At 48.1% G+C, this 128,778-nt stretch overlaps 33 protein-coding genes across 33 annotated transcripts in view; 19 read left to right on the top strand and 14 right to left on the bottom strand.

Moving 5' to 3' along the window:
- Window positions 1-555: 555 nt before the first annotated feature.
- On the top strand, window positions 556-1,363 carry DFJ58DRAFT_783171 (uncharacterized protein). Its single transcript, XM_041389879.1, has 4 exons — window positions 556-634; window positions 691-793; window positions 858-971; window positions 1,028-1,363. The coding sequence occupies exons 1-4, from the start codon at window positions 589-591 to the stop codon at window positions 1,044-1,046; spliced, it is 282 nt and encodes a 93-aa protein (XP_041244967.1). The 5' UTR covers window positions 556-588; the 3' UTR covers window positions 1,047-1,363.
- A 14-nt stretch (window positions 1,364-1,377) lies between these two features.
- DFJ58DRAFT_783168 (Pkinase-domain-containing protein) lies at window positions 1,378-4,780 on the top strand. The gene is made up of 7 exons (XM_041389878.1): window positions 1,378-1,869; window positions 2,023-2,271; window positions 2,332-3,503; window positions 3,556-3,838; window positions 3,893-3,992; window positions 4,046-4,380; window positions 4,429-4,780. Exons 1-7 carry the CDS (start codon window positions 1,540-1,542, stop codon window positions 4,504-4,506), a joined length of 2,547 nt encoding a protein of 848 aa, XP_041244966.1. The 5' UTR covers window positions 1,378-1,539; the 3' UTR covers window positions 4,507-4,780.
- Window positions 4,781-5,078: 298 nt separating this feature from the next.
- On the bottom strand, window positions 5,079-6,334 carry DFJ58DRAFT_878221 (uncharacterized protein; the record flags this gene model as incomplete). Its single annotated transcript, XM_041394494.1, has 5 exons — window positions 5,079-5,494; window positions 5,557-5,659; window positions 5,723-6,019; window positions 6,135-6,234; window positions 6,294-6,334. The coding sequence occupies 5 exons, from the start codon at window positions 6,332-6,334 to the stop codon at window positions 5,253-5,255; spliced, it is 783 nt and encodes a 260-aa protein (XP_041244965.1). The 3' UTR covers window positions 5,079-5,252.
- Window positions 6,335-7,115: 781 nt separating this feature from the next.
- Window positions 7,116-9,052, bottom strand: DFJ58DRAFT_783150 (uncharacterized protein). The gene is made up of 6 exons (XM_041389877.1): window positions 8,684-9,052; window positions 8,402-8,608; window positions 8,251-8,354; window positions 7,990-8,200; window positions 7,541-7,939; window positions 7,116-7,493 (listed from the first exon to the last, which is right to left on the bottom strand). The coding sequence occupies exons 1-6, from the start codon at window positions 8,990-8,992 to the stop codon at window positions 7,317-7,319; spliced, it is 1,407 nt and encodes a 468-aa protein (XP_041244964.1). The 5' UTR covers window positions 8,993-9,052; the 3' UTR covers window positions 7,116-7,316.
- Window positions 9,053-9,100: 48 nt separating this feature from the next.
- DFJ58DRAFT_326307 (uncharacterized protein) lies at window positions 9,101-10,100 on the top strand. Its single transcript, XM_041379872.1, has 3 exons — window positions 9,101-9,314; window positions 9,385-9,434; window positions 9,492-10,100. Exons 1-3 carry the CDS (start codon window positions 9,237-9,239, stop codon window positions 9,958-9,960), a joined length of 597 nt encoding a protein of 198 aa, XP_041244963.1. The 5' UTR covers window positions 9,101-9,236; the 3' UTR covers window positions 9,961-10,100.
- Window positions 10,100-10,779, bottom strand: DFJ58DRAFT_326381 (uncharacterized protein). Its single transcript, XM_041379874.1, has 2 exons — window positions 10,728-10,779; window positions 10,100-10,652 (listed from the first exon to the last, which is right to left on the bottom strand). Exon 2 carries the CDS (start codon window positions 10,576-10,578, stop codon window positions 10,240-10,242), a length of 339 nt encoding a protein of 112 aa, XP_041244962.1. The 5' UTR covers window positions 10,579-10,652; window positions 10,728-10,779; the 3' UTR covers window positions 10,100-10,239.
- A 1,615-nt stretch (window positions 10,780-12,394) lies between these two features.
- Window positions 12,395-13,263, top strand: DFJ58DRAFT_326315 (uncharacterized protein). Its single transcript, XM_041379873.1, has one exon. It carries the CDS (start codon window positions 12,602-12,604, stop codon window positions 12,950-12,952), a length of 351 nt encoding a protein of 116 aa, XP_041244961.1. The 5' UTR covers window positions 12,395-12,601; the 3' UTR covers window positions 12,953-13,263.
- Window positions 13,192-14,898, bottom strand: DFJ58DRAFT_715931 (uncharacterized protein; the record flags this gene model as incomplete). The annotated part of the gene is given in 8 exon segments (XM_041384173.1): window positions 13,192-13,392; window positions 13,435-13,467; window positions 13,489-13,693; window positions 13,776-14,084; window positions 14,175-14,441; window positions 14,502-14,660; window positions 14,713-14,867; window positions 14,887-14,898. 8 exon segments carry the CDS (start codon window positions 14,896-14,898, stop codon window positions 13,192-13,194), a joined length of 1,341 nt encoding a protein of 446 aa, XP_041244960.1.
- A 2,082-nt stretch (window positions 14,899-16,980) lies between these two features.
- DFJ58DRAFT_702161 (uncharacterized protein) lies at window positions 16,981-19,073 on the bottom strand. The gene is made up of 5 exons (XM_041383616.1): window positions 18,794-19,073; window positions 18,583-18,741; window positions 18,299-18,522; window positions 17,819-18,236; window positions 16,981-17,770 (listed from the first exon to the last, which is right to left on the bottom strand). Exons 1-5 carry the CDS (start codon window positions 18,976-18,978, stop codon window positions 17,269-17,271), a joined length of 1,488 nt encoding a protein of 495 aa, XP_041244959.1. The 5' UTR covers window positions 18,979-19,073; the 3' UTR covers window positions 16,981-17,268.
- Window positions 19,074-19,635: 562 nt separating this feature from the next.
- DFJ58DRAFT_878211 (uncharacterized protein) lies at window positions 19,636-20,245 on the bottom strand (the record flags this gene model as incomplete). Its single annotated transcript, XM_041394493.1, has 2 exons — window positions 19,636-20,008; window positions 20,072-20,245. The coding sequence occupies 2 exons, from the start codon at window positions 20,243-20,245 to the stop codon at window positions 19,823-19,825; spliced, it is 360 nt and encodes a 119-aa protein (XP_041244958.1). The 3' UTR covers window positions 19,636-19,822.
- Window positions 20,246-22,292: 2,047 nt separating this feature from the next.
- DFJ58DRAFT_878209 (common central domain of tyrosinase-domain-containing protein) lies at window positions 22,293-25,246 on the top strand (the record flags this gene model as incomplete). The annotated part of the gene is made up of 15 exons (XM_041394492.1): window positions 22,293-22,602; window positions 22,658-22,667; window positions 22,717-22,771; window positions 22,822-22,925; window positions 22,978-23,156; window positions 23,215-23,308; window positions 23,368-23,482; window positions 23,542-23,607; window positions 23,665-23,682; window positions 23,744-23,758; window positions 23,809-23,833; window positions 23,885-24,045; window positions 24,096-24,231; window positions 24,280-25,004; window positions 25,057-25,246. The coding sequence occupies 15 exons, from the start codon at window positions 22,293-22,295 to the stop codon at window positions 25,090-25,092; spliced, it is 2,049 nt and encodes a 682-aa protein (XP_041244957.1). The 3' UTR covers window positions 25,093-25,246.
- Window positions 25,247-32,017: 6,771 nt separating this feature from the next.
- Window positions 32,018-32,995, top strand: DFJ58DRAFT_326176 (uncharacterized protein). Its single transcript, XM_041379871.1, has 3 exons — window positions 32,018-32,176; window positions 32,232-32,340; window positions 32,395-32,995. Exons 2-3 carry the CDS (start codon window positions 32,245-32,247, stop codon window positions 32,935-32,937), a joined length of 639 nt encoding a protein of 212 aa, XP_041244956.1. The 5' UTR covers window positions 32,018-32,176; window positions 32,232-32,244; the 3' UTR covers window positions 32,938-32,995.
- Window positions 32,996-33,122: 127 nt separating this feature from the next.
- DFJ58DRAFT_726856 (uncharacterized protein) lies at window positions 33,123-33,603 on the top strand (the record flags this gene model as incomplete). The annotated part of the gene is made up of 3 exons (XM_041385411.1): window positions 33,123-33,278; window positions 33,333-33,453; window positions 33,503-33,603. The coding sequence occupies 3 exons, from the start codon at window positions 33,123-33,125 to the stop codon at window positions 33,601-33,603; spliced, it is 378 nt and encodes a 125-aa protein (XP_041244955.1).
- An 802-nt stretch (window positions 33,604-34,405) lies between these two features.
- On the top strand, window positions 34,406-35,282 carry DFJ58DRAFT_715929 (uncharacterized protein; the record flags this gene model as incomplete). The annotated part of the gene is given in 6 exon segments (XM_041384172.1): window positions 34,406-34,499; window positions 34,522-34,692; window positions 34,742-34,776; window positions 34,796-34,994; window positions 35,049-35,133; window positions 35,234-35,282. The coding sequence occupies 6 exon segments, from the start codon at window positions 34,406-34,408 to the stop codon at window positions 35,280-35,282; spliced, it is 633 nt and encodes a 210-aa protein (XP_041244954.1).
- Window positions 35,283-39,751: 4,469 nt separating this feature from the next.
- On the bottom strand, window positions 39,752-42,463 carry DFJ58DRAFT_726854 (uncharacterized protein; the record flags this gene model as incomplete). Its single annotated transcript, XM_041385410.1, has 4 exons — window positions 39,752-40,093; window positions 41,731-41,775; window positions 41,828-41,940; window positions 42,322-42,463. 4 exons carry the CDS (start codon window positions 42,461-42,463, stop codon window positions 39,752-39,754), a joined length of 642 nt encoding a protein of 213 aa, XP_041244953.1.
- Window positions 42,464-43,680: 1,217 nt separating this feature from the next.
- DFJ58DRAFT_783106 (pheromone A receptor-domain-containing protein) lies at window positions 43,681-45,377 on the bottom strand. The gene is made up of 5 exons (XM_041389876.1): window positions 45,084-45,377; window positions 44,852-45,031; window positions 44,663-44,800; window positions 44,157-44,610; window positions 43,681-44,102 (listed from the first exon to the last, which is right to left on the bottom strand). The coding sequence occupies exons 1-5, from the start codon at window positions 45,280-45,282 to the stop codon at window positions 43,991-43,993; spliced, it is 1,083 nt and encodes a 360-aa protein (XP_041244952.1). The 5' UTR covers window positions 45,283-45,377; the 3' UTR covers window positions 43,681-43,990.
- Window positions 45,378-48,325: 2,948 nt separating this feature from the next.
- DFJ58DRAFT_783100 (uncharacterized protein) lies at window positions 48,326-49,387 on the bottom strand. Its single transcript, XM_041389875.1, has 2 exons — window positions 48,937-49,387; window positions 48,326-48,848 (listed from the first exon to the last, which is right to left on the bottom strand). The coding sequence occupies exons 1-2, from the start codon at window positions 49,034-49,036 to the stop codon at window positions 48,550-48,552; spliced, it is 399 nt and encodes a 132-aa protein (XP_041244951.1). The 5' UTR covers window positions 49,037-49,387; the 3' UTR covers window positions 48,326-48,549.
- Window positions 49,388-52,208: 2,821 nt separating this feature from the next.
- On the top strand, window positions 52,209-54,032 carry DFJ58DRAFT_325881 (uncharacterized protein). Its single transcript, XM_041379869.1, has 2 exons — window positions 52,209-52,715; window positions 52,764-54,032. Exons 1-2 carry the CDS (start codon window positions 52,361-52,363, stop codon window positions 53,717-53,719), a joined length of 1,311 nt encoding a protein of 436 aa, XP_041244950.1. The 5' UTR covers window positions 52,209-52,360; the 3' UTR covers window positions 53,720-54,032.
- A 323-nt stretch (window positions 54,033-54,355) lies between these two features.
- DFJ58DRAFT_658992 (GPCR fungal pheromone mating factor) lies at window positions 54,356-55,479 on the top strand (the record flags this gene model as incomplete). Its single annotated transcript, XM_041382064.1, has 4 exons — window positions 54,356-54,554; window positions 54,603-54,779; window positions 54,831-54,965; window positions 55,010-55,479. The coding sequence occupies 4 exons, from the start codon at window positions 54,356-54,358 to the stop codon at window positions 55,477-55,479; spliced, it is 981 nt and encodes a 326-aa protein (XP_041244949.1).
- Window positions 55,480-57,516: 2,037 nt separating this feature from the next.
- DFJ58DRAFT_783081 (pheromone A receptor-domain-containing protein) lies at window positions 57,517-59,541 on the top strand. Its single transcript, XM_041389874.1, has 6 exons — window positions 57,517-57,814; window positions 57,867-57,989; window positions 58,041-58,220; window positions 58,273-58,410; window positions 58,464-58,914; window positions 58,974-59,541. The coding sequence occupies exons 1-6, from the start codon at window positions 57,727-57,729 to the stop codon at window positions 59,287-59,289; spliced, it is 1,296 nt and encodes a 431-aa protein (XP_041244948.1). The 5' UTR covers window positions 57,517-57,726; the 3' UTR covers window positions 59,290-59,541.
- An 852-nt stretch (window positions 59,542-60,393) lies between these two features.
- Window positions 60,394-61,464, top strand: DFJ58DRAFT_325790 (uncharacterized protein). The gene is made up of 2 exons (XM_041379867.1): window positions 60,394-60,688; window positions 60,762-61,464. Exons 1-2 carry the CDS (start codon window positions 60,539-60,541, stop codon window positions 61,338-61,340), a joined length of 729 nt encoding a protein of 242 aa, XP_041244947.1. The 5' UTR covers window positions 60,394-60,538; the 3' UTR covers window positions 61,341-61,464.
- On the bottom strand, window positions 61,465-63,405 carry DFJ58DRAFT_325812 (uncharacterized protein). Its single transcript, XM_041379868.1, has 2 exons — window positions 63,187-63,405; window positions 61,465-63,142 (listed from the first exon to the last, which is right to left on the bottom strand). The coding sequence occupies exons 1-2, from the start codon at window positions 63,313-63,315 to the stop codon at window positions 61,589-61,591; spliced, it is 1,683 nt and encodes a 560-aa protein (XP_041244946.1). The 5' UTR covers window positions 63,316-63,405; the 3' UTR covers window positions 61,465-61,588.
- Window positions 63,406-65,670: 2,265 nt separating this feature from the next.
- DFJ58DRAFT_783073 (actin depolymerizing factor) lies at window positions 65,671-66,713 on the bottom strand. The gene is made up of 5 exons (XM_041389873.1): window positions 66,590-66,713; window positions 66,287-66,540; window positions 66,096-66,226; window positions 65,967-66,041; window positions 65,671-65,912 (listed from the first exon to the last, which is right to left on the bottom strand). Exons 1-4 carry the CDS (start codon window positions 66,590-66,592, stop codon window positions 66,010-66,012), a joined length of 420 nt encoding a protein of 139 aa, XP_041244945.1. The 5' UTR covers window positions 66,593-66,713; the 3' UTR covers window positions 65,671-65,912; window positions 65,967-66,009.
- Window positions 66,714-67,103: 390 nt separating this feature from the next.
- DFJ58DRAFT_783069 (uncharacterized protein) lies at window positions 67,104-69,192 on the top strand. Its single transcript, XM_041389872.1, has 8 exons — window positions 67,104-67,297; window positions 67,349-67,531; window positions 67,580-67,743; window positions 67,794-68,029; window positions 68,082-68,240; window positions 68,324-68,449; window positions 68,520-68,692; window positions 68,772-69,192. Exons 1-8 carry the CDS (start codon window positions 67,143-67,145, stop codon window positions 68,950-68,952), a joined length of 1,377 nt encoding a protein of 458 aa, XP_041244944.1. The 5' UTR covers window positions 67,104-67,142; the 3' UTR covers window positions 68,953-69,192.
- Window positions 69,193-69,291: 99 nt separating this feature from the next.
- Window positions 69,292-72,656, top strand: DFJ58DRAFT_325668 (uncharacterized protein). Its single transcript, XM_041379865.1, has 3 exons — window positions 69,292-69,956; window positions 70,008-70,090; window positions 70,140-72,656. Exons 1-3 carry the CDS (start codon window positions 69,579-69,581, stop codon window positions 72,253-72,255), a joined length of 2,577 nt encoding a protein of 858 aa, XP_041244943.1. The 5' UTR covers window positions 69,292-69,578; the 3' UTR covers window positions 72,256-72,656.
- On the bottom strand, window positions 72,375-78,902 carry DFJ58DRAFT_325677 (SNF2 family N-terminal domain-containing protein). Its single transcript, XM_041379866.1, has 24 exons — window positions 77,342-78,902; window positions 77,176-77,291; window positions 76,651-77,123; window positions 76,507-76,599; window positions 76,349-76,456; window positions 76,207-76,297; window positions 75,940-76,158; window positions 75,842-75,892; window positions 75,270-75,786; window positions 75,089-75,219; window positions 74,480-75,029; window positions 74,365-74,431; window positions 74,060-74,308; window positions 73,984-74,002; window positions 73,878-73,933; window positions 73,698-73,828; window positions 73,492-73,644; window positions 73,410-73,436; window positions 73,258-73,360; window positions 73,119-73,207; window positions 73,021-73,065; window positions 72,945-72,965; window positions 72,711-72,885; window positions 72,375-72,656 (listed from the first exon to the last, which is right to left on the bottom strand). The coding sequence occupies exons 1-24, from the start codon at window positions 78,849-78,851 to the stop codon at window positions 72,494-72,496; spliced, it is 5,157 nt and encodes a 1,718-aa protein (XP_041244942.1). The 5' UTR covers window positions 78,852-78,902; the 3' UTR covers window positions 72,375-72,493.
- A 1,322-nt stretch (window positions 78,903-80,224) lies between these two features.
- Window positions 80,225-81,412, top strand: DFJ58DRAFT_325630 (uncharacterized protein). The gene is made up of 2 exons (XM_041379864.1): window positions 80,225-80,445; window positions 80,502-81,412. Exon 2 carries the CDS (start codon window positions 80,565-80,567, stop codon window positions 81,162-81,164), a length of 600 nt encoding a protein of 199 aa, XP_041244941.1. The 5' UTR covers window positions 80,225-80,445; window positions 80,502-80,564; the 3' UTR covers window positions 81,165-81,412.
- A 711-nt stretch (window positions 81,413-82,123) lies between these two features.
- On the top strand, window positions 82,124-82,686 carry DFJ58DRAFT_726843 (uncharacterized protein; the record flags this gene model as incomplete). Its single annotated transcript, XM_041385409.1, has 2 exons — window positions 82,124-82,241; window positions 82,370-82,686. 2 exons carry the CDS (start codon window positions 82,124-82,126, stop codon window positions 82,684-82,686), a joined length of 435 nt encoding a protein of 144 aa, XP_041244940.1.
- A 2,110-nt stretch (window positions 82,687-84,796) lies between these two features.
- DFJ58DRAFT_325599 (CHAT domain-containing protein) lies at window positions 84,797-88,519 on the top strand. The gene is made up of 5 exons (XM_041379863.1): window positions 84,797-84,934; window positions 84,990-85,140; window positions 85,196-85,335; window positions 85,383-85,480; window positions 85,537-88,519. Exons 1-5 carry the CDS (start codon window positions 84,898-84,900, stop codon window positions 88,468-88,470), a joined length of 3,360 nt encoding a protein of 1,119 aa, XP_041244939.1. The 5' UTR covers window positions 84,797-84,897; the 3' UTR covers window positions 88,471-88,519.
- A 1,887-nt stretch (window positions 88,520-90,406) lies between these two features.
- On the top strand, window positions 90,407-100,331 carry DFJ58DRAFT_878168 (uncharacterized protein). Its single transcript, XM_041394491.1, has 7 exons — window positions 90,407-90,839; window positions 90,896-92,550; window positions 92,639-93,952; window positions 94,003-94,077; window positions 94,130-96,775; window positions 96,826-98,755; window positions 98,808-100,331. Exons 1-7 carry the CDS (start codon window positions 90,548-90,550, stop codon window positions 100,070-100,072), a joined length of 9,177 nt encoding a protein of 3,058 aa, XP_041244938.1. The 5' UTR covers window positions 90,407-90,547; the 3' UTR covers window positions 100,073-100,331.
- Window positions 100,332-103,531: 3,200 nt separating this feature from the next.
- On the top strand, window positions 103,532-111,804 carry DFJ58DRAFT_745007 (CHAT domain-containing protein; the record flags this gene model as incomplete). The annotated part of the gene is made up of 15 exons (XM_041387363.1): window positions 103,532-103,571; window positions 103,639-103,782; window positions 103,834-103,984; window positions 104,040-104,179; window positions 104,227-104,324; window positions 104,381-104,401; window positions 104,495-106,337; window positions 106,373-107,190; window positions 107,668-107,827; window positions 107,944-108,094; window positions 108,150-108,289; window positions 108,337-108,434; window positions 108,491-111,382; window positions 111,428-111,469; window positions 111,525-111,804. The coding sequence occupies 15 exons, from the start codon at window positions 103,532-103,534 to the stop codon at window positions 111,564-111,566; spliced, it is 6,780 nt and encodes a 2,259-aa protein (XP_041244937.1). The 3' UTR covers window positions 111,567-111,804.
- Window positions 111,805-118,865: 7,061 nt separating this feature from the next.
- Window positions 118,866-119,741, bottom strand: DFJ58DRAFT_840571 (uncharacterized protein; the record flags this gene model as incomplete). The annotated part of the gene is made up of 5 exons (XM_041392624.1): window positions 118,866-118,986; window positions 119,041-119,220; window positions 119,315-119,439; window positions 119,495-119,601; window positions 119,687-119,741. 5 exons carry the CDS (start codon window positions 119,739-119,741, stop codon window positions 118,866-118,868), a joined length of 588 nt encoding a protein of 195 aa, XP_041244936.1.
- A 5,766-nt stretch (window positions 119,742-125,507) lies between these two features.
- The window catches only part of DFJ58DRAFT_878157 (ubiquitin elongating factor core-domain-containing protein), a gene marked incomplete at both ends in the record, with an annotated part of 4,977 nt that continues 1,706 nt past the window's right edge, over window positions 125,508-128,778 (bottom strand). The window contains 18 exons of the mRNA XM_041394490.1: window positions 125,508-125,613; window positions 125,666-125,821; window positions 125,877-126,001; window positions 126,030-126,151; window positions 126,190-126,520; window positions 126,572-126,646; window positions 126,694-126,742; window positions 126,793-126,913; window positions 126,975-127,092; window positions 127,146-127,189; window positions 127,424-127,465; window positions 127,534-127,578; window positions 127,631-127,791; window positions 128,025-128,031; window positions 128,151-128,225; window positions 128,302-128,418; window positions 128,495-128,598; window positions 128,711-128,778. The exon at window positions 128,711-128,778 is cut by the window's right edge and continues 134 nt beyond it. Of these exons, the coding sequence (XP_041244935.1) occupies window positions 125,510-125,613; window positions 125,666-125,821; window positions 125,877-126,001; window positions 126,030-126,151; window positions 126,190-126,520; window positions 126,572-126,646; window positions 126,694-126,742; window positions 126,793-126,913; window positions 126,975-127,092; window positions 127,146-127,189; window positions 127,424-127,465; window positions 127,534-127,578; window positions 127,631-127,791; window positions 128,025-128,031; window positions 128,151-128,225; window positions 128,302-128,418; window positions 128,495-128,598; window positions 128,711-128,778 (1,864 nt within the window). The remainder of the gene's footprint in view (window positions 125,614-125,665; window positions 125,822-125,876; window positions 126,002-126,029; window positions 126,152-126,189; window positions 126,521-126,571; window positions 126,647-126,693; window positions 126,743-126,792; window positions 126,914-126,974; window positions 127,093-127,145; window positions 127,190-127,423; window positions 127,466-127,533; window positions 127,579-127,630; window positions 127,792-128,024; window positions 128,032-128,150; window positions 128,226-128,301; window positions 128,419-128,494; window positions 128,599-128,710) is intronic.

Genomic DNA, 128,778 nt, shown 5'->3' with positions numbered 1-128,778 from the left:
GTCGTTAAACCTGTCCTAAACGGGACTTGTACGTACCTAAACCTTACGGCGTGCAGCGCCAACACTTGGTGCAGTAAATTATCTACAAGCAGCCTTAAAGCACGTCCTAAACCTCACTAAACCTTGTCATTCACGTTCCTAACACTCAACAGGCCTAACCCTTAGCATTCCTGACCCTTTTCCTGACGAGTATATCATATGTAGTATGTTCGTGAATATAATCTGATCATCCCTGACTCAAAAATCGAATCAATTGATTATACATTGCTACTTAGTGAGGTTGAGATAAGGGTTGAGTCTGCTGAGGGTTAGAAATGACGAGGTTTAGGACGTGCTTTAAGGCTGCTTGTAGATAATTTACTGCACCAAGTGTTGGCGCTGCACGCCGTAAGGTTTAGGTACGTACAAGTCCCGTTTAGGACAGGTTTAACGACGCTTAGCGGCGCTCGGTTCCCCGGTGAACTCGAACTTTTGAAATTGAGCAGCCAGACTTTAATTATTAACGCCCATATGTGTAAATTTTATTATTGCAAATGCGTTATATAAGCAGACTTAGTTTTGACTTTGAATTCTTCTGTTCCGTTAGTCATGCAGCCTTCGCTCATTCTACGGTCTGGGCGGTCTGCTTGGAAAGGTTTGTCTTTTGTCAACTGTGCGGTCGATCTCACATTCATGCGTGACTTTGTCCAGGCCCATATTTTGTAGCCTTTCCAAATCTGAAGGATGCACTCATCAACAACGTTGCTATAAGAACGCAGGCTCGCGCGTGCACTATCCTCCCAAATTTTGTCGGGTGAGACTCTCATTGAAGCCTTGTCTGTTCTAGTTTATAGAACATTCTGATTGATATTTGTCAGTATCCGTTTCATGGTGCACAATGGTAAAGACTATGTTCCTGTGATGATAACGCAGGATATGGTCGGTCATAAGCTCGGTGAATTTGCGCACACCAAAAAACGCTTTACTTACAAGTGAGTTTCAGACATTTATAAGATCTAGACAATTTTCATTCACTGACGTTATACAGGATGACAAAGAACAAGTAGCTGGTCATGCTGGTCCATCTGTCGAGTTCATCTGTCAAGTTCATCTTATCGGAACACCTTCCACTCCCTGCAGAAGACTTTGCACGGATCATTTTCGAGTGTCGATTATCAGCGGTGTTAATAGATATCGAGCTGCCTCAAGGACAGAAAGGAGCTTTAGAGCAGGATTGTAGATGACATTTATCCTGCCGATGTGAACGTTAGAACCAAAATTAAGGGCCATAGTAGTACCATTTGAAGGATCTGTGCTACCAGGTGTTACCGTGGTGATGTGTCCCCTTGACGGACAGATCCGGACAGTTGTTGTTGTCCAAGTTTCGCCATTTTTGGGGGTACTTGAACTTGAGCTTGAAAGCCTCCGTTCAATCAGAAGAAGGTTAGCTCTCGACGTCGTGCATCCAGCCATCATCACGAACAACTACGAAGTTCTCAGTCTCGCCGTCCCGGCCAGCGAGGAACATTCCTTGTCCCACTTCATCTCTTTGCACCCGCCATGGCCTTCAATCAAGTAACAGCAACAAATCTGACGCCTTCTCGACCTGCACCCCAAGCACCTGTCCGAAGAGGAACTGAGGGTCCGATATTTTCCCATAATGCTCTCCAAACCTCAGGCTACAACCCATCCTTTTCTTCTGGCTCGTCATACTCGACTGATTACACTGGGATAGGCGGATCGCCCAATCGCAACTCTCAGGCAGTGTTCAACACGCATGTCATAAGAACTGGGATGGTTAGCCTGAAGGAAGAGGGGTTTGCAAGTTTTATCTTTCTCCGAAAATGGCTCGTATTGAAGGAACAAACACTCTCCATACACAAGACCGAGGTGAGTCCACGGTAGATTGGTTGATTACCTTGTGCTTCGAGGAATGAAGCACTGCCATGGCATGCTACTAGATGCATGATATCTTCACTGGTCTTCTTCGTATCCTTGCTTTCGTACTGAGTAGGTCATGCATACTGACGGATCATCATATAGACGTCACCACAGCAGAGCGTCATCCCTCTCAAGGATATCACGAACATCGAACGTGTCGATCTCAAGCCTTATTGTCTACTCCTTGAAACCAAGGATAAACGATACCATCTCGCCCTCAAAAATGACGAAGAACTTTACGGATGGCAAGATGATGTATACTCTCGCAGTCCATTGATGGGCTTTAGCAACCCGACCAACTTTGTGCACAAGGTCCACGTTGGATTTGACCCCATATCAGGTGCTTTCACTGTGCGTGCATGCTACATTCAAAATGCCATAATCTTTGTCTCACTCACGTCTATGTTCCAGGGCATGCCCGAACAATGGAGCAAGCTTCTTACAAAGTCTGCAATTACTCGTGAAGATTACGCTAAAGACCCTCAAGCCGTCCTCGACGTCCTCGAATTTTATACTGATCATCAGAAGCGTGAGTTGGAAGAGATGGGTATGAACTCGATATCACGGTCTGTCTCTGGGACATCTGCAGCTTCCACCCTCGTCGGTTCTACCATATCAAGCAACACTCTTTCACCATACGGTGTAGATGCACCTGCTCGATTCGGCGGCACAGGTCTCGGCGGATCTAATCTCCCTAAGATCACATCTCCCCTCGACACAGCCCGCAAGCGACAAGACTCCGCTCCAGCAGAGACGGGGACAAACGGGCTCTCTACAACTGCCCTCGCTGCTGCACGCGTTGCTGAGCTCGTCAATGGCTCACACGCCCAGCACGCCAACACCATTTCTACCGCCTCGCCTTCCGCACCTCCGCGCCCCCCAATCCCCCAAATGTTGCAAGCATCAACCTCCTTGCAGCCTTCCCGACCTGCCCCTCCGCGACCATTGTTAGCAGCCACACGGCCCGCACCTGCCGCTCCCAAACCCCCTGTACCAGACCATACACCCTCGACTGCAGACCTTCGTGCGCGAGCGCAGGTTCGTGATCAAGTGACCGGGAAACCTTCGTTGGACCAGGCCCCGAAGCGAAAGGAGAGTATGGATGCTATTGGACAGCAAGAACGGGAGCGGAAGGACAGGGAGCTACGGGAAAGGGAACGCCAGCGGCGCGAAGAGCGTGAACGTGAGCGCCAGCAAGTGAAGGAGCAGCAGGCTGTGGCTGCCGTCGAGCGGCCTCCCTTGGTACCTTCTAAATCTGCCCCGGCTACTTCTGAACTTGTGACGGAGCCTGTGGCAGGTGTCACTGGAGCTGTTGCTGGTCCTCCACCTGTAAAGCCGCTGCAGACAATGAAGAAGAAGGAGCCGCCGGCACCTGATGTTACTGTCACTGTACCCGAAGGCGAAGACCCAGGTGTTGCAGCCGCTGCAGAGGCACTGCAGAAGAAACCCAAGGAAAAGGAAAAAGATAAGGAGAAGCGGATTAGCGCAATGACCGAAGCGCAGATCATGGAGAAGCTCCGGAGTGTTGTATCTGACGATGATCCGAAGACCTTGTACAGTAAGATTAAGAAAGTCGGACAGGGGTGAGGCTTTCATTGCATTAGCTACTGGCGAATATTGACGAGTTATCCACAGCGCTTCTGGACATGTGTATGTCGCAAAAACGCTTGCCACAGGCAAGAAGGTTGCTATCAAAGAAATGGACCTCTCACACCAGCCTCGCAAGGAACTAATCGTGAACGAGATCCTCGTCATGAAGGAATCCCAGCACCCCAACATAGTCAACTTCCTCGAGTCGTACCTCGTAAAGAACAATGAACTCTGGGTCGTCATGGAATATATGGAGGGCGGTGCCCTCACGGATATCATAGAGAACAATACACTGGAAGAAGATCAGATTTCTAGCATAAGTTTGGAAGTGCGTACCTTTTTTATTTGTCATAATTCGTGGGTGATACTCACGCACCGCTAGACATGCAAGGGTCTGTGTCATTTGCACAGCCAATCCATCATCCATCGTGATATCAAATCCGATAATGTCCTCCTCGATGCCCAGGGCCGCGTTAAAATTAGTACGCATCTTCTTTTTTTGCAATCTTGCACTGGTCTCTGATGTGTTGCACAGCCGACTTCGGTTTCTGCGCTAAACTCACTGATCAGAAATCCAAGCGTGCGACAATGGTCGGTACCCCATACTGGATGGCGCCGGAGGTCGTGAAGCAGAAGGAATACGGTGCTAAAGTCGACATCTGGTCACTTGGCATTATGGCAATCGAGATGATCGAGAACGAGCCTCCTTATCTTGATGAGGAGCCATTAAAGGCACTGTACCTGATTGCGACGAACGGGACGCCAACGCTCAAGAAGCCCGAAGCACTGAGCAAGGAGCTGAAGAGCTTCCTCAGCGTATGCCTATGTGTTGATGTCAAAAGTCGCGCCAATTCGAGCGAGCTCTTACAGGTATGGAAGGTTGTCTCCCCACGTCTCATTCCTAATGTTTCTGTGCAGCACGAGTTCTTGAAGAAGGCTTGTGCGCCATCCGGTCTTGCCCCTCTCCTGAGATTCAGGACCAAACCGTCATCATGATGTTTCGTGCTGCCAGTCTCGTCAAGGTTTTTGGACTTACTCAGCTTCATTCGTCGGTTTGTCTCTGCACCACCTTCTTTTTGTTTGTTCCACGTCTACGATCTATGTATAATCCGATGCTACCCCCACTTTCACTCGTCTCGCTGTTTATAATGTTTTGATGCGTACGAAGTTGCAATGGAAGTCTGTTGTAAAATCTGTAAACTCACTGGCTACTGGCGCTGTGCGTCTTGTGATATTTCGTCATGCAAACATTCACCGACCGTTAATGCTACAAGCAGGGGTACTTTCACTTGTATGTCTTTCTGCCCAAGGATCCACGTTGGAATCGGATGGAGGGTGTTGATTCTGAAGATACCTGGGGTACGTAGTGTCCGACTGTACGATCATCACTGACGTTTCTTCATGTCATGAGTTTTTGACGAAGGCCGGTGCGCCATTTATTCTCACCCGATGCGGTCCAATCTCGGTATTGGATTTCCTCAACTTCGTAGGTCGGTTGTATCTACACCCACTTGAATTCCTGTGGCCACGTGCTGCCCTCACCTGGACGTATTTCCGAGTCGGTATTCATATGTTTTGTTGAGTACCAAATTGCAATGGTACGATCGACATCGCCGAAACGTCCACGTGTGGTCATCGTCTGGCCACAAAACAGCGTATGTACACCCAGCGGTGTCGAGAGGTGAACACGAAAAATGTTTTACAATATATATACGGAGGTGTCGAAAACTGGACTGAATATTCTACATAGTAAGTCCCATGAGGTCGCTCGTCACACAAGCAAGCTTCTCCAAGCAAGTCTCTACAATATCTATCATATCCATTTTCTCCTTGGCTTCAGGCTCAATCACAAGCAACCCTTTCACCTGGCTCTCACTTGGTTCGCCAGTTTCAACATTTCCATCCTTGAATAGGTCCTGATGCGCCGCAACGTACTCAGGATAGCAGACAATATCCCAATAACCTTCTGGATCAATCCAAGGTACTATTTGAGAACATGGTACCATGAGTGAGACACATTCGACTGATTTGCGGAAGCTTGCGTACCTCCAGGTTGTGGCAAAAACTGAAACTGCATTTCACGCCGCTTCTTCAGTATGTGCTTTGGTGCGCGCAAGAAAATGCACACATCCAGCTGACGAATAACGTCCTGAAAATGAATAGTCCCGAATCCGTTCTGAGATAATATTGTTTATCGAGGGGCATTACAGACCTGATCCCAGTATAACATGAATCCGTCAACTAACACCCAAATTACTTTGGTGTTAGCAGCAACCAAACAGCGTTGCTCAAGATCTTGAAATCGTGCTTTCCAGGCATCTGCCTTATTCTCATCGATGGGTATATTTCTTCCATCACCCCAAGTATCGTAGCCTATATGGTCGGGTGGGATGTTACCGAAGCTCTTCACGTCCCGGAGAAACTTCCGCATTCGAGACCAGTCTATGGCGCTCGGTGCGTCCCAGTTTTTGGTGTTGAGTTCTTGGTGAGTGGAAAGCATCTCTTCCGGCTACGGGTCTCCGGGTAAGCACGCCAGATCAAGCTAAGCGCCATATAAAGTCTTTCCTACCAGAAAGAAATCCTAGTCGGCGTATCCGTGAGGGATCAACGTATACACATTATACATCAAGATCAATACACACATCCTGGTGAACGATGACACTATTCGGAATAATGTCCTTCATGTGTTTAGTCAGTGTTGTCTTCCCCGAACATGACGCGCCTCTTCAAAGTTCAGCGTCGCGTGGGTCAGTCAGTATCGAAACAGTCGAACCAGAACTTACCCAATGCCAACTAGGATGACTTTCGTCTTGATATTGGCCATCAGATCTGACATTTAGAAGTTGGATCGCTGGTTGTTAGAAGGTATCTCAAAGAGATGGGAAATACCTGAATGAGCAGTCATCCCGACGTTTTGGGAAGTCGCAATGAACGGTTCTTCGGTTCCGGCTGCGGGGAACCAGGGAGGGCCCTATAACGACGCAATTGTACTAGGCGCATTCTGAGAGCCCGTAAACTTAGATAGCGAGCTGTTATGGGATATATAACCTTCGATCCTGTGACAAGTATCACCAGGTTGACCCTGAGTTGTGAATGTAACGTCTCCATTCGTATCACTTTCAGTGGCAGGATGCGATTGAACGTCTCAGTAAGTACTCACTGCTGGCAGGGTGGGAAAAAAGGAGTTAATAAGTAGCATAGCAGTAGGCTACACCTCATTCGTGTAGTACAGAAGCTTATCGATGACCATAGTGCAGCCGCCATGTGTCCCTCGCAAAATGACGAAGACAGCGTTTTTTGGCATACCAATTTGATCAGCTAGAAGAGTAATAGGGTTGTGGAACGGGCAAAGGAATAATTAATAAGCAAGGGTCCTGAGTCAGAATATTTCTGAACAAATACAAATATCTCTTGATCCGCTGAACAGAGTTACAAAATTCGTGGAGAATGCGGCGGTACGACGCTTGTACATGCATGTACGATGCAGATTCATCATTCCAGAATGTTCATCTTTTTTAGAGGGATCTTGCCTTGATTACATAAACCACACTGTACGGTATGCGTTGATCAAATATTGACATCACACTTTATCTCATTAGATCAGGTCAAGCTTTGAACCGTTAAATTTCATCTTCTAAACATACCTGCATCTGAACTACAACACTATGCAAACAGCTGAATGAGACATGGCATAAACTGGGATCATATGAGTGCGGGACATATAGCTAATAGTAAAGGCATGTGGTAAGTAATGACGTGTGACCATGGAACGAGATGAAAACATGCATAGGATAAGACAAAAATTGCTATATCATGGCGGTGTAGAAAGGGTCATATCTACCTGATGCTAGGATGCAATACAGAGCGTTTGCCTCTTCGAAGCGAGAGTGGCGTAAGGTGAAATGTGACATTTCAGTTGAATCTGCATCGGAAGCGGCGTCCACGATCGAGAGCTTGAGCAATGAGGAATAGAAACGACAGAGCTGCAAAAAAGTAAGGCAATGTGCTTCGAAGATGATGTGAAACCAACATTTTGAACCCCCTTCGCAAATCGGTCATCACTGACGAGCCCCTCGTGTTCGTCTCTCTCAGCATTGTCAAGCCACTTGATACTCTCATGAATAAAGCGTCCCAGGACTTCGGAACGTACGATGTCTGCTATCGTAGTTTTGCCACCAGTCGAATAATCTGGAAGAGCTGACGTATCACGAAGGAGACGGCCAAGGAGGTCAAATGATGGGAGCGTTGGAGGGAGTAATGTCAGGGCGTCCAAATATACAGAAATATCTTGTGCAAGGTTATTAGGTGCCATCAGTAAAGCGACGACAAGCTGGTAAGCTAGGTTAGGATTATACGAGACGATGGGCGGTAGGTCCACGGAAGTTATCATCGTGGGAGAGGTCAGGTGGGGTATTAAAGGTGTCAAGATCTGCACGATGGATTGTCAGAGCAAATATCAAACTGATTCACGATGCTTACCCGTTGTTCTGTGAGTGTAAGTGCTCGATCACGAGCTGCAAGTACAAGTTTCATTGCTTGGGCGATGCGTTCATTCTCTCGATCTGTTTCTCGTGTAATCCTGGTCTCTGTGGCCGGCGGGAGTAATGATAACGAATTCTTGGAAGCGCCTTGCTCGGCAAATTGCTTCGGTTCTCCTGCCGTGATCGTGGATTTGGCAACAGAGTGATCACTAACAAATTCGGATATAGAAAGATCGACAGGAGTGAAGTTGCTGCTTACGGGTCACTTTCCATGAAAGTCTCTTCATCCAAAAACAGACATGAAGCCCTCAATTCCGGAGGCAGGGGTGATTTTGTCAAGGTACTAGGAGAATAGGGACCAATCTGGGTGGCTGTGAGAGAAATAAAAGGTAGGACAATATCGGATTTACATCATTACCATCCCCCTTCAGGATCTTCCAGAGAACCCAAACCAATTGCTCCCTTTCACTGAACCCGCCCTCGGTTGAAATTTCTATGGCGAGTTCTCTCTCCTTAACGAATGTAGCGTACAAGACGGACTTGAAGGGATTGAGAGAAATCGGATAAGGAGCATACATGGAATAAAGAATGAATGAAACCGGGATGCGTTGTGCGAGCTGGCACATCGCAGCAGAATAGTTATAGAGGTCAGCAGCAAGAACCTTGATCACTATTGACAGAACTCAACTGACATCAGCGGCTGAAGTAAGGAGAGGCAATAGCATATCAAGAGCTAACTGAAATCTCGCAGTAGGTTGTACGAGCTGCATGAATGCCTGAGAAACCGCCGAACATGGAAGAGAATGAGCTCTAGCCAAGAGGTGAACAACAGACGCCCGAGTTGGATCCCCTGAACCTTTCTGAGTAGTAAAAGTTTGAGAGGATGTGGAAGATTTTGGGAAGAAACGCGAGCCAGCCATCGTGATGACTGGGCTGGCCCTTGAAGTCGATGTGAGCGGCAACGGCGAGCTCATCCAAGTCAATTTATTGTCCATGCTCATTAGATTCCGAAGTTGGGTTTCGGGCCATTGCCGGTACAAGCACTCACGTGCATGGCATTGTTGAAGCTTTGGTTTCTGTGGCGTGTACATACACTTTAAATTAGACTTCATCCCCCACCAACCAGCCACCAAAATAAACATGTTCACATGGACACATGCAGCAATGCTTATAGGAAAATGCTGCGCACACGAGTGTGAAGTCGACTAGCAGCCTCTCCAAACGACTTTCATCCCCTTGAGTTCCATGGCGCCCTTGGGTCGCTCAGAAATTTTAGCAACCGATGAGAATCAGAGTACTACTAGTGACTCCACTTCTAACAAGGTCAGCTATCATCAACCTATCACTTTCCGACCTCACGGGCTGACCATCATGTGAATATTTATTTCAATAGATCTACATTATCATTGTCGTCGTTGCAGTGCTCCTCTTGATGGCAGCAAGGTGCGCCTGGGGACTTCACGTGAGGCGCTTAGAAGATATTTACTAATCTTTATCAAGGATATATATTGTGCGGAGGAGAAGACGATCTCTCAGGTCGTCAAATCCTTATGACAACTCTCAGGCTCCCGAAAACAATATATTCAGTTCTTCATATCAACCCTCTTATCGGATGCATCGTCTTACCCCTCTTCCATCGGTTTATCACCCTGATCGCAGAGTCAATGCTGCGGATACTGATTCTGCCGGGCGCAGAACTGGGGGGCCTGATGATCCAGACTGGGATGGGAAAGATATACTTCCTGCCTACAATAAATTTGATCGCCCTCCCAAATACGACCTTGGTGGAGTGCTACCCGCTCAAGGATATACACCATCTGCTGGGAATCACCCACGCAACGACACAGTTATGGCAAGCACTGAAGCCATTCCTGTTGTCGAAGATCAATCCATGGCTTCTGTAAGGACTGGTCCCTCTGACGGAGATGATTCCGCTCTGTCTGCGCCGCGCCACGAGGCATCTAGCTAATGTTATGATTTGTAATCGTTACATTACTAATTTACCGCACCGACTTGGCACAGACTGTCTCGGACTCCGGACTTCATCGATCATCTGTTGTATACTTTACCACCAGATACCCTTTACGTTTTCTCTAGCACGATTCTACGGGTTGTAATACATCACTAGGTTCCTTCTGTTCCGTGTCCATCAGACATTACACCTCAAGGAGTGTCAATAAGATTTATCTTGAGCTAAACCCCATCCTTGTTTCGAACTAACAGCCATTGCTCCAATCTTCCTCATTGTTTACATATGAAACCCTTTCAAACTCCACATTCTCGCCTCTTCTCCCTCCCTCACCCATCCCATGTAATCTGCGGTCAACACGGCTGCTCGGACGAACATCGAGCCGTCAAGTTCCTCTGCCCCATCTAGTTCAACTGGCGGAACAGCGGGGCTGTTTGGAGGGTTCGGCACCGCGGGTGTCGACTCAAAAAAGGATCTGAAATTCAGGGAGGATCGGCCGATTACCACGAACCATGCAATAGCGCTTGAGAGGTATGCGCGGAGAAGTAGGACTTGTGCCCGAGGAGACAAGTAGGCGACGAGTGAAGGGAGGAAGAGACTTGAAGTGACCAGATGCATCCTAGGATCTGAGAAATCGGATAAGGAGTATACATGGAATAAAGAATGAATGAAACTGGGATGCGTTGCGCGAGCTGGTGCATCGCAGCAGAATAGTTATGAAAATCAGCAGCAAGAGCCTTGATTACTATTGTCAGAACTCAACTGACATCAGCGGCTGAAGTAAGGAGAGGCAATAGCATATCAAGAGCTAGCTGAAATCTCGCAGTAGGCTGCACGAGCTGTATGAATGCCTGAGAAGCTGCCGAACATGGAAGAGAATGAGCTCTAGGGCCCAAGAGGTGAACAACAGACGCCCGAATTGGATCCCCTGAACCTTTCTGAGTAGTCAAAGTTTGAGAGGATGTGGAAGTTTTGGGAAGAAACGCGAGTCAGCCATCGTGATGACTGGGCTGGCCCTTGAAGTCGATGTGAGTGGCAACGACGAGCTCATCCAAGTCAATTTATTGTCCATGCTCATTGCTCATTAGATTCCGAAGTTGGGGTTCCCATTGCCGGTACACTTTGTCGAGCGTTTTACGATCACGTGACATTCGGGTTCCGCCGGATTCCCTCCCTGTTGATCCCTTTTGTTTTGGAGTGTCCGTTCAACGACACACTGCGGTCGTCTCTATTGAAAACAAATCGAATTTGCGGAGGCCCAAAAACAGACCTGCAATGTTGATCGACGTACGAACAACTCTCACAAAGCAAAAACTACACAACGTCGCAGAATGCGAAGAAGAAAGATACCAATCCGGTTGTGTGTGTGTGGTCATGCCAGCCCAGCGACAGTGAGTGTGATATGCTACAAATACGTGCGTGGACGGGGGTGATACATAGACGAGTGTTGGTGGATATACAGACCCGGAAATATGGTGATGTGGGGCCGTGGTCTTATAGTCTCAGCGGGAGGAGGACGCTCGAACTTCTGGGCGGCCGTTCTTACTTGCCCGTCCAGTGATTTCTCCCTGTCCCTCGCGCTGGCGCTGAATTGCATCGAAAAGTGGCTTGACGCCGCGGGTCGCCTCAGGGTATGCTTCCAGAAATACTCCCTGGTCCCGCTGCAGCCTGTCGAAGCTCGTGATGAGTTGCAAGCAATCAAGTGCCGCTCTTGAACCCACAATCGGCGTGAAGGCTACTCACCGGTAGAACTCGACAGCGATCACCTTGGGGATGTTCCGCTTCACGCCAGTGACCATGCGCATAGGGCCAGTGTACCACTCCTCGGGCCAATCCTTTAGTGCCTTGCCGCTAATAGATGCGGCAGGGTCTTCCCACTGCTTCACGGCAGTGCACCATGCCTCGTGCGAGGTCCGGGATGCCGACGCCAGGGATGGGAGCTTGCTTTTGTGCTGCAGCGCTGTGCCGGCGGCTGTTGGAGGGTGGCACCTGTAGTGTAGGAATGGCGCGAGGCGAGGGACGAGGTCGAGTCCATGGGAACCGGGGCGGGTGTTGTAGAAGCTGTGGCCTGATGGCACAGGGTTGGTTGTAGAGACTGGGAGGAAGAGACCCTCGCCAGTGTCGCCACCAATCAAACACCAAAATAAATGTCGTTCACATGGGCACATGCAGTAATACTTATAGGAAAACGCTGCGCACATGAATGTGAAGTTGACTAGCAGCCTCTTCAAATGACTTTCATCCCCTCAAGTGCTTCCATGGTGCTCTTGGGTCGCTCAGAAGTTTTATCAACTAATGAGAATCAGAGTACTAGTCACTCCAATAATAGCGGCACGGATCAGCTATCATCAACTTATCACTTTCCGACGCACGAGCTGACCATCATGTGAATATTTGAAATTTGTTTCAATAGATCATTGGCCTTGTTGTATTCCTCGTCTTGATGACAGCAATTAATGGGTGCGCCTGGGGACTTCACGCGAGGCGCTCAGAAGATATTTACTAATCTTCATCAAGCACACTTTTTGTCCGAAGGTTCCGGAGAAGACGATCTCTCAGGTCGTCAAATTCTCATGACAACTTTGAGGCTCCTGACTCTGAAGGCAATACATTCAGTTTTCCAAATCAAGCCTCTCATCGGATGCATCGTTTGACCCCTTTCCCATCGATTTATCGCCCTGATCGCAGAGTCAATGCTGCGGATACTGATTCTGCCGGGCGCAGAACTGGAGGGCCTGATGATCCAGATTGGGATGGGAAAGATATACTTCCTGCCTACAATAAATTTGATCGCCCTCCCAAGTACGACCTCGGTGGAGTGCTACCCGCTCAAGGATCATCTGCTGGGAATCACCCACACAACGACACAGTTATGGCAAGCACTGAAGCCATTCCTGTTGTAGAAGATCAATCCGTGGCTTCTGCAAGCACTGATCCCTCTGACGGAGATGATTCCGCTCTGTCTGCGCCGCGCCACGAGGCACCTAACTAATGTTATAATTCGTAATCGTTACATTACTGCACAGACTGTCTCAGACTCTGGACTTCAGCTATTGTATACTTTACCTCCAGATAATCTTTACGTTTTCTCTAACACGATTCTACGGGTTGTAATGCATCACTGGTTCCTTCTGTTCCGTATTCATCAGACATTACACCTAAAGAAGATTTATCTTGAGCTAAACCCCATCCTTGTTTCGAACTAACACCCACTGCTCCAATCTCCCTTGCTTACGGATGAAGCCCTTTCAAACTCCACATACTCGCCTCTTCTCCTTCCCTCACCCATCCCATGTAATCTGCGGTCAACACGGCTGCTCGCACGAATAGCGAGCCGTCAAGTTCCTCTGCCCCATCTAGTTCAGTTCCAGCAAAGTATCCTTTCGGCCGGGCCCCATAGATGGTGGAGAAGTGTGCGAAAGCTCGTTGGATCTTGGCATAATGGTCACTGGGGTGCATTATGGATGATTGAACGAGAGGAAGGAAAGGGTTGGGTGTCTGCGCGTTCTGTGCTGGGATACCTTCCACTGGCGGAACAGCGGGGCTGTTTGGAGGGTTCGGCACCGTGGATGTCGACTCAAAAAAGGATTTGAAATTCAGGGAGGGTCGGCCGATTACCACGAACCATGCAATAACGCTTGAGAGGTATGCGCGGAGAAGTAGGACTTGTGCCCGAGGAGACAAGTAGGCGACGAGTGAAGGGAGGAAGAGACTTGAATTGACCAGATGCATCCTAGGATCTGTAAGTATAGAACATTTCTGAATCGCAATCGATACTCACAGAAAGAAATCGGCAGTGAAACCGTTTTCTCCACCCTCCGAGAGCATACATTACCGAGGAGGTCCAAATACACTCTCCTATCTTACGTTCGATCTCTCCCGGTTTGGAGAGATCCACTGTCCATTTCTGGACGTGCTCGCGGATTGTGTCACCGTGAGCCACAAGTGTGTCGGGATATTGGCTAGCGAAATTTAATTGACCTTTCGACGCAAGGCTGGGATCCTTGAGAACTCGAGCAAGAATTGAGAAAGCGTGGGTGTCTTGTCCGCTTGGCGCCTTGAGAGGCATCGCAGAATCGAGCATCAATGACGCAAAACTGTTCATCACAGCGCCGATGCCATCACTAGGCTGGGCGACAAACATTGATCGTGGAAGGAAACCCGGGATATAAGTATAATGCATCGCCGCCAACGAAAGCCCTAACCCAGTTCACCGGATGTAAGTCTCTTCTTCCTTTGCACCAACGTGTGACTTACCCTCAGCAAGCATGCCTTTTAAGCCAAACTCGACGCCATATCCACAATGAATCAATGAATGAAAGACTCCATTTACGAATCGGCACAGCATTTCCGGCTGGCTTTCCGCGTCTCTTCCAGGTTGGAAGTTATACTTCTCGGAAAAGATGAATTCATCCAAAGTTGCGGAGGCGCCCTTTTCTTCGATGGCCTTAGCAAAGAAAGTGGTGTAAGCTTCGTAGTAGCTGTCGATTCCGAATATTAAGAACATCAAGATCAAGGCATAGGGGCAAGCATTTGCTCACTTTTCATCACCAAGATGGTCAACAAAATTCTGCGTTGTGACGGGATGGGGCGATACAAAGGCGGCTCTCTGAAACTTGCTGTCCTGTTTGTACAATGCTTCAATCACGGGTCCGCTGCCTCCTAATGCGTATATTGCAAGTGCTCGATGGGCAACGTGGCTAGGCGGATATGTCATAAATCATCGCTTAGTATAGTTTTTCTATCGCTCACTTGTGAAACCTTATATCGTTCCAGAAGATGTGATATCGGGTGTGGTTATCAATCAATACGTGCCGCATCGTGGCTAATGATTCGGGGTTGCATCCTGGCCACCTCTGTGGACAGAGTGCTGTCGGTGGAGGGGATGGAGCCGGGAAGAGTTTTTTCTGCCTTCTCGTCGTAAACCTTTCCGTTCATTGTGTTATTGGGAGTTGACTGATCAACGATAAGGACGAGAGTGTGAACAATCCTGCGTATTTAAAGCCTTTCTGAGAACCATGAGTCCGATGACTGGTCTCAATCCTATCCCTCTTGTTCAGGGGCTAGCTTCTTCGGCACTGATCCGTACTTCAAGTATCACGGTCTCCGAGAAGCACCTGACACTTGCGTTTATAATTAATCTGCAGTCGTGTGATCCAAAGTTCCTCCTGAAACTTAGAAGAGGCACGCCCTGCAACATCCCACATACCTTCGGTATTCGTCGATTCCTTGACGGTACCTATGGAAAGCGGAATGATCAGGCACATCGGGAGTGAGCAAATGGCATTTGTTCGGCTAGTACCCCCGCCACCCCTAGCCAAGTGTGCTCGACCTCCCACCTTGCTCACCGGAGAAATCTCCGTTCTATTGTCAGGGCGTGAGTCTTATCTGACAACGTCACACCTGACCAAAATCATTGCTGATCCATTGATAGACTGAGTGGTTGAATGATGTTCAACATGACCCTCGTTATCCTTTCCGTGGAAATTCTCGTGGCCCTCTGTACCCACATGATCATCGTTACCATGTACGCCATCGTGAGGTCTTGAACCAGAACGAAGTAACTCCGATTGTTGACCGCGACTCTCCTGTGAGGTGAATAACTTCGTTGAGTGTCTCCTCGTCGCCAATGGCGGTATGACAAGCGGATAAGAACGCAAACTCTGTGTGCGGAATGTCTTTCTCCACGATATCGAGCAGCGTGATGTCCGTCTCTCATGATGAAATGGGAATTGTAACGCTGTGCAGGGTCCTGCTTGCCATCACACACCAGGTGCACCCAGGCGTTCTCTTGCAAAGCTTCGAGTGCACCTGCTCGTGTGGCTGCGTCGCCAGAAATAGTGGTACGATTGGCCATCGCAGGGACAGGTTTATGGACAAGCTCGAGCTCGCTGTCCACAGCCAAGAGCGCCTTGCCTTTCTCTGCACCCAGTTGACCTTGACCGATCGCCATGAAGGAAGGAGGCATATGCTTCTTCATAATCTGATCAGAGCCGAAATTGTCAGCGTAAGAACAGATGTAGAGATCCCCCTTTCCCAGAGCGAACCTATCTGCTTTTGTTTGAAAGGGGTGAGCTGCGTGGAGAGGAATGGATGTGAAAGCTGCAGTTAGACACAGCCAGATTCAAGAGCAGCACTTTAGTTTGAGGATGTGCTCGAGTACGTTGACGATGGGTAACATGATTTTGTCACATATATGATCATGCTACCCATCGTCAACATCTGCGAGAGCACCATTAGATCCGTCCTCGACTCCGCTAGGTTCATCCGAGATGCTTGTCGTATTGTTTCCTGTAGTTGTGAGGGGAATATTCATTTTTATCTGGAAAGCGAGCTCGTGGGTGTGGCAGAGGATACCGGTGATACCGGCGCAGGTTCGTTTTTCAGAATACCTAGCGATGATGATGCAGATAAAATACGAGCAATATAATCCTCCATACCTGCAGGCCTGGGAGATGCGGTTGAGGCCGGGAACATCGATATTGAATAACTCCGTGACAGCGTGTCCGGCGTTGTCGGCGGCATAGTGTAGGATGAGTTAATGGGAGGGAAGATGGGTTTTAGCGGAGAAGGACAGCAGTGGCCATAGGGGGACATTGGCGCTAAAAGGGCACTTCAATCACTAGGGCAGCGAAAGTGACACGTTGACGGACGTGTAGAGTTTGGTGCGGTGAAGGGCGATGAAACTTGACTTGGGAGTTAGATGAGCCAGGTGGCGGGTATTCTGGACAAGTAGAGTGATGGGTAATTAGTATATTGCATAATGAACAACCCGACTCAGTTGTAGGTTGATTTGATTGAGGTTTAGTCGTTGCTGTTCATATTTTGCATCAGCGAGTGCCAGAAAGCTGTTCCGTTCTAGACTCTTTCTTGCCTACATGCGTTGAGATGTTGATTCCTGACGCCAAGCTGGTCACGAGCCTAGTCTCGTTCGTGGCCAAGAGATTTTACCGCCGCTGTTCCTCAGGCCAGATTGTAGAAGATCAATCCGTGGCTTCTGTAAGTACTGATCCCTCCAGTGACGGAGATGAGTCCGCTCTGTCTGCGCCGGGCAACGAGGCACCTGACTAATGTTATAATTTGTAATCGTTACATTACTGCACAAACTGTCTCAGACTCTGGACTTCAAAGCTTCACCTTTACTTCCAGATAATCTTTATGTTTTCTCTAACGCGATTCTACGGGTTGTAATGCATCACTGGTTCCTTCTGTTCCGTATTCATCAGACATTACACCTAAAGAAGATTTATCTTGAGCTAAACCCCATCCTTGTTTCGAACTAACACCTGCTCCAATCTCCCTCATTGCTTACACATGTAACCCTTTCAAACTCCACATTCTCGCCTCTTCCCCTTCCCTCACCCATCCCATGTAATCTGCGGTCAACACGGCTGCTCGCACGAACAGCGAGCCGTCAAGTTCCTCTGCCCCATCTAGTTCAGTTCCAGCAAAGTATCCTTTCGGCCGGGCCCCATAGATGGTGGAGAAGTGTGCGAAAGCTCGTTGGATCTTGGCGTGATGGTCATTGGGGTGCATTATGGATGATTGAACGAGAGGAAGGAAAGGGTTGGGTGTCTGCGCGTTCTGTGCTGGGATACCTTCCACTGGCGGAACAGCGGGGCTGTTTGGAGGGTTCGGCACCGTGGATGTCGACTCAAAAAAGGACTTGAAATTCAGGGAGGGTCGGCCGCATACTACGAACCATGCAATAGCGCTTGAGAGGTATGCGCGGAGAAGTTGGACTTGTGCCCGAGGAGACAAGTAGGCGACGAGTGAAGGGAGGAAGAGACTTGAAGTGACCAGATGCATCCTAGGATCTGTAAGTATCGAACATTTATGAATCGCAATTGATTCTCACAGGAAGAAATTGGCAGTGAAACCGTTTCTCCACCCTCCGAGAGCATACATTACCGAGGAGGTCCAAATACACTCTCCTATCTTACGTTCGATCTCTCCTGGTTTGGAGAGATCTACCGTCCATTTCTGAACGTGCTCGCGGATTGTGTCACCGTGAGCCACAACTGTGTCAGGATATTGCCTAGCGAAATTTAATGGGCCTTTCGACGCAAGGCTGGGATCCTTGAGAACTCGAGCAAGAATTGAGAAAGCGTGGGTGTCTTGTCCGCTTGGTGCCTTGAGAGGCATCGCAGAATCGAGCACCAACGACGCAAAACTGTTCATCACAGCGCCGATGCCGTCACCAGGCTGGGCGACAAACATTGATCGTGGAAGGAAACCCGGGACAGGAATATCATGCATCGCCGCCAACGAAAGCCCTAACCCAGTTCACCGGATGTAAGTGATGTCTCTTCTTCCTTTGCACCAATGTGTGACTTACCCTCAGCAAGCATGCCTTTTAAGCCAAACTCGACGCCATATCCACAATGAATCAATGAATGAAAGACCCCATCTACGAATCGGCACAGCATTTCCGGCTGCTTTGCCACTTCTCTTCCGGGCTGAAAGTTATACTTCTCAGAAAAGATAAATTCATCCAAAGTTGCGGATGCGCCTTTCTCATCGATGGCCTTAGCAAAGAAAGTGGTGTAAGCTTCGTAGTAGCTGTTGATTCCGAATATTAAGAACATCAAGGTCAGGGCATAGGGGCAAGCATTTGCTCACTTTTCATCACCGAGATGGTCAACAAAATTCTGCGCTGTGATGGGATGGGGCGATACAATGGCAGCTCTCTGAACCTTGCTGTCCTGTTTGTATAATGCTTCAATCACGGGGCCGCTCCCCCCTAACGCGTATATCGCAAGCGCTCGATGGGTAATGTGGCTGGGTGGATATGTCATAAATCATCGCTTAGGGTAGTTTTTCCATCACTCACTTGTGAAACTGGATATTATTAAAGAAGATGTGATGTCGGGTGTGGTTATCGATCAATACGTGCCGCATCGCGGCCAATGATTCGGGGTTGCATCCTGGCCACCTCTGTGGACAGAGTACTGTCGGTGGAGGGGATGGAGGCGGGAAGAGTTTTTCTACTCTCTCGTCGTAAACCTTTGTGTTCATTATGTTGTTTGGAGTTGACCAGGACTGATCGACAATAATGACGCAGATTGAGGGAGTGTGAACAATCTTGCGTATTTAAAGCCTTTCTGAGAACCGTGAGTTCCGTGGCTGGAGTCTCAATCTTACCCCTCTTGTTCAGGGGCTAGGAACTTATTGGCACTAGTACTGATCCGTATACGTCAAGTATCACGGGAGAAGCAACGTTGCATTTTCATTTCTTCGTAACCTGGTTAGAATGTAACATTTGGTGCGAATCTCGAGGTTCGCGCCACATTCTCACTTCGTATAATGTCCTTTTTTCCTCAGTGAACAGACACTTGCGTTTATAATTATAAATCTGTAGTCGTATGTTCCAACGTTCCTCCTGAAACTTAGAAGAGGACGCCCTGCTAATTATTTCATCCCACATACCTTCGATATCCGTGGATTCCTTGACGTCACGAAAGCGGAGTGATCAGGCGCAGCGGGAGTGAGCAGCTCGACAAAAATGGTATTTGTTTGGCCAGTACCCTTGCCACTCCCAGCCAAGTGTGTTCGTCCTCTATCGACCACCTTGCTCACCGGAGAAATCGCTGTTCTATTGTCAGGGCGTAAGTCTTATCTGACAACCTTACACCTGACCAAAATCATTGCTGGTCCATTGACAGACTGAGTGGTTTAATTCACCATCGAGCTCGAGTCATGCCAACTGATCTGTACACAACCCCCGCGAGCCTCTCCACGACCTTCGTGATGAGCCTGTCCGGCGCGATCCTCAGAATGATATTCAATATGACCCTCGTTATCCTTCCCGTGGAAATTCTCGCGGCCCTCTGCACCCACACGATCACCGTTACCATGTGCGTCATCGCGAGGTAGTGAACCAGAGCGAAGTATCTTCGATTGTTGACCGCGACTCTCTTGCGAAGTGAATGACTTCGTTGAGTGTCTCCTCACCGCCAATGGCGGTATGACAAGCGGATAAGAACGCAAACTCCGCGTGCGGAATGTCTTTCTCCACGATATCGAGCAGCGTCAGATGTTCGTCTCTCTTGACGAAATGGGAATTGTAAAGTTACGCAGGGTCTTGCTTGCCATGACACGCCAGGTGCACCCAGGTGTTCTCTTGCAAAGCTTCGAGTGCACCTGCTCGTGTGGCTGCGTCGCTAGAAATAGTGGTACGATTGGCCATCGCAAGGACAAGTTTATGGACAAGCTCGAGCTCGCTGTCCACAGCCAAGAGCGCCTTGCCATTCCCTCCACCCAGTTGACCTTGACCGATCGCCATGAAGGAAGGAGGCATATGCTTCTTCATAATCTGATCAGAGCCGAAATTGTCAGCGTAAGAACAGATGTAGAGATCCCCCTTTCCCAGAGCGAACCTATCTGCTTTTGTTTGAAAGGGGTGAGCTGCGTGGAGAGGAATGGATGTGAAAGCTGCAGTTAGACACAGCCAGATTCAAGAGCAGCACTTTAGTTTGAGGATGTGATCGAGTACGTTGACGATGGGTAGCATTGGGATAAAATCATGCTACCCATCGTCAACATCTGCGAGAGCACCATTAGATCCGTCCTCGACTCCGCTGGGTTCATCCGAGATGCTTGTCGTATTGTTTCCTGTAGTTGTGAGGGGAATACTCATTCTTATCTGGAAAGCGAGCTCGTGGGTGTGGAAGAGGATACCGGTGATACCGGCGCAGGTTCGTTTTTCAGAATACCTAGCGATGATGATGCAGATAAAATACGAGCAATATAATCCTCCATACCTGCAGGCCTGGGAGATGCGGTTGAGGCCGGAAACATCGATATTGAATAACTCCGTGACAGCGTGTCCGGCGTTGTCGGCGGCATAATGTAGGATGAGTTAATGGGAGGAAAGATGGGTTTTAGCGGAGAAGGACAGAAGTGGCCATAGGGGGACATTGGCACTAAAAGGGCACTTCAATCGCGAAAGTGACACGTTGACGGACGTGCAGAGTTTGGTGAGGTGAAGGGCAATGAAACTTGACTGAGGAGTTGAATGAGCCAGATGGCGGGTATTCTGGACAAGTAGAGTGATGGGTAATTCAATAATGCATAATGAACGACCCGACTCAGTTGTAGGTTGAGTTTAGTCGTTGCTGTTCATATTTCGCATTAGCGAGTGCCAGAAAGCTGTTCCGTTCTAGACTCTTTCTTGCCTACATGCGTTGAGATGTTGATTCCTGACGCCAAGCTGGTCACGAGCCTAGTCTCGTTCGTGGCCAAGAGATTTTTACCGCCGCTGTTCCTCAGGCCAGATCTAGAGGTCTTATCATTAGTGACGTTATTGCGTTACCCTGCACGTTACAGCACCGTGATACCTTGTTTTGGGGAGCCAATGTACTTCGGAAGGCCACTGCAATGTGCATCACTCGAAGGAACCAAGTGGTAACAGGGTATGTTTCAGAAACCGGCTCGAGTATTATTTATATGCCGTCGCGATCTGCCACGTCACTTCACTTAGCTGATGAGGCTATATGCGGAACCTCACCTCCCCGGTACCTGTAGTGCTACATCATCACACTTGTTCGATGCTCTTAAGGCGGGGTACTGACGCACTTTAATCGGCAAGGAGTAGCTTCACAAGGGTGGTCACTTGTTGGAGCCTGGCCGTGACGGGCGGTTCCGAGTCGGAGCCGTCCGGCCTCCAATTGAATTCATGAGACCCTAGCCTAGTACTGCAAGGTTGCGGCACCTCCAAATCGCAAAACGGCAGTAATGCTAATGCCATTCTCAAGCTCCCAGTTGGTTGAAAAAATTGCAGGGTAAAGGTCTGAAGGTGAGTCTGCCACTATCATCGACTCTTGTTGGAATCGAGCTTCTAGTTGATGACCTTAATCTTCAGAACTGTGATAACGTTATGACGGATGTGAAGATTAAGGTCATCACATCATTGCCTGTGTATCACACTTTTGGTCTACAGTATGCGCCCTAGAAGGCGACAGTCACGGCTGTTCCTCCATTTTATTGGGTCGGAGGTTTGTTAGCCTCGATATCCATTGGTCCTTCATATAGATCAGATCACTGATCCAATCCACATGCGATATTCAAACTCGATTCTATGGGCGCTCCGCCGACGACCGGTATGTTCCATTCCATTCTCTATCAAATACCGCATTGACTTGGCGTTCTTTATGGAATACATGTACAGGTATACGCTTACGCAAGTCTCCGCATCAACTTTGCTCATCAGTCACCTGTTAGAGTCGGCGGTCAGTTCCGCGTAAGGGGGGCTCTGCCTGCGCGCCTGTTGCATGCATATAAATGTAGCTGGTCACACTCAATCTCTTACCGCTCTCTAACATACTCCGACAATGAGCTCTGTTGAATACCACTATCCCGTGATCGGCCGCAAGGGCACTGGAGGCGTATTTGATCGCTTGCCCATCCAGACACTGGGGAAGGACCAACCCTACCAATTTGCATTGTTCATCCTTGCTTTCAGTGCGATCCAGCAGCGTTCCGATGCTCCCCACATTGAGCCAGCAGCCACCTTCATGGAAATTGCGTCAATTCACGGAAAGCCCTATGTTGAATGGGCTGGTGACCGCAACAAGGACACCTCAGCTGACTATAGCCCAACTGACAAGAAAGATACCAACCCTGTTCCTTCCAGATTCGGAGGTATGGCCGTCGTTTCCACTGTTGTTTCCCACAACCTGACAATATTGTGTGACAGGTTATTGCAAGTAAGTCATGTACACCCTCTCGCTCTGTTCATTTGAAACCGTTCTTTAGCCACGGCGCCGTTGTCTTCCCTACCTGGCACCGCCCATATGTTATGCTTATTGAGGTATGTTCAACAGATGATCATGCCTGACGCGCTGTTCAATTGTGTTACAGCAATCGATCGGAAACATTGCTGAACAATTGGCCCATGACATTGAAACTAATAACCCAGGTGAAAATGGAGTGTGGATTAAGGCTGCCAAGGAACTACGTTTTCCGTGCGTGCTAAGTCATTCCCGACGCTGATACAGACGTTTACATTACACGCAGATACTGGGACTGGGCCGATAAAGATGTACCCGAGAATGGCCTTCCTCCTGTTCTGTATGAAGATAAAATCGAAATCATGGCTGCTGGAGGTAAAAAACGAATAGTCAATAATCCGCTCCTCATTTTTCTCGTATGTCGATGGAATTCCATCCGACTTTACCGACGAGACGGACGACTCGGTATGTTATATTTCGCTTTCCAGATCACTGAACTTGCTCAAATGTGGTCCGAAGACAGGACAAGTGGCGTATTTCTCCAAGTGGCAGAGGACGTATCGCCACGCTGATAGTACCCCGAACCCTGAAGGCAGTCATATAGACTCGCTACAAACGTGAGTATCCATGGAGACATATGTTGCGTGAAGCTGGTGCTGATGTTACATTTTGTAAGGGCGTTCAAAGCCGGGGCAAAGGATCTGAGGCGCAGAGTCGCTCAGCTCTTTACGTTCAATGATGACCAAAATTCTGCGATAACGCACGTCTTAGTTTCTGCTAGGATTATATATGTATTGATAAATATGCTAACAGCTGGGACGACTTTTCTAATCATACCGCGGAATCGAAGAGAGAGATGGACTTCGTCAACAGTGGGTCGCTTGAAGGCGTGCACGACACTGTTCATATATTGCTTGTGGGTGGAATACATTTGTTCTAACTTTGATGCATGCTTACTCCAGCGATGAGCTAGGGTGGGAATGGACAAATGGTTAGTTGTAAATACTTGCGTGCGAGAGGTGTTTGTTGATCTATATTAACAAAATTTGCAGAGTTACCCAGACTACGTGAGCAATTCTGACCCTCTGCAATGATTTTGGCGCTCATCTTCACATAGGCCGGTTTCGATCCTATCTTTTTCCGTATGTGAACAGGTGATCACTCGTATGCATTACTTACGTGGTTTCCTTTAGTTCACCATTCGAATGTCGACAGGCTATGTATGTATATTTCGTTCAAGGGTGTTGTCTTGTTATTGAATCCCCCAAGTGGCTCTGTGGGAGTGGTGCTACACACCGAATATTGGATGGGAAGCGGATATGAACACGATAATGAACAATATCCCTGGACACAGGTATGGGTTGGACGATGTTCTCGCATAGATACTCAATAGTTATCTCTTAGGCACGTGGCACGTACGCGCAAGTTTACAACGAACAACTCCTTCCAGACGGGCCACTCCAGCCATTCCGAACGGAACAAGGAGACTACTGGACTTCCACTCAGGCCCGATTTTTGGATGAACAAGGCTACCCCAAGTGTACGTAGCAATCTTATCCATTGGATGACATAAGTTCACTTTGAATAGACTATTCGTTTCCCGAGTTTGAAGGAATCAAGGTCGATAAAGCTGCCACGTCATCCCAAGAGCGTGCTGCGGCGCGCAAAAGGGTGCAAGCCTACTACGATTTTGATCCGCAAACCAAGGCGAAACAGGTGGCTTCGCACGCTTGGAAGCACTTACCTGTTCCAAACAAGGAAGACCCTGCCGTGCCAAGTGATCATACCGTTATTCCTAACTATCGCACATTTGTTGTGCATGTGAAACTTGTGGAGCACGCATACAACCGCTCCTACTCATTCCAGCTCCACCATAAAGGGAATGTTCATTCGAGTCCGCAGCTCGTAGGTACCATCACAGTCTTTGCAAGGCCAGACAATTCTCCTTGTAAAGCATGTGCTATGCGTCGTGAGGCAGGATCTGTAGTTCGCGGGATGATCCCCATTCCTCCGGAATTGATCGACAGTATTATCAAATCAAACGGAGGCGCAGAATCAGGGGTTTCGTTCAATCAGACCCTCGCTCACATCAAGGGGGAGTTCGTTGGAAAGCTTGTGGATGCTACTGGCTCACAGCTTGCCGGAGCTGAGGGAGGGGTGGAGACGACCCAGGTGCCACAACATCGTGCCACTTCTCGTAGAGTCACTCCCGTGGAAATTTCTCTGGTGTCTGCTGCTGTTGCCGAGCACGTAGAGGACAAGGCTCGTCCTGTCCACTTATGTGACTGGCAGCTCCATGACGGTATCTTCAACGTAAGCGTATTGTTCTTTATTTTGGCAATCCGCTGAATATCCTTTCTGACAGGGTGGCTGGCTGGCGACTCACAAGGATTCGGAGTGATGCAGCATGCTTGGATGAGTCAACTTGTGAAATACTTGTATTTGATTGGCCAAATTCAGAACAATGTCTTCGGAAATGTGTTATCCCTGTACAATATGCAGTCGTCGAAGTGTTTTATCCCTGTATAATATATAGTATGGAATATCGACATTACTTCTTGAAATTCTTCCCTTCATTTGGTCTTGGGCGGCGATGTCAAATTCTGACACATGTAGAAAAAAGTGTACAAGAGAGATAGTTAGAAGCATAAAAGCGAGAGAGCACGAAAACGAAACGCGAGGGTAGAATGGTGAGAGACAGCACTCGGTTGTCGGACTTGCTCTCCAACTCTACTTAACCTAACTAACTCCCTCTAGAACGTAGGGGGCAGCGGGACCAGCGGAGCCATGGGTCGTCGGCTCATCACTAGTTCGTGCAATGGGTCGGCTGATGACTTGGTGGTTCAGTGTATGAGATGCGGAAACTTGCAATTCAGAGTCGAAAGCCATCGTCGTTGAGAGTAAGTACCAGGTTGAATTCAGGCCATAAAGCGAGAAGAAATGCGCAGACATAAGCTGAATCTTGAATGCATGATCTTCTGGTTGCAACATTGCGGACTGAATAAGGTCGAGGAATGGTTGGAGACCTTGCTCTTTGACGAAAGAGATGAGAGAGCATCGAGGAAGCCGCAAATGTCCGAGTCCGGCCGAGGGCAGCCATATGCGATCCACCAAGCGAGAGTCGATCCAAAGTGTGAGCGAAACAATATAACTTTCGAGTTTTGCGGCAGGTAAGACAACGCGGATTGAGGTGGCGAGATGCATGCTAATTTTTGAGGGAAGGGTGAGGGTGACCGTAACCGTGACAGCCTGAGGAGGATGTGATGAAAAGGCGTAGCCCAAGGGCTAGCGGGCCTTCAATTTGGTTATGACGCGCGCCACCGAGAGTCTCGTTCCTTGTTTTCGACCTTGTCTGTCTTACCATCGCAGTTCTGTAATAACAATATTATCCTATTCTCCTCCTCGGATCTTTATCTGAGCCCCAACAGCAGACTTAGGGTGTTGCTGACATTAGGTCGAAAACAATCTCTTCACGCCCAAAACCATTATTCCACTCTACCCCTATCATGTCTTCAAACAATAACTCACTCGATGTTGATGAAAATATGTCTTCCCCTAACGGCGCTGATGGAAACACCCTTCTTCAACTCCTTGCACAGTTGGTGCAAGGGCAGCAAGACTTTGGCCAGGTTGTCGCACAAGTTCTAGCTCACCCTGCTCCAGTACCACAAACTCCGACTGCGCCGACTATCCCTAAAGCATCAATTGCTGAACCAGATGCTTATGACGGGAAGTACGAGACGTTCGACGCATTCATGAGTCAACTTTTTCTATTGTTTTCCGGCAATCCGTCGGTCTATGCTAATGACCAAATGAAAATCATTACGACCTTGTCCTTTATGAAGAAAGGTTTCGCGGGTACGTGGGCGACCAATATCACGAAGCAGCTGAGGGAAGGCACTCTTGTCTTTGCGAGTTGGGCAGAGTTCGAGAGGAAGTTGAGAGGTGTATTCGATGATCCGAATAAGAAACGGCTCGCGCAGGTTAAGCTTCACACGCTGAAGAAAACTTCTAAACAATCCGCTGATGAATATTTCGCCGAGTTTGATCAACTCGCAACAGTCGCAGGCTTCAACGACGAAGCCTTGCTTGATATACTCCATCAAAACCTTGACAAGCCCACATTTGATGCAATTGTGGCTGCTCCGCAGGTTGATAGAGAGTTGACGGCATGGAAGGACTATGCGAAGAAGTATGATAGGAATAAGAGAGCGAACAAAAGGAGTGATGGAGGAGAATTTGCAAGTGGAAGGAGGTTTGGTGAAGGAAGAGGAGGACTGGGTTGGTTTTGGCCACAAGGAGGTATAGGACGAGGATCTCCCCATACAGGTACCACTGGAACGAGCGGCACCACTACGGACACTGGGAGTCACGCAGGCACAGGCACCGGGGGCACCAACACAGCGGGGGGCTGGCGCACTGGAGATATCACCTTTAATCACTGTCCACTTGCTTGCCGTGCTACCTTTGGAGGAGAGATATCACATGAGCCAGAAGATGAACCTTGTAAGGAGAAGCGAAAAGTTGAGCAGTTAGAAGATGGAGATCGCATTTTTGTCACTAAGTTTGAGGTTGAGACGTTGGAAGAATGGCAGTATTGGGAGAAGGCTAGAAGATGTGAAAAGATTAGGGCTGTGGAAACATGCTCTCAGAAGTTGGCAGAGGAGGCACTTAAGAAGGGGACAAAGATGTCGTTGGAAGAATTACTTCCCAAACACCTTGAAGATTTTATGCCGGTGTTTGAGAAAGCCTCATTTGATCGCTTACCTGAACGACGTCAGTGGGATCATGCTATTGAACTCAAAACCAGGCATCGAACCTTTCAATAGCAAGATTTACCCGCTAAGTCTTGTTGAGCAAGCTGAACTCGACAAGTTCATTGAAGAGCATCTGCACACAGGACGAATTCGACCTTCGAAATCCCCTATTGCTTCCCCATTCTTCTTCGTCAAGAAGAAAGATGGCTCTTTGCATCCTGTACAGGACTATCGCAAATTAAACTCAGCTACCATCAAAAATCGGTATCCCCTTCCTCTGATTTCCGAAGTAATCCACAAACTCCGCAACGTGCGATATTTTACCAAGCTCGATGTTCGATAGGGGTACAATAATATCCGCGTCCGTGAGGGAGACGAGTGGAAAGCTGCGTTTACAACCAATCGGGGACTCTATGAACCATTGGTAATGTTTTTTGGCCTCACAAACTCACCAGCTACCTTTCAGACGATGATGAATGATTTATTCCGAGATCTCATTAGCCGTGGAGTGGTGATTGTTTACATGGATGACATTCTCATCTTTACCGAATCCTTCGAAGAACATCGACGAGTCACACGTGAAGTTCTTCAAATCCTTCGTGACAACCACTTGTATCTGAAGGCCGAGAAATGTGCCTTTGAACAGACGGAAATCGAATATCTCGGACTCGTTATTCGTCACGGCGAGGTTTCTATGGATCCAGTCAAAGTGAAGGGTGTACAGGAATGGCCTCGACCTACTATGAAACACGAACTCCAGCAATTTTTAGGATTTGCCAACTACTATCGTCGTTTCATTCAAGGTTTCGCTCATATCGCTCATCCTCTTCACCGCTTAACTGGTAATGAACAATGGCATTGGGGAATAGACGAAGAAAAGGCATTCCAAGGCCTGAAAACTGCTATCACCACAGCACCCATACTTATCCTACCCAAAGACGATGCCCCGTTTCGTGTTGAAGCTGATAGTTCTGACTATGCTACAGGAGCAGTACTCTCCCAACTCCAATCTGATAATCATTGGCACCCTGTCGCATTCCTTTCGCGTGCACTATCTGATGTCGAGCGCAATTACGACATCCATGACAAGGAACTGCTCGCTATTATGCGAGCTCTTGCTGAATGGCGACATTATTTGATGGGTGCGCAACAAACCATCGAAATTGTCACTGACCACAAGAATTTGGAGTATTTTACTTCGGCAAAGAAACTAAACCGTCGTCAAGCACATTGGGCCTTGGAACTCGCAGAGTATGACTTCCGACTTACCCATAAGCCGGGAAAATCCCATGGGAAGCCTGATGCCCTCTCGAGACGAGCAGACCATGGACGGGGGGAGGAAGATAACGAAGATCGAGTTTTATTGAAAGAGGAATGGTTCCGAGCAGTAAACAACGGAGATAGAGATGGAGGGTGATGAAATCTTGTCGAAGATTCGCACGTCGAAGAGGGTTGAGAGGTTTGTAAGAGAAGCAATAAAGAAAGGTGAGAGAGGCTGGAAGGAACAGAACGGATTGAGGTTGTGGAAGAATCATATTTATGTGCCGAATGAACAATCCCTCCGAGATCAGATCATCCATTCTCACCATGACCTGCCTGTATCTGGTCATCCAGGGCGCTACAAAACGGCAGAGTTAATCTTGTGGACATATTGGTGGCCACGAATTCATGCGGATGTAACGCGTTATGTGAGTGGCTGCGAGAAATGTCAACGTACTAAGACCTTTCCCACAAAGCCATTCGGATTACTCGCACCTAATCCAGTGCCAGAGCATAACTGGCAGTTCGTATCAGTGGATCTCATAACTCAACTTCCCCAAAGCAAGGGAAATGACGCCATCCTCATTGTTGTGGACTGACTGTCCAAGATGATACGTCTCGCGCCGACAAATGGAGAGTTGACTTCTGAAGGTCTTGCACGTTTGTACCGAGGACCGGGTATGGCAGGATTTCGGTGTTCCTGAACGTGTCATCAGCGATCGCGGCTCTCAGTTCGTGTCTAGCTTTATGCACGACCTCAATCAGTTGCTCGGGATCCAAACCAATCTATCCACAGCATATCATCCACAAACAGATGGTCAGACCGAACGGATAAACCAAGAAATCAAGCAATATCTTCGTTTATTCACCAATTACCGTCAGAATGACTGGGCAGAGTGGTTACCCCCTCGCCCAATTTAACTATAATGACAAAGTGCAAACCTCCACTGGATATTCCCCCCTTCTTCCTAAACTACGGTCGTCATCCTCGCAAAGGAATTGAACCCCGCTCTAGTGTGAGGGCGGAAAGCACAGACGTCTTCACTTCACGAATGCATCATCTTGCGCAGGAAGCCACTAGCGCCTTGACAAAAGCAGCGAATGACATGAAACGTTATTATGATGAACACCGTCGTGAGGCTCCTGAATATCAGCCAGGAGATTTAGTTTACTTGGAGGCCACCAACCTTAAATCTGACCGCCCTTCGAAGAAGCTCGATGATCGTCGTTTTGGTCCTTTCAAAATCATTCAGAAGGTTGGAGAGCGAGCCTACAAACTGGATTTACCTCACACTTGGAAGCGGATCCATCCAGTGTTCCACACTGTTCTTCTTCGTCCCTACACACCACCAACTTCCCCATTGCAACAATCACCCGCCGCTGCCATCACCAGTAGACCTCGGAGGAACCCCAGAATATGAAGTTGAGAATATATTGGATAGTCGAGAGAGACATGGAAGAAGAGAATATTTGGTAAAATGGAGAGGACAACCAAGAGAAGAGAACACTTGGGAGCCGGAGCAAAATTTGAAGAATGAGTACGGAACCAACGAGGCGTTCAAAACTTTCCTGGCGCGTGAACGAGAACGCCTCAAAATTCGTATACCACCTCGGGGAGAATGGAGATATGCGATGCCGAATCGAGGAGTGTACGATTGGAGGATAGGGACATTTAGAGAGATCGTCGATGAGGACATCGACCTTGGGAGAGGGTAATGTGATGAAAAGGCGTAGCCCAAGGGCTAGCGGGGCCTTCAATTTGGTTATGACACGCACCACCGAGAGTCTCGTTCCTTGTTTTCGACCTTGTCTGTCTTACCATCGCAGTTCTGTAATAACAATATTATCCTATTCTCCTCCTCGGATCTTTATCTGAGCCCCAACAGCAGACTTAGGGTGTTGCTGACAGAGGAGTAAGAAGGAGGGGGTAAGAAGATGAGGGTAAGAGAGGATGAAAGAGGAAGGCGGATAGGCAGGAACTTGAAGGAGGGTCACTACCTGTGAAGGAGAGTGTTGAAGGAGAGTGTGAAGGAGGAAGGAACCCGACTGGGACACCAAATAAACTTCTAATTAATGTGATTGTCCGCTCTTCACACGACAACGTGCAGAAACAGGTGGACAGTGCCGATGTAGAACTAGCGACTGACACTGGGAAACTGAAAATTTGTCAGGGACATGGACTGATGCTTTCAAGAAGGTCGCCATACTAGGACAAGAAAGGGTTTAGGGAGAACACACCATCTTAAACGCAAACCCATCAGCTATTCATACTATACTTACACCCCATACCCATAGTATTACAATATCTCTCATATTAGGGCACCGCGTCCTACATAACAGTTCCTTTGCAATTTGTAGCGGTACTGACGGCCTCTCTAAGTTAAGGATCTGTTTGCGATGGTTTGTCACACCGCTTACCTTTACCTTCCTGGGTCCAAATTCTGTCGTGTGTCCTACAAAAATGAGGGGGTGGATCACACCCTCAATGAACCCGGCCAACATATACATCATCTTTGGTTGAGTGAACGCGTCTCGTCCTTCTTCAATTCCGTGTACATGGGAGGTTTACTTGCGTAGTAAAACCATATAGAAGGAAGACGGCCATTCCCTCTATAAAAGCGGAAATCGAACGTACTACGATATCGATGCTGCCAAAATATGCACAGTCCAGACTCGCTGAATCGTATGTACTCACTGTCAAGTTGTTCAATTGCAACTGTCGTCAACAGAAAGTCTACATCGCAGCATCTCGACAAACACTCTAGTGGCACTCGGAAGTCGGAAGGCGCCCCTGGGCCTTGCTTTGTCCCCATCAAAAACGTGCTTCAGGCAAACCCCGATGTGATTCGCTTGTGCGTCCACAACGTCACACTTGGTGTCCTAGACGATGCTTACACTCTCAGCCGGAGTCTTAAATCTGTACACAATGCAGAAGAATTGTGTCCACAGAAATATGGACCACAGCTGTGGGTGGAAACTGCAGGATAAATGGAGAGCGAACAGTATGTGTGCGTTTTCGCATCCTCCCCACTTTCTTACCCTGCCTCGTATCTATCATCATCTGCATCTGCATCCCCAGCAGATTGTTTTTATTTATTGCACAATCCTCATCGTCGCTCTTGTCGCCTCTACTTGATCACTGATCCATATTCCGCTTCCGCCCAGCTTTCTAGCGACCGAGTTTATCTTGGAGTTTTTAGTATCACCATGAATTCCCCCACATCCCCGAAGGCGTCCTCCCGACCCGTGCTCAGAATCACTATTCCGACGGTTAAAAATACAACTCCATGGCGCGCCATGGCACTAGTATTGCAATCGTCAAGATCTTCTGCGTTTTCGTGGAGACGATTGCTTCGCCCCTCACGAAAGGACCGTAATGGCGGAACACATCTCACCGAAGATCCTGCCTCACCTTCGTCTGAGACGCTTGTTGGGTCCCCGGTCGAGGAGAAATTAACTAGTCCGAAAGTGAATATTTACTCTTGGAGTATAACCGATAGTTTGCTAACTTCGTTCTGCGCAGCTGGTCCGTTTCGATGACTCGCCAACGTACTTTCGCACCAGGCGCCGAATCAAGCCTCACAATTCCCCCATTCCAAAGGGGGGACTTGCGCTCCTGTCTTGTTATAAATGTATGTGTACTCTTCAGTATCATTTCTCACACCATTTGACGTCACTGTTTCCAGAACACTGACCCCTTCAAAGAGCTTCTTTCGGATGACGATGACGACGTCTCCGTATATGAAGATTGTCTTACTTCTTACCCTGGCTTCTTCAAGGACATGGAGGATCTTCTCGAGCGCGAACATTTCAAGCAGATGGAAGTTGAAAAGTCCCGTTCTCCGTCTTGGGAGCTCACTGAATTTGGCTGCACGAAGATGGATCCGCAAGAGTACTTACGCTCCTGCTTGGCTAAGCAAGCAGAGAGAAAATCACGACAAGACATCGAAGGGTGGAGGAAGGTCGTCTACGACCATCCGATGACCTTACGCTGGCCCAGCCGGGAGATCACTGAGCAGCCAGTTAAGGAATCTCCAGTCATTTCGATAACGCCCCCGCGCCTTTTCGTTCCTGAGCCCACACCGGTAACTCTCAATTGGCATCAGCAGATTGCAAGCGACGTCATTGATATGCTGCTTTCGTTATGCTTTGGACTTACCATTTACATGTGCATTTATATTTTTGGCATATATTGTTTCTTTACTGGCGTTTCTCTGGATGAAGAGTAGCAACCGTCATTATTCAAGGTAGTATACCTATGTAACGCTTAGCACTATTGCAATGTACCATAAATTGATACCTAATAACTTGCAGTGTGGTCGGTCCAGTTGTTTGTTTGGACTTATTGAAACCACAAGGTGCTGCCTTCCTTTTTCGATACATAGATTTCTATTTAGGTACCACCGTGTACTACATGACTATCGATGACCGCCCATATCAGTCTGCCCGTATAACATGTCAGAATCAAGTCTCCTCACCTCAGAATCATTGCGTGCTCGCGGGAGAGGGTCGTGGAAAGTCCCGTGGCGGTCTAGGAAAGTACCTCCGCGCGCACGAGGTCGTGGTCGAGGTGGCCGTCCAGCAGAATTCCACAAGCGCCTCGTACTAGAAGGCAAAGAAACAGTCGATCTCGATCCCTGATTCCGAAGAAGCGAAAGAACTTCAACAGAAGTACGCACGACGACACCTTGGATCTAACGCTGATCGTTACTATGCGGAGCCCGAGCGTGAGTTAGATTCGGATGGTAAGTGGTGAGTGGATGATGTGTTGAGTTTATGTTTGATACAGTGTAGGAGAGGAGATTCGTGAGCCGGAAATAGACCTTTCGTCGTTTCTTGCGAGACAGCGGTTATCGGATGTGCCAACTGTCGTTGCGGTGCCTCGAGTGAACTAGCACATATCTCATCTCATCGTGTCCCACCTCCAGCATCTCAGAAGGGACGCGTGCAGGCCATTGAATGGGATGCGTAACTTGAGAAAATGAGTCGCGAAAAGGCTGCTGCAGATGCAAATCGAGGTGACTTCAACTTATGATAGCCGGTGTGTAGACTGATTGTGGTTGATAGATTTGAAAGCGCGATTCCGTGCAAAGGGTTGTCGGAGAAGCTTAAAGCAAAACCTCTATTTGCATGTGACATTGCTTTTTCTAACAGCTGTAAATCAAATTGATACTTTATTGAGTGGTCACAGGTCGTGGTTGTAGGCAACGCCTGAAGCTAGTAGTGGCTTGAGCGAAAAAAGGTCTGCCCAACCAGAGTGTGCATTCCCACATATCTTAGACGCCCATATGACAGGCTATGAAGCGGCACGGACGTCTGGGTGACGCATTAACTCGATGATCCAACTAAACTGTGTGGTAGCCTAAGAATAGAAGGTTAGAGTCAAAATTTTAAATGGATCAAAGCTCGTCAAGAGTAATGGGTGATTTTCAAAAATCGAACCTCGACATTTTACTTATTGTATGCGAATGAATGGTGACAGAACAAAGACATGTCCACAAATACTGTACCCACAGTGCAGTACGCTATGGTTCCTGAAACGGCAAACTTGGAACGTCCACAGTCGCTTGAACAAACGCGTCGGACAAAGAACGGTGGTTTATTTGGACCTGTTGAAGCCAACAAGCTCGATATATATAATCTTATTTAGGTACATCTACATCATGACTAACATCCACCTCGATCTGCACATGTAACATGTCAGAATCGAATTCTTCGTCGACTTCCGAACCACCGCATACTCGCGGGAGAGGTCGTGGAAAGTCCCGAGGCGGACTAGGCAAATACCTTCGTGCACGAGGCCGTGGGTCGAGGTGGCCGCCCAGCGGAATTCCGCCAGCGCCTAGTGCTGGAAGGTGAAGAGGTCGTCGACCTCGACCCTGATTCGGAAGAGGCGAAAGAACTTCGACAGAAGTACGCACGGCGACACCTTGGATCTAACGCCGATCGTTATGCGGAGCCCGAGCCTGAGTTGGATTCTGATGGTGAGTGGTGAGTGGATGATGTGTCAAGCTCATGTTTGACACAGTGTAGGAGAGGAGATTCGTGAACCGGAGATCGACCCTTACGTCATTTCTTGCGAGACAGCGGTTATCGGACGTGCCGGAGACTCAGGTAGTGGCGGTGGCTCAAGTCGATGATGATGATATCGACCATGAACTCGCGCATATTTCATCTCATCGTATCCCACCTCCGACGTCTCAGAAGGGACGCGTACAAGCAATCGAGTGGGATGCAGAACTTGAAGAAATGAGTCGCGAAAAGGCTGCTGCAGATGCAAGTCGAGGTGACTTCTGCTTAATTGATAGCTCGAGTGTATGAGACTGATTATGGTTGATAGATCTGAAAGCGCGATTCCGTGCAAAGTCGGAGAAGCTTAAAGTAAAGCCTCTGTTTTCACACAAGACCAGACAAGGTAGAGTCCTGTTATCTGTGTCCATTATCTCACTGACATTTTGTTTCACGCATCTGCCAGATGATAACTATTCTGAGGCGCCAGCTCTTCCTAATGACACACCGGGGAAGTCGCCCCAAAGTGGAGATGGAAGATTTTCTTGACGATCTTCTTGGCTAATGACCTGTATCTTGCGCATGACACTCATGTTCACGGGGTATTTGCACGTTGATTCTCTTCTTACTCCAAGTATATGATCACATGGTCAAAGGCCAGGTGGCCTCGGAAGGTCATCAACATCCATTATCAGCGCCGACTCTTACACATTCATGTTCTGAATCCGGATGTGGTGGAGACTGTTGTTCATCTATGGCCGCGTGCGACAAGCTCCATGGCTGAGCACGGCCCACTGAATGTTGTCGATGCTTCCGCGTTTGCAGGTCGTTCATTCTGCTGTTACTGGCTGATACTACGATTGGCCATCCACTCGTAATACATAACCCAAAGCAAGAGGTGGTACAGTAAGTAGGGCGTCGATTTGCCGTGAAGAAAGGGAGGATTGGTGAAAGGACAAAAGAGGAGACGATCGAATCGAAGCAAGGACGAAAACGGAGACGATTGGAGAAAGAACACTAGTAAGTAAGTGTCTGAGGCTACATGCATGCAGCAGTAATTTGACCGAGTGACGAAGCATCTCGAAAGGATAAACAAAGTGTACACCGGAGGCATGATCGAAGCTCATGACCGATCCGGGTGCATCAAGCACGAGGTAAATACTTGAACAATAGGGCATAAATAGCATATCCCAGGACAAGGGGAGTAACTCACAATAACGTTTCGAGGGGCCGAAACAGCCTTGGACTAAAGGAATGGAAGTGGTAGAGCATGTTGAGAAATCTGATTCATCAAACATCAGTCGGACGAAAGGACTACCAGTGCGAGGCGAAACAACTCACAGATGTTTACGAGATGATACAGTAAGTCTCTGGTAGCCAGTAACAGTCCTGATCCAGGGGTATAGAGGTTTCCTCGTCACCTCCATCATAGTGACTTGGGGGTGATAACATCATACATTCCATATCGAAGGAGTCCATGCTGCGTCGTAGGATGTCTCTTAATTTCTGAGCAAGTAGATAATGTAAAGGCGGCGCGAGGGTATGTCTGTGCAGGAGCTTCCGCGCAGAGTATCTGCAAAAAAAAAGGGTATTTCGTGTAGAGGGAAATAAATAATGGGACCCATAACGGTCCATCACATCACGACTTTATAGATCTTTGCCCCTCAATTGTTACCCACAAATGCATTGTCCTTTCATGTACTGGTGATTACATAATACGATTTATCAGCAGTACAATTCAAACACCGTTCCTTTGTGCTCTGCTCCTTTGTTCATTGCTTTCTCAGTATTTGAAATTGCACACACCCTGCTTTTTGCAGTTTAACCTTTTGTCGGATCGGATCTGAACGTCAAACATTCGTCGTTCGATGGACTACTCTCTGAAACATGTAATGCAACACAGACATGACGCGGACGTTCGACGGCAGGCGGCAACCTCGCAGCCCCAGGCTCAGTAGGTTCGGATAAACAAGAATGTGACTATGCGAGTCCCATAAACAGGTAAGGTTGAGAACACTTGTGTACTCGTATTTGATTCATGGTTCTCAACTTCAATTCAATTATGCTCAAGTGACCAAGAGTGAGGACAATGACTTGTTAAGCTACGCGCTACTAGTACACTTTCCACAAGCTTTGTAATGCACGACACGGTATCAACAATCGCACTCGGCGACACATGGACAGGAAACAGGCTGGGATTGGCCCGAAAGTAACTCGGCACAAACACGAACAGAACAGGAATCAGAACTTGACTACGTGTACCAAACGAAATCGAAACAACAACGAAAGACTGGACGGTACACGAGCCGGGAATCGATGGTGAGGGAAGATGAATAGTTTCGAGTTGGAAGCTCCGGAGGCCTCAACAAATCTCAAATAACTGCCAAAATGCACTTCAGCGATTGGCGAGAAATGGATGAAGGAGGCTTACATTGTCGCATAAGCAACACCATGTCGATGATCAACATCAAGCAACGACACAAAATCCGCCCGCCGCCATTGGGTTGCGCTCATGGTCAACGGGGAGCCCGTCGTACTCCTCTGAAAGATCATCATCCTCCAGTATTATTATTAATGGATAGAATTGCTCGGTGATAGATGTGAATGCGTCCATGGGATAAATAGTAGCAAAGGGGTTTCACGAAAAGCGAAGAACGAGGTTAGAGCACAGTATGTGAGAGTCAACGACCGTAATGACTGTGAGGGTTTGGGGTTAGCAGCTCGCGAGGGTAATTGGACAAAATCACTATACAGTTGGTTCTTTAATACCACTGACAAGGTATTACAAAGTATTACAAGATATTACAATGAAGCCTGTTCGTCATTGTTCGATCAATGGGGCGGTACACAAGTCGCCTGCATTGTTCTTAGTCCTTGCTCCGTAAGGTAATACCGGAGCTAGAGCCATGCCAACTTCTGCCGAAGGAGCCTCATCACTTCATGCAGGGTAGACGGCTTATACTATAACTGTAGCCTGAGCGTCCCATGCAGTCACTACCAAGTACATGATATATCTCTGCACGCAGTCTGCCGTTATCCATTCTAGGGGTAACATGTGGTTCGTGTGCCAGGCACGACATCAAAGTTAAAACTTTAATGTGTAGGCTCATGTAGTGAGGATGGATCGTCTGATCATAGACACAGTGACTCGGAGCACGTCGGCTTGGACCGCCCGGTCTAGCTCCTCGATCAGTTGACGTGCTTACCATGACGAAAACAACGACTCCGGTTTTTTGATGCGGCCATCGATTAGCACGGAACTGGCTGCATGCAATCTGGACAGGGACAATTCAAGAAAGTTGCTTGTCTTTGTGCCACGCCACTCGGAAACAGCGAAACCTTACCTTTGTGCCTGCACCGAACTGTTGGCATCAATTTGTAAAAGTCGTGATTACGCAGATGAATCTACCGAAATGCAATGCTCTTGTATAGAACAGGATTGCGTGAGCAGGCTGCGGCTCTCGATACCATAAGGCTGGCAGACATGTCGCTCAATGGACAAGGAGCCTATGGAATTGGAGAGGTGTAGTGTCCTCGCTAGGTGTTGCCCGATAACCAAGTTGTCAGTTGTCGTACGTGAGCCAAAACAGTACTTACTGATTGGATGATGAGATTAGGAACAGAAAAGCGTGCGGTACTACGCCACTTTGGGAAGATAATTTATACAAAAGCGACCAACAAAGGGGAGAAAAAACAACAAACAAACCGACAAAGCGAGAGAAACCACAACGAGGCATGCGAAGCCACCTCCCCTTAGCACTATGACGCCATGCATATACAAAAGATTTGGCGGAGAGATAATTTTAAACCCACTACTCATGGGCAGCGGGAATTTGGCGAAGGTGAAACCTAGTTTCGAGTCAGACGTTCTGGGAAGGGGATTGAAAATAGCACCGCTTACGCTTCATGACTCGATACAGGGCTCCCCTATCGAAACTCTCCAGACCTTGAAGGGACCGGAAGAATCCAAAGGAGGTCCTAGAGTTCTGTCTCGTTCGAGACCAGGTGAAGACGAAGCTTCACTAACCAGTGACTGATTGATATCTTCTCCGAAGACAAAAAATCACATGAGGTTAATCCGGAAGATTTGTGACAGACTAGAGAGGTGGGAGGATAAGGGTACTTTGCAAGCATTAATATTCTGACAGCGGCTAATAGCAGAGCTCCAAGTCCACTACTTCTTTCCTGAAACTCGGCGTAGCCATTCGGACAATGCTCGACGCTTCCGAGTCAGTGGTCATTCCAGGGAGGTGAGAGACTCGAGACTAAGGCTACTTCTTGAACCATGATTCAGTGGATCGATCAGAATGCAGAAATGGCAAAAATGTGTGGTTTGATGGACAAACCAAACAAAGGATGAATTGATGACGGTTCTAACGCAGTGGATGATAGTCGATAATCCCAGCTTCATTGCATACTCCCAAAAGGAAAAGAGCACAGAAAAGCAACAGAAAAGCGGCGGAGATTGACAATACCCACTGAGCCAGGGGTGGGTGGATGAGATGGGTGAGAATCTCTTTGGTAAAATTGTGGCAATTTGCTTTGAGCCAAAGCAACTTTTGAAGCAACTTAAGTAAAAGTACACGGTGCTACTAGTTCCCTTTGTTGAACCCAAAAGGTTTTATAAGCTATCATTCACGGTGTCCATCCTTGAACACGCTCCGGCTCTACTCTTTCTCAACTACTACTATGACTGGGTTGGACTATCCTCTACTTCATTTTCGTCTTGGCTTTGTAGTCGCATTTATACGTCTTCCTTGGCATCTACAAGCATAGAATTCGGGAGCATGATTTACACGGCGTTCTCTTGCCTCAACCAGTTCATCAACTACATCGTTTGGAATAACAATATTCTATCAACTTTGCGTTTGCTATCGTTGAGCGGTCTTAGTAGTAGTAGCGAGAACGAAAGAAAATGTTTGCTTTATTGAAGCAGATAGTTTTTCGGGTGGAAGCCCCGAAGGGGCGACCCGGCCCCGATGGCGGCCCCAACCTGTGCGAGAGAGAGCCGAGGTGAGCTGCGATTCCCAAGTGTTAGGAGTGAGAGCGACGCAGCGAAGTGAACCTCGGATCCCGAATTGTAGGAGCCTCAGAGCGACGCTTCGAGGTGAGGAAAGCGGCGTTGGAAAGAAGAGATAGTAGCTTGAGGGCGTCCGCGTTGCGGGCATCCGCCTGAGCAGAATTGCGGGCATCTGCGTGAGCAAAAGTGCAGGCATCCGCGTGAGCAAAAGTGCGGGCATCCGCGTTAGCAAAAGTGCGGGCATCTGCGTGAGCAAAAGTGCAGGCATCCACGTGAGCAAATGTGGGCATCTGCGTGAGCAAGGTGCAGGGAAGAGCAATGGGAGGGATAGAGTAAAAACCAGTATGCAGGACGATCTACTTCACGACAAGGTGAGTAAGCAGATAGTTCCCTCCCTTTATCAGGCTCCTTGCCCTGATGGGCGAAAAAGGAACCCGACGAGAGTTTGCCACGGCAAACTTCCTGCATGAGTAAACTTGAGAGGGCGGCGCAGAAGCGTTTTTGGGTGCCCTCTACCCATGGCCAGCTTCCCCGCCGGGCTTGTCTTCATTGCATGCGGATGCGTGCAAGGATCCAGGCCCTCAGAGCCCACCGTGTTGCCAAGTGGCCGGCGAAGATAGCCTAGAAAATAGAAATCAGGCCAATAAAATTTTGAGAGTCACCTAGGGTCACGAAAGATTGAAGAGGAGAGGAAACGTAGAGAAAAGAAAAGCAGAAGGCAGCAGGCAGGTTTGAGCCTGCTGGAGCGTGGCGCGAGCACTGCGTGGTGCAGAGACAAGAGAGGCCACGTGCTGCACTGCCGCTGCCGCAAAGTCCTAATTCTAACCCTACGCTCGTACCTCGCTTCGGGGTAGAATATCAAACTGGGCACCTGGTGTGACATTTGTAAGTGATGCTGTGCAGCGTTTCTACTACTTGTTTCCTGAAACTCGGTGCAGCCATTCGGATAATGCTCGGCGCCTCAGTGGGCATTCCTGCTGGGTCATGATACATCAATCCCGGGCTATACGGCATTGTGAAAGTTCATGTGGTCAGAGTCACGAAGGCAGAGGTACGCGTCTTCACTGGACGAAAATTGGTATCAAGAAATCTGCCCAAAGACAGCTTTACGGCCTCATATACGATTATGAGGGATCATCGATCATCGCTATTGTTCGACAATTACAGGTGCCTTCTCACTTTTGTGTTCAAGAAGCACGTTGGAGACGTCCATTGTCTTTGGAGTCAGAGCACAAAACTTGGTGACATTTCCATTAATATTGTTCTAAGCGCAAGTACTACAAAGCGCTGTTCGTGGAATTCTGTGATCATTAGACAGGCCACTGCAGGAGAATAAAGACAGTCGGCGGCTCCTATAATGACATTGGTTTGATTGGGTGTAGTTTTAACCGACGGGAGTCGCTCGTTTGATGCGGTTCAACTCTACTCTTTACTCTCATTCGCTTTTACGGAATTATATGCTGGGCCGTGCGTGCTATCATATATATGATTTGGACGATTGTATCTTCAAGTTTCAGCTAGTCCATCAATTCATGACTTATGGCATAACGATCGACGCTATCAATGAGACACAGGACACGGTCAGTACTGAGCTCCATATACTCATTGTTATCTTTGATTTGCGCATAATAATCATTCGCCGTACAGGCATGCGACGTATCCAGTTGTCTATCACACTAGCATATAGCTTGCTTCGCTGCCGTGTTGCTCGTCCTCATATGTAGGCTTTTTGCTTGCAATTAATGGGACTCCCCGGCTCGCACTAGTTCCTAGTTGAACAAATGTCGACTAATGATGTATCCCAGTAGGACAGTGGGATCAATCAAACCACCGTAATCTGCGATCAAGCGGGACAGGGTGGATCAATCAGACCACCGTATTCTGCGATCAAGCGGGACAGAGTGGGATTAATCAACCACAGAATAATAGAGCGGGGTTCAATATCTGGACTAAAGCACAGAATGAGCCCCCGAGGGGAGAATAAATAACAGACAAAGATGAAGGTCGAACAAATGACCAGAGTAGGGCCAAGAGGAGTCTGGGAATACCATTAGTCCTATTTGGTTATGAAATTACGAATGGCAGCTAACCATCGCGTCATACGGAGACGAAATAAGGGTCCCGTGCTGCAAGCTGACACGAGAGAAAGGTCCAAGTAAAGAACGAATAGTGGCGATGGCCGAGTGGGGTATATTGGCGACCACTGGGAGTATGGTCAAGAGACGGGTTTTAGGAAACCATCAGTCCCACTTGTTTGTGGAGTCACGAATATCAGCTCACCTGGACAAAAAAAAGGGTCTCACGCTTCAAGTAAGACAAGAGAAAGGCGTAAATAAATAACGAAGTCGACGAAAGTCGAATGGGGTATATTGACGACCAGGGAATGGTCAAGAGATGGATCTGGGGAAACGATCAATCCCGCTTGCTTGTGGAGTTACGCATGGCAGCTCACCCGCCCATCGCGCCTGCGCAAACGAAAAAAAAGGTCTCGCGCTTCAAGCTGAGACAAGAGAAATTATAACTACACACCGTTAGACAAGTTCAAGGGAAAGGTAACGACTGACTTGCCACTAAATAATTATACAGAAACCGTCCTGCGCGCAATTTCCCAGATAATATTCGTCGTCTACGAGTATGGGGTCATCATTAGCCATAGCGCATCTCGGGGGTTCGCCATCCAGCGATCCAGCGTTAAGAAAATCAGATATTGAGGCCAATACGTCCATGATAATATTATGATCAGGGGTGTCGCGACTACGAGATTGAATGAAGGAATGGGATTGGTTACAGTTGCTGTGTCCACTGATTGACCCTTCGAGTTTTCTTTATGAGACCAGCTAGCTCCATTGTCACCTTAAAGTGGCATGGCAGTTTATCCATTGTTCTCGCAATGGAACTAAATCATCCATTGATGCATTATGAAAGATTGATCAAAAACAGATGCGGTCCGGGAAGAGGATTGAAAACAACACCGCTGGGGTTTCGTGACTCGATACAGGGCTCGAAACTCTCCAGACTTTGTAGGGATCGGAAGAATCTAAAGGAGGTCCTAGAACATCTCAGACAATATAACTTTCTCACCAGCCAGTCCCTTGATCATGATGGCCTGGTTCGAGACCAGGTGGCAACGAAGTTTCACTGGCCACTGGTTGATATCTTCTCAGACAAAAGATATACGAAGTCGATCCGGAGAACTTCGTGCCAGTGACAGACTAAAGAGGTGGGAGCTGGGTGGGAGAGTAGGGCTACTTTTGGGACCATGAAGCCTGTTTGAGTCAATCAGAGATTTAGAATGCAGAAATGACAAATGAGACTCTGGTTTGGACGTATCTAACAAAGGATGCCAACGGTCCTAACGCAGTGACGATATGATCCTTGGTGCGTGGTGGTGGATGTGGGACCATAGTGCGGAGCCGTTGAGAACTCTTGTGACAATATTTTAAAAGGGGAGTTCAAAGCTGGATTTCGAGGCCGCTTCGATCGGACGTGGATTTGGACGTGGATTTTATTTTTCGAAAATTACGACGCGATTGTGAACTTAACTTGATTCAGAAAACAATTTTGGGCTATGAGAATGCTGAATCGCGTTGAATCGTCGAAGCGCCTTGGACCATTCGGAGGTGAACAATATTGACCCTGAGGCCGACACACAAATTGGATGTATTGACGTAGCTGCTAGACATGACTCCATGGTGGCTGGAGAGTCAAAGGCCTAGCAAGCATTTGCTGCATTATATACAACCTTACAACTTCTAAGTAGTGCTGCTCAGGCAGGATGGATCATCCTGAAGCATGTGGGCACTGGAGACAGAGAGATAACATACAAGTGAAAACGGACGTCTACGCCCACTCGACAGCCATCGTCGAGGACGCCGCATGAATACTTAGCGAGTATGTTCACTTTTCAGCCAGGACGGGATTAAACTGTACACTCGCGTGCAGAGAAATGTGGAGAGATGATTTTGTATTCGCCTCCCACTAGAACAGTACATGGAAGTTGGGGATTGATTTCATTGTAATCCAACCGTGCTAATAATGGTCGTGTGGTGGCAAAAAGGGAAATCGACGAAAACAAAGGGTTAGATTGTAGTGCTTGTAATCGGAAGGGAATGTACGTGAAGCGATATGGTGTCCATCAATGTCACGCAGACGAAATGCATTGGAAGATGGAGATGAGTCTACTCGAGAGTAATGTAAAGTGGAAGCGCGAGTAGTGTGGGTGGCTGGGAATGATTATGAAGAACGCTTGGCGATCAATGAACCGTCAATGTCTTCCCAGAGAAAGAGATACGTGAGGCTGATTTGGAGGATTTTGTGACATATGAGATTGGTAGGACAGTTGGGCTACTTATCGAACCACGAAGCCTGTTTCAGTCAATCAGAACGAAGAAAGGTAGATGAATGGTGTGATGGACATACCGAGCAAAGGATGGCGGTCCTAACACAGTGGGATAATGCTTGGTGGGTGGTGGTAGACGTAGGACCATAGTGCGGAACCACTGAAGACTCTTGCGATAATCCTTCATTGCCTCCTCTCCAAAGGAAAAGAACGCGAAAAACAAAACGCTAGATATCGGTACCACCCACCAAAGCGCGTAAGTCCATGCGAGTGTGGTGGGTGGAATAATGACTGTAGGGAAGTACGCAATTTGAGAAAACCCGTCGTGGACGTTATCCCAGCTTATCCAAGGGCGCAGGCCATGCTGGCACGTAAACCACATATTCAATGAAGTTACGAGTAAGCTCCAGAACATCTCGACAACGGCCATGCCCATCAACCGAAAATACTGTGAAGTGGTTAAGCCGGTCTTGGAGTCTCGAAGTTGCTTCGCAAAAGTAATACGACGGCGGAAGAAATACATTAGGGCGACGCCTTCAAAGGAGCAATTACTTTACATCCAGCAGCAGCGTGAAATGGGACAAACCAGCATAGCCGACTGTCAGAAGAGCCACGGTTATTGGGGGGACCCAAATCATACAGATGGCAGCGATGGACACGTAGATGGTTGGTCGACAGCCAAAATCTTCGACTATATCAAACCGGTGACCTTGTACGATATAATCTAAAAAAAACATTCAATAGACGCGCGCGTATATAGTTAATGTGCACATACGAAGCGCCATATAGATTATGGGTAAAAGCCAGCAGATCGCAGTATCGACTAGCGTTCTGCGCAATTTGTTTGTGTAAGTTGACTGAGCTTGGCGTACAGACGCAATGCGTGCCAGCTGGATGCAGGTACACAAACAACATGCCGGGAGCGCCATATTTGCCCCGACTTGAATCTTTGTAGCTGGCCCCGTACATTTTAGCACCAATCGAATTAAACATAATGAGCAACACACCAATATCACACCATACAGGTGCAACGTTCATAATATTTCCCGCCCATATGACAGAGTTGATGGCAAATATGATGTTGGAAATGAAGAGCCAAGCTATCATGGAAAGAGTAGCAACGTTTTTGGCTCTCCAATGCCACGGTAGAGGAATGAGAACAAGAGCTGCAGCTATAAACGCACCAATGGGTAGTTCGACTTGCATGGTGTTATACAAGGAGCGATCATTTGGCCGTCCATTAGGTTTATAGGTTCAATGCAAGCCATTGTGTCCGTTAGAATATTTACTGCGAACAAAGGGAACATGAACTTGCCAGAAATGGATAGCGAGTACTACTTCAAGCTCCGCAATGATTACAAAACAATGACAACTTGTAAGACACCACATCGCGATGTGTCATTGTCTGCATAGTTTGCACCAGCATAAGCATTACAGCTGTATGATATCTAGATTAACGGTGAGTGAAGTAGTCCCCGAATAGTTAAGAAGGTTCTCACCTTGATCTGTATCCGATCTTTCCATTTGGTAGGACAATGTGCGTTCCTCTGCTTATAAGATCTTCACAAAGGACGGGTCTCGAAATTACCAGACCTCACTTCCCATTGAATTTTGCCACCGCCGCCGCCGCCGCCTGCGCTGATGGACTCACTACCGATATATTTGGAAATATTTTTGAAGTCGCCACCGGACTTGTATGAGTCCACTGACGACCCAAGTTGCCCTATCGACGAAGAATATTATAGCCTTGCGCAAAGCGGGTTCTGCACTATATCATAATACCTTTCATGTGAGTCTTGTGCAGGCTCGATATGCATTTTCTTTGAACAACGCTTTCTCCAGACCAGCCTTGACATTATTGTCGGCTAGTATTCGATCGTTCGGCTTCGTACTGCCTGCGTTTGGTATGATTAAATTTTCCTCTTGTCCGTCACAAGACTCATCTTTTGGCAGATACGGTGGGCTCGCTACTCGTGCAGCATTTTTTCTGCTTCGATCTTCTTATACCCCCGTGCTACTTTACCAGTAGAACTTCGGTTATCTTATCGCCTGTATCTCTGGAGATTTTTGGCAGCTCTTGTTTAATTTTTTGGGTTCACACTGCCTCTGTTTGGTATGATCTAATTTCCTCTTGTCCGTCATACGACCCATCTTTTGGCAGATACGCTGGACTCGCTGCTTGTGCAGCATTGGATATCCTTTTCGTTCGTGACCCCATGCTACTTAACTTGGTAGATGCGGTTGGACTCGCTGCTTGTGCAGCATTACATATTTTCGTTCGTATACCCCAACTACTATCCTATTAGTACTTATCTATTCGTTTTTCCTGACTCCTTGCTTATCTGCTGATTGTGGTTCTAGCTGTCGTTATTCTTACTTACGATGTAGCTGCCGCTCTCGCATTGTTGTCATCTGACTTTTTTCTTTCTTTTTTCTTGTTTCAGATTATAGTCTCACCCATGTTGACTCGTCATAAGCTTCCTTCCGTTCAGTAAGGTTGGATGAATTCTATCCGGTAGATGAGAGAGACTCGTAGGAACGTTGACTCGTGTTCCGCTGCACCCAAATTCGAACCTGGGGACTTGGAGTTACAATTGGATGTTTACATCCGTCCAAACTAAGACTTTAGTACGTAGGACGCACTAGAGGCTAGAGCTGTCTGTCGGAGTTCTTGGTGTTTTTATCATGGATATTGGACAGCCATTATCGGCGATATATACGTATCTAATGTATGCATACGTAGGAATAAAGTGACCTTTATGATCACGAGGTGGAAATAACACGAAATAAGTCTAGTTGTCTGTATGTATGTCAACGTGCATGCGAGACGGTTAAATAGTACCAGACTTGCGAAAGTCAAGGAGGATAGCAACGAATTCGGGAAGTCGAGTTCAGGAAAAATATGAATCGAAGAAAATGGAAATTTGGGCCCAGTAGCCACAAAGCAATAGATATAAACGACGTTGTCTTTTGTGGACAACAGACACACAGAGCAAACAAAGCACAGCCTAGCAAAGCGAAATAAATAGGTTTCATCGTCTGTTGTAAACGAAGTATGACTTAAAGTCTTAAGCTGTGCGTCGCTTCCATTAGTCTGACGAATGGAGGGGCGACAGGCGAGCCGCAAACGTACATCACAGATCATTTTCGAAACAGTGACAGGCGCCATTACCCGCGGCCTAGGTGTTTGCAACGCCATAAAAGTAGCCGGAGTCACTGCTGTACGAGAGTTCAAACACCATCAGGACCGGTTCAGTGGGATTGGCATCGGGAGAAGATGTTTCGAAGAGCATTTTATATTCAGGGAAGGAACAAAGACTCAGGATCGTCGAATGAGTCCGTCATCGGGTCTGACGGTGGACCCGATGACGAGATTGTCTGTTAGAGTAAGAGTGATAGAGCTGGGTGGGACGGGAGGGGTTGCAAGTGTTTTTTTTGGAACGGGAACCTGATGGCAAGATTCTGCTAACGCAAAAATGAGTGGCGTTGAGTGGCTCGGCAGGAGTGGCGGGCGTTGTCGGGCTCGACGCGTGACGCGTGTAGGTGATATTATCACAAAGGGCAGAATATTGGCAGTCATGGTGATCTTGTCTTTCTTTATACCGTATAGACCACAATGGTATTTAATCTCCAGCGGCGGCCGAAATTTGGCCAAATCTCTGTCCGGACTTAGCATTTTTGAGTCTTTCGGAAGGCTGATGAGTCTGTCCGAAGTTAGCATTTTTTGAGATATTTCAGGTAGACTCTCTACCACGTAAGGAAAAAACCATTTGCGAGCTCAGTTGGTGCCTTCATCCTCGACAAAGTCACTGCAGCTTGTTGGAATGCCCTTGCACGTCCCTCGGTGAAATGAGTCATACTGAAGCTTCCAATGGTAGCAAAAGGATTATCTAAGAATCCAGTTAGAAGTTAGATGATATTCCAAAGTACTAATAACACACCTCCATACTTATCTATGACATATGTACACCCAGTTTTGCAGCTTACTAGTGTGAGCTGAGAGCTCGGACGCGAGAGCGTCACAGTTTGGCGGAGGTCATGCGCGTATCACATCACGTGACCTGACACTGGATTAGATAGACAGGGAACTTCAGGGGGCTAAACATTCAAGGAACTGCGGGGGCTCGGAATTGGATGCTCACACCCGTTCAAAGTAAGTCACGACTTAGTACACAAAATTGAGTGTCAGAAAATGCGTCGGTATTGTAGTAAAATTAAGGACAGCATATAAGTAGTTGGCATATTGAAGGTATATACGCGTAACGCAACATGTCTAGACAAATACCAGTGGATGTACATGACTAGACTCGTGACCAGTCCTTAGTATGCGGCCAGGTTCAACTTGCCTCATAGCAAGGACTGATCACGAGTCTAGTACATGACATAAAGGATGGGAGGTGGATTGGGATCTCACCCCACAGTCATTTGCCCGACGGTGTCGCGTACTACGTAGATGTAAAGTGATCGTGATGATCAAGGAGTGGAAATGAGTACGAAATGACTCCATGTCGTCTGCATGTATGTTAACGTACATGCTAGACGAATAAATAGTGTGAAAAAGTCGAAAAGACAGGAGGGAATTCTGAGATGAATCCAGAAAAAGTAAGTCCACAGAAATTTGGGTCCTAGTGGCCACAAGAGCAGAAACAATAAATAGAACGTCAGTGACTGTGGACGAAGGGCAGACAAAGAAAACAAAGCAAAGCATTGAAAAGCAAATAAATAGATCCCATTCAGTCTCTTGCAGACGAAGCACGACTTGAAGTCATAGGCTGTGCATCGGTTCCATCAGTCTGACTCCGAACGGAGGAAGCAACGGGAAGACGAACGTACATCACAGATCATTTTCGAAACAGTAACAGGCGCCGCTATCTACGGCACCCGCGTTATGCGATGCTACAAAAGTAGCCGCTGCCGCCATCATCGTAGGAGTATTCAAACTCCAAAAGAACCGATTCATCGGGATGGGAAGTAAGAGAGGATGTTTCGAAGGGCATGACAGATTCAGGAAAGGAAAAGGACTCGAGATCGTCGAATGAGTCCATCATCGGGTTTGACGATGGACCCGATGGCAATATTGTCTGTGAGCACAGAAATGGGTGGCGCGAGAGGGCTTCCAAGGATTATTTGGGACAAGGCCAATGATGATATTAATTATGTTGGTGAGCGCAGGAGTGGTGGCGCTGAGTGGCGCGACAGGGGTTGCAAACGATGTTTGGCTCGACGCGTATAGGTGCTCGCGCAATAATACTATCACAAAGGGCGCAAAATTGGCAGTCATGGTGATCCTTTGTCTTCCTTTATACTATGCTGGGAACAATGATGTTTATTTACTCTCTCTGCATTGACCGTCATCCATTGTTGATTGGTAAGAGAATTACCATTTTCGGTCATAATTTGCAATCATTGAAGTTCTTCCTTCAAAGTTCGCCCTTGTTCGATAGTAATATGGTTCCGCATCTTATGAGCCCCATTTGGTGGGATATTGTTATCGTATCTTTCACTCACACAATGCACCGCGAGTTCTCGCCAGTTGCGTTCCTTGCAGCTGTGTCACTGCTGCACCTCCCTCTGCAATGGCATCGACGAGCACGGAATATTGCAACACTCTTTGTCATACTGGTGCGGTGCGATATCAGTGAACACCATCGTAGGGTCTGCATTGGCCCTCCGAGTCCTGGCCACTTGCTTGTTGCATTGTCATTCATTTCGAGTGTGTCGGTTTCGTTCGATAGGTACTACGCAGCGCGACCAACGCAACCACCAGCTTTTCGAGCTATCAACGCACCTTGGAGCATGTTTTTCATGGGACTGTGTATGAACATTTCTATGAAACGTATTGCCATGCCGGCTACATTTTCCATTTTCCATGATCCGTAAACCCCCTTCGCAGCCCTCTGGACTGTTGGTGCAGTCCTATTTGTTCACATCGGTATTACATCGTCGCTCATAGGCACCCCTCGACCCGCAGTTCTTGCAAATTTCCTGGACTTCTATGCCGTATCAATCATTGACCACATTCATTTTCTTGAAAAGAATGGCAGTTTGAAATGTGTCGCCTATGAGCGACAATATAACAATAAATGGGACTGCACAAAAGTAGTTGGACGGACCACACTACTTGCATTAAATACAATGAGAGAAGAGCAACCTCAGAATATTCATGTCCGAAGGGTGGTGGAGGAATGTGTTATATAATGATGGACACCCGGTCATGGTGCTACCTGCGCTTGCTGCACCACCGCCCGAGCAGCGACGGTTGGATCAAATCGAGAGACTATTAAACATAATATGTCCATCATATGGTTAGTCGGCAGGAGAAGCGGTACTTTGCTCAATTGCATCGCATCTTCCCTTTGTCGATGAATAATACTTGCTCGTCTGTTGTGTACAATGTTTAAGATGAGACTCTCGCGCGCTGCATTCACACAGAGCCTCATCGGAGCGGAGGTTCAAATCGTTCCTTTTGTTGCTTACTAATATTGAGCACAATTGATCCAACAGTCGATCAGTCATATATTGGACATCAAGCCATGGGCCACAGGACTGTGCTTTGGCTGGCTGCCCTTGGAGTGTTAAATGCTGGCCTAAGCTTTGCGTTCTGAACTTTTGGTTGTCTTGCTATTCTGTATTTGGAACTCACACAAGAGATTATCGACGAAAGTTCAGTCATTCGTTTCAGCATAATGACTTTGGTTGACCTTTCAAGCCAACAATGGTGTATCGACCCATTGTTCCCAATGTCCGTCCACCGGGGTAAGCCACAACTGATTCTCTATTTAAACTGGACCTATTTTTCCTACGCGCTTCAATCAACACCCTTCATACCATATCCTCGTACTTGTAACACGTTAACGATATACCCAACTTTATACGCTCTTTGACTCGGAGCGTTTTTGCGACACCTATCCCTCCATTGTAATACTCAGTCCCCCAAACTCGTACTCATCACCTTCATTTAGCACTTTGCACCCTTCAACTCGCGCTTTACACCCTCCAACTCACACTCATCGCCTTCCATTTTGCACGCATCTCCTTCCACTTCACGCTCACTACAAATCTAGTCCTGTTCGTCTACGATGGACTTATTCGATACGATTCTGGATATATCTGAGCTATTCGATTCAGATCCGCTGCTCTTCCCAGATGAGGGTTATGGCAGTGGTGACGAGTCTAGTCAATCCAGTGATGACGAACAACCTTTGTTAGTGAACACAGACACAAAGTTTGGTTATGCGGGATATTGCATAATAACATAACGCGATGCCATCTTTCGCGAAGCATGCGTCCATCGTATAAGTAAGTTGACGGTCATTATTGTCTGATCATTGGTTCACCTTCTCTCCATAGACATCATATGGTTTACGATGCTGAAGCATGTTAAGTTAAGGCTGGCCATGCGGGTGAAATTCTCGTGACCCCGAACGGACCGACTGGGGCTGACTACGTCAGTTGCTTGAAGTCCTCTGAAGCTATCACAATTCACCAAAAAAGATCAAATTTTTTTGCAGAAACTTTTTTTTCGTCTGGTGGACTTCTCGTTCCACGAACCTTCAAACCTTTGGTACTGCCGGTTTCATTTTGGCCACAGTTTGCTTTTTCCCACTTGTGGGTTTTTTTTATCTCGAACTATACCGTACTACGGTGTACATCGAAGATGCAGCAATGTATTTCCTTGTGGCTGTAGGATCAGCGCTCACACGTGCGAGTATATACTCCTGTGGAAAACGAAGCGAATCAGCAAGGATCACAATCCTTACAATCGACACTCCCAGGGGTCGGCAGTCGCGCTTTTTTCGCAGGGCAAAATGTGATGTCGGACGGTGACTCATTGCCACGAAGTTATCACGTTTTCCTCCTAAAAATGTGTGACCTGCCGACTTGTGGGGGTGTCTTTCTATAGGTAATGACAGAGGGGTGGTACGAGGAATCATGTGAAGGCTCCCAGTAATGGACAATAGAGGCCCTGTTTTCACTAATAACTTGCGTGCAAGCTCTGACACTCCCAATAAGTTTTCTGGGAGATCGAAGCAACCACACAATTCGGCAATTTGTATTTAATCAAGTTGTTCTCGTGCCGAGTCCCGACGCAGTCAGTTAGTGATTACATAATCCCATATTGTTCTCCACTCACGCGCTCGCGGTGCACCACCGCGACGTACCACACTTCTGTCTTGCGCTCACGGCAGGCAACGACAGACTAATATCCGTATATCTCGCGGCTCGGACGTTTCATTTCTTCGAGCGCGATCAAGCTTATACGCCCCACTTTAGTCACGAAGCCATGGACCACTATCCGGAGGTCAAACGACCATTTCTTGACACAAGAGCTTTATCATCCCCGCTTGATCACGAGTCAGAGAGCGAATCTAGCGAAGTTTCCGGTTCAGATACGCCTTCTCCGTCGGTCAGACCTTCTGCCCGATCCCCTTCGTTCACTCCTCCGCACGAGGAGAATGGGAGTTCGGAAAGGTCCCCTGATGTTGAGCCCGAGATTAGTAAGGGGTGGTATGAATTTGACCTTTCGGTCATACTCGCGCTTGTTTCGCCCATCGGAAACTGGTTGACAGGAGGAGATCACGTCAAGAATATCCTTCTCATTCTTCTCTTGATATTCTATTTGCATCAAATCATTGAAGGTAAGTACTTTGTTTTTATTCTGAAACAGAAAATATGAACATGCACAGTACCGTGGAGCCTCTATCATCTCTCCAGACCCAGACGTCGTTCCTCTGATGTACCATCCCATCAAATGTCTGAGGAGAATCCCTATCATGAAATTGCTTCGTCAGAGTTACGCAAACTCGAAATTTTCTACCTGTTCCTCACCATCTTGTCGCCGTTACTCGGAGTCGCAATCCTTCGTGTCGTCATCCTATCTGTGGCTGGCCCGGAAACTATATCATGGTTCAGTACCTCCCTCTTTATCCTCGCCACCGGTATGCGACCTTGGAAACACGCGGTAGAGCGACTCCGTCAACGCACGAAAGACTTGCATACTGTGATTCATTACCCTCCAGCCAGCTCACCAGATACGCAATCGCAGATCAAAGCTCTGACTGCGCGCGTCGCCGAATTAGAGACTCAGCTGAAAGAATGCAATGACACCGTGAAAGCCCTCACCGAAGACGTTTTTGACCACGTGGAGGGATCCGTCGAAGGGTTAGAGAAATCCATGCGCAAGCAGGAGAGGAAGAATGATGCTCTCTACTTGGCGCAGGAATCAAGGCTCGCGGCGTTGGAACAGAACATGGAAGCGTTACTGGAAAGGACAGAAATTTCGGTGCACGGTTCGATTCCATCCTACAGCCTTGCTTCTGCATTCTATGCGACTTTGGCCGAACCACTCGCACTCGTCTTTCCAGAGTGGGCACGCAGCTCTCGCCGGGGTAAACACCCACCATCTCCTCGCTCTTCCCCAAAAATCGGACATTCCCGTATTCCCACTAAGCTTGAGACGATACCAGAAGGTGCCACTTTTACACCGAGGAGAGCTCAATACCGCTTTCCCTCCCTCCGTATTCCGGGTTTAAAATTTGTCCTGCGAATTGGCGATCTTGCAACCTTACCCGTCCGTCGGGTAGTGGCTTATCTTCTCATGGGCCGCATCTATGCGCCTAATGCACCCGCTTCCTCTCTTTGAACAGTGTTAAGGTTTCTTTCTTATAATCACTGTTCTATTAGCATTGCATGGACATGTTTTTCACGTCTTCTTGTATTTTATCCACGCATCGACATTCCGACCATCCGTTTTTCCTCATGATTATCATGGCATTCACGAATAACCGTACTGTACGCTTGCGCGTCGAATATTTGTATTAATATCCAATTGTAAGCAGACTTTTGTTGTTCCTCCCGTGAAACTTGGGCCGCTCTATAATTTACCACAGGTGTCCCAGCTGAGATTTATTTTCCCATTCTTCTATGTAGACCGTTACCCGTACAGCTTCCCTCATACAAAAATCACACAGTTGTTTTGAAGCTTTAGAACATGCCTTTTTGGGACATTTGTTTGACGCTTACTGATTGTGATCATCCCCTGTCATGTGGGTGGTCTCTCGGTCAAGCATGCCATGGTATGTGTCCTTGTACTTTCTTCGGCCAGGAGCTTATCAGATCTAGAAAAGGCGAAGTATACAGATTTTGTGGCATCGTGTCCTTGTACTTCGTTTGCACACTGCTTTCAAGGGCGCAGTTCATTGATTAAAAGAAATGCAGCAGACCTTCACTCAGACCTGTATGCTCTTCTTGTCTCCCCAGACTTTCGTTCTTTATTGAAATGCAAACAGAGATACCGGTACTTTCGTTCATTTCCGCGGCACTGGTTCTCTTTCCATTGCCTTGGTATTGTCGGGCCGGTAACATCGCTGCAATGTCTATTGGAATTTGGCTCTTTGTTGTGAACATGATCAATGCTATAGATGCCCTCCAGTGGACTGGGGCCTACCAAATACCATCCTTATTCTGGTGTGACATCAGTGAGTGTTTGACATCAATTCTAGACGACAACTCGAAATTTCCTGTAGCTTCAGCGCTGATAACAGCCGTAAATGTAGCAATACCCGCGGCATGCCTCTGTATTTGCATTCACCTGGAACGGATGGCGTCTTTCTGTCAAACATCCACCTCTGTAACAAAGCGACGCCGTATCTTACTTGAATGTTCAATATGTTTCGGAGTTCCATTAGTATATGCAGCATTGCGTGCGTATCTGCTACGGACTCCCGCACGATGTTTATTGACATCGTCAATAGATCTAATTGTTCAACCCCGACGCTTTGATGTGTATGAAAATTTTGGATGTCGCTCGGCGACATATCCCTCTGTGATAGCTTTGTTTGTGGTCTGGATACCGCCGCTTGCACTTTCTCTTCTTACTATATTTTTTTGTGGTAAATCACTTCATTATTGTATGTATCCCTACGAGGCTGAGTCTTTGCAGGAATTACTTGGCGCCACTTCCTCCTTCATGGCGTCCATTTTTCGAGGACACGCGCATCTTCCTCGCTTACTTCTGGAGCCTACATTCGGCTCGTCAGCATGGCCGTTTCAGAAGTCATCTGCACTATTGCCGCGACTGTAGTGGCCATGACATTCAATCTAAGCTCAGGGCTGGCTCCTTGGGCGGACTTCACCCGAGATTTGACAAAGGTCTTATCATTTAGCTCCGCTGAGACACCTAAATCAATCACTGCGATGCTCATCACTGAATGGGCGATCATGGTCGCGCAATCATTCTTCTTCATCGGATTGTTTGTGCTTGGGGGGGAGGGGCGCAGTCGATTACATGAGGCTCTACAGGTGATGCGCAGGGCCCTCAGTTTCAGTGGGGGACGATTGACCTGTATCGCCGAACTCAACGGTACGTCTATGACGGAATGGTATGTTCCTTTGTGCCACTAGCAGATTTCTTCTGAATACATCTTATCAGCGACTTGACACCAGTTCCGTCTCTTACCGTCCTTGAGTTCAAGAGTGCTACCTCTCAATCTAGTATGGCATGCACCTACCATGGTTATTCAACCGAGAAATCCCTTCCGCCTTCACCTGCCCCCTCGCGGCCCCCGTTACTTGACCTTACGGGCGCGAAGCAATTGGAAGAAAGTCCTGAATTTATTGATCCCACACTCCTCCCTCTAGAATCACCTGCCATCTACTCTACTATCGCATCTTCACATAACTCTCTCCAATCAAATTTTGACCCGCAACAACTTGTTCTATCTTCGACGCAGTGGCCCACACCCCCATCAACAGTCATTGTTCGACCACGCTCGGCGAGGTCCCCTTGCATGAACTTTCTTCACGCCGAAGGTTCACCATTTTATGGGTCTGCAGTGCCACACAATTACTCGAGGAATTCAAAGAATCGTAACACTATCTACATGACGATGGTTAGGGAGGTCCAAGGAACATATTAGCTGTCGGTTTTCTTTTCTCATAGATCCTTTATATTGTCCTTCACGGTCATTGACTGTGTCGGACAATATTATGCGTAATATGTCGCTGACTTTTTGCTTGCATATTCATATTCCCGAGTCCTAAAGTATTTGTCGTTCTTTTCTTCGCCTTCAAATATTTGTATGACTTTCTTTGTTGTGGTAATGTATTTCAGGTCCACTAACAGTTTGTATCAATAGTCAACGTGTATTACATTTTTTTCCCGGAATGTTAAAGCGCCTTAGCTGGCCGTGTTATTTTTTTGTACATCCCTTCTATTAGACGTCCTTCGAGGTCATTGACCCTACTATGTCGGACAGTATCGGACACCGACTTTTCGCTCGCATGATAAAGTATCTGTCGTTCTTTTCCCCAATTTCAATCGTATAGATTCTTTGCTGTGTTGATGTAGGCTACTTTAGGCCCCACTAACTTGAACTCGAGGGCCTGTTTCGATAGCTAACGGGTCACTACTTATTACAGTCTTGTCGTCGAAATGTTAAAGATTTTGAACTAAGCAAATTTCAAGCAACACCAGGATGCCGGTCAGCCGTCATAGTAAACTGTTCTCATTCGTCTACGTAGCACTAAGGGCCATATGGGGCCTGTCTATAAGGGAAGACTTACTTAGTTACTAAGATGCCGCGGAAAACATACTGAAAAGGGGAATTCTCTGAATTCGCTCGATTACGGCAACTGCCGCTCTTATTGTCCGTCGCTTTGGGACTATCGCTATTGTCTTAGAGACTCTCATATAATCGTTAGTTCATAAGAGCCATGGTTGAGGAATTTTCTTGCTTGCGAACCCACACCATCTATGCAGCAGCGCGCTGTCGGTCCTTGAAGCTTTAAGGTGAAGTTGCGGGCCTGACATTGTCCTGTCGTTTAGTGCCTGGCGTTCAATCCGGCTCTCCCTTCTCTTATATTACTACTGAGGCTTGGGGCGCCACTCCTTGGTAACGCTTTGTATTTTGCAATTCAGGTGTAGACTGGCAAAGTACCCGCAGCAGCCGCAGCGGCCGGCAAAGTTCAAGTCTCATCAGTTATTATTTTCGAGCCAAACAGAGAACAATCGGAGTGTTTGAAAAGTACTAGGTGCAGAATTCGCTGATATTTTCGATCATTGACCGGTCCTGAATTTCAGATTTCGTTCTTCACAGTTTACACGACACGGTACTAGTGGACCAGGATAATCATCACTTGCCTTCTTCTACCGTGGGTAATGTCCATTCCGGGACGATCTGACTGGTCTTATCACTCGATTTTCTTGCAAGCAGCTCTCATCGGAACTTTCTGATATCTCATGATCATGGGACGTCGGAACATGTGCCGCGCTCTGTCAACGAAGTTCTTCGGTGCGCCATTTGGGCGCACTCTGAGCGCACTTCATTCACACTTCATTCGGTTTACCTTTTTGGTAAACAAACATGCGTCCATATATGGACATCAGTTTGTTGCTCAAAAAGGCGATGCCGATATCTGCAAAGTTTGAAAACGTTTTACCGCACCCGCGCACAAGGGGATGTCCAAATTGGATGACAAGGTGGATTGTGCTTTCGAAGGGTTTAATAGCCTTGGCTTCGCAATGCTATGAACCGTAGCTTCACCCGTGGACTTTACTGGTCTCCGTTTCCTCTGCTCAGCTGCATCACATCGCAGGATAGCTAGCCAGTCACCCCTGTCTTCACGTGCATCAACAACTGCGTTGTCAAGATGTTCGACTCACCAGATTGGGTTTTCACTATGTTTGCTTTCCTGGGATTCCTGTGCTGCATGATCCCGCTTCCCTGGCATTTGGAGGGTCAGTTATTTTACAGCATTTTTAATCGTCCAATACCTGACCGATACTCCAGCATGGAATACTGGAACTTGTCTTTACATGATCTGGACCGGTCTATCGTGTTTAATACAGTTCATTAACTCGATCGTTTGGCAGTCGAATGTGGTTAACTGGGCTCCAGTGTGGTGTGACATCAGTAAGAATTTTCTCCGTGTCCTCACCGCGAAAACTCATGTTTATTTCGTAGCCTCCAAATTCATAATCGGGGCCAACGTTGCCATTCCTGCTTGTTCACTTTGCATCAACCGTCGTCTCTACCACATCGCATCAGTTTCTTCCGTCACGAAGACGAGAGCTCAGAAGAGACGCGACATTATGACCGATCTCGCTATTGGCCTCGGTATCCCCGTCCTGGAGATGATTCTGCGTACGTTCGTTTGGCGAAAGGTGTCGGGACTGTGATTGACGTGATACCCCAGAGTATATCGTGCAAGGACATCGGTTCAACATTTTTGAGGAAGTTGGCTGTTATCCAGCCACTTTTAACACCCCTCCCGCATATGCATTGGTATTTACGTGGCCCTTGGTCCTCGGGTGTATCTCTGCTTACTATTGTGGTACGTTGATTCTGATAATTGGTTAACCCGACGTTGATCATTTTGTGATTCAGTCCGCACCATTGTCGAACTAGCCCAGCGTAGGGCGCAGTTCATGGAGTTCCTTTCTGTGAACAAGAACCTGAGTTCCAGTCGTTACTTCCGCCTCATGGGTCTTGCTGGCATTGAAATGTTATGCACGATTCCTCTGGGTGCCTATGTCATCTACCTCAATGCCACTGCCCAACCAATTTTACCCTGGATCAGTTGGGCGGACACGCACTCCAATTTCTCTTTTGTCGGAATAGTTCCATCAGTGGTATGGCGCGCGAGCGGTCCTACTGTGTTGTCGATCGAGCTCAGCCGGTGGCTCCTCGTCGTCTGCGCATTCGTCTTCTTCGCTTTCTTCGGGTTCGCCGATGAGGCCAGGAAGAACTACCGCCTTGCCTATGTTTCGGTTGCGAAGCGCGTGGGTATTTCGACAGCTGGTACTATGTCGACTGGAGGAGGGTCTTGGACAACTGGGTATGTTGTCACACCTCAACACTCAATGATACGATCTGACGAGCAAATGTTTCTTTCAGTTCAAAATCAGAGATGGCATGCAACAGCCGCACTGCCACTATGCCCGTGTTCGTCACTCAACGCACCGAACAGAAGCGCGATTCTCTCACTTCGTTCTCCACCGACAGCTCCATGGGCGAGTTCAACCTGGCATTCAACGATGCCAAGGAGATTCCATACTCGCCAACAGAAACGGCCGCGGGTTCTATATCAAAGGAGTCGCTCCCGAGCACGCCTGTTGATGAACAGACAGTTCATCTACCAGATACACCTGCTCTTCCCCAGTATATCGTCGATTCGCCTGAATCGCTGCGCAATTCAGTTGATATTGTCTGATCTATAACCACAAAAAACGGATTTTTTTTGGCTTTCTCCTTCCATTCCTTACGCGGTTGGTTTATTGTATTGTTAGCACAGTCACTCCCTGGAATCTCGAGGTACCCACTCCGTTATCTGTTTGTATACCCACTAGTTTCAACTACCTTTATCCCTATTTGTATGAGTTCGGTCTCATGTAGACAGTGTAGCAATCTTTGTCGGTCGGCCCAATAGAATATTTTCAAACGAGCGGAATATGTTGGGATTTCACATGAGTGATTGGAACAATCGCCAACAAATCGCAAACACAGGCTGAAGATACGGTTTGATTGGTAGGTCGATTTGGATGCTAACTAGGCCCGATATGTTATGCAGTGCTGGATGCACTTCAAGTTCGTCAACAATTCGTGCACAGTACGAGTCTCGACTCTCGGCACGATGATCGATCGTTCAGTTCTACCATGTCATCTAAGAAATCCAGAAGTCTGCTATCTCACATTCTTAACAATTGGGTTTTATCTCGAGTCACGCAGATCGCCTTTCTTCGGACTTGTAGAATGCAAAGCAGTGGCTATCCAAAATTAAATTAGATGGCAGGGCAAGACGATCTCGGCAAGCGACACTTCACATAAGGTCCACTAAATCTGTGAAGAACGGAGCTCATAGATCGTCACGTTCATCAGCCAGTTTCCCGGATGAGTAACGGCTCAAAAGGCTATAGGTTTTCGAAGCTCGAAGGGTATGAACTGTCAAACGGAAGAGGCTGCCTGACAGAGCAACAGAGTGATCTCGACTCTCGAATCTTGAAGGTGCTGAGACCTTAATCTCCGAAGGCACTGAACTTCCACATGCCTCGATCCAGTTAGTGGTTCATTCGATGATGAATCCTTCTTCGTGCACTGGTTTGGTGACAATATTGATTTCTGGTGACAGTGCGGTCTGCATGCGACCAGGCCCAGTTTGTGTGATCATCGACTAGGCTCACGAGTTCTAATAATGGTGTCGCGGGGATATATGGGAAGGTGACAGAAAGCACGCCGTCGTGCTCGGTGTTATGTGCACATGAGTTTTGGAATGGAAGTTGTACTTGCGAGTGTTTACCTTTGTTTTACACAATCCCAAAACTCACGCTTGCCAGCGGAGACATCGCTAGACCGCGGAAACTCTACGATCAGCAGCTGCCAGCTGTAACCAGGCTGTGTCGAGGCTATGCTTGTGTTGACTCCAAGTACCTTTGTTTCCTCCCTTGCTCAGTACTAGTAACGGTATGGTTGCGGCTAAAATCTGCTTGCTTCTCTGTGCCACAGGAGCGCAGTATTATGCCATGACACCCCCAAATGCCAGACCTTCCGCAAAGGAAGCTCTGAATCCCACTGGTTTGGAAGTTGTCACTCCTTGGATACATATTTTGGTCAAGGTACTTTCTTACGCCAATCCCGGAACATCCTGCACAATGTTACTGACTCGGAATACTTGCCCTTTTGATCAAGAGCATCATCGGTGTCTGCGTTTTGTCAGATGTTATTCTTGCATACGCAGCAGGAAAGGAATCGACTCCCATCCCGAAATCGCTCACTACACTTCTAGTCCGCAGTGACTTTTGCTCGTTACCGAGCTTAGACCATACCGCATCATCACCCGCACTTATAGTCGGGTCTTGCCTGAGTATCATCGGCAGTGCCATCCGCATGCAGTGCTATTCCACCCTAGGCAGATTCTTCACTTTCGAACTCAGTATCCGCCAGGATCACAAACTAGTCACATCTGGTCCTTATGCCATCGTTCGACACCCCAGCTATGCCGGTGGACTATCTGTTTTTCTGGGCATCTTGCTCTGTCATCTCCGTACCCGATCATGGCTGGTTTCTTGTTCGGGCATGTTTCCTTCATCTGACCAGGGGGCTAAGTTGGCTTTGGGATGTATTTGGGCGGGTTTGTTTAGTCTTCTTTTTTCGGGACTTGGGGGACGGATCGAGAAGGAGGAGGCGATGTTGGAGGGGAACTTCGGAGACCAATGGAAAAGTTATGTGAGAAGGGTACCTTACAAACTAGTCCCATGGTTATTCTAGATTACAGTCATTTATTTAAAGACGCTATCAAAGCATTAAAATACTGCAAGGGTAACTTCTTGATCACTGGGTTACGGGGGAACGAATGACAGGAGAAAAGTTATTTAACCGAACGCTCCAGGAGGCAAGAAATGATCATCAGCACGGGATGTAATGGTGTCGGTTATCGTAATAAGAGCCGAGAAAACAGGGACAAGCTAGTAAGAAGGGATGATACGCACAATCAGAAGCCGAGGTTCAACCTCACATCAACCCGTCGGCTTTGCCTTCATCAGATGGAGCTGCAATCCCCCCTCCACACACTGTTTCAGACGTTCTCTCAGCTCGACAATTGTTTTATCCCGCGAGTCCTGCCCATAGTCAAATGCGGCGATCTGCAAGCAAAATTCTCTTAACTTCGGACTAGCACTGCACCTCGACTCTACAAGCTCCGTCACCCTGTCGGTAGAAACACGTTTTGAGCATTTGAGACTCAATGATTCGAGTCGAGGACAGATGGAGGTGCCTTGAGGTGCTCCGGACAAAACGAGGCTGTCCACGAGGTTGTGATTGAGTTGAAGGGGGCCAGGCAGGAAACGCAGGTGTTTTAAGCGATGAAGCTGGGAGAGACATGAGAGCATGTTGACATCAGATATATTGATTGTGTCAAAGGATAGGTTCTCGAGAGTCTCCGCGCTCCGTGAGATGAAGGGGAGGGGTTCCGTCTGGCTAGCGAACGAACCCATGGCGAGACTGACGTTCTGAAATTCAAACGTGCGCAGCTTCGGTGCGTGGAGCGCATCGAAGAACTGGTGGGTGTAGAGCGTTTGACAGAAGAGGCGTACTTTCATTGATTCGAGGTTGGGAAGTGTGACAGGTGCAACCATATCTGCATCAGTGTCGAGTATTGTCATTCCTATTCCGATGGAGCAACATTTGAGATTAGGACATTCACGAAGTGTAATGAGGTAGTCGTTGTGAACGGCATTCCAGTAGGGGCTGGCGTCATACTGAAGAGACAACTGTGTCAATTGACTCCAAGGGACGCAAAACTGAGTGGTGTCGACACTACCCCACGCAATGGAGAGGCTGCGGAGGCTTGGCGCATCATGAAGAAGTAATGAAGGTGGGTTGTCACTACTAGGAAGGGGGTTGCTGTTATGAAGCTCAAGACGCCGTAGGTGCGGGAGCGGACTTTGGGTGAATGTCAACAAGGAGCTGAGTGCCAACGGAGAAAATCTGAGGCAAAGCTCTTCAATGCGGCATCCGAGAGTCAGGATCTCCTTGTCAAGTGACATAAGCGCACCCCACGTGATCGGGGAGTTGCTTGGGTGCTGGAGGATTAAGGAAATTGGAAGAGCTTTCGCACGGGATATCCACACGTGCATGGACATGATCCTTGACTGCATAACGTTCTCCCAGTTTGGGGTTGCGGATGGAAACCCAACCTTGAGGGTCCTCCACAAGTAAGGAAGAGAGAACATGAGGTCTCGCCAATCGCCGCAAACTTGACACAATAACAAAGGAGCCCGCAGAGGATCGGGCTCCTGACTTCCTTCGTCCTGGACGCATTGCTCGAAGACTTTCGTCATGATCTCTATTGGCATGCGGCGGACGGGGGATCTTAGCGCTTCCAATTTTTGGACCATTTCCATGGATCCAAAATATTTAGCCTCGAGGCGTGAGACCTCCGCGCGGGCGCGATCTAATTCCTCGCTAATAAACGAAAGCTCCAGTTTTTGTTCTTCAAGGAGATGGCTGATACGCTGCGTATCCGTTGGAGAGGGAACGCAGTTCGTCTGTAAAAGTCGTACGATAGATGTCTAGAGGGCGTTGAGCCAAGTTCATATATATGCGTGTCACATACTGGAATTTTTAGATCCATAGAGGCCTTAACGGTGTCTTTAGGCCGTTGGTTGGGACGGTGTTGCGCTATAGAGGCGCTGTTTGAGATCTGGAGGGAAAAAGAGGAAGAAAAGAAACGCACGAGGACCATGCGACACTTTGCAACGCAGCTTTCTATCTACGCGCAATTCGCCTGCTCCTTTACGTGTTTTTTTTCCTGGAATGGGACAACGTCGAAAATAACTTACAATTGGCTCCTTTTCGTGCCAACGGATGCACTTTTGAAGGAAAGCTAGCGCGCATAACACAGACTTGCATTTGATGCCATCGATATGCCGTTGACATATACAATATACATAGAACAAGCAGGAACGTCAGAGAAGTTAGGAACACTGTTTGTCTAGAATCAGCAGAATCGCATGGGCACTGGTACTGATGGACAAGTACTGACAGACAGGCACTGGCCATATGGCCACATGACGATATCGACTGGTCAATTGCAAGTATGTCATACCTTGGGTGACATTAATTGTTGTGAAGGATTTGGTACTGTTATTATTACCTCTTGCCAAACAAGATAGCAGAATCACTTCATGAAGCACGAAGAATCACTCCGTGCATCCCTTGTTATTTTTTACTCTCAGGTCTACTAACTTGGTAGGTCGTGTCAACTTGTTGCAATCCATGGTACTAAATCGTCGCCGTGCCAGACCCCGGCTCGCTTATTCCTGGCCTGTTTTGTGTCCATCGAATTAAATACAAACTGCACGAATCTTATGTGATTCAACTGTAATGCATGATTTTCTTCGACTCGCAGATGTCCATCTTGACCACTGGCAGGCTTAGCCAAGTGTGGTAGTAAGTGTGACAGGACAGAAACCTGTTGCGGGTTCGAAACCTACTCAACAATATTTTTCCTTTTACCACGCCTTGAACGTTTACTCATGGATGGATCCTTCATTGAGTGTCTATCTTGAGTCATGCTAAGCCAACTGACACCAGAACAGATCTAGATTAGAACTCTGCTCTCTCGGGCGGACCCGAAACCTGCCGATGACAAGGTTTTTCTCTTTATCATTCACTCATGGATGGTTTCTTCGATGACTCAATGTAACTGGCCTTAGCCAAGTGGTAACCACAACAGAATCAAAATCTGTTTCTCTTGTATCGCACATGTTCGAAACCTGTCGAGGACAAGTTTTTGCTATCAGAACACACCTTGATATTCACTCATGGATGGTTTCCTCAGCCGTTCATCTAAGCGGTCCTAGGCAAGTGGTTACCACAACAGAATCCAAATCTGTCTCTTGTACCGCGCAGGCTCGAAACCTGCTGACGACAAGTGTTTTTCTATCAGGACACACCTTGACATTCACTCATGGACAGTTTCCTCAGAGTTGCATCTAACAGGTCTCAGCCAAGTGGTTACCACAACAGAATCCAAATCTGTTCCTCTCGTAACGTACATGTTCGAAACGTGTCGAGAACAAGTTTTTTTCTATCAGAACACACCTTGACATTCACTCATGGACGGTTTCATCACAGGTTCATCTAAGTGGTCCTAGGCAAGTGGTTACCACAACAGAATCCAAATCTGTTTCTCTTGTACCGCGCGTGCTCGAAACCCGCCGATGACAAGTTTTTTTCTATCAGAATACACCTTGACATTCACTCATGGATGGTTTCATCAGGGGTTCATCTAACTGGTCTTAGCCAAGTGGTTACCACAACAGAATCCAAATCTGTTTCTTGTACCGTGCATGCTCGAAACCTGCCGGTGACAAGTTTTTTTCTATCGACACACACCTTGAAATTCACTCATGGACGGTTCATCGAAGCAGATTCGAAACCTGCCAATGACAAAGTTTTTTTTTTCCATTACGGACATACCTTCAATGACATTCACTCATGGAATGGATGGTTTCCTCAGAGGTTCGTCTAACTGGTCTTAGCCAGGTGGTTGTCACAACAGAGTCCAAATCTGTTTGTTTCTCTTGGCAGTTGGTTCGAAACCTGCTCATGACATTTTTGCACTGTAGATCCTCAGAAGTCCATCTTAACTAGGCCCAGTCATCGCCCCGAAACCTCCTTTCGATGTAATAGTTTGTCCATGAAAAGGAATTCACCTTCATGCCTTGCGAGTGTTGTCTCAGAAACATAAGATATATCTCCGAGGTGCGTACATGCCAATCTAGATACTCGACAGACTGATCAACCAAAACAGTGTCGGGATTTACCACCAAACAAAAGATGTTGACGGAACTGGAGGCCAGAAGGATACACAGGTGTAGCCAGCAGAGATTGTAGAAGACGGGAAACCGATGGTGTTTGACAGGGGTACTCCTCCACTAACGTCGAGAGTCGGGGATAATGTACTCACTAAGCGCTATAAACAGGTTCAGCATAGAACGTTGTGACTGTCAAGCCTATACGTCAATGCAATCAACGCTGAGCGCTGAGCAGCTCATACTTGAATTCACCAGTGAGCAAGCGGGACTTCTGGTCCGCAATCGTAAAAGGCATTTTGTGGAGCGTTTTATCAGTTATTCTCATCTCGTATCTACCAGGCGCGGTGTACCCTTTTCACGCTGTTCACCACGCAGCAACGCTCCATGAACGTCAACGATTTACTCTGGAAAAGTCCTTACTACATCTGCTCGTACCGTAGTGTGAATCCTTCGCAGCTTTATACAACTATCTTCGCGATTACTACATCAAAACAAGGTTTACAGTAATGCGCATCTTCTGCTGGAGAACATACTCATAAGACCAACAGCGTTAGGGCAGTTGAAGAGCACTTACAGCTAACATCATGGATCAAACTAAAGTAGTACAAAGTACCTCTCTATCGGCTGAAGCGCTTCACCTTCTCGAGGACTGGGTAGCGTGATCAACAATCGCGGCCAGGTAGTTAACATAGGTGAGACGGACCGGTTTCATATGCAACCTCCGTCAAATCCGTTCCCTGGATCTCCGCACCAATCCCTTCTAGCGACTTCCGCAGCGCGTCCTTTGAGGATGCGTGGACCATCTTTGCCCGAATGGGTGCATTGTCTGGTGACCTGTGGTTGTGAGTTAAGCACATAAGTTGGCATCATCGGCCAGATGAACTGCGGACTTACCAGGAGAGGAAGCAGAGCTTGTTCCTCGGGGACCCATCGTCCGACGTATAGCTGAAGTCATAGACAGCCCATTTGCAACCATCGGAAGGCAAGTTCCCCAGAAATTCTTCGTAGTCAGAATTATCCGAAGTCTTGTCAACAACGATCTCTGTCCGTTTATCGTTCAACTTGAACAATATGTACTTCAACGATTTGGACATCTTCAGTTCTCCGAATCTTTGGAGACATTCGGGAGATGCTATCACTCCGGACGACTGTCGAGAGCCTATCAGGATAAGCCTTGATATTGTGTGTGCTGCTCACCATGTTGAATAAGATAATGAATGAGAGAGATGCAGTATGCTAGTAACAATCGCGATCAAGATAAGTGCGTGTGGATACTGAAACGGCAGTTGCCAGCTCCGATCCAACAATCACATCACGTGGCGCTGCATCCGCGGGCCGCAGCTGCCAAGGAGCAGAAGTACTTGGAAAGTCGCTTGGCCAGGAGGGATACGCAAGCTGGAAGAGTGCTTTCGGTGTAAATATATATCAACGGTCGAAGTTATCGTATTCTGACCACTAATTGATCCACCATCATGAGTATTAATGGTACCAATATACCAAGTACTACGTGTAGCAGAAATCAGTTCACGCCACATGATTTACCATTGACCTATCCTCCTTTCCAAAGGCCTGATGTACCAAAACCACGTGGGTCTGCTGACAGTGGCAATCCAGTGAGTGCAATCTTATTATGGCTGGCACGGGCCATGTGCTGCAGATAAGTTAGCCTATGAAAAGATTTTGAACACTAAGTTTATGAAATTCCTCCCTAACCGTTAACTTATTCGTCGTCTAGGCATACCTGGCCATCATGACTGGCCCCCAATCATCATCACCATCATCTGGATCGCAGCCACAGTCAAGGTGGCAATCATTGCACTATTTGACGCTGTTATTTTTGAAGGCTCTTGTCAAACAAGGCCAAATTGTCGCTACCACGCTTCTCCACCTTGTGTGGCACAGGACGTACGCGTCACGCATATTTCACCGCAACACTCAAGTCTCATATATCACAAGGACATTAAACTTGGGCCACGTTGCTTGCAGTGAGGAAACCATGCCATCATCCACATCAGTGCCAGTAGAGCTACCCAAACCGCCGAAACTGGATCTGGATAAGTTCATTGCAACTGCCCTGTCATCTACGCCAGTGGAACTCCACCCGTTTTTTGAATCTTTCGGCAAACTCCACACGAGAAAGTAAGAGGGTGATTGATGCAGTATACTCACTACTCACTGATCACACAGACTATGGCACCAGCTGACACTCAAGCTATATGAGTTTTTTGATCATCCGTTGTCACGGCCTTTCCGTGTAAACGTGTTTGAGCAGTTCGTGCGCGACTTTGAGTCCAAATTGAACCAACTCAAACTCGTGGAGATGGGGACTAAAGTATCGAAGGAGATCGACAGTAGGTTTGACCCCCAATTCTTGAATGACCCAACCTGACGTCCCATCAAGACCCGCAAAGTCAGCTTCTGTTCCTCAACTCCATACTTTCACGGATCGATGCCGAAAAGTCACAGGAGGCATACGTGCTGCTACTTGCAAATATTGCATATGCAAAGCTGGTGTACGGTGATTTAGAGGGTACCAAGACGGATATGGATACTGCCTGGAAAACACTCGATCGACTGGAAGGAGTTGACACTGCCGTCAATGCGTCGTATTACAAAGTTGCCGCTGACTACTATAAGGCAAGAATTTTCGAGAATACTGTAGTTCACCTCGTTGACTTTCCGAAAACAGGCCAAAGCAGAATATGCGCCATATTATAAGCATTCGCTGCTGTATCTGGCATGTGTCGATGTAGCAACAGACCTTACTTCAGAAGAACGTTTGCTGCGCGCACACGACCTTGGCATTTCGGCATTCCTCGGCGACACTATCTATAATTTTGGGGAGCTGGTAAGCAGATACGTGAATTTGAAACACCCACTTTTGTTGGTCACAGCCTGAGGATGATCGTTGACTGACTACATCGGTGGTAGTTGATGCACCCAATACTCGACGCGCTGGACAACACGCAGTATGATTGGATCAAGAAGCTGTTGTTCACATTCAACGAAGGCAACATTGGCAAATTCGAAGCACTGGCACCACTGTTTCCGCAGGAGGTACGTGCATGTTGTTGCGGAGACTCGCGCCGACTCGAGCCGACAATCTGACAAATAAGCTCTGCCACAGCCGATTCTAGATGAGAACTACCCCTTCCTTCGACAGAAGATATGTTTGATGGCGCTGATCGAATCAGTATTCAAACGGAATGCGAATGACCGAACGATGTCTTTCCAGACTATCGCCGAGGAGACGCGACTTCCAGTAGACGAAGTGGAACACCTCATCATGAAGGCACTGAGGTCAGTGCATTCTTCGTTGAATTGAAACATGGGCGTTGCATGTGCTGATAATCTAATTGTCATCGGTACTTGCCGTTAGCCTCAAGTTGATTCGAGGTTCCTTGGACCAGGTGGATCAAAAAGCGCGCATCACGTGGGTTCAGCCTCGTGTTCTGTCGCGCGCACAAATAGGCGAGCTGGCGACGCGGCTTGGAGCGTGGATAGATAAGTTGGGGAGCGTGGAAGAGAGGATGGCTCCACATGTGTCTGCGGCGGCATGAGTACGTTCACAGTACTGTAAGGTAGAGTTGAGCGCCAAGGGGACCGTGCCGGAGCAAGAATGATCGATGTGACATGCTGCATTTCATTGTACGAATTTTTAGAAGGAACACGTTTACGGTTCCGGATCAGATACGAAGGTTGTAACGGTCGTTTGCGAGCACGTTGAGGCACGATGCAGATTCTGAATGACATAGAGGGACTGATGATTGGGATATGCAATTGATATGAGTATGTTTGAACCGTAGGGACGGAGGGTTTAAGCCGTAGTAGGGGAAGAGGCACTGCTATCGAATGCAGGCTTCCTCATTTAGGGTGTGAAGTACTAACAGCATGCTGTCCAGCAACAACCTAAACTAGTTTCAAAGAATCTGTTAGTTGAATCTGGTACTTCATCCTCTCCGAGTTCCTTCTGTCCTCATTGCAATCCACGACTCAACGATTCGAACTATCTGAGCAGGCTGTACGGTACAGTGACAACGCCTGTCCATCAACGTGTCCGGTGATACCCTCACGCGAGGTTTGCCTCCTGCAATTCATATCCGATTCTACTTCTCCCGGCTTTCATTATAACACTTCAAAAGATTATCATTTTCATCCAAAGTCTTGTCTCTGTCGAACATCGGCAATGTCAGAATCAGCAGACCTGACTTGCAAACCTCCAACTGCTGTCACTTTTTCTTTTACAGCCCCCTTTCCTGCAGTGTCGTCCTCCATTTCCTCAGCATCGTCAACCTCTTCCGCGCTAAAGCAAAGACGCGTGTCACTTGCGCTTCCATCTTCCCCCAGGCTTGTCCCAGCGTGGAATTTTCGTGACGACACCGGCCTCACTTCGCATGTTGCTGAAACTTCTGCACCAATGCCGGAACGTAAGGGAAAGATGCGCAAGATCGCTGGTGATGGCGACTACCGTGAATCAGTTGGCGCTTTTATAATCCAGCAGAAGAAACCACGCAAGAAATGGTCCGAGGAAGAGACCCAAATGCTCGTCGAGGGTTGCAATACGGTACATATGACTTTCAAATAATGTCTCACAATATTAATCTTGTTTCCTCAGTGGGGCGTCGGCAATTGGAAGGCTATATTGAAAGATCCGAAGCTGACTTTTGACAACCGCTCGCCTGTTGACCTCAAGGACCGGTTCGTACTCCTTAATTTCCGCCTGTTCATATTTATACCTGACCTCTAGATTTCGCACTTATTTTCCTGACGCGTACAAGGAGCACTACCCCAATGCGAAGACGCATCTCTCCAGTAAAATTCGATCAACTCTCCCAGATGGACGTTCCATCTTTGAGAAAACGCGTAGTAAGAAGCGGCGTCCGTTTACTGAGGAAGAGGACCGCGCTCTCAAGGCTGGCTATGAGAAGCACGGTACCGTATGGGCAACAATAGTCAAAGACCCTGTCTTCCAGGAGCAGAATCGACGCTCGACTGACCTCCGTGACCGTTTCCGCAACGCGTTTCCTGAGCTGTATCAAGCAGCGGGCTATAAGCCACGGAACGCGCCCAAAAAGCGGAGAGAGTGTGTTCAGCCACTTCCCATTCGCTCAGCGACTGATGATCAGTTGACTGCGCACAGCAGCCACATAGGCCCTGCCCGCAAGAAGCGCGTGCAGTCGAGGCAGGGTATGTTCAGAGGTGGGACGAAGAGCGTCCCAGAGAGCCCAACATGCTCCGAAGATGACGATAGCTCAGGTGGCGAGGAGGAGGGTGGCACCAGGCTGTTCAGATGCCCACCGATTATGCACGACCCGTCTCAGCCTGATGATATGTCTTCGCCAGACGGACTCGCAGTGATGGACATGGAGACGATAGACCCCTTGTCCGAGCCACTATCTATTCCCGACTTCATGCCTAGTGCATCGCAGTCTCTCTCAGAGCTCACGGACTCCTCTCAGTCGCAGACTTGGTCTAGCATAGACACGCCTCTCAATTCCGCGACATGGTCCGCGACCACTGCTTCTCCGACATCATCACATATTTCTTCTGATTATCTGCTTGGTCACTCTCACTTTGATCGTCGCTTGAACACTATTGGAAAGTCGGCTTGGGGTCCGCAGGACTGGTTTTCTGCCAACCCCCGACTCGACACGTCTGCTTTCTCCAGTAGCGGGTCATCATTTGCCGACGGGTTGTCTCCTGCACCATCATCTCCGTTTTCCTTTCACAACCTCAATCATGGCGTCGTCGATCGCTACGACCTGTTTCCGAGTTCCTTTCCAAACGACTTCACCTCTGATGTCGGCGTTGGGGACTCACATTCCACATTTTCGGACCATGAGATGTTCGCGTCGAGCAGTTTCAGGGGGTTCACACATCACTCCAACTATGCCGGTGATCTCATCTTCGGTGCACGGACACATCAACCCCAGCAGTCATACTACGGTCCCGGATTCGGATTTGGCACACCTGGCCTTGGACTGTCAGGGATGCAGCAAGCCACCGGCCTACATCCTCTCCAGATCCACACCCCTGCACTGCCAGGTATTGACGAGATCGAGCTGGCGTCGATCACACTCAATGACCAAGCGGAGATTTCGGCCGATGCCGCTCAGACCACTAGTGAGATTGGAGTGCAGAAAGATGATTCAGAAGCGTCTTTGAGCCTGTCTGCCCTGGAAATATATACCATGTCGCAGCAGAACATGGATGATATCGTCGACTTGACGCATTCCACTCCCCCTGCAACACCCATCACCTCGACTCGCCCTCTACGGGGTCATCCCCACATGCATGCATCGTCTCATCATGGCCGGTCTATCTCGGTTCCCCCATCCGAACACCGGTATATGTCTACCCACATGTCGCAGGGTCATGGTGCATCGCAACCACAGATCACGAGCACCCGCTCCCTCCCTTTCTTCGACACTGTCCCGCTCACACATCCCTCCGATGTGGCATCTATGCATGTACAGTCTTCGTCACCACCAGGGGCAGACTTTTGGCGACCCTCAAATCCTACTGATTTCCATGGCGTTCCCTACCTCGATTTACACTACTTCAGCAGCCATGCTACTGACGGACATGATGTCAATCCCATGACCATCGACACTTCGCGTCAGGGACAAGCGTTAGACCTTGCTCGTTCGCATCCTTCTCAGAAGTCAGCTCCTCCGGTACCATACTCCACAGTTTCTCAGGAACTTCAGACAGCGCAGGCGCTTCTGACAGGCACCGCTGTACGTCAGTCACACTCGATGCATCACCGCGGGACAAGTTTTGTCTCCCCGCAGGATCTACATTTCCGCAAAGCGAGCGATAACAAGCGGAAGAGAGCGAGCTGGGATGGCGGGGTCTTCTAGCTCATTGATTATTTTGCTCTGATTCGTGGTCCCGTAAATTCTTCATCGAGAGACATATTCGTCTCTCTAGCTTCTTATCTCTTCATTCCGTGATTCATCACCATAGCATTGCATGTCTCCATCGCATCGCATCCCATAATCTATGTTTAGCTCCAGTAGCAAGCATCATGTTTCCGCACTCGTATGAAATTTATGAATTTATGTAATTATATAATTAAATGTGGAAGGTGGTTGAGGCTCAAAATGGGAGACTCGAAGGTCCAGCTTCTGCATTAAGCTGTTCATTCCACCCCGTTGGTTCCACTTCCATAGGGATCTCATCGCTGGGTTCTTCTGAGGGAAGAAGGTATTGGATCTCCTCGAACATATGAGGGAACAAGATGGCCAGCATGTCATTGACTCTGGCGCCCGCACGTGGTAAGCATCTGAAAATAGCACATTGGGGTGAATCTTACTTGAAGATGAAGTCGCCCTTTTGTACCTGCTTCTTCTTCCCTGAAGATTCGACGGTCTTCTTTCCGGCGTCCATGGCGAAGGGTGTTAAGTTGAGTGTTCCAGCAGAATTGTCCTTGGTGTAGAGTGAGAGGCCTTGCCGAGCTGCTAGGTCGAGAATATTCTTCTCCACGGTATCTATTAAAGAGAAATTAGCCATGAAAAGCAAAATGACATCTTGGACTAGAAGGTAATACCTTCGGCGTAATAGCAGAAGACTAGAAGGTAATAAATTGAGAAGCAAGTAAATAGAACTGGTTGTTCGATACACACCTTCCGTCGGTTTAGCCTGCCCCATACGATCGATTCGTGCAATAGCTGGGGTGGATTGGTGAGATGGTTGCAGGGCCCCAAACCAAAAGCGAGCCAACCTTGAACTTCGAAACCATGGTTGACCACGCTTTCGACGAGGAACACACGGGAGGCACAAGTCACGTTCAATCCAGCATTGTCTCTCTCCCTGAAAAGGTGTGAAGATAGAGGATGAACAAGTATGCGCCAAGGGCGTACCCGTGTAGTAACAGTACTTGTAGGGCAGGGTCTGTGCGGAATTTCTTAGCGCCACTGTCTTTGCCTTTGCCCTTTGCGTGGTCGAGTCTTAAATATAGGATGCCTGCGAATCGGTCAGAACGCTAGCCAGGGCAGCTGAGAAAAACTCTGACCATTGCAGTTGAGGGCATGTTCTATGACTGTGAAAAGAAGTTGTTAGATCATTACAGAGGAGTAAAGCTTCGGAAAACCAACTCTGCAGTGAATCAGCCCACGCCGAGAATACAATACTCTTGGCACCTGGGTCGGTGCACTGGATATACAACAGATGTCTGACCAGTGCCTGTATTTTGCTGCCGTAACTTCCATTTGATTCCATAGTCTGTATCTCCTCAAAGATTGTAGGGTCTAGTGGCGCACATCAGATAAGCCACAAACCGAATAACTAGACGTGTCCTTACTTATTATGTTGTATTGGATTTCTCTTCGAGACACCGGGACGGCCTCTTTGTTCACCATGACGGGTTTAGCAGGGGCAGGCTTGTCTGCTTCGACTGTGAAACGCTGCAATTGATCGAGATTGATAATGACGCTAGAAACGCAGTTCGTCATGATGTATTGTTAGCGGACAAGGGACGCACCGGCAAACCGGGCAAGCTCTTCCCGTTTTGCGAGTGACCCAAGCCTTCATGCATCCCTGAATGTGTGTGGGGAAATGTTCATGACGAAAATGATAACCGAACTTACCTCACAGAAAACATGCGCGCTGTATAAGTACTGCATTGGTCCGCATTCCTGAAACTCTAAAACACGGTCGACTTACCATTGTGTAATGAATCCTCGCTTAAAGTCGCATCTACACAGAATGCAAGCCTCGTCATCCTCGTCAGTGATTCCCTCTTCTTTGTTTTTTGCTAGATGGTTCAAGTACCGCTGACGCGCGCGGGATGTGTTGATTTTGCCTTCCAATTCCATTCGCTCAGCTGCGCATTCCTCCATAGCCAATACAACGGGACCCTCCCATAGAACTTCTGTGACAGTATCAGAAATCTCCTGCAGTTGACGGAAATAACTGTGGGTGTGTGCTTAATTAGTGTCAGTATCATCCAGCGTCCATCGTGAACTTACAGGATACGCTCGTTGAAGATCTTCCGCAGTTGACTCAAGTCAGCATCAAGCTTGTCCATGAGCGTCACTGCATTCATAGTGAGTATGAAGCAACTACAACATCAGGGTGACAAACCTTGCTGCGTGATCAAGGTCCGTAATGAGGTTGCGCCGTCCTTAGCGATGACCTTCTCAGGGTCCTTCTCAGATGTGATGCGAGCTGCTACGGCACTCAGATCGACCATGATAGATCGGAGTGCTCTCCCTGAAAACTGGTCATGGAGATCTTTACGCTGCTCTGTGAGGTCTCTGTGCAAGATTTCATGCTGAGGTTGAACTTCGACATCCTCAGGAATCTCGAAATCTTCCGACATTGCCCGAGCAGCTGCTCTTGCGGCTGCTTTCGTTCGTCGGACCTTGTGTTCCCGCGCATCATGGGCAGCAAGGAGCGTTCGTTCGGAAGAAATCGCCTCTCTACGATCCGCAAGCAGTGCGGCATATGCCTGCATATATATCTCGGCCTCGCCCTGAGTTTCCAATGTACGAGAGTACTCCTCCCCATCGGCCTGGTCATTATTTGCTGCCAACTTCTGAGTTAGCAAAGTATAGATGCAAGTGCGCCACTCCCACAGAAGAGCGGTCTGTTCATTCAATGCGAGCTCTATGATCTCGTTGGCTTCATCAAACTGCCCAGACTGGTGTCAGTATCGATACAAAACGGAATACCCCTGGGAAAGGAGCTCACGAGATGCGTCGACTTGATTCCGCTTTTATCAAGAAGAGGAAGAGGAATTTGTAAGGACTCCTCGGTAACGCCTCGTCCAGTAGCGTCGACACGCAGGAGGTTCATTACTTTGTTGGCACTCTCTTCCGTCGCTACGTGCCTTGTCAGTGGGAGCGTAAGGAAAGCTGTTGAAAATGCGCACATTTCAGCAGATTTTTTCGCAGCGTCTCGGCTGCAGCATACGAAGCATCTTCCTTATCTGATTGCGATGCACCTAGAACATGATACACATCTCCCTGCAAAAATTTGACGCGGTGCAAAACTATCAGACACTCTCGTAGCCGCTGCTGCAGGGCTCGTCGCTTGATACTGTGCTCTTCGCCTGCGGGGGTCTTGGGAAGACCTCGGTCTTCAACGTCTTCAACGTCATCCATGTCCTCATCTACATCGGTGAGAGGTGACATTGCTCGTTTTCCTTTGCCCTTGTCGATCTTTGAAAGGTCTGGAAGGTTCTGCTGGCGAGATTCTCTGAGAGCTCGTGCTTCATTTTTCAGCGCTTCTCCTTTGACTTGGTGTTCTGCTATGGTGGTCTTAATGTCGTCGATTATCCCGTTTGCTTCTTGCTCTGCCGTTATGAGGTAATCCGAAGCACGTTGGTATCGATCAAGGTTCTGCTCGTTGTGTTGCTGGAGCTGGGCAAGGCGAACAAGGGTTTGAACCTGGAGGGATGGATCAATTCTTGCAAGCACGGATAACAAGAACGACGACGCTTGCCTTCGCCTTACGATCATCCATGAAATTACGCCAGTTCTGGTCTCTCATAGCCTGTCATCTATGAGCCCAACAGATTAGGAAAGGAGGAAAACACATGCCTCGAGAACGTCGCCGATGCTCTTGAGGGCACCAGGCTTAGCTAGCTTATCACCTGGCCGCTGCAATTGTCCGACTTGAGGATGAGTACAGATACCACGAAGCTTTCTCAACACATTCCGCAGCAGAGCAGCATCAATCTGCCACCCTTCAGAAGTAGCGACTCCGCGTGCGTCCAAACCAAGCTCAACTAATGCTGCCTCGAGATGGTGATCGTAAACCTTTGATACTGTCATATCTTGTCTCTCAACGAGTGTGTCATGACTTACGTGGCGTTCGACTCTTCCTAGCTCAATACTAACAAGATATCTTCGTTGCTGCGGGATGGTTAATTCGTCTTTGACTGCGGACTTGAGTGTTCTAGGGTGCGTTTAATAAGGACACGCAAGGTTCCTTCGTCAAATCACTCACCGAATAGCATATCGTTGAAATAGGTCGGCGAATTGTTTCTTGAATGTGTGCTTCATCAAACGATTCCACACGCGGGTCGGACCGACGACATCGTCGACACGTAAGAACCTGTCACGGTGGTATTAGTGCATCATCAGAAAACCGTCAGTTTATCTAACCTTAAAACACGAATGAGGTCAGAAACCTGGGTACGGGCTGGTGTTCCAGACACCGCAAACGAAGATAGTCGAGGGACCAAAGACACCATCTCTCTGAAGGCCAGAATTATCCAGTAATTCCACTGATAGAACAAGAGATCCTACTCGGATTTACCGGTCCCCATCATTTGTACTTCATCCATAATCACTCTATACCACTCGCACATGACAAGGGGACTTCTAGGACGGTCAAGGTTCGAGTACTCCACTTGTGCACGATGAGGACGTTTGGGCGGTGCGCGGGCAACAGTCAAGTCTTGACGGAGTACGTTGTATGTCGTGATGCAGACATCAAATGTGTTCACATAGGAGCACCAATCAAGTATGTCGTCCTCTTCATCGTCAATCGCCTTTGCCTTCCCTTTCTTGGTCTTTTGAACTTTGAATCCGTTTATTCCAGCTTTGTACTTCTGGGCACTGTAACGTCGTTCTCGTTCGTCTTCGACATCATCCAGAGTGATGGGCACGCCGACTTTGGACCAACCATCGTAGATGAGAACCTTGAGTCCTGGGGCATGAACAGCAAGCTCGTCTGCCCATTGAGGTGCGAGTGCAGGGGGAGTGACAATGAGAGTAGTCTGTTACACGTTTATATTAACTAATCTTCCAAATGGCACACAAGCGCACTACCTTGATCTCCTTCACTTCAAGCTTAGCTTCGGCATCCCACCGTGTGTTGGTAGGATTGCGATCTGGTGCGGGGTTCAGTAGAATGAGAGAAATACACTCAATTGTCTTCCCGAGCCCTGTACGTCATTAATACAATGCGAGTGGGATCAATAGTATTGCGAGGTACCTGGCTCTTCTGCAAGTATTCCCCCTAGTGCAGCGTTGTCTTCTACAGGAGAAGGGCTTACGATGCCGACGAGTGTATTAAAGAAGTGTTCCCGGCCCCCAAGAAAGATCTTGTCCCAAAATGGAGGCATGAGTGACCGGGACTGAGGAGCAGTGTAGGGCATGACGCCGCCTTCCTGAGTCATTGTCTTCCCTTCGCGTAGGAGCATCCACTGGACACTACGCCGTTGGAAGGGTAAGAGCACTGGCAACAAGCCCTCAGGCTGGAGAGACTCATATGTCACGCCTTGCGAAAGAGCGGGTGCTGGGCGAAGAATGCTGTAGAAGAATGGAATACTTGTGTCCCCTCTTGTATCATGTTCACTGTCGAATAGCGGGTGGTCTACCGATGTTAGGGTAAAAAGAGCAATCAAGCGTCTCTGTAATCCTTCGAGTTCGGAGACGCGCTTCTGGGAAATCTTCTTGGTGTCAAATGTTTCATACAATCTAGGCACAATGATGGACACGTTGAACTGTGCGCATAGCCGAAAAGGTAACTCCTCTGCAGGGTCGTAGTCACCCTCAGGAAGGGTGATCACATGAACGCTTGTCTCGATTTTCGCACGACCTAACGACTGAAAGGTGAAGAGTGCCTTGAGAAGATCACCATGCTGTTGTATGCCATCCTCTTCCTCTTCGGGTGCGTCTGGCCATGCAACTTGAGGAAGGAGGAAGAACCACCGCTCACTTTTCTCCTTGATTTCCTCAGGATAGTGGTTCACGGGGCAGTCTGGCTCGCCCGAAAGAGCTAATAGGCGCGTTTTGTAGTTCTGAACCCAGAACCTGCCAAGGTCAAATGTTTGAGGTTGAGAACGGTCAGGGCATAGCGCAGTAAATAGAGATTGGAGATCATGTTCCTCCTTAAGCCACCCAAGTTTCTTCGCTGCTTGGTCGGGCACATAAGAGCCGTTGTCATCACCTTGGGCTGATTTCGTGTAACGCATTTCGAAAGAGTATGTGAAGACTGGTAGAAACTGGCTTTCGGGATCAACTTTTGGTTCCTCGTAATGACGTTCTTCACATATGCATGGGTACACCTGCTTGTAAGCTGGGTCTTGCCAGTCGTCTTCGCATCCATAGGAGCCGTCCAAGGATGGTTCTGAGTCTTCTGACTGATCATCAGCATCCAATTCATCACCGCCCTCGGCAACCTTCCTTCTCTTGCTCTTTACAGGTGATGCAGAAGCAGAGCGTCGTCGCTTGTTCCCCATGTGTTGTTCAACTTCGACATCAGCTTCCCATACGCCTCCGTCGACTTCAAGTGCTTCATCATGTACGTCATAATCTCCTTCGCCTCCTTCATCGGCATTCTCTTCCTTCAGAGGTTTTAAAAGAGTAATTATCGCGTTCAAGTTGATTGCAGGACGAAAGTTGTCAAAATCTGATGGTCTGAGCTGCAAACCCCAGAAATACGACTGTTTGTGACGAGCAGACTCTGTATATTTTCCGCTGATAGTACGGATATCCTCCATCCCAGAAAAATACTTGTATACGCGAGCGCCGAGGATGGTGGTGGATGGTGGTTAAAACTTAAAAATGATGGCGCGACGTGCGCGGGGATATGCGGCTGTCACGTGATCCAAATACACTTGGTGATGAACGAACTTTCGTGCTCCAAGTCATCGCGTATCCTCGATCGGATCTCGTCCAGTTCTTTGCTGCTGTCATTGCCGCAGTGGCTTTTCCTAATGTCCAACTTGTCGTTTAAATCCGTACGCGTTACAAAGACACAAGGCTATCAGGATTCTAAGGTTTTTTAATGGGACCATCGTTGAGTTTTCTTTGCTAGACACCACAAGATACGACGATTTATCTCTGTACGTTTCATCCAAGTTAATTACTCTCAAAGTCTTCCGCTGCTCACGCGTTCATCATCCGCTGCTGGATGGTGCATTCAGCTTCTCAGATTGCGACTTGTCTTGTTCTCGCGGACCGTCCCTGGTGTTCCACAATGCTCTCGATCATACTCCCTCCACGGACGTGGTATAAAATCATTCGGCTTCTCTTTGCGCGCCATCTTCAGTGATTTGAACGTTGTTTGCATTTGCCATTACCTTGGGAAATACACTCGATTCTACATTTTGCATTTGTGTGCTAACTGAGTCTGAGTGGTACGACTCCATGATACGAGTCAAGGAGTAGCAATCAACACAAGACATTCTAAGACTTACACGTCCATTTCAACCTTGGCATGCGGCCAGTTTCGCTGAAGACTCACCATGACGTTGTTATTCTTCCACTAATCATGATTGGTAATCTCAGTTTCCAGTGCTTGGTGCAATCATACCAGCGTCTATCGTGCCGAACAGCCTTGACAATATGGAAATACACCACGGTGCAGCATGACCTGAACCATCAACTCTCCCTTTCAGCCGAACTCCATCCACAGCTCTGCCACCCGTCTTCCCCTCCCACTCATTCTATCCACCACTCAGTCCACCACTCAGCCCATCCTCCATCCTCATCATTTTGCTCCATCGCACCATCATGCCTGGTAGCTTAGAAACTCAATATATCAGGCTTGAACGTGAGCCCCTCCATATTACTTTCGTATCTGTTCGTGATCTTCACACTCTATCTACAGTCATCAGCGGAAAGAATCTTCGAGTCCCCTGCTGGCGCATTCCCGCTGGCATCTTCCCGCTGGCATCTTCATATCCATCAATGTCAACTCCTGGAGACGCTGGAAATCGGCCATCAGTGTCTTATCATCTGATCGATCTGTAGCGTGGGAGAATACTGTAACTCTGTAAAGTCCACGCAGACTTTCTGACGCGATTCAAGAATTGATCTTTTCTTCATAGATCATCGCATGCCACCTGCGTTATCAGTGGAGATCAGGGCATCCTATGAACTTGGTCGAATGCTGGGCGGTGGAGAGGTCATCGGGGAACTTCGAATGTCGTGGGATGAGCTATTCGATGTGTGACTTGCTCCTCATTCATGCGCATATCCTAATATCTCGGAGATTTATCCTTCCCACACGTGCGCGGTGTCCAACCTTTCCTCACACTGAAGGCCGCTGTTGTACATGCTTGCGACAATCAAAATGGCGCACTGTCTGATGTGAGTGACGCTGCTCTCTGTCCCGTTAGCTTTTGCTGACATAACACCGACTATAGTCACTCGTAGACTGCAAGATTTCTCGAGACACAGATGCGGGCCACGCAAGACTTGCCAAATACATGGAAAGCGAGAGTGTCTCTCACTTGAACGCTGCTGTAGAGCATTTTCAGTCGGTTCTGGACCAGTGTCCTGTCAGTCATCTAGACCACACGACAGCTCTCACCAACCTTGCGTATGCGCGCCTTCAAGACTATATTCGAGATGATCTTCAAGACATCGACTCCACCACTTCTCTCTTCCGCGACGCCCTTGCATTGCGTCCGCAGCGCCATCCCGATCATCCCTTATCTCTATATAATCTCACCCTAGCCCTGACTTGGCGCCACAACAAGAGAAGTACTGCTGCCGACATCCGCGAAGCTGCCCAAATCTATCATGAGCTACTTCCTCTCTGTTTAGAGGGCACCTACCTTCGTAGCATCGCGGCAGGGGCAAATGGTGTCGGTCATGTGATCGATGGATGTGACGATATTCCAATAGACGCATCTGACGCATCTGATGAAGACATCCACCTTGGACAAGTCGTCCTCGAACTCTGTCCTCTGAGCCATCAACTCCGTCCGAGAACACTTAGCAATCTTTCGTGTGCTCTCAGATCACGCTTTAGACAGCATGGCAGGATCAATGATCTTGACACGAGCATACAACTTGGTCGTTAAGCCGTGTCTCTGTGTCCCGAGCCACATGCTGACCGTGATTTCTACCTGGACAACTTGGCCTTATCACTCGTGTCCCGCTTCAATCACCAAGGCAGGCCTAGCGACCTTAATGAGGTCATCTCTTTGTATGAAGAAGCGCTGCGTCTGTGCCCTGTTGGGCATGAATCTCGTGATTACTCATTGGACAACTTAGGGAGCGCCTGCTTCACCTTTTTCTTCAAATGCGGCGACACTGATGCCCTCACTCGAGCTATCAGCCTCTATCGCGAGGTATTGACGTTGCGCCCACCTGGGCATCCATGTCGTGACATCACGCTTTACCACCTTGCCCTCGCGCTCCAAGGCATCCTACTCGAGGATTTCGAGAACGCATTATAACAGCCCAGAACTGGGTCACCACAGCAGAGCAGTACAGTCATACATCTGCACTGGAGGCCTACAACACACGTTTCGACCTTCTTGGCGATCATTTGGCAACACGATCGTGGGCAACTTCATGACATTAAGCTGCTGCTGTATTCCATTATATCAGAACACTCCCTGTAGACGCAGCATCATGTGCCATCCGCTGCGACAATCTACGACAGGCAGTGGAATTTGTGGAGTATGGCCGTGGCTAGCAATGGTCACTGGCATCTCGACTCCGGATACCAGTTGAAGACCTCGAGTCAGCAAATCCGAAACTGGCGCACAATTATTTAGAGCTGAGCAAACGCGTTTCCAATTCCACCCAGAGTTCCGCAGCCATCACCAACAGAGCTGCTACTGATCGGGAAGCAACAGTGTATAGGAGACTTACGGAGCAGTGGGCAGCTGCAGTAGCTGAGATACATGATATTCGGGCATTCTCGCGGTTCCCGCTCCCACATTTGTACGAGGACCTGCAAGCGGCAGCACGCTAGGGTCCGGTCATCATCCTCATTGCCAGTAAATACTCGTGCAGCACCATCATTGTCCAGATGTCAGGAGACCCCCGTCACGTTCCCTTGCCATCTGTTGCTCTCGCAGAGCTGACCAATCTCAAGGATCGCTTCTCCAAGGCAATACGACACGCATCTATCATGAGCGCCCAAAAGAGTCGCGGAACGATCTAATGGTCCTTTTGCGGACAGTATGGGACGAGATCATGCTGCCCATCGTCAATGTCCTCTAGCATGATCTGAAATTAAAATTCCACTCTCGAATCGGGCTGTGTCCGACTGCAGCTTTCACGTCTATTCCTCTCCACGCAGCTCACCCCTTTAAAACAAAGGCAGATGGCTCCAAGGAGTCATGCCTGGAGGATCTCTGCATCTACTCTTACACGCCGGCTCTCGTCAGATCTAGGCAGATGAAGAAGAAGCGCGTCACACCGTCCTTCGTGGCAATCGGACAGGGTAAAGTGAGTGCAAAGAAAGGCAAGGAACTCTTGACTGTTGACAGCGAGCTCGAGCTTGTCCATAAGCTCGTCCCTGCGACGGTCAATCGGACTACTATTTCTGGCGACGCTACCACACGAGCAGGTGCACTCGAAGCTTTGTAGCAGAACACCTGGGTGCACCTTACTTGTCATGGCAAGCAGGACCCTGCGCAGCCTTACCATTCACATTTCATGAGATGAACATTTTACGTGCTCAATTTCACGGAGACATTCCGCACGCGGAGTTCGCGTTCTTATCCGTTTGTAATATCGCCGTTGGGGATGAGAAGACGAAGTGATTCACCTTGCAGCCGGTCTCCAGTTTTCGGGGTTCAAGAGCGCCGTTGGCACGCTGTGGGAGGTCGATGATTCTGTCGCAAAACACGTCGTTGAATACATATATGTTCAAAGATTTGAAGGATGGTGGTGTCATGGACTGTAGGAAAGCGGCCTGGGCACTCAACTGTGCTACGCACGCCGTGAAGACGAAAGTGCCGTTCGAGCAGAGGATGGTTTTTTATTCATATTGATGTGTAATTAGATCTATCGCATGGCTTTCATCAGTCTCTAGTACAAGCTGTTGATCTTTCATCCTGTTGGTGTACCTGGCCCCTTCCTTGATACTGACGGGCTGGGCGAGGTGCGCATTGTGAATATGTTGAGAATGCGGTTAAACTGGCCTGCGGCAAGCTATGGTCGAGTGACACGAGGGAAGGGTGGAACTGGAGGAAATTTTATCAAACCTGATCACGTTCAAGTCATCAGCATCTCAAACCGCTCATGCATGAAGGCATCTGCTGTACTGCAGCTTCGAGGAACAAGAAGTGGAATTCATTTCATGAATATATGAATCAGAGTGATCATCAGAACATGGAGAATGCAAGCTTAATATGACAGTGAGAATAAGTATTGTTGCAGGGCCCTGAAATGAGGATGAGGGTGATCACTTTAAGTTAGTATTTTCAATAAGGCTTTTGCGCATTGTAAACACCGACTGCACGAACCTGTTAGACAAACACAGATAGTGACATTGCACGTCCTCCCATGTTCGAGGTGAACTCCTCTCGACCCCTTCCAGATATCAGGCATTCATCCGCTGCTCTTCTCTCCCCCTAAAAAAAAAGTCCAGTTTGTCGTCATAAGGAGAAAAGCACCTCGTTCGTCAAGGGAGAGTCATACTGTTGGCCTGTTGGTGGCACGTCATTCAGTGCGATGGGTCGCCCTGCCTAAGCTGTAGTTCTAACTCCAATCGTCGAGCTCGAACCGTGAGAGCACGTAGTACAACAGGACAAGAAACTCATAAGCAAAAGAGATGTCCGGACGGTTGACGATACTGTCGAATGATATAGATATGTCGAGTGGTGGGACTCGAATGGCTGCCTGCAAGTATCTCCTTGATGTACAGGGATGTGAACTTTGATATTTTTGGCGTAGAAATAAAGTGGATACTACTAAATGAATAGCGACATCAGATGTTGAGTGACCTACCTGATCCGACCAACCCGGAGTTCAAGCTACGACGCAATGACACATCGTGACGGCAGACGACGATGAATTGAGAAGGGGTAGAATAATGGACTAGTGGTAATGACGAGGCGCTGAGCATGAAGTCTTCACATGTGGTCAAAGTAAGAACGGAGAACAGGGAGGGAAGAGATCGATGAGTGACCCATCTTTGGATTTCTATATGAGGTCAGGACTTCCTTGACAAAATTAGCGCGTTTCAAAGGGAGGGTTCACACCTTCGATCACGTTTCTGATGGATTACGAAGGCAGCACCCAATTGCAGCTCTGGGGCCCGGCACTAGTAGCTAGCTGTTGGAAGCTTGGACATCGATTCATCTTGCAGCGTTCTCATTTGTCATGTTCTCGCAATCCGTTATTGGTGTTTCCACAATATTAATGCTTTCAATCACCTGGGACTGTTGACGAGTCAATCCCGCTTTTCTTTGTGTGCCGTCTTTAGCGGTTTATACAATCCTGTTGGCATTTACCATTGCCTTACGAAATACACTGCATTCTACATTTTGCCTCTGTGTGCTAACTGAGTAGTACGAGCAGCAATCAACACAAGACATACACTGAGTCTCGCATGTCCCCTTGGCGCGCCGCTTTCGCTGAAGACTAATCATCACAATGTCTACTTCTATACCACAGATTTCCCCCACTAATCCTGGTTGGTGATCTCAATTCTCAGCGCTTGCTGCAATCCCAGCGTCTACCTCTTCTCCTCTCCCTCTCAGCCGGACTCCATCCGCAGTCCCTGTATCCTTACCCCCGTCTTCCCCACTCAGCCCATCCTCGATCCTTGTCATTTTGCTCCATCGCACCATCATGCCTCGCTCAAGACGCCGATATATCAGACTCGAAGGCGAGTCCCTCCATATTACCTTCCTGTCTGTTTCATCCTCACATTCTATCTACAGTCATCAACGGAAAGGATATTCGAGTCCCCTCCTGGCGCATGCCCGCTGGCATCTACATATCCATCAATGTCAACTCTTGGAGACACTGGAAATCGACTATCAGTGTCTTATCATCTGATGAATCCGTAGCGTGGGGGAATACTGTAATCCTGTAAAGTCCATGCAGACTTTCTGACGCGATGCGAGAACTCATCTTTGGTTCATAGATCATCACATGCATCACCTACCTTATCAATGGAGATCAGGGCCTCCTATGAGCTTGGTCGAATGCTAGGCGGTGGGGAGGTCATCGGGAAACTTCAAATCTCATGGGATGAGCTACTCGATTACGGAGACGAGCCATTCGGTGAGTGGTTTGCTCCTCATTCATGTACATATACTAACATCTCGTAGATATATACTTCCCTCCCGTGCACGGTGTCCATCCTTCCCTCACGCTGAAGGTCGCCATTGTACATGCTTGTGACAATCAAAACGGTGCACTGTCTGGTGTGAGTGACGCTACTCTCGGTCCTGTTAGCTTTTGCTGACAGAATACCAACTTTAGTCCCTCGTAGAAACCAAGATTGTACGAGACACAGATGCGGGCCACGCACATCTTGCCAAATACGTGACGACCAACGCAGTTTCTCACCTGAATCATGCTATGCAGCGTTTTCAGTTGGTTCTGGACCAGTGTCCGGTCAGCCATCCAGATCATGCAACGGCTCTCGCCAACCTTGCGTATGCGCGCCTTGCAGGCTATATCAGAAACCATCTTCAAGACATTGATACCACTACTTCCCGCTTCCGCGAAGCTCTTGTATTGCATCCGCAGCGCCATCCCGATCATCCCTTATTTCTATATAATCTCACCAGAGCGCTGATATGGCGCCACAACAAGAAAAGTACTGCTGCAGACATCCGCGAAGCCGCGCAACTCTTTCATGAACTACTGCCTCTCTGTCCCGAGGGCACCTACCTTCGTAGGATCGTGATCGACGTATGCAACGATCTTCCAATAGATGCATCCGATGAAGGCATCCACCTTCGAAGAGTCGTCCTCGAGCTCTGTCCTCTGGGCCATCAACTTCGTCCTCGAGCTCTTCACACACTTTCATGGGCTCTCAGCTTACGCTTTGACCAGCACGGCAGCATCGATGATCTTGACACGGGCATACAACTTCGTCGTGAAGCCGTATCTCTGTGCCCCGAGGGACATGCTGGCCGTGATGACTACTTGTACAACTTGGCCTTATCACTCGTGTCCCGCTTCAATCACCAAGGGAAACCTGATGATATCGACGAGGCCATCTCTTTGCATGAAGAAGCGCTGCGCCTGTGCCCTGTTGGGTACAAATATCATGATTACTCATTAGACGGCCTAGGGGACGCCCTTACCACCCGTTTCCACAGATGCGGCGACATTGATGACATCACCCGAGCTGTCAGCCTCCGTCGTGAGGCACTGATATTTCACCCACCTGGGCATCCACGTCGTGGCACCACGCTTAGCAACCTTGCCTCCACGCTCGACACCAGATATATAAAATTGCATGTCAGCGAGGATCTTAATGAGGCAATTGATCTGTATCGTGAATCCCTTCAGTTAACACGGCTTGACGATCCAGAGCGCCATGCAACTCTTCACAATTTGAGCTCGGTGCTCTGCTATCGTTTCACGCAAACTCAGGAGAATGAAGATGTCGAGGAGGCCATTGCTCTTTGCCAAGAATCATTGGCGGCTCTGCCTTCACTGCACCCAAACAGGTTTTTCAGCTACATTTGGCTGCAGATGGCCTATTTGTCTCGTTACCGGATTCTACAAGACCCTGCTGATTTGTCGCTCGCAGTGGAGAACTTCAGACTGGCATCGCAGCATCCCACTCAAGGATTCCCAGAACGCATCATTCAGGCATATTATTGGACCGATGCAGCGGAGGAGTATGGTCATGAATCCGCACTAGAGGCCTACTCGACATTTTTTGAGCTTCTGGATGCTCATTTGGCAACACGATCGTCGGTAACTTCACGGCGCGAAGCTGCCGCTTCCTTCTATTACGCTAGAACACTCCCCGTAGATGCAGCCTCATGTGCCATACGCCGTGACAATCTACAACACGCAGTGGAACTCGTAGAGCAGGGCCGTGGCCAGCAGTGGTCGCTGGCCTCTCGACTCAAAACTCCAGTTGAAGACCTTGAATCAGTAAATCCGACACTGGCACACGATTATTTGGAGCTGAGCAAGCGCGTTTCCAATGCCGCTCAGAGTTCTGCCAGCATCACCGACAGAGCTGCTGCTGATCGGGCAGCAACAGAATATAGGAGACTTACAGAGCAGTGGGCAGCTGCGGTAGCTGAGATACGTGATCTTCAGGCGTTCTCGCGGTTCCTGCTCCCACCTTCTTACGAATATCTGCAAGCAGCGGCGCGCCAGGGCCCGGTCATCGTCCTCATTGCGAGTCAATACTCATGCGGCGCCATCATCGTCCCGACAACAGGAGATCCCCATCACGTTCCCTTTCCGTCTGTCACTCTCGCAGATCTCAACAATCTCAAAGATCGCTTCACCAGGGCAATACGACAAGCATCCCGGATGAACCCAGCGGAGTCGAGGACGGATCTAATAGTACTCTCACGCATAATATGGGACGAGATCATGCTACCCATTGTCAACGTACTCGAGCATGTCCTCAAACTAAAGCGCCGCTCTCGAATCTGGCTGTGTCCAACTGCAGCTTTCACGTCCATTCCTCTCCACGCAGCTAATCCCTTCCTAACAAAGGCAGATCGCTCTGGGAAGGAGCCATGCCTAGAAGACCTCTACATCTGCTCTTACACGCCGACACTTTCGGCTTTGGTCAGATCCAGACAGTTGATGAAGAAGCGTGTGCCTCCGTCCTTCGTAGCAATCGGACAAGCTCAACCGGGTACAGGGAAAGGCAAGGCTCTCTTGGCTGTCGACAGCGAGCTCGAGCTTGTCCATAAAGTCGTCCCTGCAACGGCCAACCGCACCACTATTTCTGGGGACGCAGCCACACGAGCAGGTGCACTTGAAGCTTTGCAGCAGAACACCTGGGTGCATCTTGCTTGTCATGGCAAGCAGGACCGTACACAGCCTTACGATTCGCATTTCGTCATGAGAGATGAACATCTGACGTTGCTCGATATTATGGAGAGAGATATTCCGCACGCCGAGTTCGCGTTCTTATCAGCATGTCATACCGCTGTCGGCGATGAGGAGACGCCCGACGAAGTGATTCACCTCGCAGCTGGTCTCCAGTTCTCAGGGTTCAAGAGCGTCATTGGCACGCTGTGGGAGGTCGACGATTCTGTCGCAAAACACGTGGTTGAAGCTTTCTACAAATATATGTTCAATATGAAGGAGGACGGTGTCATGGACTGTACGAAGGCGGCTTGGGCACTCAACTGTGCTACGCACGCTGTGAAGACGAAAGTGCCTCTCGAGCAGAGGATGGTTTTCATTCATATTGGTGTGTAGTTCTACGTCGGATCGTTGTCATCTGGTACATTTCCACTAGTTGTTGGTCTGTGATCCTGTGTTGTAAAAATGGCCCTGATATATTCTTGCGCTCCAGCTATCTTGTTTTCGTATACTCTGTCCTGTTTTTGTTGACTAGATTGTTCACCAAGATACTTATATACCCGATTCGTTTGCAGCCTCGTTTCTGCTCGAGTACTTTGATAGTAGGAACCGGGCCAGTCAAACCGACCCACGCGGCGCCTTCCAGTCATACCATCCATGTTCCTTCAAGCTTCGAGTCCTTCTGCATTATGGAACCTCGACTAACCACTGCCGATGTGATCAATGCCAAGTTAGAAGCCGGGCTCATTCAACTAATCCGCGCACCCGTCGGAGTTGGTGGTTTCGTCAATCCAGGATGGCTGCGTTGACTTATCGCCTATCTGTGCACCGCTTACTACACCCACTTCGACATCAGCGCTAATCTGCTAATGAGGCGTGAACTTGGTTTATGGCGGCATTTACTGTTCATTTCCTATGAAGTATTCATAATTTAATACTGACTACTAGTCGTACTTGTCAAGGGTTCGACAATCTCATAGTACCTCCTCGACTCATCCTCAAGCCTACTTCCCGTTAGCGTTATAACGAAGTTGTGATTTTCTCTGCGATGGACGCATTCACTGATGGGCCTGTCGCTGCTGTCAGGCTTTCTGGCACATCTTACGGTCGGTGAGCGCGCAGGAATCGCAGCTAGACGTGGGAATGGCTATCAGTATTCCAGATAGATAGATTCGAGGCAGTGAGTATAGCTCTGCACACTGTGAGATTAGCCTAGGAGATCCAACAGGTGCGAGGGCACATACGTATGCCAGCCATGCAAGCCTCGGTTGTAGAAGTGGGCCCAGGGAATCCTTACCAACGTGTAATTAAATTTTATTCGCTAGTGTTTGAACCAAACCGTCCAAGTTCCAAACACGGAACCAATCGAATGGGTCATCTCAACACGGAAGGCGTCGTCTATGCTCCTGTTAAGACAAGTCCGCCGGTGAACATTGAAATAGACTGTGAAATCCCACGAATGGAGCATCGCGGATGACTTGAAGCGGATCTTGACTCCCAATTGTGTTTGAGGTGGCGTGACGGTGAATGGAGTATTTGAATACTGGCTACTCATTTCTGGTGCCAGTGCGCATTCAAGGCTGTCGGATTGCCAGCGGGAGGGACGAATAATCCTGGTAAATATGAATTTCTGCATAGAGGTCCGGGAATACACACGGATTTGCATATAATGAAATCCGAGCGGCTTCATGGCCACACCAGATATGTTTCATGTACTTGGTAGCTGCACGGTGAACGAAAAAAATGCACATTTGGAAGCCGAGTCAGATTGATTTCGAATAGCATCAATTCGACAAAGTGCAAGATCAACGTTGTTCGAGACTCGTTGAACACATTGAGCTGTGCAGCGTGCAAGAGGAGAATTCAAATATTCAACGTCTATCAAAACACATGTTGTTTAACTTTTGTTTGTACAAGTTAGATTTCCACCGATCTATTATTAGGTATACCATATCAATCTCCGTCCGAGGGCATCCGACCGATTTTCACTGGGCGTCGGTAGTACTGAGCGCTGAGCGACATCCTACTGGTAGTTTCAGACGGATCGAATTGATCTACTCCAAATACAATCCAGATTTGCAAAACTTTCTTGAAAGCCCTCGAAAATATTCTCTCTCCACCGAGCGTCCTTCTGAAACGGAAGAATTTCAAGAAGTTCATATCCAAGTTGTGATACGCCTTGGTCGATAACGCCCGCTATTATAATATTGTTATCATCCACTAGAAGGTATCTTACAACCAAATTTCCGGTTCTGACTTGCTGTATATGCCTAGAGATTCCATGCACATCGGCCAAAGAAGCTCAGCGCAGATCAATGCACGAGCCTCGAGGGCATCCCAAGCCACGAGGCATTCTGTTTGTGTTCCCTTGTGCTCCTTATAGCCCCCTACTTTCAACCCACATCCACAGATCGTCCAATCTCAGAGCTCTTAAAAAACTTACACCAAATATCGCAAATCAAGGCTACTTGACATGTCTGTCACCTCAGAATCCTCCGAGACTGATGTCTTGGAGTATATCATCACCCATATATTTTGTCCCATCAAATTGCCGCAGCACAATGATCATACTCCTGAAAAAGATCGCTCTCTCCTTGATGTCGTGCTCGGCTCGGCTCGCAAATTTGCGACTTCTTTGCCTAACGATGATCATGAGCAGTGGAGGCCTTTGTTGAAGATGCTGGAGAGTCTTACCGTTACAATGAATTTTCCTTCCCTGACCAAGGAAGTGGTCGAGTCGCAAATTAAATCCATGCAAGCAGGAGGTATGCACGCAGTTTTGGCGCCGGGAATTGACACCAATCTCAAGATTTCTTTATAGATATTCTCGCGTATTTGATTCGGGAACAAAATGCTGCTGTCGTGCTTCGTAGGCTCGACGCAAAAACCACATTTGAATCCTTTGAAGTTTCTCCACCAGCTCCTGCTGTGATGGCGGCAAAGGGGAAGCTTCTGTGTTCATATCCAGGGCCCGCAATTGCTGTATCAAACTCCGTCATGGATAATCCTACCTTTCCTCCCGAGTTGGCGAACTTTCTCTCCCACATGAGCTATGATGTGTTGGATCCCATAGGCTTCCATGGAGAGACCACACATCCTCACTATATCACCCAGCTTCTCACCGACATTCTTCGCGCATTCGGCGAGCCCGCTGACATTCCTCGTATTCGAAAGCGTATAGGCGATGATGTTATAGACGATGATACTTCAAATGATGATACCTCACAGTCCAACGTCACGCTCCCATGGCGAAGATCGTCCCTCTGGCTTGTCATAAGGGTTGTATTGCAGACATCGCTCGAGCGCACCAGCCTTGGACGAAACGGTTACAAGGTGTTCATGGCTTCGCTCATGACAGACCTTGTGTCCAAAGCACTTGAAGAGGATATGCCGAGCGATCTACTCTACTTCATGTCCACTAAAATTAGTCGGCGCTTAGTCAAGCTTCAGGCTGAAGACGGATTCTTAGCAATCACGATGCACAAGGCTACTGAAGACATCAAAAGCCGACTGGAGTTGCGCTGGAAGGATATCCAGGCTGTTCAGGCGGATTCCCCTCATTGGGATGCCTCGGAGGTACACATAATCAGAGACACCAGGCTCTCTTTGACCGAGAGCGAGGAGTACATCACTGCTGCCTTACATCCTACCAGCGTCCAATCCGACGTGTCAGACTTTAAACCTCCTCATTGCAAACGGGGCACTATACACGACTTCCTTGGTCCTGACACCAACTTCTTCGAGAGCGCTTATACCAAAGACCCCTTTTTAGCGCTCTTTGATTTCGAATATGCCATCGAGCGAGACATTGATGGCTGGGTGAATCGTGTCATGAACCTCGATGCTACTTGCATTGATGCCGCTTGCATGACCATTCAAGCGCGCGCTGCAAGTTATTCTGCCAGTGCGCAACTATCTTATTCCAAAAATCCTGAGAATATATCCATCATGCTACTCACGCGGTTCGAACTCTGGGTCGCGCTTGACAAGCTGGTTGTGAAGTCAATCCCTCTCCTCATGGAGTATCCCCCAGAGATCCCAGCTGCCATTTTCGATCACCTTCTCCTTCAACAACCTGCCACATTAGAGAGACTCAGACTTCTTCAACAGTATGTTGCTACTCGCACCCGCAATGCTCGCTCGGGCTGCTCTATCTTCTCAGATAGTGCAGACGTAGATGCATTCGCAGTTCGTTACTATCACCAATCTGAGGAGCTGCAGTCGTGCAAGCAGCGCATTGAAGACGAAGCAGATGAGGAGCGGAAAAGGCGCATTGCAGATTTTCGCGATAAAAGCAACAAGTACTCGCTTTTGACCAATGAACTCGACGCTCTCACGTGCGACGCTTACATAGATTGGCGAGGTCGGACGCAACATAAAGCTAATTGCTGTTGGTGCAAAAAGTCGCTGGAGAGGGCTAACCTTTCTATCGAAGTCCATGAATGGCCACTTCCTGAATGCGATAATGATGCAGCGGTAGTTTTATTCGAACTCGGTGCCCCGATTACTTTCAAGATGTGGCGATCTCTCACATTCCACTTTCTTCACGACATATGCACTACAGATTCAACTCAAGTTGCAAAGCAGCACATGCTGCTCACGCATTATCAACCACTCTCACACCATCACACCGAGCACCCTGGCCAACGCATTACGTTCGGGCTCAGAGACAAAGTCCTCCCTAGCCACTCTCAAGTCCTTTCCATGCACTGAAAGCGACATCATCGTCAAAAATGAGCTGCATTTCCGCATCTATGATACGACCAAACGTGTTTGGGCCTCAAGTTCCAATCGAGAGTATAATGTGTCTAATCTTTGCACGTACGCACTACCGGAAGGTCCATATCACGGACTGCAATGTTACCTTTCGGGTACCCAGCACACTTCCAATGAGGTCTTGGCCAATCAGGCTGCATGTCATGCCGAGTTGACGCTTCACGAATTCATCGCTTTTGGTAGCCTCCGTAGTGGCAGCCTCCTGCAATGGATCAACGTTATTCGTGAATTGAGAGCACGCACGCTCACGTTTCGCGATCCCGCAGTCCATTTGCTACTACTCCAGGCTAGTTTGGAGGTGGGAGAGCTTTCAGCCGATGGGTCTAGGGTATGGCATGATGAACTGAAAGTCTCGAACTTTGGGCACACCCTGATCAATGAGCTCCAGAGCTTAAAAGTAAGCGTGGAAGCCAATTGGCTGGAGGGCACAACAATGGCAACGATCTCTGCCCTGGTGTCCCGCCTTCTCTCCTCAGCGGAGGATTTCGACGTCATTGAGCGATCATACAAGTTACTGCGAGCTGTCCGGAGTACCACTTTCAAATGGGTGCAAGAGCTATCCAAAGCTCTCCAAGAAGCTCCAGACGAAGAATCTAGTCGTGAACGCCAAGCTCGCGTTCGTGACATGGCAGTGATCTGTCGCAGCACCTATGATGTTGGCCCAGACAATATCACGGCACTCCTTGAATCACCACAGGACTTGGAGATATTGGTATACTGTTCCGTTACAGTGAAGGATAACGTGCCTCTAGATCTAGGTCTACACACTCTCCCGCCTATTTCAAGGTTACTTCTTGACCGCAACCGTCGGTTGTCACACTTTTTAGTGACCCATTTCCGATGCCATGTAGAAGACGACCAAGAAGGTCTTGATCGGGCTATGAAACATCTTTGGTCTGCATACCGGCGCCACACACGCTGGACACTTGAATCTCCAAACTCTCAGTGGCTTAGATGCGAAACAGCGCCATCTGATGATCCATCCCGCCAAATCATACACCTCGATATGTTGACGGCTCGCCTATTGGTCGATGGCAAGCCGCTAACCAGGCTGCCGGATTACATTCAGCAGCATCCTAGTTGCATCTTACTCTTCTGTCATGTGAGTTTTCCCGCCTGCTGGTCAGCCAGCTATCTGATAACCCCGAATAGCAAGTGCTTGATGTTTTCCCCTCCAAGATTCCGGGCGTAGAATTTGTTACCAAGACCAAGATACATGGCTTTCAAGTGAGTTGGTACAGTTAAGGACGACGTCCAAAACTTAGCTATCATTTTGCAGATATTTTTCGGGATGCGCAACGGGGACGTTGTCATTCAGTCACAATGTGAGAATGGGAACCTCCTTGAGCTAATACCTCGAAAAAAGCTTCTGCCAGACATCCCGGTATCACTGGTCAAAGATCACGTGCACTGGCTTGACTTGACCACTCGTACGATCGAATTTCGTCCAGTGAAGGCAATGTGGAAACCGTCCGACAATAACTGGGTGTTGCAATACACGAAAGGCGGGCAGTCGGTCGCACAACGGGGCCAATCAACTCTTTTTGATATTCACAGCCCCGCTTTCCATATGATAGCAAAGATACTGAGCCCCATGGAAAACTCTGAATACCTGATTGTCACTGGCAGCGCGGACGCAGGCCAGACTGTAGTCAAGGTCGATCTCCCTCGGTTTGGACTCTCTTTCTTTATTGATAGGGATGGAGAGTTACATTCGCGCGACCAGAGGGGCATGGTTGTCGACAAAGATCAGTCCACTGGCACAATGCTTGGACTTGTTAACCAGCTTGTTCTGCGTCCCAAAGATCGACACACTTTCAGCGATCGCCGCGTCATCATCCCACAAGGCAACGTTGTAGTAAAGCACGACGGTCACCATGTGCAGGTCACCATCCAGCCCAATCCTAATCATGTCCGCCATCACTATCATTGTTACACCGTTGACATGGAACTCTGCCGTCTGACGGGAAACGTTGGTCTCACGAACAAACTTTACAAGGCATACTTACACGCTGTGTGTAGCGCCCATGTTCCAGATCCATTGACTAAACGCACCGGTGTAGAAGAAGCCATGGTTTTGCTGCAATCTGCCGCATGCTATTCCTTCATGAAGCTAGACCCATTTGATTGCAAGCTTCTGGTTCTGATAAGCTCCTTAACTGTTCATCGGACATGGTATACCGGTCACAAGAGCTCACAGAAGGTCCGCTGGCAACATGACTTATCCTCTTATATCCAAAGTTGCGCATTCTACCATGCTGCCAGGAACATAGTCCAATATGCACAGAAGCTGCAGGTGCTTAGCGAAACACCAGTCACAGTTTGTCCAAGCTTTCCAGTACGCGACGAGTCTCTCTTGGAACGTGCCTCTCAGTTGTCCATTGTCCTTTACTCCTGTGATCTAGTCAACTCCTTCTATCCCAGCGAATCGTCGAGCAGTGATTATACTTCCAGGGATGTTTTCTGCAGCTCAATAGGCGACCAAAAGGCATTTGATTGTGCTTGCATGGTGCGCGACTGGAGTATCACGCTCAAGCCTTGTCAGGCGCTCTACGGTATCTTCGTTCAGTGGAATGAAGTTTCTGGCAAAACACAAGACGTAACCCTTCAATATGGTCGAGAATGGTTGAAGCCTGACTTGGCTAAGAGATGGATGACCGTCATAGAACTTTGCCGCCATGCAGATCGGGAGACTCACACATTCCAACTCACTTTCACATTATCGGCCATGACCTACTGCTCCCCCAAGAATATGGGACTCGCCGCGACCATATTCGCGTTTGCAGCTATCCCTAAGCTCCGAGCCATTCGTTCCCCCGACTACGATATATATGACCTTTCGTTTGGGATCCAACCCCTTGAACAGGATTTATGCCGTCACATTTCTTTCTATACTTCTTTCCCCAATAGTCCCGAGGCGTCGTGGTCTAGTTACAATGGCGAGTCACCCCGCGACTTTAATAATCGGCGACAAAAGCACTTCCAATCCGAGTGTCTACGTGAACAGAAAGCGGCGGTCACTATATTTCTTGAATGTTGGCCTTGTCGTTCTGTCCCTGCACGCGCTTTGCAGTGTCTGAGCGGCTCCCGATACAACAAATCCACCCTTAGCATCATCCTCGAAAAAAATTACTCAAACTGCTATCGCAACTGGTGTCTGAAGACGTATCTGGATCGTGTACAAGATGTGCTTGATGAAGCGAGGCAGACTTCAACACCATCCATCAAGCATCCATACACATTCATCCCGAGCAATTCAGATATTATATCATTCAACACCGCGATCCTCACCAAACACTTGTTCAGAAAGCCTCCGCCCCTTATCACATTACTTCCTGACCCACTCAAGCAAATTCAAGTGTCACCGAGCAACAGAATCTCTGGCGGTGGGCTTGATTCGTCTCCACTGAAGGATGTCATCTCAAACTTCAAGTTTTCGCGGCGTCGGTCGGACCAGTTCGGTCTCCAGTATGCTGCACATCTAGAAGACAGTAGGATTTATCTAGAGAATGAACAATCACCCATCACACCGCACCCAACTTGCTGGACAGTCGACATATTGCAACATCATCATACGCGGTGCAATAGGCTTTATAATAGCACCTTTCACAAATTGGAAGAGCATCTAGCTCCTTCGGGTTTGGCGGAGGAGAGTTTATCCAATTCTGGGCAATGGCCTCGCATTACAGTCACCTTTTTACTCGGCCTTCTCGCTTCCACGTCAAAAACGCCTCTTTGCAACTCTTGGAAAGCCTCTTTGACCAATTTCGCACATATCCTTCTTCGATTACAAAGATCACAGCGACTTCTGAAGCTGAAGTTGGCAGCCAATGGGGACAATGAGGAATTCCTGAAGGAGCTGATGAATGACGGTCACCTAGGATTGGATGGCACACAGGAATACGTAGACTGGCTTCTAATTCAGGTATTCGATGGTCACCCACAATTGAAATTATCGGTGACTAACGGTACCAGGCAGAGAACCGATTTCTGATCCGTCCTACACAAGCTAGCGTTGCAATGGAGATGATTTCCCCAAGTTCTGGCAAGAATACTGCTCTGCAGCTTCATATGGGGGAAGGAAAGTCTTCCGTGATCGTACCTATCTGTTGCACTGCACTAGCAGATAGCAACAACTTGGTGCGGGTCGTCGTGCTAAAGCCTTTGGCTGTGCAAATGTTTCAGCTGCTCGTGGAACGGCTCAGCGGCCTTACCAACAGGCGAATTTTCCACCTACCATTCTCGCGCTCCTTGCGCATCACTTCCAGCATCCAGTCATTCTTTGAAGAGTGCAAAGACGTTCGTGGTATCCTTGTTGCTCTACCAGACCACATCCTCTCTTTCAAGATGATGGCCGTGGAGCAGCAGCTTTCCCGTGCGAACACAGTTGAACCAGGTCAATCGGTGGCTATGCCCCTGTTGAATAGCCAGCGATGGCTTGATACACACACTCGTGACATATTGGACGAGAGTGATGAACTGCTGCATGTTCGCTTTCAACTTGTCTACACTATGGGCGATCAACAGCGTTTGGAAGGTTATCCTGAACGATGGACCACGACACAGCAGGTGATGACCCTTGTGGCACAACATGCTTGCCTCCTTCACCAAGAATTTCCTTTTGGAGTAGAGTTCCACCCAGGCGCTATCGGAACCTTCTCACATCTCAGAGTCTTGGATATTGACGCAGGCAAAAGGCTGGTCAAGCTGGTTTCTGACGACATCCTTGCCGGCAAACTTCAAAATTTCGCATTCGAACATGTGCCATCTCATATCAAAGACTCCATCCGCGAGTATCTTACCCAGTTCACTATTGAACCGCAGCTCCTTCACGAAGTCCGCAGCTATTGTGCTGGGTCCAGTATGTGGAATGGACTACTGCTCATTCGAGGACTACTCGCACACGGTGTACTGATATACACGCTGAAAGAGCGGCGATGGCGCGTAGATTACGGTCTGGATCCTCGACGCACGATGCTCGCCGTGCCATACCGAGCCAAGGATGTTCCCTCATCTAGGGCAGAATTTGGACATCCAGACATCGCAGTCGCATTCACATGTCTTTCGTACTACTATGGAGGCCTCACTGAGAAACAGGTGGCCTTCTGCTTCCGGCAGCTACTCAAGCAAGACAATCCCACATTGGAATATGAGACATGGATTGAGGGGTTGTCTTTAGACTCGCTTCCAGAAAATCTGCGACACCTCAGTGGAATCAACATGGAATCTACTGAACAGTTCACTGCCTGTTTGGTACCTATCTTCGGACGCAACAAGGCTGTCATAGACTTCTTCTTGGCTCAGATCACCTTTCCACAGGAAGCGAAAGAGTTTCCCAACAAGTTATCTTGTTCTGCCTGGGATCTCGCAGAGCGAAAGTCTTCCAGATTGCCTACCACGGGTTTCAGTGGAACAAACGACTTTCGCTACTTGCTACCCACCACTATAACGCAGCATCCACTAGACCACCAGCGCGGTACGAATGCCAGAGTCCTCAGTCACCTTTTGCAGCAAGAGAATGATCATTATGATCTGCTTACTGCCGGCGGAAACGCTGGAGAGCTCCTCAATGTCATCACAACGCAGTCGCCTGAAATACGCGTCTTGCTCGACGTGGGTGCACAAGTGCTTGAGTTGCGGAATGACGAAGTGGCGAAGATGTGGCTGGACATCAATCAAGATGCTCAAGCGGCGATTTTTTTCGATAGGCACGATGAGCTCGTGGTGTGCACTCGGGATCACGTTATAGAACCATTCTCTGCATCTTCCTTTGCTCAGCAACTGGACCAGTGTGTATTTTATCTGGACGATGAACACACCCGAGGAACGGACTTGAAGTTGCCTCGTGGATTCCGCGCAGCTGTCACGTTAGGCCCAAAGGTCACCAAGGATCGCCTTGTCCAAGGTGAGGATTCGATGTATACGTTCATTGATGGCGTTTAGTAACTTATTGCCAGGTTGCATGCGTATGAGAAAGCTCGGCCACGGTCACACAGTCATGTTTTTCGCACCTCCAGAAATAGATCGCAGCATCCGAGCCGTAAACAACAAGCCCGATGATGAAGACATTCATGTGTCGGATATCCTCGTGTGGGCAATGACTGAAACGTGCTCAGACATTCAGCATCGTGCTTCACAATGGCTTCAGCATGGAGTGGATTACCAGTCTCGCCACAGTGCATGGTCGTCGTTCTTATCTAGCGATACTACGCCCACTGAACTCGCCCGTTCATGGCTACAGCCAGAGGCCAAGCACTTGGAAGAGCTATACACTCCAGCTTTGACGGACACACCTGCTTTACAAACATCGCTAGATGAAGAGCTTCTGGAGATATGCAGTAACCTTGGTTTGGACATTTCGCCTGACAACCGCCTGGACGAAGAGCAAGAGAGAGAAGTGGTACATGAGATTGAGCGCGAGCGCGAGGTGGAGAGACCGCCAAAAGTGTCGGCTGCCACCCATCGCATCGACGAGGACGTCCGGTACTTCATCCGAACAGGCTGCATTCCGGATGGATCCCGTGTGTTCACTGCTGTTTTCGACACCCTCACCACAACTGCGGCTGCTTTCTCGGGGAGTCAGCCATGGTCACGGGACGTGTTTGCCTCGAGGGATTTCGCCACAACGGTTTTGGCCAGAGACAAAACGGACAGCTATATCCGCCCAGTCAACTGGATTCTTTCGAGTAATACGGTATCCAACGTGCCAGTGCTAGTCGTCGTCAGCCCCTTCGAGGTTAACGTTTTATTATCTGAAATTAGGGCAAGTAAGCAAGTTCACTTGCACGCTTATACACCTCGCGTCATCAAGATGATGAAGTCATGTGATGACCTGCGCCTCTATATCACACCATCACTCCCCGCGCGATGGATGCCACATGACACCCTCATCCGCCAGCTCAACGTCTTTGCTGGACAATTATACTTTCCTCATCAGCGCGCATACGTGAAGCTGTGTCGTTTCTTGGGGGTTTATACCGCAGATATCGAGGACCAGGGTACATTTGAGATTCAAAGCGATGGATTCATCAGACCGGAGCATCGGCCTCCTATTGCGAATGTCCCCAACAGCTTCCAACAATCGCCTATCCTTATGTTGAAGGCTCTTTTCAGTATCCGTCGCAAAGGAATGGGGTACTTGCCTACGCACATCGGGAAGCTATTGGTTGCTCGACGGTTGACAGGCGCGGACTTCGAAGACGCAGCTCGATCAGTAAGTTAGAGTTCTTCTATTGCTTACGTTTCATTGACAGTGATCCCGTTCAGTGATTGAGGATGTGATACTGTTGTTCGTCATATTCACCATCTTCTTGCAGGTCTTTCAAAATACACATACCCTCCATGCAATGCCACATCAATCACAGGCATGAACTTGAATTTGCTAGTCGCTCGATCAATATACCATATTATAACTCGTTTAGATTTTGTGCAGTATTCAGTTAGAAGTTAACATTGTTTCTAGTACGAGCAAGCCAGTGCCAGCCCATTCTACATCCAACTTTTACAATGGCGCATCTCTCGCTGGTGAGAGGCACAAAGCCCTTGGCACAGAGTATCATGAAACATATTCGCCATCTAATGCTCACCTTCTCAACACTTACACCACTTCCTATATCGCGCATTCAACAACGACTTGTATCTTCAGAGGGAGTAGCTTTTAACTACGAGCCGAGTGTACTTCGGTGGGGGTATGCTGTGCCACCTTTCCATGGCAAAGCAGGCCAAGTACGAAGTTGGAAGGTGCGAGGCCTGCATTGGAGATCCATCGCATGAGTGGAGCTCTGTCATATGTCACCGGCGGTATACGAGAGAACAGTCTAGGCTACAAATCTTTCATTGCGATAACGAACATGAGCAATGATGGCGCCAACTATGAACCATCTGTTCAGTAGTCAGTCTTTTACGCAGTCCTCCAGTGGTTGTAACCTTCAAATGACCATACATTGCAGTTAGATAGACAAATGAAAGAGCACCGACTGAATGCATACATAATCCGGCCTTAAATAATCATCAATGTCAGGAGACTGCTCTGATGTTGAGTGGCCTGAACATTGCGACTGAAACATTAGGTCAAGGGATCAGACTTAAGAAAGGACTGACTGCATGTCACACGGACCAACATATCCTTGACTTCATCAAACGACATAATCGCCATCAAAGACCTTTTCTGCCCTACAAGGTCAACCTGCCTCACGTCGAGCGCGAGGTTCTCCCGCTCAGTGGTCCGCTGGAGTTCATCTAGCAAGTCCTGTGTATACTATTCGATGTTATCGTGTATCTCTTTGTTCGTGGATGTTCCCTGCGTGTTATAGCTACAACTGAGTCAGACCGTTAGTTTCCAACAAGTAATAGACTTAACGCACTGTTTCTTGATGAGTGTAATCCGTCCTGAGGGCACAGCCATGCTTGGAAGAGTTGAGGTGCAGCAGAATCGGTAAAAGTATGACTTACTCATGCATAGGAAATGTCAGTATCATAGCAGTGACGGTAGATTTGGAATCACGACGGGTGATTTTGCAAGGTCAGCTTTCAAGTAAAGGCAAGAGACAATAGAAGACTCATGCGCACTGAGGGGTCAACTTCTCGTGCTGCCTGACTTCAGCCACAACTGTAGGGGCTACTCTGGCAAGCCACTGTGCGAAACAGTGTGAGGAACATGATGGTTGATAACAGGATCTAATATCGGCTGGATAGGCGAAAGAAGTCATATTCGGGGATCTGTGATGAAACTATGGACACTTACTGGGGGAATAGTCAGGTTATTTGTATGTTCGATATGCAGCTTGCCGACTTTCTGACTCGATAATTGATCGTGGAATGGAGGGATCGGTGCCCACCGACACACCACTATCTCGCGTGTTTGAGAGTTGGGCGCCGAATCCCTCGTGGATGGTCCAGTGTAAGAATTGTCTCAAAGAGATGGAGGCTTTGCGGAAACTTCCGGTCCCATGGATGAGGAGAAGACTTGAGCAAATGGGTACGTCTTCTCCTGCGCTTGAGATTACGGGAGTACCAACCGGGGAAAACAAGTGATGAATCTCCGATTTCCGAACTGGAAATGACCTGCAGTAAAACAGTGGAGTAAAGACAAGACGACAAAGAATAAACGGACTGAGCGAGGTGCGAATCGTGAAATCCATTTCTACAGTAAGTTGAGAATGCGGGTGAACTGGTCTGTAGCAAGCTATGGTCGAGTGACACGAGGTCGGAAGGATGGAACTAGAGGAAATTTGATCAAACCTGATCACGTTCAAGTCACCAGCACCTCAAGCCGCCCATGCATGAAGCATTTGCTGTACTGCAACTTCGAGGAACAAGAAGTGGAATTCATCTCATGAATATATGAATTAGAGTGATCATCAGAACATGAAGAATGCAACCTTAATATGACAGTGAGAATGAGTATTGTTACAGGGCCCTAGAATGACTCAGGACGAGGTTGATCACTGTAAGCTAGTATTTTCAATAGGGCTTTTGCGCGTTGTAAACGCCAAATGCACGAACCTGTGAGGCAAACACACATTGCACGTCCCCCCATGTTCGAGGTGAACTCCTCTCGACCCTCTTCCAGATATCAGGCATTCATCCGCTGCTCTTCTTTCCCCTCAAACAAAAAGTCCGGTGTGTCGTCATAAGGAGAAAAACGCCTCGTTCGTCAAGGAAGAATCATACTGTTTGTGGCACGTCATTCAGTGTGATGGGACGCCCTGCTTAGGCTGTGGTTGGAATAGATAAAAAGCCTATGCTAACGATGTAGATCGTGTGCCGCTCTAAGTTCGCCCCTTGCAAGTCAAGAAGACCTAATTATAGAGTCATCGAGCTCGAACTGCAAGAGCACGTAGTACAACAGGACAAGAAACTATGGAAAATCATAAGCAAAAGAATGGGACTCGGATGGCTGCCTGCAAGAATCTCCTTGATTCAAGTTTGACGTAGAGGAATGTGAACTTTGAGATTTTTGGCGCAGAAATAGAGTAGATACTACTAAGTGAATAGCGAGATCAGATGTTGAGTGACCTACCTGGATCAACCGTCAAAGCTACGACACAATGACACATATCGTGACGGCAAACGACGATGAATTGAGAAGGGGTAGAATAGTGGACTAGTGGTAATGACGATGCGCTTAGCATGGTGTGTAAAGTAAGAATGCGGAGGACAAGGAGGTGAGAATTCATGGACTTCCTTTGACAAAATTAGCGCGTGTGTTCACACCTTCGGCAAACACCGACGAAAATCAAATTGCATAACTCACCTGCTCTCAGCAGCATCATGAAACCACTCGTCCTTTATTTCACGTTTCTGATGGATTACGAAGGCAGCACCCAAGCTCTGGGTCCAGGGAAGCTTGGACATCGATTCATCATCGATTTTTCTTGTGGCGTTCTCATTTGTCATGTTCTCTCGGGGTTTCCACAATGCTTTCAATTACCTGGGACTGTCGACGGGTCATATAGAATGCATCCCGCTTTTCTTCTTGCGCCGTCTTTAGCGGTTTATGCGATACTGTTGACATTTACCATTGCCTTACGAAATACACTGCATTCTACATTTTGCCTTTGTGTGCTAACCGCCAGTGAGTAGTACGATACAAGTCCAGGAGCAGCTATCAACACAAGACTTAAACTAAGTCATGCATGTCCCTTTGGCGGGCCGCTTTTGTTGAAGATGAATCATGACAATGTCTACTTCTATACCACAGGTTTCCCCTGGTAATCCTGGTTGGTGATCTCAATTCCCAGCGCTTGCGGCAGTCTCAGCGTCTACCTCTTCTCCTCTCCCTCTCAGCCGGACCCCGTCCGCAGTCCCGTCTTCCCCTCCCATTCATTCCGTCCACCACTCAGCCCATCCTCGATCCTCGTCATTTTACTCCATCACAGGCTACAGCATCATGCCTCGCTCAAGACGCCGATATATCAGACTCGAAGGCGAGTCCCTCCATATTACCTTCCTGTCTGTTTCATCCTCACATTCCATCTATAGTCATCAACGGAAAGAATATTCAAGTCCCCTCATGGCGCATTCCCGCTGGCATCTACATATCCGTCAATGTCAACTCCTGGAGACGCTGGAAATCGGTCATCAGTATCTTATCATTTGATGAATCTGTAGTGTGGGGGAATACTGTAATCCTGTAAAGTCCATGCAGACTTTCTGGCGTGATGCGAGAACTCATCTTTGGTTCATAGATCATCACATGCATCACCTGCCTTCTCAGTGGAGATCAGGGCATCCTATGAACTTGGCCGAATGCTAGGCGGTGGAGAGGTCATCGAGAAACTTGAAATGTCGTGGGATGAGCTGCTCGATCATGGAGACGAACCATTCGGTGAGTTATTTGCTCCTCATTCATGTACATATACTAAAGTCTCGTAGATCTATACTTCCCTCCCGTGCGCGGTGTCCGTCCTTCCCTCACGCTGAAGGTCACCATTGTACATGCTTGCGACAATCAAGACGGTGCACTGTCTGGTGTGAGTGACACTACTCTCTGTCCTGTTAGCTTTTGCTGACAGAACACCAACCATAGTCCCTCGTAGAACCCAAGATTGTACGAGACACAGATGCGGGCCACGCACATCTTGCCAAATACATGACGAGCAAGACAGTCCCTCACCTGAACCATGCTATGCAGCGTTTTTAGTTGGTTCTGGACCAGTGTTCGGTCAACCATCCAGACCACCCTTCGGCTCTCACCAACCTCGCGTGGGCCCGCCTTGTAGGCTATATCGGCAACCATCTTCAAGACATTGATACCACTACTTCCCTCTTCCGCGAAGCTCTTGCATTGCGTCCGCAGCGCCATCCCGATCATCCCTTATTTCTATATAATCTCACCAGAGCGCTGATATGGCGCCACCACAAGAAAAGTACTGCTGCAGACATCCGCGAAGCCGCGCAACTCTTTCATGAACTACTGCCTCTCTGTCCAGAGGGCACCTACCTTCGTAGGATCGTGATCGACCTAAGCAACGATCTTCCAATAAATTCATCCGATGAAGGCATCCACCTTCGAAGAGTCGTCCTCGAGTTCTGTCCTCTGGGCCATCAACTCCGTCCAAAAGCACTTGACAAACTTGCATGGGCTCTTAGGTCACACTTTATCCAGCACGGTAGCATTGATGACCTTGATACGAGCATACAATTCGGTCGTGAAGCCGTGTTTCTGTGCCCCGGGGGACATGCTGACCATGATATCTACCTGAACAACCTGGCCGCCTCGCTCGTGCACCGCTTTAATTATCAAGGCAAAGCTAATGACCTCGATGAGGCCATCTCTTTTCACGAAGAATCACTGCACCTGCGCCCTGTTGGGCACGAATATCGTGATGACTCATTGGACAACCTAGGGGGAGCCCTCGTCACCCGTTTCAACAAACGCGGCGATGTTGATGACATTACTCGAGCTATTAGCCTCCGTCGCAAGGCACTGATGTTAAGCCCACCTGGGCATCCACGTCGTGACACCACGCTTGACAACCTTGCCACTGCGCTCATAACCAGATATGACAAATTTGATGTCAGCGAGGATCTTAACGAGGCCATTGCTCTGTATCGCGAATCCCTTTGGTTAAAGCGGCTTGACCATCCAGAGCGCCATGCATCTCTTTGCAATTTGAGCTCGACGCTCTGCTCTCGTTTCGCGCGCACTCAAAAGAATGAAGATCTCGAGGAGGCCATTGCTCTTTGCCAAGAATCATTGGCGGCTCTGCCTTCACTGCACCCAAACAGGTTTTTCAGCTACATTTGGCTGCGGGAGGCCTATTTGTCTCGTTACCGGATTCTACACGACCCTGCGGATTTGTCGCTCGCCATGGAGAACTTCAGGTTCGCATCAAGACATCCTACTCAAGGATTTCCAGGCCGCATTGTAGCAGCCTGGAACTGGGTCTTTGCAGCAGAGTTACACAGTCATACATCTGCGCTGGAGGCCTACAACACATGTTTCGACCTTCTTGACGGTCATTTGGCAACACGATCATCGCCAACTTCACGGCGCGAAGCTGCCGCTTCCTTCTATTACGCCAGAACACTCCCCGTAGATGCAGCATCATGTGCTATCCGCTACGACAATCTCCGACACGCGGTTGAACTCGTGGAGCAGGGCCGTGGCCAGCAATGGTCACTTGCATCTCGACTCAGAACTCCAGTTGAAGACCTCGAGTCAGCAAATCCAAAATTGGCACACAATTATTTGGAGCTGAGCAAGCGCGTTTCCAATGCTGCACAGAGTTCTGCAACTATCACCGACAGCACTGCCGCTGATTGGGCAGCAACAGAGTATAGGAGACTTATAAGGCAATGGGAAGCTGCGGTAGCTGAGATACGTGATGTTCGGGGGTTCTCGCGGTTCCTGCTCCCACCTTTGTACGAAGACCTGCAAGTGGCAGCACGCCAGGGCCCGGTCATCATCCTCATTGCCAGTCAACACACGTGCAGCGCTATCATTGTCACAACGTCAGGAGACCCCATCATGTTCCCTTTCCGTCTGTCACTCTCGCAGATCTCAACAACCTCAAAGATCGCTTCACCAGGGCAATACGACAAGCATCCCGGATGAACCCAGCAGAGTCGAGGACGGATCTAATAGTACTCTCACGCATAATATGGGACGAGATCATGCTACCCATCGTCAACGTACTCGAGCATGTCCTCAAACTAAAGCGTCGCTCTCGGATCTGGCTGTGTCCAACTGCAGCTTTCACATCCATTCCTCTCCACGCAGCTAATCCCTTTCTAACAAAGGCAGATCGCTCTGGGAAGGAGCCATGCCTAGAAGACCTCTACATCTGCTCTTACACGCCGACACTTTCGGCTTTGGTCAGATCCAGACAGTTGATGAAGAAGCGTGTGCCTCCGTCTTTCGTAGCAATCGGACAAACTCAGCCGGGTACAGGGAAAGGCAAGGCACTCTTGGCTGTCGACAGCGAGCTCGAGCTTGTCCATAAAGTCGTCCCTGCAACGGCCAACCGCACCACTATTTCTGGGGACGCAGCCACACGAGCAGGTGCACTTGAAGCTTTGCAGCAGAACACCTGGGTGCATCTTGCTTGTCATGGCAAGCAGGGCCGTACACAGCCTTACGATTCGCATTTCGTCATGAGAGATGAACATCTGACGTTGCTCGATATTATGGAGAGAGATATTCCGCACGCCGAGTTCGCGTTCTTATCAGCATGTCATACCGCTGTCGGCGATGAGGAGACGCCCGACGAAGTGATTCACCTCGCAGCTGGTCTCCAGTTTTCGGGGTTCAAGAGCGTCATTGGCACGCTGTGGGAAGTCGACGATTCTGTCGCAAAACACGTCGTTGCCTTTGGCCCGTTACCCCATTCCCCTGTTCTCTCATTCAAATTTTCATTAATTATTTACTGCACATATTAGGATGCAGCCAAGGCCAGGAAGCCAAAAGGAGTGCGAAGCACTCCTTTTGCTTCCTGTGCCGAAGGCACAACGGGTGTTGAACTAGTGATGGATGGCTGTGCATACAATTACTATGAATAGATTTTTTTACATCATCCTTTCTCGTGCCGGTTCAACATCTTCCCCCTGGCCACGGCTGGACGAGTCGTATAGAATCATTCAGTTTTTAAACTTTGTGCGCTATCTTCAGCGGTTTGAATATTGTTTGCATTTGCCATTACCTTACGAAACACACTGGATTCTACATTTTGTCTTTGTGTGCTAACTGCAAGATACAAGTCAAGGAGCGATTAACACAAGACACTCTGAGACTCGCATGTCCCCTGCAACCTTGGCTTGGTGGGCCATTTTCGCTGAAGACTGATCATGGCATTGTCTACTTCGTCAGCACAGATTTTTTCGCTAATCCTGGCCATTGGTGATGAGCCGATTACCAGCACTTGGTGGAATCATACCAGCGTCTACCTCTTCTCCTCTCCCTCTCACCCGAACTCCATCCGCAGTCCACGTATCCTTACCCCCGTCTTCCCCACTCAGCCCATCCTCGATCCTTGTCATTTTGCTCCATCACAGCATCATGCCTCGCCCAAGACGCCGATACATTAGACTTGAAGGCGAGTCCCTCCATATTACATTCGTATCTGTTTCATACTTATACTCTATCTATAGTCATCAACGGAAAGAATCTCCGAGTCCCCTCCTACCGGATTCCCGCTGGCGTCTACATATCCATCAATGTCAACTCCTGGAGGCGCTGGAAATCGACCATCGGTGTTTTATCGTCTGATGAATCTGTAGTGTGGGGGAATACTGTAACTCTGTAAAGTTCATCCAGACTTTCCGACGCGATGCGAGAACTCATCTTTGGTTCATAGATCATCACATACATCACCTGCCTTCTCAGTGGAGATCAGGGCATCCTATGAACTTGGCCGAATGCTAGGTGGTGGAGAGGTCATCGGGAAACTTGAAATGTCGTGGGATGAGCTACTCGATCACGGAGACGAGCCATTCGGTGAGTTATTTGCTCTTCATTCATGTACATATACTAAAATCTCGTAGATCTATACTTCCCTCCCGTGCACGGTGTCCATCCTTCCCTCACGCTGAAGGTCGCCATTGTACATGTTTGCGACAATCAAGACGGTGCACTGTCTGGTGTGAGTGACACTACTCTCTGTCCTGTTAGCTTTTGCTGACAGAACACCAACCATAGTCCCTCGTAGAACCCAAGATTGTACGAGACACAGATGCGGGCCACGCACATCTTGTCAAATACGTGACGACCAACACAGTGTCTCATCTGAACCATGCTATGCAGCGTTTTCAGTTGGTTCTGGACCAGTGTTCGGTCAACCATCCAGACCACCCTTCGGCTCTCACCAACCTCGCGTGGGCCCGCCTTGTAGGCTATATTGACAACCATCTTCAAGACATTGATATCACTACTTCCCGCTTCCGCGAAGCCCTTGCATTGCGTCCGCAGCGCCATCCCGATCATCCCTTATCTCTATATAATCTCACCATAGCGCTGAAGTGGCGCCACATCAAGAAAAGTACTGCTGCCGACATCCGCGAAGCTGCCCAACTCTATCATGAGCTACTGGCTCTCTGTCCAGAGGGCACCTACCTTCGTAGGATCGTGATCGATGGATGCAACGATCTTCCAATAGATGCATCTGATGAAGGCATCCACCTTCGAAGAGTCGTCCTCGAGCTCTGTCCTCTGGGCCATCAACTCCGTCCAAGAGCGCTTGACAATCTTTCATGGGCTCTCAGGTTACGCTTTCGCCAGCACGGCAGCATTGATGATCTTGACACGGGCATACAACTTGGTCGTGAAGCCGTGTCTCTGTGCCCCGAGGGACATGATGGCCGTGATGACTACCTGAACAACTTGGCCTTCTCACTCAAGCTCCGCTTCGTTCACCAAGGCAAACCTAATGACCTCGATGAGGCCATCTCTTTGTACGAAGAAGCCCTGCACCTGCGCCCTGTTGGGCACGAATATCGTCATATCTCATTGATCAACATCGGCGGCGCCCTCATCACCCGTTGCTATAAACGCGGCGACATTAATGACATCACCCGAGCTGTCAGCCTTCATCAGGAGGCACTGATGTTGTGCCCACCTGGGCATCCACCTCGTGAGATCATGCTTAATAACCTTGCCCTCGCGCTCAAAAAGAGATATGATGAATTGTATGTCAGGGAGGATCTTAACGAGGCCATCGATCGGTTTCGCGATTCCCTTCGGTTCACGCGGCCTGACTATCCAGAGCGCTACAAAACTCTTCATAATTTGAGCTCGGCGCTCTGCTCTCGTTTCGCGCAAACTCAGGAGAGTGAAGATGTCGAGGAGGCCATTAATCTCTGCCAAGAATCATTGGCGGCTTTGCCTTCACTGCACCCAGACAGACACTACTCCTACTTCAGGCTACGAGCAGCCTATATGTCTCGTTACTGCGTGCAGCACAAGCCTGCTGATTTGTCGCTTGCAATGGAGAATTTCCGACTGGCGTCAAGACACCCTACTCAAGGATATCCGGACCGTCTTGTTGATGCATACAATTGGACTGTTACAGCAGAGGAGTACAGTCATGCTTCTGTGCTAGAAGCCTACGTGACATTTTTCGAGCTTCTTGATAGTCATTTGGCGACACGATCATCCACCATTGCACGGCGCGAAGCTGCCGCTGCCTTCCATTATGCTAGATCGCTGCCTGTAGATGCAGCATCATGCGCCATACGCCGTGACAGTCTACGATACGCAGTGGAACTCATGGAGCAGGGCCGTGGCCAGCAATGGTCGCTGGCCTCTCGACTCAAGACTCCAGTTGAAGACCTCGAGTCAGCAAATCCGACACTGGCGCACAATTATCTAGAGCTAAGCAAGTGCGTTTCCAATGCCACCCAGAGTTCTGCAACCATCGCCGACAGCGCTGCTGCTGATCGGGCAGCAACAGAGTATAGGAGACTTACAAGGCAATGGGAAGCTGCGGTAGCTGAGATACGTAACCTTCGGGCATTCTCGCGGTTCCTGCTCCCACCTTCATACAAAGACCTGCAAGCAGCGGCGCGCCAGGGCCCGGTCATCATTCTCATTGCGAGTCAATACTCGTGCAGCGCCATCATTGTCCCGACGGCAGGAGACCCTCATCATGTTCCTTTGCAGTCTATCACTCTCGCAGATCTGACGATTCTCAAGGATCGCTTCACCAGGGCAATACGACAAGCATCTCGGATGAACCCAGCGGAGTCGAGGACGGATCTAATAGTACTCTTGCGGATAATATGGGACGAGATCATGCTACCCATTGTCAGCGTACTCGAACACGTCCTCAAACTAGAGCGCCGCTCTCGAATCTGGCTGTGTCCAACTGCAGCTTTCACGTCCATTCCTCTCCATGCAGCTAACCCCTTTCTAACGAAGGCAGATCGCTCTGGGAAGGAGCCATGCCTAGAAGACCTCTACATCTGCTCTTACACGCCGACACTTTCGGCCCTGGTCAGATCTAGACAGTTGATGAAGAAGCGTGTGCCTCCGTCATTCGTGATAATCGGACAGGGTCAACCGGGTGCAGGGAAAGGCAAGGAACTCTTGGCTGTCGACAGCGAGCTCGAGCTTGTCCATAAGCTTGTCCCCACGACTGCCAACCGCACCACTATTTCTGGTGACGCAGCTACACGAGCGGGTGCACTTGAAGCTTTGCAGCAGAACACCTGGGTGCACCTAGCGTGTCATGGCAAGCAGGACCGTACGCAGCCTTACGATTCGCATTTCGTCATGAGAGACGAACATCTCACGTTGCTCGATATCATGGAGAGAGATATTCCACACGCCGAGTTCGCGTTCTTATCTGCTTGTCATACCGCCGTCGGCGATGAGGAGACGCCCGACGAAGTGATTCACCTCGCAGCTGGTCTCCAGTTTTCGGGGTTCAAGAGCGTCATTGGCACGCTGTGGGAGGTCGACGATTCTGTCGCCAAGCACGTCGTTGAAGCTTTCTACAAATATATGTTCAAAGATTTGGAGGATGGTGGTGTCATGGACTGTACGAAGGCGGCTTGGGCACTCAACTGTGCTACGCACGCCGTGAAGACGAAAGTGCCGCTCGAGCAGAGGATGGTTTTTATTCATATTGGTGTGTAGTTCTACGTCGAATTGTTGTCGTCTGGTACATCTCCAGTAGTTGTTGGTCTGCAATCCTCTGTTGTAAAAATGACCCTGATATGTTCTTGCACTCCAGCTATCTCGTTTTCGTATATTCTGTCGTGTTTTTGTTGACTAGATTGTTCACCGAAGTCCTTATGTACTCGATTCATTTGCAGCCTCGTCTTCTGCTCGAGCACTTTGATATAGGAACTGAGCCAGTCAAACCGACCCACGCGGCGCCTTCCAGTCATACCATCCATGTTCCTTCAAGCTTCAAGCTAAGCTTCAAGTCCTTCTGTGTCATGGAACCTCGACTAACCACTGCCAATGTGATTAATGCCAAGTTAGAAGCCGGGCTCATCCATCTAATCCGCGCACCGTCGAAGTTGGTGGTTCCGTCAATCCCGGATGGCCGCTGCGTTAACTTGACTTATTGCCCACTGTGCACCGCTTACCACACCCGCTTCGACATCAGCGCTAATCTGCTAATGAGGCGTGCACTTGGTTTATGGTGACATTTACTATTCATTTCCTATGGTGAAGTATTCATAATTTAATACTGATTACTTGTACTTGTAAAGGGTTCGACAATCTCACAGTACCTCTTCGACCCACCCTCAGCCTACTTCCCGTTAGCGTTATAACGAAGTTGTGATTTTCTCTGCGATGGACGCATTCACTGATGGGCCTGTCGCTGCTGTCAGGCTTTCTGGCACATCTTACGGTTGGTGAGCGCGCAGGAATCGCAGCTAGACGTGGGTCAGTATTCCAGACGGATAGATTCGATGCAGTGAGTATAGCTCTGTACACTGTGAGATTAGCCTAGGAGATCCAACAGGTGCGAGGGCACATACGTATGCCAGCCATGCAAGCCGCGGTTGTGGAAGTTGGCCCAGGGAATCCTTACCAACGTGTAAGTAAAATTTATTCGCTGGTGTTTGAACCGAACCGTCCAAGTTCCAAACACGGAACCAATCGAATGGGCCATCTCAACACGGAAGGTGTCGTCTATGCTCCTGTTAAGACGAATCCGCCGGTGAACGTTTGAACATTGAAATAGACTGTGAAATCCCACGAATGGAGCATCACAGATGACTTGAAGCGGATCTTGACTCCCAATCGTGCTTGAGGTGGCGTGACGGTGAATGGAGTATTTGAATACTAGCTACTCATTTCTGGTGTCAGCGCGCATTCAAGGCTGTTGGATTGCCAGCTGTCCCAGAATTTTGGCCAGCGGGAGGGACGAATAATCCTGGTAAATATGAATTTCTGCATAGAGGTCTGAGAATACACACGGACTCGCATATAATGAAATTCGAGCGGCTTCATGGCCACACCAGATATCGTGACCGTCAAAAAGGCTTGATCCAGAAGGTGACCGGTGAGATGTTGTCGATGAGATGATCGCCGTGCGGCAGACTAGATCTAGGATGGAGATGATGTATGCGCACTCAGACAGACTCAGACCGGCTCTGACGGCAATCAGGTGAGATCGGATCGTTCAAGTCACCGGTATGTAAGCGCACCCGTCTTGGTCCTGTAGAATATCACGCTGCCATATTTACCATCAAAATGATAAACACCCACCTTCCAAAGGCTCTCTATGCAGCTCGTCATTATCACGACCTTCAATAGGCACCATGTCAAGATCTCCGGGTAAGCCATTGAAGTCTGGATCTGGCATGTATTGATCATGGTTTGGACTGGCTGGGGGATACGGAAGATTGACATCCTACATCAGTGAACTGATGAACAAATTCGAATATCATAGTTAACTATGTATTGGTAATAATCACTACAATCTCCGTAAATGTGGAGGGGGGGGGGTTACACAGAAATGTTTGACCTTACGAAGGAACGATGACTGAGCAAAGTGGTTAATCAGGTTGTCCTAGGTTCGATGTACTGTCTTCCACTTCGATTGCCATAGAAAGGCACAATGTAGCCCAAGCCAACGAAGTGAAATGCAAGTCCATAAGTGTCAAGATAAACCCAACAGTTACTACCGAGTATGGGTGTTAGGTCATTCCATCACGCACTAATCGGTGAAATAATGCGCCTGGTGTGGAAGCTGCAACATTTCATACTCGTTGGAAATTTGTTCTGTTGATTTTTAGTTGTTTAACACAAAGCGTGAGGTTCGATTTTCACAATATGCTGGCTTGGTATAGCATAGCGTACTTCATTCCTACTTGGCAAACACTTGCCTAGGCTGACTGAGATGTCCATCGTGTGCTTCAATTGGAGTCCTGCGTCGACGTCACATCAGACACATCATCAAAGTATCGTGTCGGCGATGTGCTTCGGGCACTGCAAGGAAAAGTGCGGGCAATGCATAACACTTGGAGTTGTGCCTAATGTTGCTTGTAGCGTCGAATTTTCAAAATTGGGGTGTGAGTGAATCTTTGTAAGCAGGTAGTCTAGACTGCGGGATTGAACCAAATATTGCCAGACTGCCACATCAAACAAGATATTAATGGGTCTCAAAGTGAAATACAAAACTCACAAACAAATAAAAAACTTCGGCATCACTTGAAAATTTCGGCACCTTCAGACTCCGACAGAGCCAGTGCCAGTGCATACTCGGGAACATAATCGTTGCCGTTGCCGTCGTCGCCATCGTCGCCGTCGTCGTCGTTGTAATCATCATGGCTGGGGTTGTTAGTGGTCGTGGACGTGGATCTCGAGGTCGTCCGGCGAAGCGTGGTAGTCATGGGTTGGTCACCGAATCTTCTACTCCTCCAAGTGCTAGCCCGCCAATCAGCGCAGGAGCAGGAGAGCGATCCAAACCACCTACCATACACTGGGACAAGAAAAATAGTCCACGCACCGCTCGCCTTATTGAATGGTGCAAAGTCAACCAGGAGGCTCGACTCAAAATCTTCTCAGATTCTACGAAGGATGCAAAAGAGGAAGGGCGCACACGCCAACAAATGACGACACAGAAGAATGCATACCTGCAGCAACTTGCGACAACCATTTTCCAACATGATGAAGATCCGAAGGTTAGGGAATACTTTAGAGTGCATCCCCTTGCCTTTACGAAGCCCATTCAAAGTCGGTTTACATCGTGAGTCCTGGTTATGACCACAACAAATATCAGTACCGATCTGGCCACTAACTAGCTACTTTACTAGGCTACGCAAAAAGTATAACGAAATCAACATGCAACTCGGCCAGACTGGTGCTGGTCTGTCTTTTGAGGCTATCAACGGAGATGAGAAGATGAAGAGCATACTTGGTTTGTACTTTCCTTTCTGATGCCAGCATACACTCTAAAGGTGTTCTAGACCGGCTCTTGGTGCCATTCCCATGGTGGGTCGATCTCCATGGGTGGTGGAGAACCAATCCCGCGTACAACACCTCATTTTCGACGGCTGATCCAGGCCAGGATTTTGCGGCCGAGGCCGCAAGTCTCTTTGGGACAGGCAAGGGCAAAGAGATCGCTCTGCCGATGGATGATGAAGACCATGTGGATGTGGATGAAGACCGTGCTGATATGGATGAAGACTGTGCAGATGTTGATGAAGACCGTGCGGATGTTGATGAAGACCGTGTGGGTGTCGATGAAGACTGTGCCAATGTCGAGGAAGGGATGAATCAGGGCGAGGATGACGATGTTCGTATGGACGATAATGATGTCCCCTCCACATCTCACAATGGCGAAGATCGGGACTGGCCTGACTGGGATGATCCAACCGATCCATCGTCACCACGGCTCACTCAGCCCGAGCCTCAGGCATCATCGTCCAACTCCTCACTCGTTATGCAGCCTCCCCCAGGTCTTCAACCACCAGTGTCTACCTACCAACGCCCATTCATATCCTCCATCAACACGAATTGTACAGTGCAGCGAGGCCCTACTATTTCTCTCAATTCTCCAGAACCTGATGACGGCCAGCGAAAATTTCCCTTACCATCCACCATTTCCTCAGGCAAGACCAAGGTCGCCGTCTCTCAAGACATGCAGATAGATCCCTCGTCTGATGACTCTGATGCAAGCACAAGCCGGATGATGAAATCCCTGACCATGCATTCACGCAAAACCGGTGGCGCTCGTCATCTTGGCCACACATCATCTGATCAGGATTCTGATCTTTCCTCGACTACATCTAGCAGATCTGTCTCTCGCAAGCGGCCACGTGATGCAGTATCCGAAATTAGTGCAAAGCTAAACGAGGCATCAGGGTCCCTTGCTAAGCACATCCAGGAGTCATCTATCGCCAAGGCTGAACACAAGCGCTTCAAGTTAGAGTCCAAGATGGCTGGTATGAAGCTCAAGGGCCGTCAACACCAAGAGGAGCGTGAACACATATTCCGCAGTACTACCGCAACTCAGAATCACGAGCGTGCTATGGCAGATGAACGGACGAAGCAACTTGAATTGGAGATAAAGCTAGAGCAAGTGAAGTTAGAGCGCTTGGCTTTGGAGAAGGAGATGTCTCGTCAGGGTAACTAACAGTCATGCATCCCACGTCAAATCATTTGGTGTTTTTCATTCGTTCTCACAAATTCATACTGCATTTCTAGGCCCATTTTTTCATTGTAGCTAATCATGTATCCAAGTGTTTGAATTGAGCCCCCCTCGCTTTCCTTGCATCGCTCATTCAGATCTGCGCAATAGCTGACCCATCAGTGTGTCCCGAAAAATCTGCCCTTCTGAACCGATGAAGCTCTCATCTCCGGCACCGTCTTCGTTGTCTTTGCCATCTTCACCACCTTCTTCCTCCCTGCTATCTTCGCATCTACCCCATTGTCTTGCTTCACGGGCAAAGTGCCCAAATGAATCATCAGCAGTAAGTTTTTCTTCGATTTCAATGATCATGTTATGAAGGATCAAACAGCACCGCGTCCACATATTTGCCTCGTCAAGATCTCGCTGCGTCTGTATTTGGATCCGCAGTTCACGAAGGGACTGGAAGCGTCCCTTCAGTGAACCGTAACCGTGTTCAGAGCGAACACGGACCTGGAAACGTTGTGAGTTGATTGGTGTGTGACAACGGTTTGTCTTACCTTTGACAAATGATAGTTGAATGTTTTTTGATTACGGGTCAACCCGCCAGCTGCCGGCCGCTTAAAGGGCACGACACACCATGGACGAGAGCCATACGCTGTGTCTGCCCAAATCCACTCATTCCCGCTCAAAAAATTTTGGGGATTGCGCGCAACCCGGGCCTTCGAAAATGCGTTAGAGTCGTGCACACTCCCAGGAACTCCAATGACATAGTCGACAATGCGCAGGTTGTGTGGCATGATTACGACCTTTTGAACATGTGAGTTTGTTTTTTTTTCATTATAGTTCATGGCATACCTGAGCTGATAGTGAGTAGTTCGATTTGCGATCGTAAAAGCCCTCTCCGTGCCATCCGGGCTTTTGAAATAAGTTAAATGGTGTGCCGTCGACACAGAGAAAACCGCCCCTCCACTCTGGGCATGTTTGTTCTTCGACCCACGTCTTTGCCCTCTCCCTCTCGATCTGATCGTCCTCATAGAGTGGGTCGAAATGTATTACGGTGTCATGATGCTGAAGAAGCGCGATCATTACACGTTGGTGACAGTTATAAACTGTCCCTGTCGAGATGCCTGCCCATTCTGCTATGTCTTCCGTTGTCGCCGCATTTCCGTAATGACCCGCACTATTTAGGAACACTGCCAGCTGCACCGGGATAGGCAACTGTGGGTTATTGGAGTTGTTGTGGAACACTGGGTGGGCAATGATTAAATTAACAAGGTGCTCGAAGACAGGGGGATCTACGCGAAGTTTACGGTGAAATTTCTCGGGATGATCCAGCGCCCACTCCTCCAGCAGATGGAGCTGTGGTGCACGGCTCGATTTTGGACGTGCGAAGAGGACGCGACTCTTCTCGACTTCGTCGTGCAAGGCTTCGATCGTGTCACTGAATTCAGTGAAACTACGCGACATCGTTAGTATCTCGGTCGCAGAGGACGCCGACATCGAAAAAAGCGACTCGGTGACGGAGGAGGTGGACGATATGGATGACACATCCATCATGCTACGAGTATCATCCGAGTCTGGAGACTTGGATGATGAACTTGAACTACTACTACTATCCCACTCATCAAGTCCTTCGATTGTGGTCTTGGCTAGTTCCAGGTATCGAGCAAATTGTAAGTCTATTTGGTTGGTACGTAGTGCTTGTAGGATGTGTTCGCAAGCTGAGGTATGAGGCATTGTTCATTGTTATCGATTACCCCGCGATTGTACTTTGTATTTGTTATCTTATCAATTATGGCGGAGCTTCAATACGGCTTGAAGCCGTCATGTTTTAGATCTATTTTTTTTTTTTGTTGCTTTGATATTTTAACTTTGAGACCCACTATTGCAATACCGCTCAATCCTCTACTAAAGATTATGAAATTCAGATGTCGTTCAGCGAAAAAGTAATCCGCAAACTCTAACATGACAGATGCGTTTGGTGGGCAAAGGAGCTGTGGTAGCTGTTGGCACACCAAAATACACGCCAGTCCATAGGACAATCGTCTAAGAAAATACAGCAATTGAATATATGTAGTCTAGTCATCAGCATTGGTGATTCATTCAAGAAACAGTAACAGAGCAAATTGCACGAACGAGACACCATTAATGCATACCTCAGATATTTTGGTACTTTGTTTGGAAAACATATTCAATGCGCTACCTTGCCGCTAATACTTACTTCAACACAGAGGCGCACTGTTCTGGAATTGCCTTAAAGGAGCAAGTTGGCTTATTTGGATCAGCCTCGGCAAAGACAAATACTGACGACAAAAATTATGGCTTTGTGCCGCTGACGCTCTAGATACAACAAATGGGGTGCAGAATAGTAATTTGCTGCTTGGAGCCTGAATAACTGATTGATGGAGTTGTAAGGAGATAGTGAGATATGTTTAGTAATTTATTCAGCGAGACATCACGAGCCTTCACTCAGATCGTGGCATCCTCAAAGAGTTGCAAATTTTCACCACTAAACAGATTATTTTCCAGAACAGTGATTTTGTTGGTTGAATTTGCTATCTGCTCACTTATATCTTGATGTACCGGTCTCTGTCAGGGTTTCGTTACCTACCCAATTCGCCTCTCATGTTGGAACTTTCAACTAGTACTCTTCAGTCGGGAGGACTGCAGGTAACTTCATATACCAGGGGCATTGTAATTGGACAACTGTCCGCAGTTGATGTCACACACAGGGAACTTATCATCGGTTGCCGCAGTCATGAATACAGTGTTTGCATTCAAAGCGTCCCTGCGTGTTGGCAGGATCGGAAGGCACACTGAAATTCGCACTAAATGGCATACCGACTAGTATGCGCGATCATCACCGAAATGCATCCTGGTCCAAAAAGATTTCCAATACACACATCAGTGAATCATTGCGACATTACAGTTATATTGAACAAATCAGTGTAAATACACGATCAAATGCCAAAGATAATCTTATTGCGACTCATAATCAGCGTCCTCCAGCGCCCTTCTCTGGTCTGCTAATGCGGTGACAGACATCTGAGACACTACATCTGGTGTCAGGTCCTCATGATGGTTTCTTCCGAAAATCTTCCTAAATGGTAGAGTTAGACATATGATACACAAGGCATAAATCATTATGCATTACCTGGTCCACCACTCCAGAAGTTGGGTTACTCTATGTTGTGCGACAGGGCCAGGGACGTTTTCGAAAAAGTCGACAATGGCATTCCAAAACATCTTGTAGTCGAAATCACCGTCCATGGTGCGCCAGGATGTGACGCCGGATAGGGCGAAGCAAACCTGCCAAAGTTTATATATCAGATACCTACAATGGGGTAATCACTATACTCACTTGACAGACAATGTAAGTGATAGTGTGAGGTGTGACTTTTCTCATGTTAATGATTGAGGCAACGCACATTTTAACCTTGACCTGACTTAATGCCTGCCGGGCGTGCCTGTTGTTTTCGAGGATGTCAGCTCCATCGCCATCACCATCAGCTTCTCTTGCGGAAGATGGGGACGTGAATGTGGCTTTGAAAGCCTGGCAACATAACAACTCTGAGTGAATGTTTATGACTACAACACAGGCTACTAACCTGAACTAGGATCTTGGATTTGAAAAGGCCATGCTCGAGGTTGCTAGGGTTGGTCGAGTAGTTCTCATACAAGAACCGTGGCCAAGAATTTTTGGACACGATATATTCTGAAGTTTGGTCACGAATGCCAGCCTTCACGCTGGACAACCGTCCAAGTCAGCGTCATGTTGCTGGACAAAGGTTGATACTCACCGGTCATTGTCCCAGTCCCACTCCACTGGGCAGAGTAACTTCCCACAAATGTCATGTGCGAAGCCGCTGTCTTAATAACCGAGGGTCTTATATAAATACGTGTAAGAATGTAATGACACCACAATTACACTGGATAAGACTTCTTGCCAGTCCTCGATTAACACGGTCTACGACTTTTCTTCTTTCGTGGTAGATAACGTGTGAGTTCTTGGGAGGCTTGCTAAACCAATCAGTCAGATTAACTTAGCCGGAGCTTTATTATCTCTGATTGAAACTATGGGATTGTCTAGGATATACCGTCTAGACACTTGAACTGGTTTCCTGAATATACGGTTAACTGTTGAGAAGCTGGTCTCAAATGTGACTACGTGGACCAAAGCTCGTGTTGGTCAATATACAAATACCTGGTGAGAACGCTGGTCTCACAAATAACAACAATGACAAATAAAAAAAAAACAATGACAAATAACAACAATGACCAAAGCTCGTGTTGGTCAGTATACAAATACCTGGTGAGAACGCTGGTCTCACAAATAACAACGGTGACAAAGCTCGTGTTGAGTCAGTAAACACTACGTGGTGAGAACACTGGTCTCACAAAACTGGGTTCTATCACAAGAAACTTACGTAATCTCAAGGGAACACTTTCCCTGCACTTGCCTGGGACAGTTCTTACAAAGGAAATGGGCTTGTAAGCAAGCAATTTGTTCAGACTGAAGCTTCTTAGGTGAGAGTTCAATTTGCTCAAGAGGGAGGTCTTGAATGAAACAAGTGGGAGATCTATTGTTTTGGGGGGAGAGAATGGGCTCTCATTATATACATTTTGGTGGGAAGTATATGTAAGTAAATATGTAAGTAAACAAGGTGTAGTAATGACTTCAGAATGTGAGAAGAATATTCCAAAAACTGAGCAGAATGTTCTAGCAGGTGCCCCCAAAGAACATTCCAGAATATTCATGGTGGGATAATGACATCATTCTGAGTCACTATGAGTCACTATGAGTCATTATGAGTCAATTGGAATGTTCTAGCAAATTCCATGGAACATGATATCATATCTTTCAACCAAAATACCTGCAGGAGTGTAGGTGAAGTCCTATGACATCATTATGACATCATACCCTGTAGGTACAATTTTATGAAGCATCTGATTAGTCAGAGCATCCTAATAGAAAAGTAAAGTAAAGAAACACTAGAGAAAACAACTCAGAAATAATGGAACAAATAATAGTACACAATACGCGGGCTTTTTAGATAGGTTTTTGTTAGGCTTTGAACTTTTCTCTATGGGTTTCTCTAGCCAAAGTGAATAAGCCAAATGAAAGGCAATACATTAACCTTCATTTTGCTTCTCATATCAACTAGGTCATTATGTGATTCCCATCTCACATATGACTTTTCTTCAAAACATGGTGGATTCATGAATCACTGAGGGAAAACTGAAACTATTGGACCAAGGTTTGATACCAAGGTATGGGTTGACTAGTCTGAGGACTAAGCTAACAGACTTTGTCTTTTAGGGGGATACCTAGTAGTCATGTCCATGCCATGATTATTGTGTACTATTATTGTTCCATTATTTCTGAGTTGTTTTCTCTAGTGTTTCTTTACTTTACTTTTCTATTAGGATGCTCTGACTAATCAGATGCTTCATAAAATTGTACCTACAGGGTATGATGTCATAATGATGTCATAGGACTTCACCTACACTCCTGCAGGTATTTTGGTTGAAAGATATGATATCATAGTGATGTCATAATGATGTCATGTTCCATGGAATTTGCTAGAACATTCCAATGACTCATAATGACTCATAGTGACTCATAGTGACTCAGAATGATGTCATTATCCCACCATGAATATTCTGGAATGTTCTTTTGCACCTGCTAGAACATTCTGCTCCAGTTTTTGGAATATTCTTCTCACATTCTGAAGTCATTACATCACCTTTTTACTTACATATTTACTTACATAATATTCCCACACAAAATGTATATAAGGAGAGCCCATTCTCCCCCCCAAAAATAGATCTCCCACTTGTTGCATTCAAGACCTCCCTCTTGAGCAAATTGAACTCTCACCTAAGAAGCTTCAGTCTGAACAAATTGCTGCTTACAAAGCCCATTTCCTTTGTAAGAACTGTCCAGGCAAGTGCAGGGAAAGTGTTTCCCTTGAGATTACATAAGTTTCTTGTGATAGAAACCCAGTTTTGTGAGACCAGTGTTCTCACCACGTAGTGTTTACTGACCAACACGAGCTTTGGTCACCGTTGTTATTTGTGAGACCAGCGTTCTCACCAGGTATTTGTATACTGACCAACACGAGCTTTGGTCATTGTTGTTATTTGTCATTGTTTTTTTTTTATTTGTCATTGTTGTTATTTGTGAGACCAGCGTTCTCACCAGGTATTTGTATATTGACCAACACGAGCTTTGGTCCACGTAGTCACATTTGAGACCAGCTTCTCAACAGTTAACCGTATATTCAGGAAACCAGTTCAAGTGTCTAGACGGTATATCCTAGACAATCCCATAGTTTCAATCAGAGATAATAAAGCTCCGGCTAAGTTAATCTGACTGATTGGTTTAGCAAGCCTCCCAAGAACTCACACGTTATCTACCACGAAAGAAGAAAAGTCGTAGACCGTGTTAATCGAGGACTGGCAAGAAGTCTTATCCAGTGTAATTGTGGTGTCATTACATTCTTACACGTATTTATATAAGACCCTCGGTTATTAAGACAGCGTGACTGCTTCTCATCAGGCCTAAGAAGGTCGAAAATCTTGATTGACCCAGGTAGCGACAAGATCCTTGAGAGTAGATGTGTCGTCACTGTGGGCCGCATCTGCACCTTTTTGAGCTATAAGACTATCAGTATTCGTGCAAAAGCCTTAAAGTTGAGAGCATGCACCTTTTCAGCATGTCTTCGGCGTCATCCATGTCAAATACTGTAAGCTTTTCATGCAGCCATGGCAGGATCTGTGCGAGTGCGATGTAGCCACGCTGCAAGCGATCTTGTCTGAATGATACTATTAATTGTGTTATGGTGAAAACAGTAACGACCTACTCTGGGGTGCTGGGCTCTGTCTGCTCCTCGTACCTGCGATCGTTTTCAGCGATCAAGTCTTCTAGGCTGGTGTATAGAACAATCATCCGGCAAATTGCCCCTACCTTGAGCAATGAAGTAGGTTGTTTTCCTTTGACGATCAATAAGCAAGAGGCATAGTGGGTGAAATGATGTGTGAGCACGACGAACCTTTGCTTCGTTCCTCGTTCCTGCTTCATCATGTTGAGTTCCTCTTCCAACGCAGCAATGCGACGCTTGGCTCTTGCCTCGGTGGAGGTAGGGACTGCCCCAGACTGATCTGGAAGTGCGACACCATGTGAATTACTATGGCCTTGAGGCTCTGGCATACTAGACATGACAGAAGTGATGAGTGTCAAGGCGCGGTGAAGTGAAGGGAGAAAAATAGTGAGCGGCAAACAATAAAATAAAGAGCAACATAGAGAGAACTAAAGAAAAGACACAAACAAGAAACCTATTTGTACCGTCCTCGCTAAACATCAAGACATATAGGGCAATCCCTAATGAGGATGTGGCGGGGTGTGTCCAACTGTCGCTTGCATATCACCCCTTGAAATATGGCGCCATAACGTACTACTACTACCACTAGTAGTGGCACTAGGTCACTGGGGAGGCTCGGACGACCAGTTTAGGGTGGTATTTGGTAGAAGAAGCTAGCGACTACGACTTACCGATCAAATGCCTTGTGAAAATTTATATGTTGCAACTGTTGTGGTGATATTCGCGCGTGATGGATGTGCAAATCAGGCCCTGCACAGAGTATTGATTAGTAGGAGTAGTCTTGTACCAGCCATGACCTACCCAACAATGTCCGAGTCGTATGCAGCGCACTGCGCCGCTGTTTCCATTTTCGCTCCACGTTTGATACCTTGGCAACTGTCTGTCCTGCCTCGCACGCTGCGTCATTAGCGGCGCAGGGTGTCATGAGCCCACTTATTTGATGACATCAAGAGGGGAAAGCACGTTCCACAAGTGGCGAGCCGAGGATGGGTGGAAGATATAACTAGAAGAAATATGGCCGCCGACAATCAACATTAGGCCCTTTGTTTGACACTGGAAGCTGCGCTGCATGCAAAGATCAGTTTATCATAGCTACAAAAGGCATTAACCATGCGAACATTTTGGAAGTGGGGACATACATTGGGATTCGCTAGGTGAAATATAAGTCTCCACTCGCAGCTCCAGTAACCGCTCAGACATCACGAAGTCCACAGCCTTGGCTGAAGAGGGAGGTCAAGTCAATTCAACGACTAGATTTGCATGTTCGGTAAGTAGCCTGTCGAGGAGAAATTGACGAACACTTACCAATCAAGATCGAGGTGAGCTTCATGGCACGCAGTGGACATGCCATCCCTGGCCAGAGGTGTTGATAGTAAGGGGTGTCAGCAGAAAACAGGGATGCCAAATGACATACTAATGCTTGAGAGCCCAGTCACCGCAGAAGTGGAAATATACCTCGCTAACACACAAGGAATTCGGATAAGCTTGAAAGAGGCAGATAATGCTCAAAGAACTCCAAGTTCGGATTAGAAGGATGCTCAATTTCGTGGGTGTACCAGATTTGAACGTTACGCAGTCCTCCTCAGGTAATCGTGACTCTCTTGAAAATGCTTCACATTTCTGAGAAGAATAAGCACCATGGAGCAAAAGAAGTCATGCAACTTACATCGAGCTTACTATTGACCAGGCCACAAGTATCATTAAAGCCAACTGCAGTGACGTAAGGCCAAGCTTAGCATCGCCAAGAGCCAGTCTCGCATAGCAGTAGCTCAAAATGTTGCTCAGTGTGTAGGCCTTCCCCTCGATGATGTACTACAACTGGCAACAGTGGATGATACCCCTATGCGGTGGTTGCCCTTCCCACTGGGTCCTTGGTGTCATCAACTTCGACAGAAAGACATGGGGAATATATGACAGCATTCCCGAGCTCGAGTCAATAACCTGGGCACAACCAGTAAGAAACCTAATTTTCTTCCTGACAACTCCAAACACATACCTGTTTAGTTACGTGAAGCCTCCATTTATGCTGTCTCGGCACTTTCTGTGAAGCACAAAGTCAATCTCAAAGATAGCAGTTGGACAGCAGAAATATACTCACCCGATGAACATGAATGTCAGCATGACTCTTGGTCATGTGGATCTCTTCCCATACAAACCTTTCCCAGCCATGAAGCGTTCTGAAAATGCAAAAAGCCACAGGTAGCTATTCTAGATCTGCAGAATGTCCCATGGGACGCAAATCGCAATTTGAAGGAGAACTTGAAGGACTGGACAAGAGATGAGAAGAAGAAGCTGGACAAGAGTTTGTTGGATTGGGCACAATGGGAAGTCGATTGCGCAAACAGTTTTGTTCGTTCTTCCCAGTGCAAACGCAGGACTTCAAACCAAGACGGAATATGTGATATGTGCAACGACGACATCTGACTCGGAGCAGAAGACAAAGGAATCAGAGTTGCCGGAAGAGGAACAACTTCTGGCACGTGAGAAGTATGCCCCTAATACACTCTGCACCAGTTGCTGGTGACTGCTCAAAGGTTCAACCATGGTTAGCATATTCTACTGATTTCGGAGGCCATATTCTTGGCTCAACTCCAATGTTATGCATAGTCTACATACGTAGATGTCATCTTCCACTCGTGTCTGCAACGCACGTTAGTGTGGTAGGAGAAGTACTCGTCTGAAAAAGACTTCACATTCAGTTCAACTTGATACAAAATTAGCGATAAAGCATTGATATGATCAATCTGTCGAAACATCCATCTTCACAATCCCTTCCTCTATCGTCAACCGCTTGTTCCTTCTCTCCGTTATGAACACATCGATTTGTGCTTTAAGTTCCACATCTACCACATAACATTAAACATGGTAAACATGCATCACAAAAAAACAATGTACTGGAGATAACATCCTCTATCAACATCGGCACCCAGTTGAAAGGATCTTTGGAGTCAGAGAGCAGATGAGACTTGATAGTCAAGCGATCCACAATGGCACGAGAAGATGGAAGTGTGATTGGAATTGGATCACGCATGATCATGGCCATGAGAGGGTCTGATGAATTCACCATAAGCCTTTTTCCATGACGAGGCACAAGAAAAGAACCAACCCAAAAACTCCTCCGGTACCTCACCCAAATCTTCCTCTGCCTCAATTGTAGTTTTCATCTCCTCCACCTTGGACACAAAAGACCTCACAACCCCAATCTCAGCCTCAGTCTTCAATGGCACTCGTCTAGCAGTCTCCCTCGCCTGCCTCAAACAATTCCTTCCTATAACTCCTCCCGTCATTTGCAACAGCTCTCACAAACTCCTCCTGATCGCTAAGGTTGATGTACACTTGCAGAATATCGCTCAGGAGCTGACGGGGATTGAACTTGTATTTCTCTGGGTCTTGTACCCTTCGCCGCACTTGGGCCCAACGAGCGCATCAAGGTTGTAATCCAGCATAGCCGCGAGCTTGTCCATGATTTTGGGCATCATGAATGGCCCCTTGGTTTCTGCTGTGAAATCTTTCAAAAGACTGACGGTAGACCTACCCAGCGTGATATACCCAGATGCGTGCCGTTCGAGGCCACGGAGCGTACCTTCGCATTCATGTCGGTACTGCTGAGGGCGATCATTCCAAGCAGTTTGGTCATGCATCTCGGCCTGTATGTTGTGAATCTGTGTGAGCTCGCTAAGAGACTCATCCATGAGATAGGTGACATCGTTGATCATGAGGTTGATGAACCGGATGAACTTGTCCACATTCCTGGAGGATAAAATTGGTCTTGTGTGAATATTATGAGGGAAAATAACATACTGAGCTTCCTTATTCAAAGCATCTCTGTGAACAGGATTATCCCAAACCGCTTTCAAAATGTAAGCAATATTCCTCCTCGCATCAATGTCCTCAGACTCTATCTATTCATTGAAAAATCACACGCAGTGAATTTGTCATAAAACTGCGAACTAGCACCCATTTGCTCGACCTCTGAAAACATCATGAGCAACGCTCATCCAGCTTTTGACGACAAGACATACCGATATAGAAATGAGTCAACGCCGGTATCAAGTTCTTGAGCGTGACGGGGTGTGTGTTGAGCATGTGTCCCCAAATACCGTGTCTATTGTTTCCATATGGCAACACACTGTAAAATACCGCCTGTCTTATAGTCCCAACGTCAGCGAATTTTCGTGGTAGCAAGCGAAAAGGGGAAACGCACCTCATGGATATTAGCTTTCAAGAACGGGTTCTTGATGTACCACGTTGAAGTAAGAAACGTCAGCGCAAAGATCACAAGCTCGTCCTTCCCAGACAAGTTGAGACTCTCTGGCGAGTGCCTTCAAGCCCATCAGCTCCCATGTGCATTTCACAAAAGCGACGAAAAACATACCGCACAACAAATAAAAAGAACTCTACCACATCCTCAATAATAAACTCCGGAAGGACTCAGAACGTCATCGGAACGTCCTTCGGAAGGGGCAGCCTGCCGAAGAATGGCGCCCATCAGCCACCACGCCAAACAAAACCTCTCACTCAAAGCTGAGAAACGCACTCAACAACATGAATTGGATGCGTCCCCTGCGGATCAACGCTCCGGATCAACCAAGTCGATGCAAAGTTTGTGAACCCTATATACCAGAACACAAGTTCAGGGTTGAGCAGTTAAACGTGGTACGCAAGTTGTTGGGACTGGATCTTTGACATTTCGTTCTGTTTTTTATTTCGTGTGGGATATTGTTATACTCAAGCCATGGGGTGATGCATGAGAAAATGCGAACCTTAGCGTTGTCAATAGCAGCTTGTACATGCGCTTGTTGAGGTGTCTACAGATACTAGAAGGGAAGGAAGTGATCATCAAAGAAAAGAAAAATGCACCCCCATCCACGACCCATCCCCAGTAATCATATCATGACGCCTCTGGTAATCACCAAGAGTCTTCCCCAAGTCCTCGTACACCTGAATCGTGCATATGTATCCATAGTGTCCCAGCGCATTGCAGAGATAGAAAATGTCGGAGATGAAGTTGGGCGTTGCAGCTGAATGAGATTTAAGTGCGAAATGTGTACGAGCACATAGTTGCATTACGTGTCGAAATTTTTTTGGTGGAGGATACGCATCAATAAGGAAACATGTGTTAAGGTAAGGGAACACCCACCCTTTGACTTGCTCTCCTCGACCTATTGTGCAGCTTCATCGCTCGTCGCCTTGATCCTCGTTTCCTCCTTCAGATCAATTCGGGTAGAGACTGAAAAATAATAGGGGTCTATACGGTCCATCTGTGCTCACAGAACAGCACCCAACATGCATTTGATCACACAATAATTTCACAGGAATAGAAGGATAGTAGTAAGTCATGAGGGAGTCTGGAACTCATTGAGAGGATAAACGAACAAACCTTTGTATACCTTGCATCCATAAAGGGCTCTGCAAATCTCAGCAGCACGCTCTGTAGACTGACCATGAAGCCGTCCTACGCGACGGTGTCGGGCTCAAGCTGCGCATGTGTTTATTAGCATCCCACTGCGCAGGAGGAAAAAGAAATATACCTGCATTCCTGCACATTTTACGTTGAGACATACTACTGTTGCAAAGTATTCTAATACCCACTCACGCGCCTCGGGAGACGTGCGCACAAGGGTATTAAATGTTTGGAAGAGGGAGGACTGAACCACGGGTGCGAATAAAAGGACGCGAAAATGAGCAAAACAATACAATGAAGCATGAGCCAAAATCACTCGCCTGCAAACTCTTCAATGTCCCTCTCAAACTTGCATTCAATGATTCAACATCCGCATCCACACGACTGTGTTTTGTCGGGTCACTAAAGTATATCTGCACAATACCTGGCTGTTGGTGCACGACGTAAGTCAGACACGTCATCATCCAGAACACATCACAGCACAGCACTCACCCACTCCTGACCAACCTCTCAAAATTCGCAGCTGTCATTTCCACCCTGAAACCCTCGCCGAGCCATTGCGGCATTCTTCGTGATCATATCTGCGATGGGCTTTACTCCAACG

The sequence above is a fragment of the Suillus subalutaceus genome (assembly GCF_016647625.1).
Source record: "Suillus subalutaceus strain FC151 chromosome Unknown DFJ58scaffold_40, whole genome shotgun sequence".
NCBI lineage: Eukaryota > Fungi > Basidiomycota > Agaricomycetes > Boletales > Suillaceae > Suillus > Suillus subalutaceus.
The sequence above is the reverse complement of the archived record's forward strand: the minus strand, read 5'-3'. Positions and strand labels throughout refer to the sequence as shown.

What these genes read in the sequence shown, in the direction of transcription:
- DFJ58DRAFT_783073 (XM_041389873.1), bottom strand. An exon ending in AAGCTCTGCTTCCTCTCCTG is followed by an intron (nt 66,227 to 66,286) that starts GTAAGTCCGCAG and finishes TCACAACCACAG; the next exon opens with GTCACCAGACAATGCACCCA. An exon ending in GGAGGTTGCATATGAAACCG is followed by an intron (nt 66,042 to 66,095) that starts GTCCGTCTCACC and finishes CACGCTACCCAG; the next exon opens with TCCTCGAGAAGGTGAAGCGC.
- DFJ58DRAFT_325812 (XM_041379868.1), bottom strand. Translation starts at nt 63,315, where the DNA reads ATGGTCCTCGTGCGTTTCTTTTCTTCCTCTTTTTCCCTCCAGATCTCA. An exon ending in CTATGGATCTAAAAATTCCA is followed by an intron (nt 63,143 to 63,186) that starts GTATGTGACACG and finishes AACGCCCTCTAG; the next exon opens with ACATCTATCGTACGACTTTT.
- DFJ58DRAFT_326307 (XM_041379872.1), top strand. Translation starts at nt 9,237, where the DNA reads ATGGCGCCCTTGGGTCGCTCAGAAATTTTAGCAACCGATGAGAATCAG. An exon ending in GTGACTCCACTTCTAACAAG is followed by an intron (nt 9,315 to 9,384) that starts GTCAGCTATCAT and finishes TTATTTCAATAG; the next exon opens with ATCTACATTATCATTGTCGT. An exon ending in CTCCTCTTGATGGCAGCAAG is followed by an intron (nt 9,435 to 9,491) that starts GTGCGCCTGGGG and finishes ATCTTTATCAAG; the next exon opens with GATATATATTGTGCGGAGGA.
- DFJ58DRAFT_783171 (XM_041389879.1), top strand. Translation starts at nt 589, where the DNA reads ATGCAGCCTTCGCTCATTCTACGGTCTGGGCGGTCTGCTTGGAAAG. An exon ending in TGGGCGGTCTGCTTGGAAAG is followed by an intron (nt 635 to 690) that starts GTTTGTCTTTTG and finishes GACTTTGTCCAG; the next exon opens with GCCCATATTTTGTAGCCTTT. An exon ending in ATCCTCCCAAATTTTGTCGG is followed by an intron (nt 794 to 857) that starts GTGAGACTCTCA and finishes GATATTTGTCAG; the next exon opens with TATCCGTTTCATGGTGCACA.
- DFJ58DRAFT_325630 (XM_041379864.1), top strand. Translation starts at nt 80,565, where the DNA reads ATGGAAAGCGAGAGTGTCTCTCACTTGAACGCTGCTGTAGAGCATTTT.
- DFJ58DRAFT_326315 (XM_041379873.1), top strand. Translation starts at nt 12,602, where the DNA reads ATGCATCGTTTGACCCCTTTCCCATCGATTTATCGCCCTGATCGCAGA.
- DFJ58DRAFT_325677 (XM_041379866.1), bottom strand. Translation starts at nt 78,851, where the DNA reads ATGGAGGATATCCGTACTATCAGCGGAAAATATACAGAGTCTGCTCGT. An exon ending in CCATGGTTTCGAAGTTCAAG is followed by an intron (nt 73,066 to 73,118) that starts GTTGGCTCGCTT and finishes AATCCACCCCAG; the next exon opens with CTATTGCACGAATCGATCGT. An exon ending in CTTCTGCTATTACGCCGAAG is followed by an intron (nt 72,886 to 72,944) that starts GTATTACCTTCT and finishes TCTCTTTAATAG; the next exon opens with ATACCGTGGAGAAGAATATT.
- DFJ58DRAFT_325668 (XM_041379865.1), top strand. Translation starts at nt 69,579, where the DNA reads ATGTCAGAATCAGCAGACCTGACTTGCAAACCTCCAACTGCTGTCACT. An exon ending in TCGTCGAGGGTTGCAATACG is followed by an intron (nt 69,957 to 70,007) that starts GTACATATGACT and finishes TTGTTTCCTCAG; the next exon opens with TGGGGCGTCGGCAATTGGAA. An exon ending in CCTGTTGACCTCAAGGACCG is followed by an intron (nt 70,091 to 70,139) that starts GTTCGTACTCCT and finishes CCTGACCTCTAG; the next exon opens with ATTTCGCACTTATTTTCCTG.
- DFJ58DRAFT_325599 (XM_041379863.1), top strand. Translation starts at nt 84,898, where the DNA reads ATGCCTCGCTCAAGACGCCGATATATCAGACTCGAAG. An exon ending in CCGATATATCAGACTCGAAG is followed by an intron (nt 84,935 to 84,989) that starts GCGAGTCCCTCC and finishes TTCTATCTACAG; the next exon opens with TCATCAACGGAAAGGATATT. An exon ending in TGGGGGAATACTGTAATCCT is followed by an intron (nt 85,141 to 85,195) that starts GTAAAGTCCATG and finishes TTTGGTTCATAG; the next exon opens with ATCATCACATGCATCACCTA.
- DFJ58DRAFT_783106 (XM_041389876.1), bottom strand. Translation starts at nt 45,282, where the DNA reads ATGCAAGTCGAACTACCCATTGGTGCGTTTATAGCTGCAGCTCTTGTT. An exon ending in CATAATCTATATGGCGCTTC is followed by an intron (nt 44,801 to 44,851) that starts GTATGTGCACAT and finishes TGTTTTTTTTAG; the next exon opens with ATTATATCGTACAAGGTCAC. An exon ending in TCTGACAGTCGGCTATGCTG is followed by an intron (nt 44,611 to 44,662) that starts GTTTGTCCCATT and finishes GCTCCTTTGAAG; the next exon opens with GCGTCGCCCTAATGTATTTC.
- DFJ58DRAFT_878168 (XM_041394491.1), top strand. Translation starts at nt 90,548, where the DNA reads ATGTCTGTCACCTCAGAATCCTCCGAGACTGATGTCTTGGAGTATATC. An exon ending in AATGCGATAATGATGCAGCG is followed by an intron (nt 92,551 to 92,638) that starts GTAGTTTTATTC and finishes TATGCACTACAG; the next exon opens with ATTCAACTCAAGTTGCAAAG. An exon ending in GCATCTTACTCTTCTGTCAT is followed by an intron (nt 93,953 to 94,002) that starts GTGAGTTTTCCC and finishes AACCCCGAATAG; the next exon opens with CAAGTGCTTGATGTTTTCCC.
- DFJ58DRAFT_702161 (XM_041383616.1), bottom strand. Translation starts at nt 18,978, where the DNA reads ATGAACACAAAGGTTTACGACGAGAGAGTAGAAAAACTCTTCCCGCCT. An exon ending in GACCATCTCGGTGATGAAAA is followed by an intron (nt 18,523 to 18,582) that starts GTGAGCAAATGC and finishes CGGAATCAACAG; the next exon opens with CTACTACGAAGCTTACACCA. An exon ending in TTCACTGCCAATTTCTTCCT is followed by an intron (nt 17,771 to 17,818) that starts GTGAGAATCAAT and finishes TACAGATCCTAG; the next exon opens with GATGCATCTGGTCACTTCAA.
- DFJ58DRAFT_783168 (XM_041389878.1), top strand. Translation starts at nt 1,540, where the DNA reads ATGGCCTTCAATCAAGTAACAGCAACAAATCTGACGCCTTCTCGACCT. An exon ending in CCAGGGCCGCGTTAAAATTA is followed by an intron (nt 3,993 to 4,045) that starts GTACGCATCTTC and finishes TGTGTTGCACAG; the next exon opens with CCGACTTCGGTTTCTGCGCT. An exon ending in ATTCGAGCGAGCTCTTACAG is followed by an intron (nt 4,381 to 4,428) that starts GTATGGAAGGTT and finishes GTTTCTGTGCAG; the next exon opens with CACGAGTTCTTGAAGAAGGC.
- DFJ58DRAFT_783081 (XM_041389874.1), top strand. Translation starts at nt 57,727, where the DNA reads ATGTTCGACTCACCAGATTGGGTTTTCACTATGTTTGCTTTCCTGGGA. An exon ending in TCCAGTGTGGTGTGACATCA is followed by an intron (nt 57,990 to 58,040) that starts GTAAGAATTTTC and finishes TTTATTTCGTAG; the next exon opens with CCTCCAAATTCATAATCGGG. An exon ending in GGAGGGTCTTGGACAACTGG is followed by an intron (nt 58,915 to 58,973) that starts GTATGTTGTCAC and finishes TGTTTCTTTCAG; the next exon opens with TTCAAAATCAGAGATGGCAT.
- DFJ58DRAFT_783069 (XM_041389872.1), top strand. Translation starts at nt 67,143, where the DNA reads ATGACTGGCCCCCAATCATCATCACCATCATCTGGATCGCAGCCACAG. An exon ending in GGCAAACTCCACACGAGAAA is followed by an intron (nt 67,532 to 67,579) that starts GTAAGAGGGTGA and finishes CTGATCACACAG; the next exon opens with ACTATGGCACCAGCTGACAC. An exon ending in AGTATCGAAGGAGATCGACA is followed by an intron (nt 67,744 to 67,793) that starts GTAGGTTTGACC and finishes CGTCCCATCAAG; the next exon opens with ACCCGCAAAGTCAGCTTCTG.
- DFJ58DRAFT_783100 (XM_041389875.1), bottom strand. Translation starts at nt 49,036, where the DNA reads ATGAATCGGTTCTTTTGGAGTTTGAATACTCCTACGATGATGGCGGCA. An exon ending in TGCCGTAGATAGCGGCGCCT is followed by an intron (nt 48,849 to 48,936) that starts GTTACTGTTTCG and finishes ACCGATGCACAG; the next exon opens with CCTATGACTTCAAGTCGTGC.
- DFJ58DRAFT_783150 (XM_041389877.1), bottom strand. Translation starts at nt 8,992, where the DNA reads ATGAGCATGGACAATAAATTGACTTGGATGAGCTCGCCGTTGCCGCTC. An exon ending in ACTTTCATGGAAAGTGACCC is followed by an intron (nt 8,201 to 8,250) that starts GTAAGCAGCAAC and finishes CGAATTTGTTAG; the next exon opens with TGATCACTCTGTTGCCAAAT. An exon ending in TTACACTCACAGAACAACGG is followed by an intron (nt 7,940 to 7,989) that starts GTAAGCATCGTG and finishes TCCATCGTGCAG; the next exon opens with ATCTTGACACCTTTAATACC.
- DFJ58DRAFT_326176 (XM_041379871.1), top strand. Translation starts at nt 32,245, where the DNA reads ATGACTCGCCAACGTACTTTCGCACCAGGCGCCGAATCAAGCCTCACA. An exon ending in GCTCCTGTCTTGTTATAAAT is followed by an intron (nt 32,341 to 32,394) that starts GTATGTGTACTC and finishes CACTGTTTCCAG; the next exon opens with AACACTGACCCCTTCAAAGA.
- DFJ58DRAFT_325790 (XM_041379867.1), top strand. Translation starts at nt 60,539, where the DNA reads ATGGTTGCGGCTAAAATCTGCTTGCTTCTCTGTGCCACAGGAGCGCAG. An exon ending in GGATACATATTTTGGTCAAG is followed by an intron (nt 60,689 to 60,761) that starts GTACTTTCTTAC and finishes CTTTTGATCAAG; the next exon opens with AGCATCATCGGTGTCTGCGT.
- DFJ58DRAFT_325881 (XM_041379869.1), top strand. Translation starts at nt 52,361, where the DNA reads ATGGACCACTATCCGGAGGTCAAACGACCATTTCTTGACACAAGAGCT. An exon ending in TTTGCATCAAATCATTGAAG is followed by an intron (nt 52,716 to 52,763) that starts GTAAGTACTTTG and finishes GAACATGCACAG; the next exon opens with TACCGTGGAGCCTCTATCAT.
- DFJ58DRAFT_326381 (XM_041379874.1), bottom strand. Translation starts at nt 10,578, where the DNA reads ATGCATCTGGTCACTTCAAGTCTCTTCCTCCCTTCACTCGTCGCCTAC.